This window comes from Carcharodon carcharias, chromosome 19 (assembly GCF_017639515.1).
Source record: "Carcharodon carcharias isolate sCarCar2 chromosome 19, sCarCar2.pri, whole genome shotgun sequence".
Taxonomy (NCBI): domain Eukaryota; kingdom Metazoa; phylum Chordata; class Chondrichthyes; order Lamniformes; family Lamnidae; genus Carcharodon; species Carcharodon carcharias.
This window is the reverse complement of record NC_054485.1, coordinates 92,270,747-92,414,925: the sequence shown is the minus strand read 5'-3', so window position 1 is coordinate 92,414,925 and position 144,179 is coordinate 92,270,747. Positions and strand designations below refer to the sequence as shown.

The 144,179-nt window shown below is 44.4% G+C and overlaps 2 protein-coding genes and 1 long non-coding RNA gene across 4 annotated transcripts; 2 read left to right on the top strand and 1 right to left on the bottom strand.

The window, feature by feature from the left end:
• Window positions 1-40,041: 40,041 nt before the first annotated feature.
• LOC121291483 lies at window positions 40,042-139,446 on the bottom strand. Its single transcript, XR_005946012.1, has 4 exons — window positions 139,288-139,446; window positions 91,837-91,922; window positions 51,679-51,821; window positions 40,042-41,877 (listed from the first exon to the last, which is right to left on the bottom strand). It is a non-coding gene; the product is annotated as an uncharacterized LOC121291483 (long non-coding RNA).
• LOC121291481 (nurim-like) lies at window positions 69,141-87,234 on the top strand. Its single transcript, XM_041212718.1, has 4 exons — window positions 69,141-69,304; window positions 78,835-79,037; window positions 82,800-82,976; window positions 85,873-87,234. The coding sequence occupies exons 1-4, from the start codon at window positions 69,166-69,168 to the stop codon at window positions 86,197-86,199; spliced, it is 846 nt and encodes a 281-aa protein (XP_041068652.1). The 5' UTR covers window positions 69,141-69,165; the 3' UTR covers window positions 86,200-87,234.
• On the top strand, window positions 110,755-129,643 carry LOC121291482 (RING finger protein 225-like). Of its 2 annotated transcripts, none has more exons than XM_041212719.1 (2): window positions 110,755-111,060; window positions 127,331-129,643. In XM_041212719.1, exons 1-2 carry the CDS (start codon window positions 111,018-111,020, stop codon window positions 127,972-127,974), a joined length of 687 nt encoding a protein of 228 aa, XP_041068653.1. In that variant the 5' UTR covers window positions 110,755-111,017; the 3' UTR covers window positions 127,975-129,643. The 2 variants fall into 2 exon arrangements, with proteins under 2 accessions (XP_041068653.1, XP_041068654.1); XM_041212720.1 differs by lacking the exon at window positions 110,755-111,060 and adding an exon at window positions 113,185-113,293.
• Window positions 139,447-144,179: the final 4,733 nt, after the last annotated feature.

Below are 144,179 nucleotides of genomic sequence, written 5' to 3'. Positions count from 1 at the left end.
AGATCCCGAATGTTGCTCCCAGGAAGCAATTTGAAAATCCTGGCAACCAAAAATACAAGTCTACTGGTTAACTAAGTTCTTTAACGTTGAGTGTATAGGTAACATTTTAAAGAAGCGTTACGTACATGAAACCAAAAAGATAACCTAAATATTTCTTATGTTAATGTTATTCATCTCTTACATTGGCAAAATCTACACCATTTATCATGTTGATAGAACACGAGCAATTAAAGTGAAAAAAACACATCTTCTGTGCCTGCTTTTACAATTATAATTGTTCCCTGAACTCTATGTATTTATAAAGGGCAAGACCCCGGAAAGGATGACGGTAACATTTTATAGAAAGTTCATATTTTTTATTACAATTTGGGCTTCTTGATGGGATGAAAATCATTGTACAATGAGTTGGGATGAGGATAAGGACAAGGAGAAACTTAGATAAATATACTTATCTGGAAGAGAGATAGTGTCAGCTTACGGAGGAAGGTATGGCCTGGTAAACTGAAGTCAAAAACTGGCAGTCAGAAATGTAATGGAGCAATGGGCGCCCAAGAAGATATGGTCCGAATTGATTCCAAAAAGGTACATTCCAAAAATGAGGGCCGGAGTTCAAACAAAGCCAAAGTTCGTTGGTTGATGGCGTTAGAGAATAGGGTGCCGGAGAAAAATGAACGCTGATGCATGATCAAGATGAGATCTAAGGAAAAATCTTCCTTAACATTAAAAGTACAGAGGACAAGCGAAAAGGAAAATGTGAGGGACTAAGATACAGTACGAGAGAATAGATTAGCAGCTAAAATAAATTAATCCAGAAGTATCATTTGTAAAAAACATGTTGTCAGAGGAACATGTGGTCCAAGTAGCTACCAATAATCCGTTGGTGGAGACAGAAGGCATGGCTAAGGTACTAAGTGAATACTTTGCATCAGTGTTAACCAATGCAGCAATCTTCACTGAAGCTTTGGTAACATGATACTGCGTCAAATTAAACAATTGACACAGAGAAGGCACTTGAAAGGCTAGTAATACTTAGAAGTTAAAAAGGCCTGGGTGGAATGCACCCGAGATTACTGAGGAAAGTAAGGTTAGAAATTAGACACACAAGTTACAGGAGTGTAACTTGTTTCAAAGGACTTGAGGATTCCAAATATCGCACCCATGCTCCAAAAGTCGAGGAATACAATTGACACTTACAGACTAATTAACATCAGTAGCTGGGAAAACTTTTAGAAATAATCATGTGGGAGAAAATGCACAGCCACATAGCCAAGAATGGACTAAAGAGGGGAGCAAGTATGGGTTTCGCAAATGCAATTGGTGTTTGATTAACTTGATTATTTGATAACCTAATTTAAGAAGAATATGGACATGGGTACTGGACTTCCTGAAGGTGATTAATAAAGCACTACATATTAGGCTTCTTGGTAACATTTAAACCCAAGCAAGAAGAGAAGCAGCAGCATGGGTGTGAAGTTGGACAAGAAACAGAAAACAGAATCGCTTTGAATGTCTGTGCTCGGACAGGATGGAGATAAATGGATAGGGGAATACAGTGGAGTTTCCAAAACATCAGTACTAGGAACGGTGCTTTATTTTTTGATGGCCAACCCTTGGTGGGCATCCAGGAGTAGTTGGACATAGAACTCATTTCGAACCTTGCTGATCACACAAACCTGGAAGTGTAGCAAACGCGAAGAAAACTAGGAAAAGCCTTCAAGAGGGCATTAACAAGCTGGTGGAATGAACAGACAAATGACAGATGAAATTTAATGCAGATAAGTGTGAGCTGATGCAATTAGATAGGAAGAATGAGGTGAAACAGTTGATAGGAACATAACACTTAGGAGCAGAAATAGGCTATTCTGCCCATCAAGCCTGCTCCGCCATTCAATAAAGTCATGATTGATGTGGCTGTAGCCTCAAATCCATTTTCCTGTCTGCCCCCATCACCCTTGACTCCCTTGTCTACCAAAAATCTAAATCAGCCTTGCATAAATTACACGACCCAACCCCCACTATTCCCTGGGGAAGGGAATTCCACATACTAACGGCTCTCTGAGAGGCCAACTGAGAGAAAAAAATCCTCATCTCAGTCTTTAAAGAGGGGTTGCCTTCTTCTTAAACTGTGTTCCCCAGTTCTAGCCTCCTCCACAAGTGGAAACATTCTCCCAGCATCTACCTGTCAAGTCCCCTCAGGAGCTTATATATATATATAAATATATATACCAATAACACCATCGCTTATTCTTCTAAACCCCAATGAGTATAGGCCCAAATAGTTCAACCTCTTCTTCATATCATAAGCCCTTCATCACAGGAATGCATCGAGTGAACAATTTCTGTTCTGCTTCTAACGCAATTATATCTTCTTTTTCAAATGAGACCAAATCTGTACACAATATTCCAGATGCAGTCTCACCAGGCTCTCTACAGCTGCCGTAAAACTTCCCTATTTTTATGTTCCTTGCAATTGATGTTAACATTCCATTTGCTTTCACTTGCTTTACTAACTTCATGTGATTCGTGGACCAGGATTCCCAGATCCCTCTTTAGCGTCGAGTTTTGGAATCTCTCTTCATTTAAATGCTATATTGCTGTTCCATTCATCCTGCCAAAGTGAACAAGTTCATATTTTCCCACATTATACTCCATCTGCCAATTTTTTGTCCACTCACTTAACCTGTCCACATCCCCTTGCAGACTTTGTACCTCCTCTTGACAATTTACTTTCCTACCAATCCTGGTTTCATCGGCAAATTTAGCTACCATATGTTTGGTCCCTTCATCCAATCATTGATGGAGATTGCAAATAGTTGAGGCCCCAGAACTGATTCCTGTGGCACTTCACTAGTTACAGTTTACGAACCCATAAGAGACCCAATTTTCCCTGCTCTCTGCTTCCTGTTACCTAACCAATCCTTTATCCATGTTAATAGTTGGCCCCATTCACTTTGTTCTCTTATCTTGTCTAGTAACCTTTGTGATGGCACATTATCAAATGCCTTTTGGAAACCCAAGTACATCATATCTGCAGATTCCCATGTATCCACCTTGCATGTCGTTTCCTCAAAACCTCACATAAATTAGTTAAACACCATTTCCCTATCACAAAGCCATCTTAACTCCACCTGATCACATTTTGATTTTCTAAGTATCCTGATATAACCTCCTTAATAATCAATTCCAGCACTACCCTGTGATAGATATTAGGCTAAATGATCTGTAGCTTTCTGATTCTGTCTCCCTTCCTTTTTGAATAAAGCTGTTATATTCGTTTTTGTTCCAATCCACTAGGACCCTTTCAGAATGCAAGGAACTTTGGAAGATTATAACCAACACATCCATTATCTCTGCAGCCACTTCTTTTAAGACCCTAGGATGCAGACCATCTGGTCGTAGGGACTTGTCAGCCTTAAGTTCTAACAGTCTTGCCACGGCCTTTCCCCTAATAATGGTGACTGTTTTAAGTCATTCCTCTGGTTCACCTTTCGATTTTCAAGTATCTTTGGGAAGTTGTCTAAGTCTTCTACAGTGAAGACGGACACAAAATACTTGTTCAACGTCTCCGTCATTTCCTTGTTTGCCATTATCAATTCCTCAGACTCACTCTCTGGAGGGTCAATACTAGTGTTAGCTATTCTTTACCTATTTATATACCTGTAGAAACTCTTATTATCTGTTTTTATATTGATGGCTAGCTTTCTCTCATACTCAACTTTCTCACTCTTAATGTTTTTCTTGCCAGCCTGTACTGGTTCTTCAACCCTGCCCATTCTTCAGACCTACCTGCAGATTTAGCAACATAGAAAATAGGAGCAGGAGTAGGCCATTCGGCCCTTCGAGCCTGCTCCGCCATTCATTATGATCATGGCTGATCATCCAACTCAATGGTCTGCTCCCGTTTTCTCCCCTTATCCTTTGATCCCTTTCACTCCAAGAGCCATATCTAACTCCTTCTTGAGAACATACAATGTTTTGGCCTCAACTACTTTCTGTGGTAGTGAATTCCGCAAAAGCAGCAGAAGATTTAGAGAGGAGAAAAGAGAATGTTTGGGAATAAACCCTGTTTCTGCATGACTCAAACTGATCGATATTATATATTTTGGGGATTTTTTTGTTCCTTTTTTTTTATTTGGATCTTTTATTTGCCTCATTTAAAAGACAAGATTTCTGGGTGAAGAAATTTCTCCTCATCTCAATCCTAAATGGTTTACCCCGTATCCTCATGCCGTGACACCTGGTTCTGGACCCCCTCCCCCTCTTCCCACTGGCGGGAACATATCTCCTGCATTCCCTTTGTAGTGTTCCTTTCAATTTGATACAATTCTTAACTTTTTCATTCATCCGTGGATGATGCATCCTTCTCAAAGAATCTTTCTTCCCTACTCAGGTAAATCTTTGCTGACCTTTATTAAATTTCTCCTTAAAATACTGTCACTATATGTCCACTGTCCTATCTTTTGAACTAGATTCCCAATTCACTTTATTTAGATCTGCATTTATGTCCTTATAATTACCTATATTCGGGTTTAAAACACTCATCTGAGACCTACACTTCACCCCTTAAAACTGAACATGAAATTTTTATCATGTTATGATCGCTGTCACCAAAAGGCTCCTTTACCATGAGGTCATTGTTTAATGCTGTCTCATTGTTCATTACCATATCTAGAATAACCTGCTCACTGGTTGGCTCTAGAGAGTGCTGCTCTAAGAAACTATGCCACATACACTCTATGAACTAATTTTCCAAGCCACCTTTTGCCAATCTGATAGTCCAATCTACATGCAGATTAACGCCACCCATGACTATTGTGATACCTTTCTTCCATGCCCCATTTATTTCTTCCTGTATACTTGGTCCTACAATATAATGACATTTAGGGGGCCTATAAAGTACTGCTACAAGCGATCTTTCCTAGTTATTATCTCTACACAAAATAATTCTACATCTTGATTTTTGGAGCTAAGGTCATCTCTCACTCTGCTAATAACATCCTTTGTTAACAGAGCCTTTTCCCAGCTTCCTATCTTTTCCAAATGTTAAATACCGCACCATTTTCAGGTCACAGCCTTGGTTACCTTGCAACTATGTCACCATGATGGCTATCAGACATATTTATTTCTATCTTGCTAACAATCCATCCATTTCATTACGAATACTGCGTGGATTGAGATACAAAGCCTTTAACTTGGTCTTTTTCTATTCTCTGTCCCAACATGCAACTCTCTGATTACCTTTACCATATCGCTACCCTGCTCTTGTACCTCATTGTTACTTAATTTATTACATCTACTCTCACACAATCCCTTTCCCCACTAGTTAGTTTAAAGCCTTGTCTACTGCCCCAGTTATGCGACTCACCAAAACACTGGCCCCAACACAGTTGAGGTGAAGGCCATCCCAATGTGACAACTTCTCCTTCCCCTGTACTGGTGCCAGTGCCCAAGGAATCGAAACCCATTTCTACCACAACAGCCTTTGAGCCATGCATTCATCTCTCTAATCTTATTTACCCTACACCAATTTGCTCGTGGTTCAGAGATTACTATATGTTATGATTACCTTTCAGGTTCTGCTTTTTAATTTAGCCCAGAGCTGCTCATTCACCCTAAGCAGAATCACTTTCCTAGACCTATTTATGTTTTTGGTACCAACGTGAACCACGACAACAGGATTCTTCCCCTTCCATTGCAAGTTCCTCTCCAGCCCCGAGCAGATGCCCCAAACCCTGGCATTGGTCAGGAATTACAGCCAACTGGGCTCACGCTCCAGAATGCCAAAAATCGTATCAATGCCCTGTACTATACTGTCGCTACTACTACTATCTTCCTGTTAGCTCCAGCCTTTTGAATGGCTTTCTGTGCAACGATGCTATGGTCAACTCGTTCATCACCCTGCAGCCTTCACTCTCATCCCCACAAGCTGCAAGAACATCGAAACTACTGGACAATTCCAAGGTCTGATTCCCCATGAATTCGACCTTCTCGATCTCGTACCTGCCTCACTCCCAGCCACACCCTACTCTCCCTGAGCACTGACCAGATCAGAAGATCCTAACCTAAGGGGTGTGACCGCCTCCTGGAACAAAGTGTCCAGGTAACTTTCCCCCACCCTAATGCATCGTAGTGTCTGCAGCTCAGCCGCCAGCAGAATGACTCTGAACATAATCTCCTCAAGCTGCCGATACTTGCTGCAGGTGTGTCTGCTTTGGATCACACTGGTGTCCAAGAAATCCCACATTTTGCATTATAAACATGGCATCTGCCCTGTCATCTTTATTATGCTTTAATTTATTATGATTAGCTTAACTAAAACATAATTAATATTCCTACTATTCCTAATGGGCTTTACTACTGCTCATCAACTTTATTAATGCTATCAAAACCTTGCAAGTACTAATAAATTACCCAAGTTTTGAAAGATTAATGAGCAAATTACTCACCAACAAATCACTTACCTGCTTCCCTCGTCTCGGTGCATCAAATTCCCTTAATCACTAAATTCCAAAGTTCATGATCTGTGACTAGCTGCACTCAGTGATGAGCTGCTGTCTTCATGCTTGATGATAAATATTATAAGGTTAAATGGGTCGCAAGAAGACTCCTATGGGTAATTGTGTACACTTTCGTGAAGGTGGCCTGACAGCTTAACGAAACAATTAATAAAGGAACTGTGCTCCTGCATTTATTGGCAAAGAATACAAGATCCAGGAGGGTTTATAACAACAATAATTTGTTCTATAAAGCATCTTTAACTTAAAACATCCATAGCTGCTTCAGAGGCACGTTTTAACACTGAACTGCATAAGCAGATAATAGGTCAGATGATGAAAGCCTTGGCCAAAGAGGTAGGTTTTGACGAGCACCTTAAAGTAAAGAGAAGGTGAGAGGCAGCGAGGTTCAGGGAAGGAATTCCAGAGCTGGTGTCCCAGAAGAAACTACAAAACTCAAGGGACAAGGATTAGAGGAATACGGATATTTCACTGGGCTTTGGACTGGATGAGCTTTGAGGTTATGGAAGAAGGAGGCCAGGGCAGATTTGAAAATAATGATGAGAACTTTAAAATCAAGTCATTGCTTGTTCATGAGGCAATTTAGGTCAGCGAACAGAAAGGTGATTGGGAATGGACTTATTGTGAATTAAAACTTGGGCAGCAGAATTTCAGGTGAACTCAAGTTTATTTATGAAATAATGTGGGAGGCAAACCAGGAACATTTAGGAATATTCAAGTCTAAAGGTAAAAGAGGCATGAATGAGTGTTTCAGGAGCAGATGAGCTAAAAGTGGCAACACTGGACTGTTCTAGAGATGGAAATAAGACATCTTAGTGTTGACTTGAATATATGTTCATTCGGCATTAAATTTGACACCATAGTTGTGAATAGACTGGTTTAGTCTCTGCAATTGAAGGACAATTTTCCTTTTTCACACTCACATAATTGTGAAATTATGAATTGTGAATTTCGTAAGAGCTGTTTCAGTACCAAGGCAGGATGGAAACCTACCAACTATTATATAAAACACCAGCTCGGCCCCAGCTGTAGGATTGTGCCTAATTCTGGGTGCAACGCTTCAGGAACAGCGTGAAGATTTACTGGAATTAACTGATTCTATGTGTGAGGGATTACAGTTTTGTGGGTAGACTGGAGAAGCTGGAATTTTTCTTGAAGAGAAGAGCATATAGAAAAGACATATTTCAAATCATGAAGGGTTTAGAAGACAAACTGTTTCCAGTGAAGGACCGATAACTAGAGAGGACAGAGTTAAGATGGTTTGCAAAATAACCAGAGAAATGAAGATTTAGAATGGACTGCCTAATAGAGTGATGGATATGGACTCAAAAGCAGCCTTGAAAGGAGAATTGGAGATATTTTTTAAAATCACAAGGAGTACTGGAAAATGTGACTGACTCGATTGCTATTCAAAGGAAGCAATGCGGTACAAGTATAAGATTCTATATTATACGCCATCATACAATATTCATGACAATCTATCCTCGGACTGAATGCAAGAAAGATTGCTATTCTGCGCCACGCACATAACACTGTTGGTGGGGATGTGTTAATGTGTTTAAAACCAGGATTGAATTACACCTGTCTGCTGCATCAGAAAACCATTACCGCTATCAAAAGCCAAGATAATTTAATCAACTTCAGCATTGTTACATATTGGGCTCAGTTTGAGTACCATTCATCTCTTCATTCATTATGGAGTGATGAATGGTCCATCTGGTTATTAAGAATTGGTGAACTTGAAATTGAGATCCTCGTGATTTATTAAGTTGGGAAACGGCTTTTTTCTCAAATTCCCGAAATATTTCAGGGTGCCATATATGATGGAACTAAACGACAAATCTGATCAGAAATAGTGAGGTATGTCTGGAAATATCTATATTATGTTTATACATAGCGGCTCAAGAATTTTACTTTTGATTTTCAGAAATCCAGAAATTGAAAAAAGCACTGCAAGATTTAGGTCAGGGAAATTCATTAAATTATTTCCATATATTTGAATGCTCTGCACTAAGTCGATCTCCATTATTAATATATTTGATATGCTAAGTGCACTAACTGAACTCCAGTAGACTTGTCCATCTGGAGAAACATGACAGCTCAAATCTTCCGAGTTCCAGAACAATGAAATCTGGATTTAAGTTACTGTTGCGCAGCGAGATGCTGTGGAAGTCCTGCATATGGACTGTAATGGCCGGGGAAGTTTAAAATTCTGATAGGTTGATTTCCGCTGCCTGGGACAGTATGCGACTGCCTCTGTACACTGATTCCTCTGTTGGACATTTGAGCCAAAAAATGTAGGACCTTACTAGATACTTACCCTGGAAAAGTTATGCTGGTTAATCCCTGTTATAGCTCAATGGTTAGACAGTGCAACTGAACTGAACGACACAACCGATCCCCTGCACTTATCCATTACTGCTGCAGGAAGAATCCTGGCTGAAATAAAACTACATGGTCGGAGCGCAGAAATCCTCACAGGAAGCGGCAATGCAAGCAGCTTTGACACTGACCAAAGATCTGGCCATTCGAATTTCTCTCAAGGTGCAAAGCCACACCTTCCCATGCCAACAACGACCAATGCCACATTCGCTGCAGTTGTGCTTTAGGGCCCATCAGAAGTCCTGATGTGCCCACACTGGCTGTAATGGCCCAGGAAATATAAACTTCCAATGGGTTGATTTACACTGCTTGGGCCCTCCACGAATGTCTCTTACCCTGACCTTAGTGCTGGACCTGGGCTAGATATGCGCTACCTACCCAGGTATATACCCTAGAATTTTGACACTGGTTAATGGCCCATATTTACATTCACCGGAGGGTCATACCTCAAAGGTATCCCAGGAGATGCGCTGGGGGAACCCTCGGAAGTCCCCAAGCACTGACTACATGGTATCTGCCCAGAAAGTTTCAACTTCTGTTGAGCAGTTAAACTGCATCTGGAATTGTCCGAAACTCCAATTTACTGTGAGCGTCTTTGAATGGTTCTCACTTATTTAGCAGAATAATTACCCAGGAAAGGTTAGAAGGGTTAAAACCAGTTCCAAGTCCTGGGTAACTATATGAGTGACCCCTGACTACCTGATTATCCCACCAGCTACGAGCACAGCCCCCAACTGGCCCAACCACACCCCTGAATACCGCCCCCACCTCCCGATTACCCCATCGACACCCCCAGCCCAACAACTTCCGCACCCCCTGACTACCCTCTGATCCATGACCACCCACAGCCCACCGACTACCCCTTCCAGACACGCAGACCCTCCCCCAAACCAACCAGCTGCACCCTCACCCTTCCCACGGGTCCCCCCACCCCACGACTACCCACCTACCACCTAACGCCCCATCCTGTGACCACCTGACCCTCCCCAGCTACCAGCCCAACCCCACCCCAGACACGTCCTTTCCCCCCTCCCCCTTATACAATAATCTTCTCTCCCTAATTTGTCAAAGTGGCTTTTGGACATTTAAACTTACCGGAATACGGCAGCTAATCTGATGCTGATTGCCACTCCACTAAAGATGCGGCCCAATATCTGTTTACTCAATCATTAGCAGCATAACTCAAACATCTGCCCGATATTCCCCACCAACCCCCAAAATGAGTGCCCACCCCCGACCACACTACCCACTTCTGCCGACCCGAATATCCACCCCTACGATCCCTTCAACCTCATTGCTCACAACCCCGACCACCCCCACCCACTCACTCACCTATTCACTCGCTGGCTCTCTCGCTGACCCATTCACTCACTCGCCCGCCCACCCACCGGCTCACCACACCCCCACCCATTCAGCCACCCACTCACTTACCCACTCGCTCACCGAAAACCTTCTAGATCCTCTAAATGCTTACCTGAACACGGTGGTCGGTGCCTTAAAATGGAGGGCGTGTCCTCTACACTGCTCCTTTTTGCTATTCCACTCCACTGCGCTGGAGCATTGACGATGCGGTTGGGGCAGGAAATCCCACCAGGGAGGACTAAGAAAGTTCGGGGCATGGCGACCTTTCTCAATCAGCGGTGATCGTCCCAACATTACCGCTGACTGGAATATTCTGTATATAGTTATCGGGAATTTGGACCATAAGAGATTATGAAGCTCTCTCTACTGGTAAAACTCCCGCATTAATGAACGGCGATACCTGAATTGCCACTTCCAACCGACTCAGCAGACCTAGATGAGAACAAGGGAGACAAATGTGGAAGGAGCTTGGTATATTTTTAACATTTGCAAGGGATTAAAATTTTGAAAAACTAGTCGAAGTTATTTTAAAAGCACAATATATTTTGGAGTATTTGATTTTGGAAATTTAGTTTTGTAAAAACAGGCAGTGTTGGACGAATGCTTCCAAAGTTATGACGCCTACCGAAATGCGAAATTCGTCTAGGGGATGCACACAATAGGTGGTACCTCGTTGCCGGCCTCATGCTTCCTGCTCGATATTCAGTTCTATCAACTTCACTGGAAATCAATGTCTGGAGAGGCGCTTTGCAACCAAGCGCCCACTTAAATTGCTATTGATCATTTTAAATCAGAGATAGATTTTATTTGGCTAGCCAAAGGTTTGATGATACAAGTCAGCCATCTCACTGAGTGGCAGAATAAGCTTGAGGGGCTGAATAGCCTCCTCCTGTTCCTATGAATATAACTGTAAAACTGATTAGGACAGTGACCACTGCCACATGCTCACTCATAGCAGCAATGGTCAAAGCTGTCAGCCGTGTGCCAGCAGTGGTCAGTGATGACATTAATTCTTTAAAAGCGAATCTGTTTGGTGTTCCTTCGTTCAAGTGAGGATAAATGATGGTCTTCACTGCCTGAAGATGCTTTACGGAACCAACCTAATGTACTTTTCATTGACTTTAAGTGGAATGAGACTCACGCGGATTCTAAGGGGGAACCTGAACCCTGTGCCCAGCCGGATTGTCACCCAGTGCATGAAAACGAAAATCTATCAATGATGTACACCTCACATGGAAATCTATGATTTTGTCTTTATACGTTTAGAAAATAAACTTCGTGAGAAAGAATCAGGTAAAACTAGAAATGTTTCATCCCTTCGCCTATTCACAGTATTTTGCTTGGTGCTTTGCCGTTTATGTATAACGATGTAAAAAAAATTCGCACAGCCCTGTAACCTGTAATATCCTGTGCCACCATAACCTCTGTTTCAGAAATTCCAAACTGTAAAGACTGCAGTAAGTAATAGAAGCACATTGAACATCACTTCCTCATTTTCTGAATCCCCTACCAATTGGCACTGAGGAGTAGGTATTTGGAATTGAGCTAGGCCTTGTCACTTGGGGCGTAGCAGGAACATTCTGGAGCGGCGGCTTCTTCTGAGAAGTGGGCGGTTTTCATTTCTGCATATTTGTCTTCCGGGTTATGATGACGCCACTGTTAGATAGCTGACAATCGGCACTGTTACCTGCATCAATGTTGGATGGCACATTACCATGCCACTGTCACCTGTGCATGTCGCAGAAGCGCTGAGGCGCCTTATTTTCAATTTGGTTTACTGTTTAATTCGTTCAGATCAGCTCCATCTGAATGTTGGGATTCTTCGCTTTTATCAATGGTAACCTTGTCACTACAACACAAACCATTCTTCCCTGTTACAGTGAATAAACTGAAAGACAAGACTCTAGGTACATGTCATCGAGTTTGCAGAACAATTTTCGGTCAAGGAATGTTACCAAAATGCAGATTATTTGGACTTGGTGTTGGCAAAATGCAGCATAAGAGAACGTAAAGCAAAACCGTGAGAATTGTAAAACTGGCGGTCGATGCGGTGCGCCGTTTGCCGCCGACGGTTATATGAAAAATTATCTTGCGGCTTAACATGGGATCGTATTAGATCAACTTCTGATGTTAGTCAGGAGATGCTAGGTTTTCCTGCAAGGTTAAATCTGATAACTTTTGCTGCACAGTTTGGGTTTACGTCTCACCAGCAGAATAATGAGATCGATTGTTAACTTGCTGCAGCATCGAAAACAGGCTCTGTATATAGGCCCCGTGTTGTAGAAACCTTCCTAGTTTAACTTCGATGACGTTTACTGGCAACGAAAATCAGGTAATTCATGGAACAGAATCATAGGATCATAGGAAGTTTACGGCGCAGATCGAGGCCACTTGGTCCATCGTGTTTGCGCCCAGTGTAATCCCACTTTCCAGCATTTGGTCGTAACCCTACAGGGTGTGGCACTTCATGTGCACATCCACGCACCTTTGAAATGAGACGAGGCTTCCTGCCTCGACCACCCTTTCAGGCAGTGAGTTCCAGGCCACTTCCACCGTCAGAAAAAGTCTTTCTTCATCTCCGCTCTAATCCTTCAGTCAATCACTTTAAATCTAAGCCCACGAGTCAGTGGCCTCTCTGCTAAGGTAAATTCCATCCACTCTATCCAGGCCCCTCACAATGTTGTACATCTCCATGAAATCTCCTCTCAGCCTCCTCTGCCCTAAGGAGAACAACCCTAGCCTATTCATTTTTACTCATAGCTGCACTTTTCCAGTCCTTGCAATATCCTTGCAAATCTCCTCTGTACCCTTTCGAATGCAATTATCTGTAACGAGGTGACCAGAATTGCACACAGTACTCAACTTGCGACCTAACTAATATTTCATATTGTTCCAGCATAACCTCCCTGCTTTTATATTTTATGCCTGGCTGATAAATGAAAGGATTATGTATATATGCCTTATTAACCAACGTTTTGTCCTGCCCTGCTATCTTCAGTGATTTGTAGACATTCGCTCCTAGATCCCGCATTCCCTCTCAGTATCCTCCTATTTGCAAATGCATCACTCCACACTCCTCTAGATGAATTGTATTTGCCACTTTCTGCCCACCTGACCAGTCCATTGATACCTTCTGATTTGTGCGATGGGTGGCCCATCATCAGCGCTTGTTTTGCCTACAGCTAGCGCTACAAATCTAACCCGTGCATATATCATAACTCGCAACCACAATAGCACATGTGGGCTTAAATAGAATTTAAATGCATTTTTTGAAGATTTAAATACTTTAGTTTCCACTCGCAGTAGAAGTGAAGAATCATTCTGACGCGATCCCATTCTAGCAGGTTTTTGTACGCCTTGCCGTTGGTTTTTCCTTGATACAATGACAGAAATTTCAAAATTGCCATCTCGCTGGCCAGGGGTGTTGGGGGAAGGGGGGTGAGGTGATGTGCGGATCGGGGTAGGGGACCCACCCGACTTTAATTCCTTTGATTTCAATGGAAATGGATATCACGCCTTTTATAAAATCAGACCACAAGTGTTAAATCAGCCGCAATGTTAACGTAAATTTCAAAATTAGGCTGTATGATATGTGATCCAGTCAAATTGTAGAAATTCGTCCTGAGCAATAGCAACAAACAGGTGCGATCGCACTATTCGCCTGTGACACCCGCTATTATCTTCAATTGTCTTTTGAGTCACCGGTCAAGGCAAATTCCCGCTTTTGTGATACTGCAAGACATAACTTAAATTTAAAATATATGAAACGCGAAGTAGGTTCACCAAGGCATTTTGAAAATATTTAGCTTGCGCCTTCTCGACTATTTTAAAGATGAGAGAATGTACAGGAAATCTTCAATGCATGATCCAGATAAAAGCATCTTATTTTGCCTTAATGAATGTGTTTGAGATTTTGCCACACCACCACATTGAAGAAAGTTGCCCCACCTGCTCCCTACCCCAAACTTTTGAATAAAGTTGACCGGATGTTTGGTTCTTTGCTGCAATTGACAGCGCCACTACCAAGTAAAAAGTTCAGCATGCGTCAAAATAAGCCAATTGTTTCGTTGATCTCTGCTTACAGAAGCAGAAAATCTGGCTGCTGACCTGCAAGAGTGCGGTAAGGTGCTAGACAGAGTTTTGGAACAATTGCCTTTCCCCATGCTCCGAAATTGTGTATTGGACTATGTTGACCCTGTGCCCCGGAAGCTTATTAAAACAATCGAAGGAAATTGCATATTTCCATACCACATTTTGGTTAATGGCAGAAAATTAACATATTTTAAAATTCGTTCTGAGACACATTGCCTTGTAACTTTCTTGACAGTTGCTACGGTTTGTATGCAACCTGTTGGGAAATGCTCGCTGCATTCTAATAAGCACGCACTTATCATAGCATAATGTATGGCTGCTGTATTTCAGATATAATACTTCACACCTCACACTTTTAATTTCCGAAATGAAACTGAGCGATTTTATTCTGAATCTCTAACAACGATGACTGGAACATGAAACTGGACACGTGCTGGAACCCAAAGTAAACGAGATTGCATAGGGCTCCTGTTACGTTGCCCGTCACAGATTCAGTTTCGTTAGATCTAATAGAACTGAATAGCCTTCCAGTGGCGCAGCAGTCAATACAAACGATAATTCCAATTGTGTATTCCGCTCACGTTCAATTCTATACCCCATCCTCAACCCCCAACGCAATATCTCGGAAAAAAATCAGGGTTTACCAAAATATCTCAATCTACATTGGCCAGTCATCCTCCAGCAGACTTCATGGTCTGCTTACTTGTGTCATTGTCCCGCCAAAAGTAATGGAACGCCGATATTAACAGTGCAACTTTACGTAATATTTAATATTATGCTGCAGCTCAGCAATGCTAAGGTAGACACCAACTAGACGATGAAACTTCCATTACACAGAGCGTGCTGCATTTCACCGATCATTGACCTGAAAGTGAAGAGCAGGTTGTTGTACCTGGACCTTACATTCGCTGGGTGCGGAACAGAAAGGAAAATCGAACCGGAAGGATCCCATGAAGGACCTGTCCGATTCTAAATTTCCATGGGCTGAATTGAACTGCGTCATTCACCAGAAAGGTAGGAGTGGCCCGAAATCGGCAGCCCGCCCGCCAGCTTTAAATACTTTGCGCGGAATTAAAAGCCGGCAAGATTTTATTGTCCCGCTAAAGTCAACTCCGCATTTTACTGCCCCCCCCCCCCACCCCACCCCCACTACCCGACGCACATCTGTCGCTGCAGCACCCAGGACGTTCTGTGATAATAGCAGAGGCCGGAGGAGAGGGTGGACTTATCAGAAGCGCCCTGAGTGGTGCCCTTCGGGTGGCATGTGCTGTTTCTCACTGTCGACCATATGGGCCATTTGGACCAGAAGTTGACTGTGACTCCAGGCCCCTCGAGCCTTCTTTCCCTGGCTCCAGGCCCTGGAGATCAGAGACAAAGTAGTGTATCCCATCAATAAGCTACTGGGGTTGGCCATACATGACAGCCGCCAGTCTCTCAGTGGAGGAAGGCATGCTTTCTGTTGAGCTGGTTATCACAGTGCTCGTGGCCTGGATGGGCTCCACCAATGTCCGTGCCAGTATGCACAACCCTTCTGGTATCTCTGCCACACCTCCACGAAGCTCATGCTGTACATCCAGCATCTGCCACCTGACGGACAACTCCAGAGGCTCGTCATCAGTCTGGGGCTCAGCAACTAGTTCACCTCCAGCACTCCTCCCAACTGGCAGAGGCCGGTTCCATCTTAGTACCTGACAGCTGCGGGGTGACTGTTATGTGTTCTCACAGGTGTGTCTGCACACCATTGAGGTGTGAGTTTCTGCACTGGTGCTGGATGCAGAGCAAACACTGCGCCCTCTGAATCTGCCTGTTCCTCCTCAGAGGTTAGAGTTGATCCCTTGAGGCTATAGCCTGCAGCACTGATGCTGCTCCTCTGGGGAAAACAAAAGGAGAAGAATAAAGGGAATCTTCGTCCTTTGAGGTGAGTTTGCAAAACACTGAAACCATTGGGAGCTATTAACCAGTGTCTGACCCCTAGTCCCTGCAACACAGAAGCCCGCCTTCCTCCCCGAATTCTGCAAGCCCTCAAAGTCATAAGCCATCAATGCTACCTTCATGCCAGCTTCCCTAGTCTCCAAAACCACCCGCAGTAATTATAGGGTATGTGTCCTTGGAATGGCAGAACCCCAGAGCCTTCCTCCAACCTCACCTCGATCTATGGTCCGACTCCAATCATTGGCAGCCAACTCCAGGACGTCCTCCTCAATGGTCATTGGGATGGCCAAAGTTTTGTACAACACTTCCAGTCCTGTTCCTCTCTCTGGCATGGTGCTCCCTCTTCTCCTGCAACTAAAGAGGGAAATGGTAATGAGGCTGCTGCGCTACAATCATATCTTCAAACATGTGTCCAATCTGCTCCTTGTCACCAGCGCACATTTCTCATTGCTCTTTGCCCATCAACGGCTATTGCATTTTCACCACTCTCCCCACTCTGTAACCCCTGTTGCCATGCAGAGTTGCATCATGCCGCCTTACACACTTGGGCAACACACAAGACAACCCCACAGCTGACCCACATCACACCCTTCCATATGTTTCCATATCCAGAATAGTGACACACTCAGCCATACGGGTCTCAAAGGGTCACTGAGCCTTTTCTAGCACTGCAGCCAAATTCGAAGGACGACTCCAAGGTTGCTGACTCTTCTCTGACTTCCATCCAGGTTACATTTGTCCGACTGGGAAGAATCCTCCACCTGTTAACAGACATGAAGGCCTCCCACCTATCACAGCCTGGAGGAGGACTGACAGCGATTTGTCGTCAAGCCTTGGGGGCATTCTAGTCCGAAATACAATGAAATAAGTTTTTTTTTATTACTTCATGAGGTGTGGGCATCGCTGGCAAGTCCTACATTTGTGTTCCATTGCTAATTGCCTTGAACTGGGTGGCTTGCTAAGCAATATCAAAGGGCAGTTAAGAGCCAACTACATTGAACAGGCATGATACAAAAATCAAAATACTGCGGATGCTGAAAGCCTGAAACATTTAAAAAAGATTTACTCGAAATGTGAACTCTGCTTATGTTTGGTCGGATTTGATTTTTTATATATTCGGTGTTGATCAAGTGCTAAATGTTGTTGATCAGGCAGAACTCCAGTGGCACAGGATCATTTTCGTCCAGATGGGACGGCAGAGCAACCCTTGCTTTTGGCATCTTGGTCTAAAGGCGACATCTCAGATGGTGCATCACTCCCTCAGTACTACAGTGAAACTCGAGGCTAGACTATCTGCTCAAGCCTGCCTGGACTCTACCACCTTCTGACTTAACAGTCAAGTGTTATTCCTGAGCTAAGGCTGACGGAAATTGGAGTGCAGACACGATGGGCCGAATGGCCTCCTTCTGTACTATAAACGTCTATGAGTCTGTAAGTATTTTCATTGCAAAAATATAGAATCTAGCACTGCAAATGCCTTTGTAGCCCTGAGTTCATCACAGCGCACATGAGAAAGGACAGAGAAGTGGAATGGAAGCGAATAGCTGCAAATTGCATTTGCAAAGTTGCTATGATTCCTCTTCTGCTGCAAGTATGGATAATACTCTAGGTGCTTCTCTTTCAACAGAACGAAAGCTAAAGTTGAAAGATAAAGGTGAGAGAACAGATAATGCAGTACCTTGTGTGACTTACGTTATTATCTTAATTATGGAACAGTTTCACAATCTGTACACATTTCTAATGATTTCTTTCCATGATGGAATGTGATAACAATATATTATTTTTAACATTGCAATACTTATTTCCGATCTTTAGCCATTGACGACCATAAGAAAACTGATGGTGAGTATCAATGGAGAATAGATGAGTCAGAAATACTTGTGCTAAATTTATCTAACTGGGAAGAATCAATCAAACTTTAATTCTGAAGGAAAAACAAAAATAGCTGGAAAAACTCAGCAGGTCTGACAGCATCTGCATAGAGGAATACAGTTAACGTTTCGAGTCCGTATGACTCTTCATCAGAACGTTAATTCTGATCTGGTCTGACCACAAGGTTTTATATTTCTTAATCCTGTCTCTCACGTGACAGACCATTAAATGGTGGGATTGGGGCGGCGATGTTGGGGGAGATCTGTAAATTTAAAGAGACAGGGCAAGGCAACACTGTAGGGCAGCGCTTCGAAGACTGCCAACCAGAGAGTGAGAGAAAGGGACAGTGCGTACAAACATCAGCAAGTACCAGCAAATGAGTTCGGGTAGGGAAAATGATAAGAAGACAGCATCAAAGTGTCTTCATCTGAATGCACGCAATATTCATAACAAGGTGGACGAATTGATGGCACAAATATAGATAATGGGATATGATATGATCGCCACGACAGAGACGGCTTTGCAAGGTGACAAAGGCTGGGCATGAACATTCAAGAGTTTTTGACATTTTAGAAGGACAAGAAGAAAAGAAAGTAGGCAGAGTAACTCTGTTAATAAAGGATGAGAGCAATAAGATATGTTAAATGATCTTTGCTCAGAAGATCAAGGTGTAGAATCAGTTGAAAAAGCATAAGAAATAATAGAGGATAAATTATAGGGCCCCTAACAGTAGCTACAGGGTAGGACAGAGTATTTACCCAAAAAATCAGAGAGGTTGCTAAAAAAAATATACTGCAATGATTGTAGGAGATTTTAATCCTCATAAATGTTGAATGAGTCAAATTTGCAACGGTAGCTTGGACATGAGTTCATAAGAGTGCATTCAGGACCGTATCTAACAACAATATTTTCTGCAACCAATGTCATAATCTGTAATGAGACAGGGTTAATTAATGACCTCATAATAAAGGATCATTTAATCGAGAGCAGTTATAATATGATAGAATTTCACATTCAGTTTGAGAATGAGAAATGTGGTCTGAAACAATTGCCTTAAATTTAATAAATACAATTACAAAGGTATGAAGAAAGAATTGGCTAAAGCAAACTCACAAAATAATTTAAAGTCTGATATCATAGGGAAGCAATGACAGACTTTTAAGGAGCTTTTTCATAACCCTCAACAAAGATATATTATATTGAGAAAGAAAGACTCTATGAAAAGGAAATTCTATCCATGGATAACTAAGGAAATTAAGGATGGTATCAAATTGAAAGAAGACGTGCACGAAGCTGTGAAGATGAGCATTAGGCCAGAAGATTGAAAATATTTTAGAAACCAGCAAAGGATCACTAAAAACATGAGGGAGGAATCAGAGTATGAGCGAAAACCTGCAAGAAATATAAAAACAGACAGTAAAAGCTTCTACAAGTTTATTTTTAAAAAGTGGCTAAATTAAGCATCCATCCCTTAGAGGATGAAACTGTAAAATTAATGGAATCAATGAAATGACAGAGAGTTTAACCAGTATTTTGTATGTGTTTTCATAGTAGAAGACACAAAAAGCATCTCAAGAACATTAGAAAATAAAGAGGCCAAAGGGGGGAGGAACCTATAACAATAAATATCACTAGAGGAAAGGTACCAGGAAAATTTATGGGACTAAAGACCAACTGGGCCCCTGGGCCTGATGGCCTGCAGCCTAAGGTCTTACAAGAAGTGGCTGCAGAGATAGTGGATGCATTGTTTAATATCATCCAAACTTTCCTAGTTTCTGGAAATGCCCCAGCGGATTTGAAAACTGCAAATGTAACACCTCTATTGTAGAACGGAGGAGGAAGTAGGAAACTAAAAGCCAGATAGCTTAACATCTGACATTGAGAAAATTCTGGAATCCATAATTAAGGAAGTAGCAGGACATATCGAAAATCATAGTAAAACAAGCAGGGTCAACATGATTTCCTGAAACAGAAATACTGTTTGACAAATTGATTATAGTTCGTTGAGGATGTAAGAAGCAATGGATAAAGGGGACGCAGTGTATTTTGTAGTGTATTTTGATTTCCAAGGAACTCGACCAGCTGTAACATAAAGGTTACTATGCAAGAACTCGGGCTGCTGGGGGGTGGGTAATACATTCTAAAGGAGAGCGGATTGGCTAAATAACAGGAAACAGAGAGCCGCGATAAGTGGGATATTTCCAAGTTAGCAAACTGGAACTAGTTCAGTGCGGCAGTGATTAGTGCAGTAGCCTCAGCTATTTAGGACATATACACATGCTCTGGATGGAGGGATAGAGTGCCCGAGTGCATTGTTGCCAAATTTACTGCCCTTACATAACTAGGTAGCAAGGGAGCTTGTGAGGAAGATGCAATGAGTCTGCAAAGTGACATACATAAGTTAAGCCAGTGGGCAAAAAATTGACAGATATAGGGCAGTTTGGGTAAACGAAGATAACTTGGATTTAATGTGCATTCCTATCCAGAACAGTTTCAGATTGATTAATGTTTCTGCTATCTTTAGTTATGAGCTGGTTCATTTGCTTTACTTGATTGTTAGACGAAAGCTGGATGTAATAAAGTGGCAATAGCCAGCATTAAAATAAAAGAAAAAAAATGATGAACTCTCTCCTGTTTCCTTTGTGCAAATGCTTTCACTGATTGGATATTGGTAGATGTAAGAATACGACTATAAACTAAGTTGGGGGACGCTGTACTCACCAAGCCTCCTTACACAGCACCTTCTAAACCCACGGCCACTGCCTTCTCGAAGGAGAAGGGCAGCAGAACACAAGGGAAGTTCCCCTACAAACCATTCACCATCCTGACTTGGAAATATATCGCCGTTCCTTCACTGTCGCTGGGCCAAAATCCTGGAAATTCCTCCCTAATAGCATTGTGCGTGTACCCTATAATCACATGGACTTCTTGAATAGAAGGCAGCTCACCACCATCTTCTCAAGGGCAATTAGGGATGGCCTAGCCAGTGACGCCCACATCCTATGAACGAATATTTTTAGAAGTTTAAGATGTTATGTCTTACACTTGCAAATGTGAGCTTACTTAATATATCGCACCTCCAGCTTACGTGTCAAATATTGATCCAACTGAACATTCAGATAATAATGGATAATTCATGTTCATATCACAAGACAATGTAAAAATACAGTTCTTGACCGCAAAGCAAAAGTGTCACAGGTTTTTTGTTTTGGCTTGTTCGTTGACTATATTTTCTTCTTGAATCATGCAGAGGCAGTGATACGTGAAGCTCAGACTGGTAAACAATTTATTTGGTAGCCTTGGAGTGACATCCGAACTGCGGGCGAAATTGAGTAGCGATATAACTGGCGGTCGATCCCGCAGTATGCTAATAAGTCATGACGGTGGCCCACGCTCTTAAATATGCCTTCTTATCGCGTCAGAGCAATAGTACTTGCCCCCTCTGCGAGTAATAAAAACTGCTACAGAGGAAATTAACTGAATGGATCGAAAACCGCATGAACTCAACTGAAAATCAACTTGCGTTTGTTTCAGAACTAGAAAAATTGATAAGCATTCAGAAAGACGTCGGTAAGAAGAGAGTTTTTTCAGCGTATGCTAGTTATTAGATCGATCAGCAGTAACAATTTCAAACGTGTATTTTATGGGGCTGGAATTGAACTTTAGTGCGTGTCGCTCTTATTCCGCCCTTTATACAGCCGACAAGATTCTCCATTCCACTGAAGTCATATTTTCCGACTTGTGTCTCCTTTATCACAGGGGAACTACTGACTTTAAAAAATGAAGGTAAAGATTCTCTCTTTATTTGAAATATGTTCCTCTGTTGCATTCAGGGATGAAACTGGTTTAGAGCGTCGTGTAAAGCGGGCGAGAGTGCAAGTGCAGCTCACAATCCGGCGGGGCATAAAACTGGCTGCCGACCCGCCATCATTCACCTTATGTTACTCTCCAAAATCAATTTTCCCTGCTAAAGCACCCAACATTATTTGCCTCTCAAGCTCCTATTGTCCATCAATTATCTGCTGTCCGGTGTGAAACATTCCTCTTAATTATTTCCCGAGTATATCGCATAAATTCTAAATAGCTGAGGGCCTTCCATCCACTAGGTTCCATCTCGTGCATTCTTTTCAGAGAAATTATCAACCCACACCACTACCACCCCCACCCACCCACCACCGCACCCACCCCCCCCCCCCCCACCCCCCCCCCCTTCACTTCTTTGCAAAAAATGTTAATGTTTACCAGGTTAGAGCTACGCGAACATTGGCCGCCCTCCAGTGTCTAGTGTACAAGCAATGACAATATGTTCATTCCTGGAAAGACCCCCAACCCTATTTGCCGACAAGCCAAGGACATTCCAATCGCAGATACCTCATCACGTATAGAGGACCTGACCTTGGATCTTCCCTGGGTACCGGTCAGTTCTGGATCAGACGGTGCTCATACCATTTCGGTGCATGTGCCTTGCTGCTTAATTGGTTATGCTGATGATGCCCAGTGAAGGCTCAGCAATAAACCAAAGCATCGAACCATAAGCAAGTTTGTGAAAAGTAACGGCCATTTGCGTGACCATCCTGCTTCTTTAAAAGTCCGTGTCCAATGATAGTTTCCCCGCCATTCTTCTTACTCATCTTGTAAACTAAATTTCTATTCGCATTTCAAAAAAGGCCAGCCCCTTTCTGGGCAGAAATTGATGCAATTTATTTTTGTAGCCATCAACTGACCCAGAATTGATCACTTTTTTCTAGGGGTCTGGGTCGCATGATCATTAGCCTATGTGTGAAAGAGAACCTTCTGGTCCCGTTAAAGTCTTGCTGGTTTTCCTTTGTTGCCACTGGCGTGCTTCAGGTTAAACCTCAATTAGAAATATTTTGTGTGTATGTGTGTGTTTGTGTGTCTGTGTGTGCGTTTGTGTGTGTGTGTGTGTCTTTGTGTTTGTGTGTGTGTGCGTGTGTGTGTGCCTGTATATTTCAATACATGGTACCTATCTGTTTAACACGTCCCGTATTTTAAGAGGAACAACTTGTGGGCAGCCTGTCCAGTACCCACCAGGTTGCTGCATAAGCGTGTACCCACACATCTTGGATGCAATATTGCCATCAGCCCTGCAAATGAATTCCACAGACTCGAGACACAGTATCACAGAATCTTTACAATGCAGAAGGAGGCCATTCGGCCTATCGAAACTGCACTGACTCCCTGAAAGAGCATTCCACCTAGTCCCACTCCCCGGCCTTATCCCCGCAACCTTGCACAGTCTTTCTTTTCGGGTAGCAATCTAATTCCCTGTTGAATACCTCGATCGAAACTGCCTCCACCACCCTTTTAGGAAGTTTGTTCGAGACTCCAACTACCCTCTGGGTGAAAAAAATGTACCTCACGTCACACTTAATCCTTTTGCCAATTATTCTGAATCTGTGCCCTCTCGTTCTTGATGCTGTCTTGAGTGGGAACGGTTTCTCACCACTTATCCTGCCCGTACGCTTCAGGATATTTTTTACTGTCGGCGATAGAGCAGAACTGGCAATACCAAAAAGGTGTTCCGTTTTGTGACTTCTTTCAATTTCCCGTTCAAAAAAACATCAAGGCAGGTCCAAAATAGGTTCCTGATCCAATTAGTTAAAATTATTTTACAGAAACGTAAAGCTGCCAAATTCAATGACAGGCTTAGTGATTGTGGTTTTAAGCCCTAATTTTAACCTGTTGCGCGCAAGGGATTTTGCATGCATTGCTATGCATACTTTTGAGAAGGCTACGTTGAAATAAATGCTAAAGATCCCCAGTATTAATTCCAGAGGATTCCAAGGTTTTCTCAACATCCTGGCCAAAATTCAGTGCTTCCGAAACAGCATTAAGAAGCAGCTGATCTGGTATTGTCTCGCCTATTCTGTGCAAAATGGTAGTTATCTGGCTTGCACAACAATAGTAACTGCATTTGTGAGTGTGTCATCTTAGACGATTCACTTTCCTAGGACAAAAGATGCCAATTAATTGTAAACCCTCAAGCGTGTGCACCTTCCCTTCAAAAATGTTCAATCAAAACCTATGACCTGTAAGGGAATTTGGCTCTGGGCTGGTGCATTTTCAGTATTTACTTAACCACGACATTCCCACAATATGTCCTGTTAAAATGTAACTGTGATCTCCAACTGGTAATTTTGCCAGCGACTCGGACTCCAGTTGCAATTTTAACCTTATCGCCCTATGGGAAACTGGTGTTTTCAGGTGCGATTCTGGTTTAAAACAACCCCCATTGTGGAGACAAATAGGGCACAAAACCAGCCTTCCACTCTGTTCCGTAAAGTTCCCACCTGCCGAGTTAGGTTAAAATTAGCGAATGGGTTATGTTGCATGACAGAAGATGGGATGCTTCACATTCTTCCACAGAATGTACATGCATGTCTCACTCATGCGGATAATTCCAGAGTCCTAATGCTGGAAATGTACAGCGCGTGATCCAGAATCTGTGGGTGGACAGGACCGATTCTACGGTTTGGTGTGTTTCCCCTTCACCAAACTTGTGGTTGAAAACGAGCCTTGTAGTGCGAATATGAAATGTCATAATCTATCTTTTCACTGAGCAACTTCTGACTGGTCTGCTGTGTTTTTACAGAAACTTCTGGTGTTATTTCCGATTTCCAACTTTTCAATACCTAATTTTACTGTTCGCGTACACATCTGGTCACTGTGAAATAGCCTGAAATCAGGCAGGTCCACCTTGCCTTGGTTATGAAAGCATCAATGTATAAATGCCCTTAGCGTGTGGAACACCTTCTACCATCTTAAGAACTGAGAAGAATTCGGCCTGTAAAATAAGCCGAAACGGTGCAGCTCAAGGCTCCGTTGTGTGATGTCACACTTTCCTATTTTTATAAAAGCACAAGTTTATAAATGTTCTTACGCTGTGGAATTACATTCTACCATCTTTAGAACTAAGAAGACTTCGTGAGAAATGCAGTAAGTAATAACATCTTATTTCAACAACATTTTTCGGAATTATCCTTGAATAAATATGTTGCTCCCGATAATTTTCCACGTGGAAAGAGGGCGGTAAATCGGTAATAGTTTTTTGGTAGCCCGTTACACAACTCGCCCGATCTATCTTTTCATTGAAATCTAGGGAGAGAAAAATTGGACGGGAGAACACCTGGTGGCCAGTCCTCTATGGCCTAGTGGGTACCCCAAAGTCGCATTTCACCGTCTTGAAGTCAGTCAGCCTCTTATCTTGGAATGAGTTGCTCTTCAGATGTTTTGCAATGTATTTGGTTTTTTTGTTCCTGTTGGAGTGGGTACCTAAGGAGCGATTCTACCACACTTTTCATTCTGTTTCTACTGCCTCCTGGAAATGGGCGGGGTACTGACTTTGTTGAAGGGAGCAGTAAAATGCAGGGTTGGATTGATAATCTGTTTTGGGAATGTCGCCCAGTAAGAGTCTGGCCTCTCTACTGGCTGTTGTAGGGAGAGTTAGCCAAGCTTAGCAGCCAACCATGATTACCCATTGAACATGCAGACTTGCCAACCTAACCGGCCGAGACCACAGCAGGGCGGCAGATTCTGACTGCCTCCACCTGAGAGTTGGAGCTACACTTCTCTTACACAGGCTCAAGGCAAAATAACATGTGAGCCCGAAATGTGACTATGGAGCCGGACCCTGCCGGCATTGGTCGGGTGACCACAATTTCAGTTGTTCAGACCCCGGGAGGGAAAATTTCTGGCTCCATTTTAACTGCCAACCACCTTATTCATCAGACGGTTTATTTAAAATTGACCCACAAATTATCAGACACGAAACAATTTCAACATTATCTGTGCTGGAGTAGATTCCAGCTCTTAATGTCTGGGTAGAACGCGAAACTGAAAACCCGGCAAGGATGACCACTGAGAATGGATCCATCTCAAGTTTTTTCCAATAATTGGGACAGAAGGTAAATCATATGGTTACTCCAAGGGTCGTTCTGACAGTATTTCTTTCCTATACTCTGCCCTGGCGCTGCTTAGTGCCCAGGCCATATAGATGAAGATCTGGCTCCATGATGTGTTATAATCTTGATGCCTCCGCCAGCAATGTTGAAGTGCAGATTGCTGTATTAAAGGAGTTGCAGAGGGTTCGTGTTCGAAAATACGTGCGCACTTCTGGGCCTGAATTCGACGCTGCCCCGCCAACGGGTGTTTGTTGGGGTGGAGGGTGAGAGTGAAATAGAAGGGCTGAAATTTTACGCCGGCGGGATTTTACAGTCCCACCGCAGCAATGGAATTCTGAGCGGCTCGCCGCTGTTTACGGCCCCGTCCCCACGGGGATTGACCTGTAAAATTACAGAAAACGATTCCCTCTGGGTTTCCGTCCACCCCGGCCACGCAGCGATTTTACGCAGGGGCGGGAAAGGCCTCGGGTGGGCGGGCCGCCTGCCCTTGCCCCAAAGTGGCGAATTATTAGGGACTTTGGCTCTGGCACGTTAACTGCTTCCTCTCTTATCCACTGCAGCTCTTGTCTCTGCAGGGGACGAGAGACGCTCTAAGGCGGGACTTCCTCCCAGTGAGGGGCGGAAGTCCCGCCTGCAGCCAATTAACGGTCATTGGAGCGCGAAATGACTGCGGGGCAGTCAGAGTCGGTTGAATCTTCCGTTGGGGGGGCGGGGCGGGTGGGAGGGAAACCCTTCCATCCGAAATATTCAGGTCCAGGTGACAGTTTAAAAAAAATCTTAGATATTTTATTACAAAAAAGCAGATATAGTGGCTGCATCATGGGTGTAGATTTTAAACTTGCTACGGGATGTACAATAGGGCATTTGTAGAAATCACCCAATTCCGAATTCCATTAACTTCAGTAGAAATGATAATTAGGTTTTTTTTTAGAAGCAATGGCAGATCTGCCATGCCAGTTGATGCCCTGTGACGAGATGGTAATCCAGCAGAATATTCATCGTCTCCAGGCAGTCTTGGTCTTCGGCTGTTCCTGGGACAAATGAGGTCCGAAATCAACAAGCAAAGCAAAAAAAATGTACCATTTAAAAATGAATTAGACCTGCATTCGCAGTAGCATTGTTATTAAATATAAATAAATAACTATTGTGAAAATGTAGAATGGAACCTAAGCTGGCGTGCTTTAACCAAAGCCAGAGAGGGAAGATTCCCTGTATGCTACAAAGGAAGGCGTCATGAATTTCACGTGGAATTCCAGCTCTTAACTTTGGGAAAGATCACGGAAAGAAACAGAACAACCAATCATTTTATTGGTTTAAACAGCCTGTCCAGGGAATCTGGTCACCACTAGCTGGAGCATCCACTTCCCTCCCAACAGATGATAGTTTCCACTTATATTGCACAAAAGGGCGAGCGGGAAAGTGCTTTATTTATCGAACACACGAACAAGGAGCTGGAGAAGGCCATTCAGCCCCTCGAGCCTGCTCTGCCATTTAATACGCTCATGGCTGATCTAATAGTAACCTGAAATCTGCACCCCACCTGCACCCGTTAACCTAACACCCCCTTGCTTACCAAGAATCTATCCCCCTCTGGTTTAAAAATATTCAGACTTTACTTCCACTGTCTTTTCAGGAAGAGAGTTCCAAAGGCTCAGGACCCTCTGAGTGTAAAGTAGAGGAGGTGCACAAGATAGCATTTCATTCCTCACATTTACCCAACTCAGGTGCCTGGAGGCTGTCTCACTGAAGTGCTTAAATCCTTCTGGTGATGTTAAGAGTGGAAGTCCAGGAAATTGCTCGTCAAAGACCTTCCCCTATTGATTGCACTGCTGGTGTTTCTAACTCCAATAAAAGGGCGTGATCAAAACGAATGGCTCAAATTTTCATCCATTTTCATGTTCACTTGCAGAAACAACAGAAACTGGGGGTAATGTTCCTTCTTCCTTAAATAAATATGTAGACCAGTAACATTTTTTGTTCTAACCACCATCAGTTAGAAGGTGGTTCAATGCTTTTACCTCTAGAAAGAAAAGTGTGTTAAAACGTTGATAGGGAATGAATAGCGATGCAAGATTTTTAAAAAATATACATTTAGATGGATGCATGTGGAAGCGCTGTTCCTTTTGACTGCCCAGTGAAATGACACGATTACATGGATCCAGATTTGTCTGGAGATGTGACTGTGTTTTTGCTGCTGGCATCATCGGGCAGGCAATTGAGCAGCCTGTTTGGCTTCAGTTTCTATGAATAAGTCAGGCCTGAGAGTGGACAGCGAAATTCCATGGCTGAATGCACGTTTTCTTAAAGTGGAAAAATGCCAGGTCCCTGCAAAAGATAAAAGTCCATGATGTTGGCGTTGACATTAGCGTGGATCGAGGATTGGCAGACTAACAGCAGAGTGTCGGGACAAATAGGCCATGTTCAAGTTGGCAAATTGAAATCAGTGCAATGACACAGGGATCGCTGGTACTGCATCAAATATTTACAATCGATGTTAATGGCTTGGATCACAGATATTGTCGGTAAATTTCGTGACGATTCAAAGATAGGTAACAAAGCAAATTGTGAGCGCCATGCAAAGTATTTGCAAAGATATGTTATGTAAGCTGGCAAAATTTGGCAGATGGGGTAGAATGGGAGGAAATGTGAGGCTGTCCACTTTGCTGGGATGATAGAAAAGCTTATTATTATTTAAATGGGGAGAGAATGAAGTACAGAGGGATTTAGGTGTCCGTGTGCATGAATCACAAAAGGTTAGCATGGGGGTGCAACAAGCAATTAGGAAGGCAAATGAATGTTAGCAGTTTATGCAAGGGAGGTGGAGTATTTTTTGGATATGTTTAAGGCCCAGCTAGATATATTCTTTATTGACAAAGGAGGCAAGGGGCATAGGGGGGTAACACAATCTGATCGGCCATGATCTTAACAAATGGTAGAGCGGGTTCGGGGGGCCGTATGACACACTCATGCTCCTCATCTGTATGCTCATATAGAAGTAGGGATATCTAGCTACAGCTGTGCAGCGCACTGGTTAGACCACACCTAGAGTACTGTGTACAGTTTTGACTCCTATATATTTGCACTGGAAGCAGTTCAGCGGTGATTTACGAGGCTGATTCCTGGGATAATGGTGTTATCTTCTGAGGAAAGTCTGAGCAAGTTGGACCGATGCTTATTGGAGTTTAGAATAATGAGAGATGATCTTCTTGAAACATAAGGTTCTGAGGGAGCTTGACAGGGTAGATGCTGAAAGGATGTTTCCCCTCGCATTGGATCGACAACCAGGGGGTACAATTTAAAAATAAGGGGTCTCCCATGTCATACGACGATGAGGAAGAATTTCTTTGCCTATTGGGTCACTAGTATTAGGAATTCCCTTCCTCAGAGACCAGTGGAGGCTGGGTCATTGAACATATTCAAGGCTGAGTTCGATAGATGTTTGGCTTACGAGGGAGTCAAGGGTTGTTGGGGGTGGGGGGGGGGATAGGACAGACAGGAAAAGTAGAATTAAACCCACAATCAGATCAGCTATGATCTCATTGAATGGCAGAGTAGGATCGATGGGTCAAGAGGTCTATTCCTGCTCCTATTTCCTAAGATCTTATGATCTAGTTGATGTTTTGCTCTTAATGTATTCCTTATTTTATCCATTAAATAATATATACCAAAAACATCTATATTTCAGCTCCGAGTTGGCTTTCAGGCGAATCACCTGTTGAGGCACATTCACTGAAATCCAAAGAGCCATCCAGGTTTGACAGGGCAATTCTTAGTCCAGCAGTGATGAGTAGGTCACTTAGCTTGTGATGGTTAGTTCAGAACTGAGGTGCATTGTAAAAAAAACACAAAATCAAATAGCATTATTTTCAGTTTATTATTTTTCAAATTAACTGAGAAAACACAGTTCACAAATTAGTTTTGACCCAGGCTTCTTTTCCCTTGTTCTTTAAAATTCTGAGCTGGAGAGTGCACGGTGCCTGACTGTATCACTTATCATGTTGGCATCAGGAGCCGCAGCGTTAAAATAAATGGGTAAAGATAGTGATAATAGTGATGATATCTTACAGTGTTATTTGTCTCCTAGTTTGGCGCTCTTCAAATGTTGGGAGATCCGTGGCTGCGGCAAGTTTGTGCTGAAGACCCACAAGAGGTATTTCAGCAAAATAGGTCAGGTAAAATAGTTCACACAAGTGAAGAACCAGATTGTATTTTAGGCAACTCTTCGTTTCCCAGTAGACCTGCAGTGCAAGTTTCTGGCTTGTGTGATGAACGCTGCTTCACTGCATCCAATCCGGTGAGAGCTGGAAGTATGTCTAGATGGGATGATAATGTAAAGCAGGGCCAATATGATTTATTGGGCTAGTTTAGATTGCCTCGGAGATAAGATGGGAATTTTCCAGTTTGTTTTCATTTAATGGACCTGGAGTTTTCTCAACATGTTTTTTTTCTCTCTCTCTGAACATTACATGGTGCAATATTGATGAAGTGTGTATGTATTCTGATGCGAAACCGTGTGCATCTGTCTGGAGATAGAAGCAGGTATTTGTTATTTTGTCTTGTCTATCATTTTTGGATTTTCGTGTGTTCGGCTGGTATATCCATCCAAATAAGAACTCAACTAAACAAAAACCGACTATTGTAGGTAAAGGGGCTGAAAGATTAATTCAATTTGCATTAATGGCTATGACAAGACTGTACAAGACATTAGCTCATGCTGCTTTGCCTGAAAAAGCTTTAGAGAGAGCAGAGGAAATATTTTCCAGAATGGTTCAGGGAAGAAGGATTACAGTTACAAGACTGGAGGAACTGAGGTTGTTCTGTTCCGAGCATGTTTAATCGGACTGTTTAAAATCATGAGGTGGTTCAGACAGAGTGAATGAAAAAAAAAACCGCTGTTGCCAATGGCTTCTCCTTATCTTGTCCACGGACAGTCTATACATGGCCCAACCAGAACTGGACACATTTTTGCGCCTTGTTGTTGAATTCGGCAAGATCTACAACAGTGCAAGGTTCCTCTAGCGATAGACATTGCAGGAGATGTTGCATAGTCTGTGGCTCAATTCCACATTCACAAGTTGTCGGGCAGGTTGTATATCCCCATTTGCTTCGTGACACCTTTGAACGACCTACACCAGTCCTAAGTCTGTTAAAGCACTTCCAGGTTGCCCAGTTGCAATTAACTCCTGGGGGAAGGGTTTCATCCCATAGAATTTCCATTGCTGGGGGTTGTTCAAGACTGGCGAGCCGGTCTTTCCACAAGGCGATGCGGGTTTCAGATGGGCTTGATTGTAATGGAACAACACTGTTCATGAAGCTCTTCCTTGACTTTAGGCGGCTGGGTGTAGGTGTATGACCATGTAAAGGGTGCCTCTCATCTGATGTTTGACGGAATCGCTCTTTCTTGCTGGCTACAGTTCTTCTTATATCAGGGGGAGTGATACCCACCAGGATATTGGTGTTTATTGGTTTCAAACAGCCTGTGATAAGTCAGCAGTCTGCATTCAGAACGGCGTCCATCTTCTTAACATGAGTAGATCTTTTCCATGAAGGGCAGGCATATTCAGCAGTGGAATAGCAAAGAGCAAGTGCACTGGTTCGCAATGTTTTTGGGCTTGCTCCTCATGTTGTGTTAGTGAGCTTATTCAGGCTGTTGTTTCGTGCTCTCACTTTTGCCTTTGTCCTTTCAATGTGGTTCTTGAAGGTGAGGCATCTGTCAATGGTGACTCCTAAGTAGATAGGGTGCTCACAATGCATCAGTGTTGCTCCACACCAGTTTACTTTAAGCTGGCTTTTGGCTTCATGGTTCTGAGGTGAAAAGCACAAACTTGCGTCTTTGATGGGTTTGCGCAAAGGTGGTTTTCTTCATAGTAGGATGTTAGTCCTTCCAAGGCCTCAGAAAGCGTTTTCTCCACGGTGTTAAAATCAGTGCTTTGGGCAGTGACACATAAGTCATCAGCATATATAAAACTGTGACACTGTCTATAGGTTGGTCATTTGTGTAGATGTTGCACAGCAGCGCTGCAAGCACGCTTCCCTGAGGAATACCATTCTTCTGAATGCGCCACCTGCTGCGCTTCCAACCTAGTTCAACATGCCAATGGCTGAAGGTGAATCAACAAAGGGCACATAGTTAAGGTGATTGGCAAAAGAATCAGAGGTGACAAATGGAAACATTTTTAGAGGTAACGGATTGAAGATTTTGGGATGCTTACGTTTCGTAACGTACTACATTTTAGGGTGGTGAATACAGGTTCAGTAGCAGACATTAAGGAAATAATTCGATAAGTATTTGAAGAAGAAAAATGCAGCGCCTGTGCTGTAAGAGCAGGGCAACGGGACCAACTGAATTTCTCTCAGAAAGAGCTGACACAGACTCGAGAGGTTAAATACCATCCAACTGTATTATTCTATGATTCTATACAATATTCAACGTAACACGTCATAAAGGATACTTTATGGTTGCCTCCACAGCCTCTCTTCTAATAAAAAAAATCTTATTGCGACCTGTTGTAATCTCTTACTTTCGAATGGAACAATTTGATGTTTAGGCCAAAGATTGTCATGGCCGTGCTTTGAGTTAAGATGGTTCTATGAAAGCAAAGGTTTCTGAAAGTGAACGAGCTGGTTAAACATCACATTATTGTACTTTCTTCTATCCAGCTACAATCAGTGTTTTATTAACATTATGCTGCGCTATTGCAATTCGAATGTAGCAACATTCCGAGTGCTAATGAAATAATTATTTTGTTTAAATACAACAGAACCTCATTTGCGAACTGGTGAGTGATAATAATGATCTCTATTTTTACAATTGAATTATTGGGCCCTTGCTGCAATTGTGTGATATGTTTTCATTCATAGGTTCAAATATTTCCTTCTATCTTTCACACAACAACTTGTGTTTATATAGCTCCTTTAATGTAATAAAACGTCGAAAGGCGCTTCACAGAGACATTACAAAAAAAGACACTGGGGACCTTAGAGATAATCGGGTACCGAAAGCACGTTCAAAGAGGTAGATTTTAAGCCTTAAAGGTGGAAGCAAAATAGAGAGGCGGAGAGGTTTATGGTGGGAGTTTCAGAGCTTGAGGCCCACGCAGCTGAAGGCGTGGCCACCAATAGTGGAGCAATTAGAATCCGGGATGTCCGAAGAGGCCAAAATTAGAGGAAGACAGATATCTCAGAGGGTTGTGGGACTGGAAGGGATTACTCGCAGGGAGACTGGAAGAGTTAGAGTGGGGCTAGGCCAGTTAGGAATTTGAAAACAAGGATAAGAATTTTAAAATCAAAGTGTTGTTTAACCTGGAGCTATTATAGGTCAAGGAACAGAGGAGTGATTGTTAAATGGGAAATGGTGTGAGGTAGGAGAGCGGCAGCAAAATTCTGGATGACGTCAAGTTTTAAACAGGATAGAATGAGGGAGACCGACCAAGATGTCATTAGAATACTCCGGTCTGGAGTTATCAAAGGCATAGGTGAGGATTTCGGCATTAGAAGAGCTGAGGTAGAGGCAGAGAGGGCGCTGTTATGGATGTGAAAATAGGTGGCATTACTGATATGGTTGAAAGCTCATATCCTGCTCAAACCTGACATCAAGTTTGTGAACTGTCGAGCCCAGCCTCACACGGTTGCACGGGAAGTAGATAGAATTGATGGTGATGGAGCAATTTGTGACGATTGCCGAAGACAATGGTTTCTTCCCAATATTTAACTGGAAGGAATTTATACTTATCCAGTATTAGATGTTGAAAAAGTAGGCTGACAATTCAGAGACGTTGCAGGGAGAGAGAGGTGATGGTGAGGTAAAACTGGGTGTCATCAATGTAAATATGGAAACTGACTTTGTGTTTCTTTGTCATTGACACGCACCATGTAGATGAGAAATAAGAGTGGCTCAAGGATAGATCCTTGGGAGACACCAGAGGTAACTTTTTGGGAATGGGAAAAGAAGCCATTGCAAGTAATACCCTGGCTACGCTTAGATGGATAAGAACAGAATCAAATGATAACGGTACCACGCAGTTGGACAACACCAGAGAGACATAGGAGTAGAATGGTGTGGTCAACTGTGTCAAAGGCTGCAGACTGGTCGAGAAAGATGAAGAGGGATAGCTTACCTTTGTCACAGCCACATACGATGTCATTTGTGACTCTCATAAGTGTCGATTTGGTACTGTGCAGCGACAGAAAACTGGTTGGAGGGATTCAAACGTGAAGTTCCAGGAGCGATGGGCATGAATGTTGGAGGTGGCAACACATTCAAGGACTTTGGAGAAGAAACGGAGGTTGGAGATGGGCTGTAGTGGGCAGGGGTCTAAGCATGTGTTTTTGAGGACGTGTTGAAGGAGAGGGGGACAGAACTTGAAGAGAGAGGACCTTTAACAATGTCAGCTAACATGTCAACACGGAAGGGAATCTGGGTAGCAGTTTACTGGGAATGGGGTATAGAGACTAGAAGATGGATCTCATATTCAAGATGAACTCCAATAGAGCGTAAGCATACTAGAAGAGAAACTATAGATGGAGGCAATTCAAGGCTAGGGAAAGAAGGGGTCTTAGAGGAAGGGATGTGTACTAGTGGAAGGGATGGAAATAACAGAGACAGCTGATCAGATGGTCTCAATCTTGGTGATAAAGAAATCCATGAGCTACTAGCGCTTGTCATTAAAGGTGAAACTATAGGACTCAAGGGAGAGGAGTTTAAGGAGATGGCTTGCAATGGAGGAAAGCAGCCAGGGAACACCTTTGCATTCAAGGTTGATACTGGAATAGTAAGCAGTTTTCAAAATCGTGAATACAATCTGATAGATGCTTCATGTGGTCCAGCCAGACCAGGAAGTGTATTCATAAGCTACTATAGAACTGCTCATCATAATTAAAACCTATATTTGACTGTTTAAGATGATAACTTAAAAATATATACAAATGGCATATTAGCACCAGCTACCCTGACAGGGCCTTTTTTTAATATATTTATTCATCCTTGGTATGTGGGCAATGTTAGCACGGCCAGTATTTATTACCCATCCCTAATTGCCCTTGAGAAGATAGTGGTGTGCTGCCTTTTTTAATCGCTGAGGTCCATGCATTGTAGGTACACCCACAGTGCTGTTAGGAGGGTAATTCCATGATTTTGACCCAGTGACAGCGATCGAACGGCAATATGGTTCCAAGTCAGGATGGTGTGTGGCTTGGTGATTTTCTGCAGTGCATCAGTGCTACCACTGTGCTGCCGTGATGGGGTGGGTGATTTTTTACGATGGTGAATGGGCTGCCAAGCAAGTGGGCTTCTTTGTCCTGGATGGTGTGGAGCTTCATGAGTGCGATTTGAACTGCACTCATCCAGGAAAGTGGAGAGTATTCCATCATACTGCTCACTTACTTGTTATTAGGCTAAAGAAATGAATAGCAACATTGAATATTTGGGCACTCTTGATGCAAGTAATAATTTCTTGATGAATGCAATATTTCCCAATCTCTGTCTGTGACTCCCTGGCGGCGAAATTCAACTTCATTGAAGCACGGTTGAGGGCAAAAAGTCGAGTAACACTTTATCCAAACATTATACTCTCTGTTCGACTGTACAGTCCATTGAAATTAAGGGTGTGGAAAGCCTGTGAGGGTACATAACTGCAGGATAAGCTTATACCACTCATTTTAGCCTACCCATAAATTATTTTTCATCCCCATTTTGACATAATTGGAAGTAAAAATTGGATGCAAAGCATCTCGGGCAGTGGTGCAAAACGGCCGATATTGGATTAGCCTCTCGGTACACACATTAACTGGACTTAATAGAAAGCCTGTGCTCGAGATGGCTTCCTATCCAATGACTTACTGCCTCATTCTGTCTCTCTTTCCTTCCAAAAACTAACAACTCCTGTCGCATCTTTTTGGTGAAATGTAAATTTAACCCAAATATACGAATCAAAATTCACCTGGTACTATATCCAGAGATATTGGGGGCAACTTTACCCAGCCTACTAAGCGGTTGGGTGTAAAGCCAGATTTCCACCCGATCAGGCGAATATCCTGATTATTGAATTGGTTCAAAATTGCCCCGAAGTGGCTGCATCATTTTTTTTAAGCTGAGGGTAAAAATGTCTGCGCCTTCCACTGGTTACCCTGGCATTCTTGGTTGCCTCATTGCGCACCACCTATGCCGATTAGTGAATATGACAGAGGTATACTGGGTGAATGCGCTCTCAGGATGAGCTGGACTGTGAGAATTCAGACTTTGACTTTTGAATGATCTAAATATTTCAAATGCATATATCTGGAGCCTAGAATTTTTGTTTCATTTGGCATCCCATTCATTTGCTTCTGACTACGTCTCATGGTTTCAGCAAATAACTATTTGACTCTTCCTTTTTTCCCCACCTGCAGTGAGGGATGACAAGGATAAATAGAGCTTTTTTTTTCTATGGGCATTCCCTTCCATACCATTAACATGCAGTGGAAGACGTGGAACAGCACGTTGTGGGAATAAGGGAAAATGTGGCAGTATTCCTGCTTAATGTATTCATGTTCTCCAATAGAATGTATAGGCTACACATGATCTTTCTGGGAAGGGGGATGTTCTGCATAGAATGAGTGCCCTTTGCCAATGAAGCAAGGAAGGCTGCTACATCACCTACGTGCAACGGGACCACCAGCCACGCTCATGTGTCTTCACTAATCCCTACATAGCTATGAAAGGGGCGTTTGCCTTCAACGTATATGGTACAGGGTCATGAAGAGAGAAAGGTAATTACCCAGTCCTCAGGAAACACGGAGATGGTGACGAGAGAACGCATTGCAGCTTTACCCTGAGTGTGCTTAAGGTGGGTGGCTTCCGTCTTGACAGTTTTGTTGGCTCAGCTAGCCAGCACTAAATATATATGATATGGCTGTGCATTCAAATGCACCGGGACGATGAAGTTAACAAGCACGAAAGCAGATACTACGTAAACGTTGTAACTGTAATTGGATAACTTGATTTGTACTATTATGTTTATGTGCGATAAACTGGAAATGTTTAAAGAGCTCGAGAAACTGCGAGGCATCCGTCTGGACCTAGGTAAGATTATTGATCAGAAATCTAAACCGTCCAATTTTTACTTTAAATATTCATAGAAATTTTCGTGGCTTTATTGCCGTATTCTTGTTACATGTTATAATCTGGCTAGACATAAAATAAACCACACAGGGGTCGGGTAAGAATGCCGCTGATTATTATGAAAACATCGGGGCAGGAATCTCCCAAGGGAGGGGCAAGGTTAACCTAACCGGCCTTCAGATAACTGACAGGATTGAGCGCAGCCCTGGTTTTGCACACCCCACGAGCTTGCTGAATCAAATGGAGGGTTATATCGGGCGAGATGTCAGCCCAGCGTTCCACCCAATCCGCTGAGTTCCCTTCCGGACAAGTAAGGTTAAGAAAACAGTTTCCAATCAGCATCACAATATGATTTCATTATAATCACGTGAACACGTTTTTGGTTCAACGTTCTTAGGCACCGAATGCTAGATGATTAGATAACAGCATGAACTGCGGAAAAACACGGAAAAACCAATTTGTAGCTATAAGCCATTTCTTATTGGTCATAAACCGCATTGCAGGGCTTGGGTACATAATCAGCACTCAAAGTTCAGTGCTTTTGGGAATGCACTGTGGGAATATGCGGTCTTAGAGATAACTCAAACTACACGTTCAGATGGAGACAAAAAGATCCAATAGTACTGTTCAAAGAAGAGCATTTCCATAGTCTATCACTGAACTAATACCATTAGAAAAGGCTTTTTTTTTAGTTCATCGGATGTGGGCATCGTTGGCTAGGCCAGCATTTATTGCCCACATTGCTGTGAGGTCTGGAGACCAAGTAACGTTGGCAGGTTTCCTTCCCTAAAGGGCATTAGTGAACCAGATTGGTTTTTACAATCAATAACGGTTTCACTGCGTCCTCATCAGATTTTCTAATTTCAGAATTTTATTTCTTAAATTCAAATTTTACTAAGCATTACCTTAAGTCGCTGGGTTACTAGTCTAGTGACGATACCACTATGCCACCACCACCACCCCCTTTATTTAGTTCAGTACTATTTGGGAAACGTTGTTATGTAACTTCGATTCGTTGTATGTCTACAGAACAACATGAGCGAGATTCACTTTGTTCCAAAATCAGTTCAATGGTTGTGATTGACCCTGGGACATCGTGGAAACCTGTAAGGGCACTACGAAAAAAAGTGCCTTCTTTAGTCAAATTCCTGAGGTAGCAAACTTACTCCTTCTGAAAAGGTTTGAAATGCATTTGAATTAAATCCCCTTTTACGGTATTTTAGCAATGGTTTAAATCCGTCCATTTCGAAATGTAATCGTTTCTTAAATGGAACCTAAATTCGCATGGGGCGTAATCATCAATCGAAATCACATGTAGCAAGGTCAAGCATTGACAAAAAGCACAAGAATCGCAACTAACCCTGTAATTGCTGTCCTGTCTGATGTGGCTCAAACACTGTTTAATACTTGGTTGCGAAAGAAAAGGAATTTTTATTGAAGAAATGAGCCGACCTATCTGGCACGAGTTGATCACCGATCATTTCAAGAAATAACCTTTTCTGAAATATCTGGTTTTACTCATTTTCCCAGATATACCGCATTGTGACCTTAAAATTGCCTTGAAGGTGATCAAATTAAAGGTTCTTCAATGCTACTCAGTCAGTGAGCCTCTGTGCCACAGTTGTTAAAATGAGAGGGGAAAAAAAGTGAATGAAGTATTCAAACGCTAAACTACACAATTTGAATAGCAGAGTTATATAGCATCACAAACCCATGCTCTCAATATCAAAGTAACTTCTACAGATCTCTTTTAGAAACCATATGCTTTTCACAAGCACCTACATTAACCTTTAACAAAATATGCCAAGGATTTAACATGTACGGTGATCATTTTCATTCAACGCCTCTGATTGTGATGAGAGAGAATTCATTTTAACATCACCATCCTATATTGTTGTCAGAGGACAAGCTGCGCAAAAAAGAATCAGGTAAAATAATTCATGGTAACTGCATTTTAGTCTTATCTCTGGCTTCAGCAGAGATTTTAAAAAATCATAATCTTTATCCTGAAAAAAATACCAATTTATACTGTTGCATCACATTGAAAATCAACGTGTTTCAGAAACTAATTTTCCGAATTTTGAATCAAATTAAACGTTGTGCAGAATCATTGAAGGCGCAATTTTAACCCAACGAAATCAATGAGGTGTAACACTGGGTGGGATGTAAATCAGCGTTATACCCGACCCGGTCACTCTTTCGCCAGGCAAATTCGGTTAGAATTTCCATAAGGCGTTAGATGGCGGATTGGGGCAGGAATACTGCACGAACTTTTTGAATGACATCAGCGGCTTGAAATTATTTTGCTGTTTTATTCTTTGGCTTATTCTTATTATAAAGTTTGGGGTGTGGGCGGGGAGTCAAAGAAATTGAAACTGAGTCAACAAGTATAATTTTGATTTCATGTGGGGCGTTCTTTTGTCGTTTGATTTGATGTGATGGGGTCATGATACGAAAACGCGTTCCCCGCTGAATCAGCTTCGCAATGATAATTCTCTCGCCCCAAAAGAGCCATAGATCATGAAAACATTGGCGCAGATGATCCAACATTGTACCTGTTTCCATTTCATACTGACCTTGAAACAAAAGCATAATACTCAATTGAGATGATTACCTATTAAATCGTTTACCTGTCTGCCTTTAGAGCTTAATGACCTTCGTGCAACTTGCAGTAAGTAACAAAGACTAATACGTGAGCACGTTTATTTGTGTCGCAGAATCCACTATGTTAGTATCCGCACGAAGTGATTATTTGCGTAAGTCCAGCGTATAACGAGGGGACGGGGTCCTGATCTAGTTCATAAACGTGCAAAGTAAGATTGGGTCAAGGGTCACAGATTGCCCAAAAGGGGTCAAGAAGTCATCAGCAGTTTAAAAAGTTTTATTGAGAACGACGGTAAAAATACAGCACATAATCAGAGTAGAATTCCCATCCGGATGAGAAGGTTTACCATCCCCGGATCGGGTGGATAGAACGGCCTGGCCTCTGCTGACTACGGTGACGATCACATCCACGCCGTTAGCCTGATCAGGCTTCTTAGCAGAAAGAATTGACACCAGCAGAACCCCTTCCCTTCGTCCACCCGCCCTCCACTCTTAACTTCGAAAGTAAAAAATACTGCAGATGCTGGAAAGCTGAAATAAAAGCTGAAAATGCTAGAAATACTCAGCAGCATCAGGCCTGTGGTTCTTGCGGGTGAAAGGCCACAGACCTAAAAACATAATTTTGCTTTTTCCTCCATGGATGCTGCCTGACCTGCTAAATATTTCGGGCACTTTCGACTTTCTGGACTGCCTGTATAATACCTCCTTTTATGCGCCGATATTTCACATCAATCGCTCCATTGTTCAAGGCAGATCATCCCAACCTGGCTCAGGTCCCATTAAATCACCTCTGTTTATCTCTCGAGAGGACATCTTGTCACTTTCATCCGTGTTGGTTGTTTAGACAGAGAACTCATAACTTGTCTCAGCCTCTTATCCGCCTGACTTGAAAAATTGTTTTATGGATGTCCAGGACCAGATAACTGCCCTTATTGCGAAAAATCTTATTCGTTATCGCTAACATTGCCCTGTGTCCGCTTAAGCAGACTGCTGAGGAGCGGGGTGGGTGTGGGGTGTATTTTAACGACAGAGAGATCGTGGTTTTATAATGATGAAAATGACTTTATAAGGCGATTGGAGTAACATTTCGTACAAATGCGAGATCCGCCAGAAGTTGTATCCTGCCGGCCTCAGCTTCCATATAAGATTCATTACGCCTATCGCACAATGTAAAGCTACATTTTGAAAGTGGGCAGCCGAACTGGGGCTCTTCCAGTTCTGTATCATCCTCCACAAACGCTGACCTGAGATCTAAAACGATAGCGCTTCAGTAACAGTAATCTCTCTTAGGCAGTAGCATGAAATGGGCAGTGTCCTGGTAAATTAAACTTGGCGGCCGATGAAATGGCAAAATCGGGTGTGATGCTGGCTTGAAATCACGCTAGTTTGTTAAAGTCATCTTGACATCATCCATTTCACGCTACTGCCCGGTTAATGTTGGTTTCCCTTGGATTCTTATGTCACTTTATTTTCTGGTCGTGATGACTTAGATTAATTCAACTTTTGCATTAAGTAATTGATCATAGCATTTCTAGGGTTCGAGCAAAAAGGTTATTTGAGTTCGCTAAAACGCTAATTTATAAACGTTCTGATATCACCTTAAAAGAAAGAGGCTTTTCCATTTACTGTGGGTGACTTATCGCACTGCCTTTTCCGAGATATTGTATGTATCTGTGAGAGAGGTACGATTGCCGAATAAATGCTGAATTCATTCCATAGGAAGTGGGGCGGTAGCCACGGCTCCAGAACTCTGAAGAAGTGACTCAAATGATGCTTTCTGATATTTACACCATGAAAAGAGTGAATCGCATAATCAGTGGATGACAAAGTTGGATATAGTCGGGGTTAAATATAAAAACCAGCAGGGTCGTAACACTTCTTTCCTAATTTTCTCATGCGTCTAGATATTACACCAAATCTAATTTCAAATGTGTTTGCATCCTAAACAGAAATGTGACAAGGCAGAAAGATTATTTTTCAGGCAACTTCTTTGCTCAGCGCCGCTCTTTCGATGAATAAAACGGGAGACGTGTACGCTTCCCACCGGTTAATTCGCCTCTTGAAAACAATTAGAATGCAGCAAAGCATGGCCTAGAAACTGAAGAAAGAGTAAAGTGAATATGAGCGTAAATTAGCGACTGAGGTGTGAAAAATATATATAAAAGTCTTTCACGGTAAATATGAAAGGAAGACATTGGCGAGAGCAAACGTTGGCTCATTAAAGGCAGAGACAGGAAAAATTATAATGGGGTGAAAGGAAATGTCAGACACTTTGTATCTTACTTCATGAAGAACAGACGAAAACGCTACAGAAATATTGAGGAACCAAGGGTCTAACGAGAATAAAGAACTTAAATCAATTCATATTAGTAAAGAAATAGCACCGGACAAATTAACCTGACTGCAAGTCGACATATCACATTAAAGGAAGGTAAAAAGATAATGGATGCATTGAATCTTCCAGAATTCCCTCGATTCCAGGACAGCCCGCATGAATTGAGAGGGAGCAAAGTTAACCCGTTATTTAAGAAAGGAGGGAGAAAGAAAATGGGGGCAGTAGGTCAGTGTGCCTGACATCAGTATTAAGAAACATGCTAACATCCATTATAAGAGCCGTGTAACAGGGCACTTCGAAAATAATATTATGATGAGCCACAACCAACATGACAAATGATAGACCGTTTGAGATTATAACTATGAGGGTGTATAAACGGGATCCAGTGAATGCAGTGTACTTGGATTTTCAAGAAGTGTTCAGCAAGGTACCATACAAGGGATTACAGCACAAGGTTATGTCTCGTTGGATTAGGAGTAACATATTTGCATGGCGGAAGATTGGGTTACAGACAGAAATCGAAGAGTAGGAATAAACGGGTCCTTTTCGAATTGGCAGACTGTAACTAATGTGGCACTGCAAGGGTCAGTGTTTGACCCTCAGCAATTTACAACCTACACCAGTGAATTAGATGAGGGCACTGAGAGTAATGTAGCCTAGTTTGCTGATTTACAAGGTTAGGTGAGAAAGTAAACTGTGAGGTTGATGCAAAAACAAATGGGAGATGGAATATATTATAGGTTTGAAAATATCCACTTTGGTCAGAAAAATGGAAAAGCAGATTCTTTTTAAATGGTAAGGGACTGGGAAATGTTTGTCCGCAGGGGATTATAGATTGGTTGAATGAGTGGGCAAGACATGGCAGATGGTGTATAAATATGGAGAAGTTTGAAGTTATCTGCTTTGGTTAGAAACATAGAAACGCAGATTACTTTTTAAATGGTAAGGGACTGGGAAATGTTCAGAGGGGCTTAGGTGCCCTTGTACACAAATCAAACTTGGCATTCAGGTACAACAAGCAATTAGGAAGGCAAATGGTATGTTAGCAATAATAACAAAGGGGTTGGTGTGCGCGAGAAAAGAAGTCATAAAACAATTTTATTAGGCTCTGGTGAGACTACACCGAGAGTACTGTGCACAGTGTTGCTCTTCCTAACTCATGGAGGAAGTGCTTGCCTTAGATGCAGTGTGACTGATGTTCAGTAGACTAGTTCCTGGGATGAGAGGATTATTCCATGAGGAGAAACTAGGCCTATATTCCCTATAATTCGTAAGAGGCTTGACGGGATACTTATTGGAAGGGTGTTTTCCTTGGCTGAGAAGTCTAGAACTAGGGGGTCACAGGATCAGGAAAAGGGGTCAGCCATCTTGAACTCAATGGAACTGAATATCAAATTGGAGGATAATGATGTATTACCACCTAGTTTGCACCAAAAACTAACTTCTACTCCACCGAATCTGCAGGCTGCCTTATATTCCATTCAGTCAAGGTGAATATCTGGTGAAGCATATAAAAATCTGCCTAAGCAAATTTCTACTCCATTCTATGCCACCATTTATTTTGCATTTCTTAATATTTCTGTAACCGCAATAATTTTCCTGTGTCACTGCAGGAACAAGAATAGTATTCCCCATGTGATTAGATTTCTGCTTCTACTCTAGTTAGTAGAAAGCTTTCAGGCGTGTCTTTCTTCCAGATCAGGTCACTTCACATTGGTTTTCGCTGCAGCCCAGAACTGCGCTTGCATTTCGGATGAATCAAACTGTTCTTGAATGCAGCAGTAGAGGGCTGGAAGGCGAGGCAAATAATAAGTGGCCTCCATTTGTTAATATCATGTCAAGTGAATTGATTTGGCTGAAGACTGGCATCTGTGATGCTGGGGACCTCAGGAGGAGGCCCAGATGGATCATCCACTCGGCACTTCTGGCTGAAGATGGTTGCAGATGGTTCAGCCTTGTCTTTTGCACTGATGTCCTGGGATCCTCCATCATTGAGGATGTTGGCTGTTTCATTGTCCATCACTATTCATAACACAATGTGGCAGGACTGCAGAGGTTAGACCTGATCTGTTGTTTGTTGGATCGCTTTTCCCTGACTAGTGCATAATGCTGCCATTGTTTGGCATGCAAGTAGTCCTGTGTTTTAGCTTCACTAGGCTGATAAGTAATTTTTAGGTATTCTGATGCTGCTCCACGCATGCCTTCCTGAAGTCTGCAATGAACCAGGGTTGATCCTCCGGCTTGATGGTAATAGTAGAGTGAGAGATATGCCAGGCCATGAGGTTACAAATTGCGGTTGTATACGATTCAGCTGCTAATGGCCTACGGCTCCTCATGAATGCTCAGTCTTGAGTTGCTAGATCTGCTCGAAATCTATCCCATATAGCACAATGATAGTGCTGCACAACATGATGGAAGGTACCGTCAATGTGAAGGACTGTGCAGTGGTCATTCCTGCCAATACTGCCATGGACAGATGCAACAGGTATATTGGTGAGGATGAGGCCAAGAAGTTCTTTTTTTCCTCCTCTTGTTGGTGCCCTTGCGACCCACTCTCGCAGCTAACTCAAAGAACAAAGAAAAGTACAGCACAGGAACAGGCCATTCGGCCCTCCAAGCCTGTGCCGATCATATTGCCCGTCAACTAAAACATTTTGCACTTCCTGGGTCCGTATCCCTCTATTCCCATCCTATTTATGTATTTTCAAATGTCCTTTCAGACAGGGCCAGCTCGATCAGTAGTCGTGCTGCCAAGCCACTGTGGGTAATGGATATTAAAGTCCCCCACCCAAAGTACATTGTGCCCTTACCACTGATGCCTTAAAACAGGATGTACCAAGGGATAGTGATGGTGATGTCTGGGAAATTGAATGTAAGGTGTGATTCTGTGAGTATGACTATGTCAGTTGCTTGTCTATTATATGAGACAGCTCTCCCACTTTTGACAAAAACCCTCAAATGTTAGTGAGGAGGACGTTGCAGGATCGACAGGGCTGGGATTTCTGTTGTCATTTCTGGTCAGAGGCTAGGAATCCTGCAGCGTGTAACTCATGTCCTGACTCCTCTGCTTGCCAACCTTCTACAAGGCACAAGTCAGGAGTGTAATGGAATAAGTTCCCTTTGCCTGGATAAGTGCAGCTCCTTCCTCATGCAAGAGGCTCGACACCATTCAGGACAAAGCAGCTGCTTTATACAAACCCCATCCACAAACATTCACTCCCGCCACCACCACCGCACAATAGCAGCAGTGTGTACCATCTGCAAGATGCACTGCAGAAACCTGCCTCAGACAACATCTTCAAACCCCACGTCTGCTACCATCTCGAGGAACAAAGGCATGGGAACACGACTACCTGGAAGTTCCCTGCTAAGCCACACACCATACTGACTTGGCAATATAATCGCCATTCCTTCACTGTCACTGGGTTGAAATCCTGGCACTCCCTGCCTAACAGCACTGTAGATGTACCTACACCCCAGGGACCACAGCAGTTCAAGGAGGTAGCTCACCACCACCATCACCTTCTCAAACACAATTGGGGATGGACAATAAATGTTGGCCTAGCCAGAGATGCCCACATCCCCTGAATGGATAAAAAAATCCAGTGCCTAGATTGATGAATGTAATGAGGAATTCCTGGCATTTGAGATTTTTCTTGGATTTGGCTGGCAACAAAGACCATGTCAGTGGATCCTTCGGAAGTTCTAGAGCCACACTGACTGTGGGAGGGTTTCCTCAGTGATGGGAGTAGACAATTCAGGAGACAGCTTGTCAGGACTTTCCCTGCCATAGACAAGATGAAATACCTCGATAGTTTCCACGACATGGATTCATCTCCCTTCTTGAAAGTAGTTACAATTACCACACTCCCAAGTTGAGGTGAGTTTGTTTTTTCTCCAAGTCCATTGAAAGAAAGACTGTGCAGAGTTTTGATATAAGAAAGAGCCCACGAGCTTTGAAGACCTCAGCTGGAATACCATCGGGGCTGCACCCATTGTTGTTTTTCATCCATTTGGCTGCTTATTGCAGCTCTCCCTTCAATGGTGGTTCATCCAGGAGCGCTAACAGAGTATTAGAGGTAGCCTGGAGAGTATCAGCTGCCACTGTAGATTCACGATTGAGGAGTTGTTGAAAATGTTATTTCCAGTTTTGAAAGATACCATTGTCATCCTTAAGAGAAACAGTATCATGTGAGCGAAGGAGATTTTGTCATCTAGAGTTGGAAATAGAGTTGTGTTTTTTCCATCCAGCATGGGATCCTGGATGCACTGTCAGAACTATTCAATTGTATAAATGAAAAACTCATGACACATCAACTTCAGCTCAGCCATAACCAATATGCCACCATTATCAGTGCTTATGCCCTGGTCCTTGATTCCAATTCTGACCTTGATAACGTCCTCACTGCCATTCCAAAAGAGATCATCCTTCTGTGGGACTTTAATGTCAGGGCTGGGCATGATTCCGATGTCTGGAGTAGAACCATAGGAAACAGTGGGAAACGCCTGCTGACAAAGTGTGCTAATCATGGCCTCATTGTATCAAACAACCTCTTCCACCAGAATGAAAAATACAAAATCACAAAGAGGCATCCTAGATCAAAGCATTGCACCTCCTGGATTATATTGTTGTTCAGGTCTATAATCTAACAGATGTCTGTATCACTTGAATCATGCGAGTCACTGATGCCTGATGGACGGATAGTAGACTTGTTTGATCGATAACGAACATGGTTATTATTCTGAACATTTTAGTAGGATCTCATTAGGTACCAGTATCTTGCTTAAAAAGACAAAGTTTTAGATCTCAGGTACGTAGGAGTAAATCCACAAGATTCCGTGGTTTTAAACAAGCCAACACAAACTTTATTATACAAAGTCAGAACAGTAAGACAATTTGGAATATTTTGTCTCATAAGCTAGCATTCAGAATTAACATGAGGTACATCTGAATTAACAGGCAAACTGTGGTTGAACACACTACACTGCACAATAAATGGCAAATGTGGCCAAGACAGATCCCACGGATTTCTCAGCAATCCACCCAGATGCCAATGTCACTGAGTTACACAATCTCAGTAAACCTTTGTCTCTCTTATGGGGGATTTCGAGCCTTCATTTTCGAAGACATAGCATCTGAATTCCCTCCAAAAGTCCCTTCGACTTGGGCTGCCTCAATGACTGCTCACCTCCTGATGGTTTAATTTCCTCTCCTGAGACTGTGTTCCACTGCCTTCTCGAGGTTGCACTCCATCCAGCTCTTCCGATACTCTGAGTAGAACACCACTGTTCCAATGGGTTGGTTAACTTTGCACCAAGAGCTAGCAGCACGGATTCAATGACCTTTTGCTGCTTTTTCGGCTTTCCAAGGCTTCTGAGCTCTACCTGTGTGGAAGCAGCAGACAACAACTCTTTCACTGCATGGAGCCTCTTCCTTTTTTCCCCTACCAAAGTAACCCCTGAGAAGAAACATGGGCAGCCTTCATTGCATAGCAGAACAACTCATGGTCGCAAATCAAGGCGGCAGCATTCCAAAAGTTCAAGGCTTTAAAGCTCAATAGGCCCAGAAGCATATCTGCAATATAAAGGAAACGTCATGGGAAGCAAGGAGGTCTTGTGGTGCAGTGGTATTGTCCATACTTCTGGGCCAGTAGCTTTATGTTCAATCTCACTTCAGGTCTTAATGGTAAGTTGTGTTCATAACGTGGCCAAACAGGCTGAAGTCAACGGAATTGAGTATCAACTGTTCCGTGCATCAGCTGACGGTCTTGATAACGCCCATTTCGAACCCATGGGTAATTTTAATATCAAATACCACTGATGTCCTTAGCAACATTGCACATCTAATTGGGCAGGCGCACTTGGTGCCAGAGTTTTGAAAGGCAGTTAAGAAACAACATTGTTTGATGTCAATCCTGTATTTTCATGCATCAGCCCATTTGTCAGTTTTGCATTTCCATCTTTAGCATTGCTGAGTGCAAGGGGTGCCCGTGATGTTAATGGTTTCGGACGAGGTTCAAATTTTCAAGATCTGCCTTTTCCTTCTACTATCAGTCTCATAAACAAGGGCAGTTCTTCAGCTATCCTCAGCCTAGTATCCCTAGCCCCAGGTGTCTGAGTGTTGCAGGACCACCCTCAAAAGAGATAGGAATCCTGACAGGCAAAAAGAAATGGGGACCTACCCTCAGCTGCCAAGAATAAGGAGGTATTTTGGGCGGTAACAGAAAAAGGGACAGACTTGCAAGGCCCCTTCATTGGCCGTGCTCAATTTTCAGCAGCAATAAGCTTATTAGACAGAGGAGTGGGCCACACCTTGCTGATCATTTTGCTCTGCCTTCCGAGCTTAGTTTTACCCATGCTACCGACATGCTGGAATCATTGTCTGCTTGTAGCACTTGCCATCTTATTTCACTCAAGTTGGGGGTGCCCCATGAGTAAGTGTAAAACTCAATAGGAGACATTTAATTTAGATACTTGTTAAGTGGAAAAGAAGAATTTCAACCCCTTACTGTTTCTGTTTTCAGCCACAGATAGTTCATGCTCCGAGTTAGGTAAGAGTACCTTGTACCTTGTTCAACCTGCTTTGCATTGTTGCAGACATTCTCCATGACAAGCTGTTGTAAACAATGGATGATTCGGGTCAATTTTACAATGCTGCAATGTGAAGGCGGAATCTGTGCGGAGGTGATTTCGCCAGCAATGAATTGATAAAAGTAGTTTTACGACTTCTTGAATGTCCAACTGATTAAAACACATCTGGAATGGAAATTCATCGGGTTTCAACGCTTACTGGGCAGTATCACATGGGCCAGCTGTTACACACCCCGCCAAACATTCAGGTGCATTGCCTTCAAGGGGCATCTAACAGGCGGCCTTATGCCTTATCGAGTGCTCCACCTCAGAGGAATTTCCTACCAGTCCTTAAAAGCAGGAGATTTTATACAATCATTTAACTCGTGTATTTATAAAATGGGTCATCGCAAGGAGCAGGGTTAATAAACCACTTAGGAACAAAAACTGAAAATGCTGGAAAAACTCAGCAGGCCTAACAGCGTCTGTGGATAAAAAAAAGTTAACCTTGAGTCCTTACGAACTCGAAACGTTAACTGTGTTTTTCCTCTCCACAGACGCTGTATACCTGCTGAGTTTTTCCAGCATTTTCTGTTTCTTTCAAATTTCCAGCATCCAGAGTATTTGCTTTTAGCTTAAACCACTTAGGAAGCTTGATCAAGCAGCAGAAGTATCTTGATGTGTCTGCTCCAGGTCATTTACATAACATCTGAAATATTGAGAAAGTCTGTGGCTACAAATGCTTCTTCCACAGCACTTTACTTCAATTTAACTACTATCTTTGATTGTCATAAAAAAAACCCATCTGGTTCACTAATGTCCCTTAGGGAAGGAAATCTGCCGTCCTTACCTGGCCTACATGTGACTCCAGACCCACTACTTGAACTTTCCATTGTCTAATGGCTAACGGAGGATCCGTGTAAGGTCGGACGGTGGTGAAAAAGGCCAACGTCCATTTAGCAACTTATTACACGACACGGACAATTTTACCCGACATTGACTTCAATGGTAAGGAATGTTGGACCTGTTGTATAATGAGCAGCTATTTCAATAATTTCAGTTTAACACCATTGCTCTAAGTTAAAATTACGCCCATCCTACTAATGAAAGAGGAGGAATTACGAAGTCAACTGCCTGTAGCAAAGTCACCAATGTCTTTTTGCTTTCGTGGGATGTGGGTGTCGCTGGCAAGGCCAGCATTTGTTACCCATCCTTAATTGCCCTTGAATTCAGTGGCTTGATAGGCAATTTCAGAGGGCAAACACATTGCTGTGGGTCTGGAGTCACATGTAGGCCAGAGCAGGTAAGGACAGCAGATCTCCTTCCCTGAGGGACATTAGTGAACCAGGTGGGGTTTTTTTAATGATAGAAAAATGATAGTTTGTTGGTCGCCATTACTGAGACGAGCTTTCAATTCCAGATTTATTAACTGAATTCAAATTCCGACAGCTGACGTGCTGGGATTTAGTCCATGGGGAGGAATTTAACTGCACAATCGCAGAGCCATAAAATGTGGCGAGCCATTCAAAAGTCCATTGACTTCGGGCGGATCGTAAAATCCCGCCGGCGTAAAATTTAAGCCCCATTTCGCCAGGGCATTAGCCGGGGCCCCGGAATTACTTATCCGTTACTAGTTCATGCTAAAATGAGAAGCATGAAAGAATCTTCCCAGAGTCGTTCATGCTGATAGATTTTATCTGATAACACTCAAATTGATTGCATACGCTAAAAGGTTTTATTAAAAGACAAAGTTCTTTTGTTGATGTCGCAATGCACAATAACTTCGGGACTCTCGCCTTATTCCGCATTTCAAAGTTACTAATGATGTCAATATTTATAGAAAAGAAGCTCAAGGAAAAAGAAGCAGGTACGAGGAGACAAAGCATTATTTGTACAAGAGCAAAATACTGCAAATGCTGACAACCTAAAATAAAAAGAGAAAATGGTGGAGTATTCAGCAACATCTGAAGGGGGAGATACAGAGTTCACGTTTCAAGGCGATGACCTTTCATCAGGATTCTGATCAATGGTCACAGGCCTGAAATATGACCTCGGTTTCTCCCTCTATACACCCTGTCAGACTAATTCAGTATTTGCAGCGCTGTTTTTATCGTGTTATTTATGTTGTCTCGGTGTATTCTCCTCTTCATGATAGAACTAGTGTACACAATGCCAGGTGGACATTGTCTTTAATGTTGCTTATTTTAAAAGCTTTAATGCTTTCGTTTTTAAAATGCTGCAATGTGAAGGCGGAATCTGTACGGAGGCAAGTTCGCCAACAATGAATTTCTAAAAAAAGAGTTTTACGACTTCTTGAATGTCCAACTGAGTAAAATATCTGGAAGAGAAATTCATCAGGTTGTAATGCTTACCGGGCAGTATCACATGGGCCAGCTGTTACACACCCCGCCAAACATTCAGAAGCATTGGGTAGCGTCTCTGGCTCGGGGTCAGAAGCTCTGGGTTCAAATCCCACTCTAGGGAGCGACTTGATGGCCAATGAAGGTGAAGTATGAACATGGTCAGCCATGTGGTGGAAAGAAATTGGACCCTCTACCAACACTATTCATAGCTCCAGGCTACAACATGTATATTGCCACAGTAACTCAGGCTTTTTTGGTGGGGAGGGTAAGGCAGCAGTTGGCCAGTAGGGATCAGATTGGTGCTAACAGCAGGGGTTCGATCCCCATTCATCCGCGGGTGAATTTGGGTCCTGCCTCCTTGCCCTGCCTGTGGCGTTGTGGTTCGTACCTGCCTTTGGGCACAGAACTGAATAAGATTGCTTCCTTAATGGTGACAGTAATTTCATTCAAAGCTACAGCCTCAAATGCTAGGCTATGGTCAGCGTACAAAATACTTAGCATGTCTGTGTAAAATGACTTATGTTCTTTTTAAGGTTGCATCTTTAAGAGGCATTTGTGACATTGGCAATCTCTGCTGTTATACGTGCTTCCACTACTATTCCTTAGACGTGGCTTAGCTGATAACACTAACCTCAAAGTTTGTGGATTCAAGACCATTTCCAGAGGCTCAATTACAAAAATCTCGGCTGACACTCCAGGACTTGGGGAATTGCTGCCATTCAGATGAGACGTTACTCAGGTTTCATTGAGATGCATGCGAAAGACTCTGCCATACTAGGTAGAAAAAAAGCAGGGGAGACATTAAGTAAAACATGACACCATCAGTCTAGATTCTGTGCGCAAGTCCTTGATGTCCTAGCCATAATGCAGAGAGTATCAGGCAGTTACCTGATGACATCTGTAACTCAGCTGGTTGCACTCTTCCCGCTAAGTCAAAAGACTCTGGCTTCAAGTCCTACTGCAGGATTTGAGCACAAAAATCCAGTCTGACAATCCAGTGCAGCACTGTCAAAGGTGCTGCCTTTCATGTGAGACGGTAAGCTAAGGCTCTGTCTGCCCTTGCAGGTGGATACAGAAGACCCCATGCATTGAAGAGGGTGCAGAGGAGATTCAGCAGGATGTTGCCTTGGCTGGAGTGTTTCAGCTTTGAAGAGATTTGGTAGGCTAGTGTTGGTTTCTTTGGAGCAGGAAAGGCTGAGGAGGGAATCTGATAGAGGTATACAAAATTATGAGGGGCATAGATAGGAAGAACTTTTTCCCCTTAGCAGAGGTGTCAATAACCAGGGGGCATAGATTTAAGGTAAGTGGCAGGAGATTTAGAGGGGATTTGAGGGGCAAACAAATTTCACCCAGAGAGTGGTTGGAATCTGGGATACACTGCCTGAGGGAGGGTGGGGGAGGGGGGGGGGGGTGATGAGCACTTGAAATGTCATTAGCAAACAGGGCTATGGGCAAGTGCTGGAAAATGGAATTAGAATAGACAGGTGCTTGATGGCTGGCATGGACACGATGGGCCGAAATGTCTGTTTCAATGCTGTATAACTCTATGGGTAGAATTTTCCATCAGCATGCAGGGGCAAGACCCGCATGCTGACACAAAATGATGCGCAGTCCTGATGTCACCGCGCGCCATCACGATATTTCAGTGGGTGGGCATGTGACAATGTCCGTTGTATGCCTGACACTAATTACTGAGCCACTTAAGGTCATTGAGACTCCAATTGTCGTGGCTTTTAAGGCACCCATGTGATATTCAGCTCATTGCACAGATGGCTATCAGAAACTTTCATGAAGCTGATTCACGGGCAGGAGAAGAGGGCTCAATAGTTTTGCGAACCCAGACATTTAAAAGTTGGTGCTCAGAAGTTATTGAAACTTGCCTCTGGTGAGGTGGAGAATTGTCAAACGCATAGCAGCTGCTTGGACTCTACTCAAACTTCAGGTCAGCACTTTTCAGTGAGGATTTGTTTTGGGGCCTATTGATTTCAGGCAGCTTCCCTGAGCCTGGGAATGGGAGGTGAACTCTCCACTGGAGGCACCTCACCTGGAGGAAGGGAGGGCTAGAAGGGGGAAGAAGCCCAGGGGTCCACATTCAGCCTCCAGGGTGCCACCTTTGGAAGGGTGTGCACAAGGGGTGCAGGGCCAAGAGGTAGTCCAAGGCACAAGGGGCCACAGAAGATGCCACTACCTTGCTGTCAGGGTATACAGAGCTCAAAGCACCTACCTCAATATGTAGGAGGTGTAATGCCGAAGGAGGCTCCTCTGTCAAGGGAGACAGTCAACAGACTGATCTCAGCTAACTGAGAGTGGATACCCCATGCCCGTGTCTTAAAAGGTCACAGCTGCCCCCAATTTCTATGCCTCTGGCTCCTTCCAGGGCTCAGTGGGTGATCTTTGCAGTGTCTCCCAATCGGCTGTCCACACTTGTGTCAAGCAGGTCACAAATGCTCTGTTCAGGTGTGCATTGACCTTCATCCACTACTGCTGGGATGAAGCCAGCCAGAGGCTTCGTGGTGATTGCTGCAGTGCAATAGACTGCACACATGTGGCCATCAATGTGCCAGCAGATCAGCCCAGTGCCTTGCTCAACAGGAAGGGATTCCACTCCATGAATGTTCAGATAGTGTGTGATCACAGGATGCAGATCCTGCAAATCTGCACAAGGCACCCAAGCATCTCCCACGACGTCTACATCCTCAGACACTCCCAGGTGCCGGGGCTCTTCAGTGCTACAGCCTGGCTGGATGGATGGCTGCTGGATGACAAGGGCAATCCCCTCAGAAGTTGGCTCATGATGCCTCTCCACCATCCAAGAACAGAAGCTGAGTAGTAGTATAATAGAAGTCATGCTTCCACAAGGGCTGTGGAGGAGAGAGAACGATTGGTCTTCCCAAAATGCACTTCAGATGCCTGGAACATTCCAGATCACACTCCAGGACCCCCCAGATCAGGTGTCGCTGATGGTCGCATGCTGCGCTCTGCACAAGTATCTAGCGCTGCAAAGGGTGGGGTGGAGGTGGGGGGAATGCTGTGGATGAAGAAGATGTAGACAGAGTGGCTGGGGCTGAGCACAATGAGCCCAAGGATGAGCACACACAGGGAAATGATGAGGGGAGTTCACGCTGACCCAGGCATGCTCCAAGCAGGCAGGGACACCCGGGGCATTCTAATCCAAGGAGCTTTTACCTAGCACAGCAGGTATGGATCTGCCACACAAGCTTGACATGTAGCCTCCATCCTGGAGACCTAATCTGCCTAGAAAGGAGCACTGATGATGGGCGCAGCCAATAAATGTAAAAGACACAAAAACCACAGGAATCCGTGCACCTGCCCAAGAAAAGAGGCACCCACAGCCATTTGAAATGACACATTTAATATTGTAACAAAAGTCTCTTGACATAACAGAAATAAAGTAGTGTTCCACTTCACACAAAGCTCGATATAACTCATGGCGGTGGTGGCAAACAAAAGCACCAGTGATGAACCCTGGGTGTACCTAAGGGTGCCTTCATTTCTCATTTGCAGGTGCTACATCTTTGTGGTGCCCCATCGCTGGCAATGGCATCTGAGACAGCCTGCTCTCTTGGATGTCCTGTTGGCCTCAATGACCTTGGTGGACACCCTCTGACCCACCGAGCCTGTGATGGCCCCGAATGGGAGGAAGCTGCCAGCTCCACAGCCAGCATCTCCCCAGTCGTTACAGCCTTATTGGGTGCCACAGTCACTGGCAGAGGGGCAGAGGAAATGTCACCCTCATCCAGAGCTCCCTGAGATGCACCGCAGAGATGACAGGCAGCTGCTCCACTGACGTGAGGTCTGTTTGTCCCTTCCTGCTCACCGTAGATGGATGGGCACCGAGGTGGGGTACCTGGTGGCCAAACGATCACCCACCCAGCACTGACCAGCTGAGATCAATGCCCCTATGAGGGATTGCAGGTTCGAGCGCAACCCCAGGAACCCCTGTTCCAGTCCCTGGAGCTGCCTCTCCATGAAAGTCGCCAATCTGTCCATGGAGGAAGCTTGGTGCTCAGCCATGACGGTCCATGCATCAGCTACGGCCCGTATAGACTCCTCCACCACTGCCACCAAGCCAAGCAGTGCCTCAAGTATCTCCCACGCACCCGGCTGCATATTAACTCTTGGTTGCCTCACCCGCGACTCCAGAGGTTCATCATCTGCCACGGACTGAGCATGTGCCTGGGCCCCTTCAGTCCTCCGACAGCTGGCACCATCGGCACTCTGTCTCCGCCAGTGACTGTGAAGTGCCCTCACCGCTGTGACCCAGGACACTAGCCGAAGCTATGATGCCCACCAAGGTGCCAGTATCTGCACTGGTGCTTGCCTGACAAAGATTGTGACTTTCTTCTGAAGGTGCAACTTCATGCCCCTCAGGTGTCAGAGGGGCCCCTGCTGCTCCTGCTCCCGGCCCTGCGCCGCTGATGCTGAAAGGAAGAGTAAGGAAACTCCATCAGTTAGTGTGTAGATAATGTCAATGTACAGGCCTGTACCCCGGATCATCATGCGCTCATCATTCCATACGCACTTGGCAAGCCATGTTGGTTACGTCACTCACTGAACAATCAGCACTGCCATAGCTGTTGGGAGACTACTGGTGATGCGAGTTCTGGCCATACATACCTGCCCATGGAACCCCAACCTCTCCGGCTCCAGTGGACTCAGGCACGTGATGCCTGTGCAGTTCGAGAGCCACCTGCTCAACGCAGCTCAGCATCAAAATCTGACCTGCCCTACTGCCAGTCCTCCGCCGCTCGGCAGTGTTATGCTAATTCTTGTTCTGGAAAAGAAGAAATTGCATTGATAAGTGATACTTGTACCGTCAATCTCCTCGCAGCCAGCCCACCCCAAGCCCAGTTGGCCATTGCAAGGCTCCAGTGCATCCTTCCCCCGCTGCTGGGCGGCACTCACAAATATGCCTGGTGTATCCTTCTCCCCCAGCACCCATACCCCCACCCCCACATGCTACCTTCATCACAGTTGGGAGCACACAGTTGTACCTACCGTTGCAAGGAGGCACAATGACGTGGAGCACAGAGAGCATCACATCCATCTGTGCCTCGCCACCTTGAAGGTCCCCTCCCACCATGTCATCATCCCTGACTTCGACATGCCCTGGATTTCAAACAGTGTGCCCGGGTCCAGCTCCTCCAGGTTGCCCCTATCACTATCATGTGGGTGCCAGTCCACCACATGCTGCGGGTGCAGAACCCATCTCATCACAACCCTCTCATGCTGATGAAGGCATAAACAATATCTGCTGGGCTGCCTAGCTAAGGACACATGTCGCCAATGACTCATTACACTCAGACATGGGTGGTCCGCCAGCGGGGGAGAAGATTACATGATGGGTGCAGTGAACGACACCAGCATGCTACTCACCCTTCACTGCACAGCAGATCTTTGAAGAGCTTGCAGCACTGCGTCCATGAGCGCCGCACCACGTCGCGGCGGCTCACGGCCTCCGCAACCTCCTCCCACACAGGCTTGGTCAAGTGGGGTGGCCTCTTCCTTCCGTCCTCGGGGAGCAGCACCTCCCGCCGTGTTTCCACCTCCTCCAGGAGGACAACAAGGCACACATCTGAAAACCGGGGCGCATAGTAGCCACCAGCCCTATCCTCCTTCATGGCTCTCTTCAATGTACCTTGTCTCCAACATCAGGCCATGTACAGCAGTCTTGCAGCGGCTGCAGCTTAGCCTTTAAACAGGCCCCCCAGTCGCCATAGGACCAGGCGGCGATTGCCGATCCACCTGCACCCACCCATTCCCGCCATCTTCTAGAATCGCCAAACACACTGGGCAGTTTTAATTGGCCCGCACGCGCAAACTCCGTGACTATTCCTAAGAAGATGAGATGAGCTCTGCCCAATAACCTGGTCAAGATTTGTCGCTCAATGAACATCACAAAAAAGATTTTCTGATCACGAGCAGGTTACTGTTTATAGCAGAGTTCTGTGTGAAAATAGGCTATTGTGTTTTCTACATCATTACAAAAGTTGCACCGACAAAGGACTTCTTTGGCTGCAATGTTGAGACGTCTGGTGGTCCTGAAAAGCACAATATAAATGATGGTCTTTGTTGTACTTCTTCATGTCTCACTGTCACTTATGGGACAGTGCACAAATATGCTGAGGTATTCCTTACCTTGACTACACTTCAAAAATGCTTTATTGGCTCCACAATGCTTTGGGACCTCCAGAGATCATGAAAGTTGTCATAAAAGTATAAGTTCCTGCTTTACTTATGCCTAGTAACACCGGCATTCTGCATGTTAGGATTGCCGTTATATTGTCCGCTCGTTGACTCCTTTTCCACCACAATGTTGGGAACATTCTAGCACCAGTCAACCGGCTGCAGTCCGTTGTTTTAACTTACTCAGCATTTTTCTTCGCAACCCGAAATGATAGAGTTATTACTTCACAGAATCACAAGATTTTAATGGCACAGAGGAGGCCATTCGGCCAATCATCCCTACGCTGGCTCTCCAAATGAGCATTATAACCTAGTGCCATTGCCCTGCCTTTTCCCCTTGCACGTTGTTTCTATTCAAATGATCACCTATTGCCTTCTTGAATGCCTCGATTGAACCTGCCTCCACCACACTAGCCTTGAGTCAAGCGGTCGGCAACTTAACAAGCGAATAGGGGGTCCTATGACATACATGTGTCACTAATTGTCTTTCAGCATTATATTAGAAGCAACCATGCTCTCCCCTCTGTATTAGTGTGGGGCGAGCAGGAGAAGGAATAATGTACAGGGTTGAATAAAACTAGCTTATACAAGTTCCCTTGGAAGAAAATATGCTGCATCAATTTCAGTGGCAACAAGTGAAGAGGGCACTCAATACACCTAAGCGCATACCTAAGCCAGGCTGTGTTGACCCAGCATTGTTACAATTACACAGCTCTTCCTTGAGGTTTTTGCCTACCTGGTTGGTGCTCCCTAACAACAAAGCTTAAAAAATAAATATTTTTATTAAGAGCTTCCATCTCACCGAGGAGGCTTCAGGCCGTCCAAATCACATCTTTTCTAATTGGTCTCCTAGTCTATCTCAAACTGTGCTAATTGTCTTTCTTCAGACCGCCTTCCAGATCAGCCTCAACAAATTTCCCAATTTTGGAGCTGCCCATGCGCCCAGGCTGAACTCAAACTTAGCTCTGCGTGAATCTTTGGAACTCTCTTCTTCAAAAGGTAGTGGAAGCAGGGTCTTTGAATATTTTAAGGCAGAGATAGGTATATTCTTGATAAGCAGGGGGTTGAAAGGTTATCGGGGGTAGGCAGGTATGTGGACTTAAGGTTACAATCAGATCAGCCATGATCTTATTGAATGGTGGAGCAGGCTCAAGGGACCGACTGGCCTACTCTTGCTCCTCCCTTATGTTGGTAAGTTCTATTCGACCCTAGATCCTGCTGCATTGTTCTTTGTCAGTGTCCAGCACTAAACTGTGAGCCTCTAAGTTAAGGATGTGGGTCTCATGTTATGCCAACAGATTCAAAGGGTGAGAGCAAATGCCAGAAAAGCATTTTTCATTCCATTATTTTCTTATTCTTCATTAATGGGATGCGGGGGTAGCTGGCTATGCCAGCATTTATGGCTCATCCTTAAGGGCCCTTGAGAAAGTGGTGGTGAACTGCCTTCTTGAACCGTTGCAGTCCATGTGGTGTAGGTACACCCACAATGCTGCAATGTTAGGGAGGGAGTTCCAGGATTTTGACCCAGTGATAGTGAAGGAATGACAATATATTTCCAAGTCAGGGTGGTGAGTGTCTTGGAGGGGAACTTCCAGATAGTGGTATTCCCATGTGTCTGTTCCCCTTGTCCTTCTAGATGGTAGCGGTTCTGGGTTTGGAAAGTGTTGTCTTAGTGAGTTCCTGCAGTGCATCTTGTAGATGGTACATAGTGCTGTCATTGTGCATTGGTGGTGGAGGAAGTGGATGTTTGTGGGTGGGGTGCCAATAAAGTGGGATGCTTTGCCCTGGATGGTCTCAAGCTTCTTGGACAAAGTGTTCCTGTTCAGCCACACCCTACCTCTTCGTATTCACTTATTTGATGTTCTAACCCTATTATCCAAGCGTCCTCCTAGCTTCTCCTTGCTACACTGCCCGCTTCTCTCTGGTCAATACACACACACGCACTTGTCATACCCTCTTCCCATCCTTCCTGTTCCTCTGTCTGTGTTGAATCAACCAATTGCACTGAACACAGGAAAATCAGGCAGAGCGCACCCAATTTTCCAGCAATGCATTTAAATGAGCAAAAACTGGCACCAATTCATGGCTTGGTTTTCCTGTATTCGCTGGGCTCATTTGATGTAGTAGTGTGCTTCCCTCCCCACCCCCTCCTCACTCCCCACACCCCACCACAGCCCCACCCCACCCCACCCTCCACCTCCGCAACCCTCGCCCCACGCAAAAGAAAATCGGGTAATCATCGGTGTTGCACTGATTGTGTTGAGACAGCGCTGTCCAGCTTGATGCCTTGCAAAAATATGCTGACCAGGGCAGTGATGAACATTTATAACAGATGCCATCTTCTCTCCTGTGACCTGAATCGATGCTAAGTATTTTACTTATTTTCAGAAATCGCTGATCTCCGGAAAAAATTAGGTGAGGCTAAACAACAGTTCTCTTTGTGTGCTCCTGGAATGTGAGCCTTATGGGCAAGGCCGGCATTTTATTGCTCATCCCTAACTACCCTTAAGAAGGCTGGAACGGCAGCAGAGTGATAATGTTACCGGTGTAAGAAAACTAGCGGCCCTGGGCTAATATTGTGGCGATTTGAGTTCAAATATCACTGCAGTCGGATTTAATTTAATTAATTAACAAATACGCAATTAAAAAGCTCACCATTAATACTGTCATTAAAAACCCCTTTGGTTCACCCTGTCTTTCAGGGGAGGAAATCTGTCAACCTACCTGGTCTGGTCTATTTGTGACTCCAGACACACAGTGATGTGGTGGACTCATAACTGCCCTATGAAATGGCCCATCGAGCCACATAATGGTACCAAACCGCTGCGTGAAAGTTAACTTCAGAGGACCCATTAGAAAAGCATTGCATTACTGTGATTTGCTGTTTTTTTTTATTTTCTTCATTGAAAACAAATCCATTCCCTTCTAAGGCTAGTGCCATCCCAGTGCTCATGGATCACCTAGTGTTTTTTTTTATATTCATTCATGGGATGTGGGCCTTGCTGGCTGGACCAGCATTTAATGCTCATCCCTAATTGCCCTTGAGAAGGTAGTGGTGAGCCGCCTTCTTGAGCTGCTGCAGTCCATGTGGTGTGGGTACACACTCACGGCGCTGTTAGGGAGGGAGTTCCAGCATTTTGACCCCGCGACCGCGAAGGAACGCCAATATATTTCCAACCCAGGATGGTGTGCAGCTTGGAGGGGAACTTGGAGATGGTGGCGTTCCCACGTGTCTGCTGCCCTTGTCCTTCCAAATGGTGGAGGTCGCGAGTTCGCAAGGTGCTGTCGATGGAGTGTGTTGCTGCACCAAGGCTAACCATGAAGATTTTAGGTTCTAGCCCTTCCTCTGGGGTGATTTACTCTCAGACAGAGTGGGATGTAAAGCTAGACTTATGTGCCTGTGCTCCCTCGTGGCTCTCCAGACGGCTGCTACTGCCATAATTGCAACTGGAAAGCAATCATCGTGGGAATGCATTCCTTTTTCCGAGCCAGTAAAAGGTTCTAAAAATTGCCTGCGCTCAAAGGTTTTTTTTTAATATACAACATTTATTGCTGGACCAACTACGACCCTCATTAGCACTGGGTGGCGCAGAAATTTGTCGAACTGCTGTATGCCGAGCCCGATTTACAATTTATTTGCAGTCAGTGGCAGTCGCCCCCATAACTCCAGTTCTGCGCCAGTGGCTGAGATGGATTCCTACCTCTATTTACAGCGTAAAGCAAATTCATGAGGATGCAAAAAGGAGCGGCACCAAGGGCCATTGTACATCCTGCCTGATTTTCTCTCTCAGTAAAATCAATTAAAGGAAATTAGGATCGCTGTAGCATCGGCGTTCAGCCAGATATCCGTCCTTTTAAATCATCGCAAGCATTGAAATTAACTAATTCTGTTCATTATTGTTTATTCCAGGGATTAAGAAAGTACCGAGGAAGAAAAGTAAGAGTTTGGATGTGAACTGGATGTGTCAAAGGAACCTTGAGACTCAGAGGGTTAGAAATTCGTCTGGGACGGTGGCGCAAAAACAGGCGGTAGCGGAATGGCCGCCCATTATGTGCAGCGCCTGATATTCCGCTCCCATAGAACGGCCGTTCCGGCATCGCCTGTTTTTGAGCCACCGCCCCAGACGAATTTCCCCCTTAGAAATTTTTTGATTGGTGACACAAGGGAAAATGTGTTTCACCAGGTATTGTTTACGGCGAAACTTGAGTGATAGGAAATCACAGGGTGGTTTTGTTTTCTAATAAAGTCGGCGGAAAGGAGAAACGAGCAGGGTGTAAAACAGGCTACCGATTGTCCATTGCCCAGCAATTAAATGTCAGGTTAATCCCAGAGAGGGGGTCCTTGTGACGCCTGGCAACAGTGCCAAAACGGGCGGCTTCAAGTTGACCAGCCTTAGCACATGGCTTGATTTTTGCTCCCTTTGGAGTCAGTAAAATTCAAAATCGGGACTACTGCGCAACGAACTGCGGGTGTGATATCGCCCATTTTTCCCCTTCACACAAGCCGGCCCAGGTCTAGCCCGGAATCTCCCTTGGTATAGCAGCAATCGCACATTGGGCACGCAGCCTTCTCATCCTCAAATTACTCGCTCCTGCAAATTCATCTGATGCAAAAACAACCTCAAATTGACAAGAGTAAACCTTGGTTCACTCAGCGCGTGTTGAAGGCCCGAGGTTTCTAATCAGGCTCATGTTAATGTTTCATGGCAGCACATTTTCACTGTCCCCCGCCAAGTAGGTAGCAGATCCGCCAACTACCAGACTTTCGTATCCGTTAAAGTGAAACCCATCAGTAACAGTGAGAATTCACCCCGATGTGACAGCAAGGTTGCTGAATGGTGGATGGGCAATTGGGTGGTACCTGCCTTCGGACTTCAGTGTCAAGTGGGTGACAGCGATTGGGTGGCCCATTGTAAACCACGGCCCGATATTTCTCTATTTTTTTTTGGTTTCTGTGAAGTGAATTGGAGATGCTGCCACTGCCACTCATTTTCTGCCGGATAATAAACACGAACATTATCAGTTCCGCCTCCAAAGTGCAGAGCACGGAATGGCTCGACAAGCACCTGGCCGCAAAATAAGGGACCAGCACATTGCACAAAGGTCGCTTCTAGAAGCATAAACCACCGAATTCAAATCACCTCAAGAGGTATAAGAGCATTATAGGAGCAGGCGACTGGGGGGGGGGGGGGGGGGCGAAACAGGGCATGGGCCGACGTAAAACAGACGGAATTCCACATGCCAAACGTTATACAACGCGCCCGATATTCAGTCCTACTGATGTCAATTGGCCCGGATCTTCCGATTGCATTAGCGGCGAACTTTGAGCTGTTCGCTGCTATTGCGCCTGGGGGCCCAGACTTGAGCTCGATGCCATAAACTTGCCCAATAATTTATTCCGGGACACTTACGATTTGAAAGCGATTAACGGCAGATCTCTCGGGAAGTTCTCAAAATGTATTTAAAACTTATTGAACAATTAACAGCCCAATCACCATCATCACCACCACACCCCCCACCACACACACCCTCCCCCCGCCCCAGCCTCCCACCACCACCCCCCTCCCCCCCACCCCAGCCTCCCACCCCATCTCCCACCACCCCCCCACCACACACACACAAACACACACACACACAGGCTCCCTTCCTCTGGGTGAAAAGGTTTTTTTTTCTCATGTCCCCTCTAATCCTTCTACCAATCACCTTAAATCTTCCCCCTGGTAATTGGCCCCTCAGCTAGGGGAAAGTCTTTCCTGTCTACCCTGTCTAGGCCCCTCTAATTTAGTACACCTCAATTAGGTCACCCCTTAGCCTCCTCTGTTCCAAGGAAAATAACCCTAGCCAATCCAATTTCTCCTTATTGCTGCAATTTTCAAACCTTGGCAGTATTCTTGTAACTCTTCTCTGCACTTTCTCCAGAGCAATTATGTCTTTCCTGTAATGTGGTGACCAGAACTGTACACAATATTCCAGCTGTGGCCTAACCAGCATTTCATACAGTTCCATCATTACATCCCTGCTTTTGCATTCAATACCTTGCCCAATAAAGGAAAGCATTCCATAAGCTTTCTTGACCATCTTATCTACCTGTCCTGCCGTTTTCAAAGACCTGTGGACATGCACTCCAAGTTCTCTCACTTCCTCAACCCTTCTCAATAACTACCCATTTATTGTGTATTCCCTTGCTTTTTTTGCCCTCCTCAAATGCATTACCTCACACTTTTCCAATTGAATTCCATTTGCCACTTCTCTGCCCACTCAACCAAACCATTGATTCATTCTGGAGTTGACAGCTATCGTCTTCACTATCAACTACACAGCCAATCCTTGTATCATCTGCAAATTTCCCAAACATGCCTCCCACATTTAAATCTAAATCGTTCATATATAGAACAAACAGCAAAGGCCCCAACACTAAGCCCTGTGGAACACCACTGTAAACCATTTACCATTCACAAAAACACCCATCGACCATTACCCTTTCTTTCCTGTCACTGAACCAATTTTGAATCCAACATGCCACCTTCCCCTGCATCCCATGAGATCTTACTTTCCTGGTCAGTCTGCCAGGTGGGACCTTATCAATTGCCTTACTGAAATCCATGTATACAACATCCACTACACTACCCTCATCAATCCTCTTTGTTACTTCCTCAAAAAAAACTATTAAGTTAGTAAGACACCACCTTCCCTCATCAAAACCTTGCTGCCTATCTCTGATCAACCCATGCCTTTCTAAGTGACAGTTTATCCTGTCTCTCAGAATTGTTTCCAAGAATTTGCCCACCACTGAAGTCGGACAGACTGGCATATAATTTTCTGGCTTCTCTCTCACACCCTTTTTAAATAATGTTACAATGTTTGCAGACCTCCAGTTCTCTGGGACCTCCCCTGTGTCTAGTGAGGATTCGAAAATGACCCTCAGAGCATCCGCTATTCCTTCGCTGGGATACAACAGCCTGGGATACAAACCATCCGGCCCTGGTGATTTATCCACCTTCAAAAATGCCAGTCCCTACACTACTTCCTCCCTCACTGTTAAATAATTCAAGCCAAATTTTTTCATCGTTTGCTTACATTGAATGAGAAGTTATACAAGCTCATAAGAGTAACAAAAATACCTCTAAAATATTTTTTAAATAGTTTTCAAAATAATTAGGACTGAAAAGCTGCTTGAACTCAAGGGGCACGGCTTCCACCGGTGGGAGTGGCCTGGGCGGTTCTGCCTCTCGTTGGGACTCCTCTTGGCTGCGTTCATCGATGGCTGAGCCCTGCAGCTGGAGTTGGAAGGCCCGAAACCCCCAGCGGGAAAAGGCAAGGCCACATTTTTAATTCCGGTCAGCGGCGTCCGAATTGGGATCGCTGCTAACCATAGGACCTGAATATCAGCCTGGGCGTATGACCGGTACCAAATGCAACGCTGGCCATTTTTCCTCGCAGCCCATGTCCAATCTCATCCCCTTTCTAACTATATCAGTTTTCACAAACGAGAGGACGGAAGCGACAAGAAGGGAGGCAGAGGGGAGGAGAAGCAGAGGGCGGGCGACAAATCGATAGAAAACAATTGGTGCAGAGGGAAAATGAGAGAGCGATGTGGTTACAGATAGACAGAGTTATTGTAATTTAGGGTTAAGGTGCAATCGGGTGAAATCTAACTAGCCGCCCGTAACATACGGTATTCCGAATAGAAAGGGAAATCATTCGGGGTGTGTAACGGGGCGGCCAATTGCATATCTTCCATTTTAACTATTGTCAAAAGTTAAAATTGTCCCTGGAGAAAGAGAAGAGGCTAGAAACGAAGGTGAACAGAGAAATTTAGAGATAGTTGCTGAGATTTGGGGTGGGAGGGATCCAGGGACCACAGGGTCAGGGAGAGGGAGAGAGACAGATTTAGCCAGAGATTGTAACCTGTTCGTGACAGCTAACGTTGACTGTTCCCTTTCCATCTCTCCAGCTCCTGTCCATTTCGATGAGAAGCACTCGGATCCACGATTCTTGCTGCATGGAATGGAGGACAGCGCGTCGTGGGAAGCTACCCCCGGGAAAGCCGCCGACCCGCAGAAGATGTACTTCGGCACAAGGCGCCTGTGGGGGTCAGAGGGGTTCACCACCGGAACCCATTACTGGGAGGTGCAGGTGGAGAAGAACTCCGCCTGGTTTGTGGGTGTATCTGTGGGCTCGTACAGGTCTACGTCGTGGCTGAAGTCATCGCCCAGCAATGGATTGTGGCTTATAATGATGTGGACTCTCGGGAAAGGGCATGATCTCTTAAGAACATTGGGTAACAACGTTAAAATTGTTCACTTGCTGAAAGTTGGAATTTTACTGGACTTCGACAACGGGAAAGTGACGTTTTTCAATCCCGACGACGACGCTATTCTCCACACGCTTACTGGGAACTTCACTGAGAGGCTGTACCCTTTCTTCAGGTATTGTTTGTCTGAAACAAAAGGCTCAAAAATCACTATCATTTAAGGCCTCCGGCGTTGATTCCGTGAGCATATAGTGGGGGTACCGAACCACCAGGATAAGAAAATTCACCAGCCACCGAGTTTAGTTCGTATTGAGTTAGCCGATCTCAGCCAGGTGACTGCAGCCACTCGCGTATACCACTTCTTACATTTGGCGCTGTGTTAGTTTGGAAGTTCAGCAAGAATTGACACCCCGATATTGGCCCCTTGTATTATTTTGTGTGTGTGTGGGTCGGTCATTCCGCCCTTCTGAATAAGGGTTTGGCAATGCAAACGTGGGTGTCCTAATCTTGACCCAAGCCGCAAGATTACCAATTGTAAAATTAGGTGATCACTGGCCCTCATGCACCATTGCTAAAAATGGAGGAAATCAGCCAAAGGTCCAAGGGGATATTTCTCAAACGCAGTTGGACCACTGAATGATTATTTGCTTGCTGCTTATTCCTTTTCATATAACTCCCACCTCCAGTTACCTCTTTCTTTCCCTTGCAGGTTGGTGGAACTGATCCATTGTACTTTATGCTAATAAGGTCCATTCCCCACTGCCCCCAACCCCACTCTACACACCCCACCCTACCCCACCTTACCCCAACCTCATCTCTTCCTTCCATTAATGCTGTTAGCGAGGAACTTCTTCCCCAGACATGTTGTCCAAATTTTCCCGGAGTGAATACGGACTTTCCAAGGAAATTGGCAAGATTTACAAAAGATGCATGGAAATTTCGTTGAATAATTTCAACCCGACCCTAACTTTTGTTGCATTCTGCACTTTGCAATCTAATATCGTTAGCCAGCAAGATATTCAATGATTGAAATATTTTGACAAAGATGCTCCAAGGCTATCGATTTTAGTTAGCAAGCTACAGTTAGCAGTATTGGTGCTGAAAGCTATGTGTCTTTTATGGCATTCCTGTACCTGCTATTTGAACACAGGTCTTAACCCACTTGTTTTCTTTAAAGCAGACAGTGATTTACTCTGTCAATGTATTACGTGTCATTCGTTTGTATCACCATTGTTTTTGCCACTGTGCTGTTAAAACACAGAATTTACTGAGGCCCGGTGGCTGGTTGTGTTGTCTACTCTTTTCCAACTAATATCGTGGGCAGTGCACCCCTGCCTTTCTGATAAGCTGACCTCAAGTTCTCAATAAGGCCCTCAAGAATGGGGGAGATGGCGGCCTAGTTTATTGTCACTGGGTTATTAATCTAGAGGTCCATGCCTCTAGATGGGGAAATGGGTTCAAATAATTAATAAATCTGGAATAAACTAGCAATGGTGACCATGACAACTACCATCGATTGTTGCTTAAAAAAAATTCCACACCATGTCCTTTAGCAAAGGACACCTGTTATCCTTACTCCGTTTGGCCTACACGTGACTCCAGACCCACAGCAATGTGATTGGCTCTTAACTGTCCTCTGAAATAGCAAGCCGCTCAGTTCAAAGGCAGTGAGGAATGGGCAAGAAATGCTGGCCTCGCCAGCGATGCCCACATCCCAGGAAAGAATAAAGAATCCCCCCACCCCGCCCCCTCCCCCTCCACTCAGACGAAGTGCCCATTATGCTCAATAATGCCATGAAATTACATGTGTGAGAGTACATACAAACATGCTGGCATGGCCTCTGTGTTGATCGTTTGCTCTTCATTTAAAGTGCCTCAGATTAATAGCAGTCAAAGGATACCCGCATGTACAAGGCTAATTGCATAATTATGATAGAGATAGAGGAGGGCACATTGGCAAAGAGAATAGGTTAGTGAATTACTGCAACAATTTTATCCCAACCCACCATGGGATCGTGTTTAATGTTGGGATTAGAGCCACCCAACTTCAACTCTCCATTGAAGTCAGTGATTAGTAATTTTGAATGGAGTGTGAATCCAGTTTTCCACCTGATTCCGCCAGTTTCCTGCTGGACGAGTGAGGCAACAATTGCCCCAATGTTGTAACCTTTGAGTGAACCTAACCCAACCCGCCCATCGGGAAACTGACGAATTTGGGTTTAATGCTGGAGGCTCGAAGAGCTATATTGAGAGCAGTTTAAAGCAGGAATTCCAATCAACCAGCCGGGTTTCCCAATCATCACCCAGACCACAGCCCCCCACCACCACCAGACACCCCCTCCCCCCCCCCCCCACACACACACACACACACACACACACACACACACTCCCCACCACTTACTTATCGCCAGGTCTTGCTAGGTTCCCAAGAGGTGCAGGGAATTTAACCATAGCTGTTCACATGGCACATGGTAATACTTACACCTTCTAGCATTCAGCCTCTGTTCGGGGAGAGAAAGGCATGCCCAATCCCCGACTGGAGTAGACAAAACCTACCATACATCAACATAAATTAAAATATCTTCTCTGCATGTGAGTTGATTAAAATGTTTTTGCACTGCTGCTTCACTCTGAAATTGTAGCTACCCGATGCTCAGTGAATGTGATAAAGTCAAATCTGATGCTCTGGTACAAGCCTGAGTGTAGCTTAAAAGCAAAATACTGCGGGTGATGGAAATCTGAAACGAAAACAGAAAATGCTGGAAAAACACAGAGATCTCATAGGCATTTGTGGAGAGAAACACAGTCCGAAGAAGAGTCATACAGACTCAAAACGTTAACTCTGTTTTTCCTCTCCACAGATCCTGTTAGACCTGCTGAGTTTTTCCAGCATTTTCTGTTTTTATTCCTGAGTCTTACTGTGGAGATTGCATTGATCAATAGCAGTACATGTAACAAAGCGATGTGCCTGCATAGCACAAAGGTGTGTATTGTGCATGAAGTGAGTGCATTTAATTGATCAAATTGCTCTGTGCTTGTCTTAATAAAAGCTGCTTGATTATTCCTCCAAATGCGTCCTGTGTTGTATGCAAAGGCTGGTGGTCAGAATCGAATATGCAACTGAAGTGAGTGTGGAGATTCTACTCTAATTACGAGGATGTCTCTGACATTCATACAATATTTCACTCCACACATACCCTAGACAGCCGGTAGCACGGTTGGCTAGTGCGTGGTTCAGAATAACATCAACAATATGGGTTCGATTCCTGTTATAGCTGAGGTAAACTTGCTCTGGAAATAGAAAACAATCGGTTTTGGGGCCATATATGGGGTTTGCGGTGAAAAGTAAAGATCATCTATGAATGGCGGAGCAGGCTCGAATGTCCAAATTGCCCACTACAATTCCTATTCGTTGCGTTCATTGTGATCACTTTTTATATAATCAGTCCTTACTTGTAAACGCTTGTCTTTCGCAACAACAACAAAAAACAACCGACGGGAGCGTTATATCCGTCTGTTTCCTGTCTGCCTGTTCAGTCCCGGTGATGGAGACGTCCGACTCCCAGGATGCACTGCGAAACTGAAAGTGCCCTACCGACCATCATTGGGCCTGCACGTTTTGCCCACGTGACCCGGAAGTGTTCCCTGCGCGTTGCCATGGCCGTCTTTCATTCCGCTGCGCTCGTGAGCCTGTCGCTGGCCAACTTTGTTTACGTCTCGTGGAGCGCGGCCGAGTTCGTGGCGTTTATATCCTTGCGGCAGATTTACCGGGAGAGCGGGAGGCCAGGACCGGCAGGTAAGACAGGGGCACGGGAGCGAGGGCGGTGGGGGTGGGGCGGGGGGGGTTAGCTGGAGCCTAGAAACCTGTCCAGGCAGAATCAGAGACTGCGGCGAGTCGGATACAGGGACAGCAGGTTCCAGACGCTGACCCTCCAGGACTCCAGGGGGAGACACTGAGCAGATACCAAACACTGACCCTCCAGGACTGCAGGGGGCGACACAGAGCAGATACCAAACACTGACCCTCTAGGACTGCAGGGGGCGACACAAGCAGATACCAAACACTGACCCTCCAGGACTGCAGGGGGAGACACTGAGCAGATATCAGCCACTAACACTCTAGGACTGCAGGGGGCGAGACAGAGCAGATACCAAGCACTGACCCTCCAGAACTGCAGCGGGAGACACTCGAGCAGATGCCAGACACTGACTCTCCAGAACTGCAGGGGGAGACACTGAGCAGATACAGATGCTGACCATCCACGACTGCAGGGAGACACACTGAATAGATACCAGACACTGATCATCTGGCACCGCAGGTGCCAACACTGAGCAGATTTCAAACACAAGCTCTCGAGTACTGCAGAAGATAGCACCAGGCAGATACAGACCCCACATTGACCCTTCAGTACTGCATGGGCACATGTCAAATGCTGGCCATCCTGTGAAACAAGGTGCAGTCTGGGTTAGATACCAGACAATGATCCTGAAATACAGCAAGGGGCAGCATTGGGCTGATATTGAACCAACACTGCTATTGCAAGGCGAACAGTGGACAGATTCAGAACTGTTGTTTCCAACAACAATAACTGGTATTTATATTATATTTAACATAGAAGAACGACACAACGAACATGACTGTAATCAAAACAAAAAGACAGCAAGCCAATGAAGGAGTTTTGGAAACACTCAAAAAGCTCAACACCATCCAGGATAAAGCATCGATCGACACCACATCCACCTTAAACACTCACTCCCTTCACCACCGACGCACAGTGGCAGCAGTGTGTACTATCTACAAGATGCACAGCAGCAACTCACTAAGCCTCCTTCGACAGCACCTTCCAAGCCCACGACCTCTACCACCTAGAAGGGTCAGGGCAGCAGGCGCATGGGAACACCACCGCCTGCAAATTCCCCTCCAAGCCACACACCATCCTGACTTTAAAATATATCGCCCTTCCTTTTTTATTTCATTTGTTCATGGGATGCGGGCATTGCTGGCAGGGCCAGCATTCATTGCACATCCTTAATTGCCCTTGAGAACTGAGTGCCTTGCGAGGCCATTTCAGAGGACATTTAAGAGTCAGCAACGTTGCTGTGGGCTTGGAGTCACATGTAAGCCAGACCAGGCCACTGTCGCTTGATGAAATTCCTGAAGCTCCCTCCCTCACAGAGCTGTGGATGCACCTACACCACATGGACTGCAGCGATTCAAGAAGGCAGCTCACCCCCACCTCCTCGAGGGCAATTAGTGAAGGACAATAAATACTGGGCTTGACGATGACGCCAGCATCGCATGAAAAAAAACTTGTGGTTTTAAGAATGTCTAACGGGGGACAGGGCAGTGGAGGTGTTTAGGGAGTGATTTGCATGCCATTGGGTGAAAATACCACCGCCAATTGCAGGTGAAAGGGAGATAGGAATGAGAATAACAGGGCCTGGGAGTGTTGTAGGGTAATCCTGGGCTTACAGAGATGAGGAGGTGTGAGAACACAAAAGGATTTAGAATTTTGCCCCACTGGGTGTGGGTGGGGCATGCAGCAGAATGTGTTTTCAGACCTAGCCTGTTCCCACCTCCCGCCCACCACATGGAAGCACCAAGTAGACGAATACAAGGCAGTGACCATAAGGCAGGCACCGGCCTGACACTGGCTCCAGTACCACAGGGCGGGGGTGGGTGGTTGTGGTGGTGGCAGTCACTGTCACTGCACAGCTCCAGTTTATTATCAAATGTCCACTGCTGCACAATCAAGCAACTGCACGTGTCATTTAAGTAAATCTGAAATTCCAACATACAATTAACGAATGAATACAGAAAGCTACAAAATAAATTGCACGGATCATAGCAGAACTGAGAGGTCACAACCATTAGATAAAACAGAACAGCTTGGAGCCCCTCCTCCTCCTTGTGGCAGCAAACTCCACATTCTCACCGCCCAGAGAGTGGTGAGAACGTGGAACTTGCTGCCACAAGTAATAGCCTCCCAATGGCACAGAAGAAGGCCACTCAGCCCATCACGTTGTTGCCAGCTCTCTGTCGAGCAATCCAGCCAGTCCATCCCCCTGCTCTATTCCTGCAACCCTGCAAGCTTATTTCCCTCAAGCGCCCATCTGAGTTCCTGCTGAAATCATTGACCGTTTCCGTTTCTACCCACCCTCGTAGGCAGCAAGTTCCAGGTCATGACCATTTGCTGCGTTATAAAAGTTCTTCCTCACACCCTCCCACTGCATCTCTTGCCCGAAACTTTAAATCTGGGCCCCAATAATAAACCTTTGTAACATTGGCTAATGAGGCAAGGAGTATTGATGCCTTTGAGGATGAAAGCTGGATAAGTACAAGGGAGAAAGATGAGAAGGATGTGCTGACAGGGTAAGGAGGAAGCTCACATGGCGATAAGCATAAGGTTACTTAGGACAAATGACCCGTTTCAGTGCTGTAATTTTCTATGTTAATTCCACGTAAACACAAGGAACTGAGCAAGGAACCGGCACATCCAAAAGAAGCACAGGACTCGGGTCTGACACTGGAGCCGTGGAGATTCTGGCTGTGCTGCTGGGTGGTTTTCAGAAGGGAATGTTACTGAATATTACTGAAAGTGAAAATGTGCAGGGCTCTGGAGAAAGAGCGGGGGTGTGGGGAGGGCAGTGAGACTAATTGGTAGCCCTTATAAAGAGTCAACACAAGCACAGTGCTGTAGGGTTTTAAGAGCTCCACTCCATTTAACACGAGATGTTTTGTTTCCTTCCTCGGTATTTAAAGGTACTTTCCCAACCGCACATTACAAACAGCAAACATTTAAATTGAAACCCAGTTCCTGACACTAACGATAGTTTGAGGGAAAGCAGCAGACTATCAGCATATTCCTGAACTACCTAATCTTGTAGCTTGTTCCCGGGACTGCCCACATCAAATTTTGCACTGAATGCTTCTCCTCTTGGAATTGCATTGGCTCCTTGTTCCCTGCACATCCACCGAATCCTCCAGCACACTGAGTTTAAAATTCCCATTCAAATTCCGTCAAAGCCTAGCCCAGCCCTTATCTATTTCACATTTCTCAAGTTCCTCCTATGTAGCTTCTGACTCCAGTCTTCTGTGTAATTGCACTCTGCTTCATCCTGCCATTGTTGGCAGCACCTTAGGCCACCTCTGCCTTGTCCCTCGTTCTCCCTCCCCAAAACCTTGCAATCTCCACTTATCTCCCAACCTTTCAAAACCTTCCTACATTCTTAAATGCACTCTAACTGACCCTCCTAGAATAGGACTGCATAGAAAGAGGCCATTCAGCCCATCTTTGAAGAGCAATCCAATTAGTTCCGCACACCTACCCTTTCCCCATATCTCTTGTGATTTTTTTTTTAATCCCCTTCAATTATTTATCCAGTTCCCTGTTGAAAGCGACGGTTGAACCTGAATCTACCACCTGATCAGGCAGTACATTCATGTGAAAAGAAGCTTTATCTCTGGTTCACTTTAAATCTTTGGTTATCTATCCTTGAGCCATTGGAGGCAGGTTTTTCTTTATTTGCTCTATCTAAAGCCTTCATGATATTGAAAACTTCTATCAAATCATCTCTTCCCCCTCTCTGCTCTAAAGAGAACAACCTTAGCTTCTCCCTCCTGACTGTAATCCCTCATCCCCGTGACCAATTTAGCAAACCTCCTCTGTACCTTCTCGCCTTCATGTCCTACTTAAAGTGTGGTGCCCAGAATTAGACACAGTACTTCAGCTGGGGCCTAACAGGTATTTCATGTAGATTTAGCATAACTTCTTGCCTTTTTTTTCAACTCTATTACAGAGCCAAGGAAGCTACCTTTTCATTTCCAAAATTTTAAGGCTGTGTACAATTTGTTGGAACAATGATGGGATGCAGGATTTGGGAAGATTGCAGACACTTTGCTGTTCTATCTGTTTCCTTCTCTCTCTCTGTTGTTCAACATGCTATTGTCCTGCCCCTAACTATGGAAGCCCCCGCCACAGCCTTAGAGAATGACCTCTGATGACAATCCACCGTTTTTCTTCCAGCCACCTGATGGGCTCAAAGGAATTTGTGTGGTGCCATGGCAAAATGGAGCAAAGCTTATCTCCTCTCTCAAACATGTGCACAATTTCTGAACACTTCATTTGCAATTCATTCCTGCGCTGTCGGCGGCATTGCGGTGAGGCAATAAACATTGCTTACCCCGGGTTGGCCTGAGAGCGTTAAGTATCAATCCACGTTAGCGTGGAAATGGACACCTGTACAATTCAAGCTAAATGTGGGCACCATCCCTTCCCTCCAGGCATTGGTGAGCCAGTTGACAATTTATTTGCCTCCCAAATCCACGTTTAACCCTCTCCAATCAAGTTTTCCACCACTGCCCAAACACCAAAATAGCCCCAATCAAAACCTTCTGAACCTGTCCGCAGCCTTTGACGCGGTTCACCATCCTGTACCAACCCCTCTCCTCTCTTGTCCAGCAAAGTGCTTCCGCCCTCACCTATGTCTTAACGATTTAGTTGTAACCAGAGTCCCACCTGCAATGGCCTCTCTTCCCACTGTCGCATCGTTACCTCTGGAGTCCCTTAAGGACCTATTCACGGTCTCCCCAGCCTCCTACTTCTCAGCCACATCCTGACCCTCAGGAAATCATCTGAAAACATGTCAAATTCCACATGTATGCTGACGATGCACAGCTCTTTATTACCACTATCTAACTCAACCCTTCCACTGCTTCTGTGTTGTCAAGCTGCTATCTGATATCCAGTATTGAAGGAGCTAAATTTAAAGTCATAAAGTCATTTACGGCACTAAAGGAGGCCATCTGGCCCATCAAGTCCATGCCAGCTCCCTCCTGGCGCAATCCAGTCAATCCCATTCCCCCACTCAATCCCCATTAATCTGCTATAATAAAAGCAAAATACTGCGAATGCTATAAATCTGAAATAAAAACAGAAAATGCTGGAAAAATTCAGCAGGTCTGACAGCATCTGTGGATAGAGAAACAAAGTTAACGTTTCGAGCCCGTATAACTCTTCTTCAGAACTCTGAAGAAGAGTCATACAAATTCGAAACATTTCTTATTCTTCAGATTTCTGAAGAAGAGTCATATGGATTCGAAACATTAACTCTGTTTTTCTCTCTCTACAGATGCTGTCAGACCTGCTGAGTTTTTCCAGTATTTCCTGTTTTTATCTCATAACCTTGTTAGTTTGTTTCCTTCAAGTATCCACCCACATTCCTTTTGAAATTATTGATCATCTCTGCTTCCACCATCTTCATGGGCAGCAAGTTCCAGGTCATTAAAAAAACGTTCTTACTCAGATCCACCCTGTATCTTTTAGCCGAAATATTAAATCTGTCCTTGTGCAATCTGCTAAGGGAAACAGCTTTACTTTGACTCCCTTATCTAAGCCTGTCATAATCTAAACTAATACACTAAATCTTCGTTCCTCTAAGGAGAATAACCCCAACTTCTCCATCCTAACCTTGTAGCTAAAGTCCCTCATCTCTGGTTTCATTCTGATAAATCTCCTCGGCGTCCTCTCAAGGATCCTCACATCCTTCCTAAAGTGTGGCCACCAGAAATGGACACAATACCCAGGTTGTGGCCTCACCAGAGCTTTATAAAGGTTCAGCGTAACTTCCCTGCTTTTGTACTCAATGTCTTTATTAATGAAGCCCAAGATTCTATATGTTTTGCCAATTACTCACTCCAAATTTTCTTCTACTTTCAAAGATCAATGTACATGCACCCCAGGTCCCTCTGTTTCTGCACGCTCTTTAGAAATGTGCCATTGAGTCCATATTGCCCTTCTGCCAAAATGCATTACCTTACACTTCTCTGTATTAAATTCCATCTGCCTCTTGTCTGCCCATTCTGTTAGCCTATTTATGTCCTGATGCAGTCAATTCGTATGGTCCTCATTGTTTGCCATTCTTCCACATTTGGCATCATCGACGAAGTTTGAAATGTTACTCTATTCCAATATCCAAGTCATTTAGTCATTTCCATATAGCAAATTTGAACAGTGTCTTGAATTTAAAATTCTCATCCTTGTGTCCAAAGGCTTTATCTCTGTAACCTTTCCAACCTACAACCCTCCAAAGTCTCTTCGCTCCACAATTGGCAGCTGTACCTTCATCTGCCAAGGCTTTAAGCTCCAGAATTCCCACCTTAGCCCTATCTGCCTCTCTATCTCTCTCTCCTCCTTTAAAACATTCCATAAAACCCACTTTTTTGACCAGGCTTTTGGGTCCCCTGACTTAATATATCCTTAAAGCACTCACCTTCCACTGTGAAAGACGTGACAAAATTTGCTGTTCGTGGCCATTTTACCCAAACTGTAAAAGATTTATTCAATTCTGTTTCACATGATCCCACAATGGGATTGTAGCTTACAGCCTCCAGGTTGCTAATGCAGAACCATATCTATGATGCCAAATCTTCTTTTATTAATGACATTTAACCCTCTAACAACAATTCTAATATTTGACATTGGCATTTCAGTTAAAAACTGAGAGAGGAAGAGTGTAGCCATCGCTCTGTCTGATTAATGATGTTGGGTGTACACTGTTACTGTTGAGAGGTACTGGGAGTACAGCTTTACTGTCAGAGTGACTCTGTGTGTAGACTATTACTGTCGGGTGGGACAGAGTGTGGACCGTTACTGTTGGGTGGGACAGAGCGTAGGCCATCACTGTCGGGTGGTACAGTGTGTGGAGCATCACTGTCCGGTGGGACAGAGTGTGGGCCATTACAGTTGGGTGGCACAGAGTGAGGAGTATTACTGTCATGTGGTTCATGGTGTGCACTATTACTTCAGGCAAAGGCTGTCTTGATGTCAAGGACAGTCCCGCTCATCCCACCTCTTGAATTCACCTCTTTGATCAGCATTTGGACAAAGGCTGTAATGAGGTCTGGAACCACGTTGCCCTGGCTGAATCCAAACTGAACATCAATGAACTAGTTGTTGCTGTGTAAGTGCTGCTGATAACACTGTCAAGTACACCTTCCATCACTTTGCTGACCATGGAGAGTGGACTGATGTGACGGTTATTGGCCGGGTTGGATTTATCTTGTGTTTTGCGGACTGAACATACCTGGGCAATTTTCCATATTGTCTAGTAGATGCCAAGTACTGGAACAGCTTGGCTAGGAGTGTGGCTAGTTGTCAAGCACAGGTCTTCAGCATTACTGACAGGATGATTTCAGGGCCCATAGCTCTTGCCAAACCCAGTGCCTTCAGTCATTTCTTGATATCACGTGGAATGAATCAAATCGGCTGAACTCAGGCATCTGTGATGTTGGAGATCTCAGGAGGAGGCAGAGTTAGATGATCCACTCAACACTCCTGACAAATCGATCTGCCTTGTCTTTTGCACTGAGATGGTGAGCTCCCCAATCATTGAGAATGTGGATATTTGTGGAGTCTCCTCCTCCTCCATCTCATAATTTAATTGTCCGCCAGCATCTATGACTGGATGTGGCAGGACTGTGGAGCTTAGATCTGATCCGTTGGTTGTGGAATCCCTTAGCTCCGTCTATCAATGTTTCCACAGTTTGGCATGCAAGTAGTCATGTGCAGTAGCTTCACTAGGTTGACACCTCATTTTTAGGCATGTCTGGCCATAAGGTTACAGATCATGGTCGAATACATTTCTGCTGATACTGATGGCCCACAGCGCTTAGTGGATGCCCAGTTTTGAGTTGCTAGATCTGTTTTGATTCAATGCCATTTAGCATGTGGTAGTACCACAAAACATACTAGAAAGGTATCCTCAGTGTGAAGATGGGACTTTGCCTCCTCAAGAACCGTGTGGTGGGTAACCACTATCAATACTGTCATGGATGGATGCATCTCTGACAAGTAGATTGATGAGGTCGGGATCTAGTAAGTTTTTCCCCCTTGTTGATTTTCTCGCCAGCTAGCGCTGTCCCAGTCTGGCATATAGGACTTGGCTAGTTCAGTTAGTAGGATTGCTACTGAGGCACTCTTTGTGATAGACATTGAAGTCCCCCACCCAGAGAACATCCTGTTCCACTGCTATCCTCAGTGATTCTCCCAAGTGATGCTCAACATGGAGGAGTACTGAATCATTACTTTTCTTTATTCTTTCACAGGAAGTAGGCATCACTTCATAGGCCAACATTCATTGTCCAATCCTAATTGCCCAAGAGAAAATGGTGGTGAGCTGTCTTCTTGGAACCACTACAGTCCATGTGTGTAGGTACACCCACAGTGCTACTCGGAAAGGAGTTCCAGGATTTTGAGTCAGCGACAGTGAAGGAACGGTGATGTAGTTCCAAGTCAGGGTGTTGTGTGGCTTGGAGGGGAACTTGCAGGTGGTGGTGTTCCCATGCATCAGCTGCACTTGTCCTTCTAGGTGATAGAGGTCATGGGTTTGGAAGGTGCTGTCAAAGGAGCCTTGGTGAGTTTCTGCAGTGCATCTTGTAGGTGGTACACAGTGCTGCCACTGTGCATTGGTAGTGGAGGGAGACAATGCTTAAGGTGGTGGGTTGGGTGCCAATCAAGTGGGCTGCTTTGTCCTGGATGTTGTCGAGCTTCTTGAGTGTTTTTGGAGCTGCACTCATCCAGGCAAGAGAATATTCCATCACACTCCTGACTTGTGCCTTGAAGATGGTGGACAGGCTCTGGGGAAACCTGAGGGAAGGTGGTAACTGGTAATCAGCAGGAGGTTTCCTTTCCCATGTTTGACCTGATGCCATGAGACTTCTGGGGTCAGCAGTCAATGTTGAGGACTCTCAGGGCAGCTCCCTCCTACACATATACCACTGAGCCACTGCATCGGCTGGGTCTTTCCTGCTGGTGAGACAAGACATATCCAGGGGTGATGATGGAGCCTGGAACATTAGCTGTAAGATATGATTCGGTGAGTATGACTATGTCAGGCGGTTGCATGACTAGTTTGTGGAACAGCTCTCCCAATTTTCGCAAAAGTCCCTAAGCCTAGGTAAGGTTTGACTTTATAGGTTGACTTGGCGGGGTTTACCGTTGTTATTTGTAGCCCTGACGTCAATGCAAGGTGACCCGTTCAATTTTATGCTTCAGCTTTGTAGTAATGACTTAATACAACTCAGTAGCTTGCTAGGCAATTTGCAATGACAATTAAGAGTGAACCACATTGCTGTAGATCTGGAGTCACATGTAGGCCAGACCAGGTAAGGGCAGCAGATTTCCTTCCTTAAACCAGATGCCATAAGTCTGCTTCTGCCAGTTGTTAGCCATACTATTGGTGTAACCTTGTGTCCATTTTCTAAACTGTCTCCTGCTGAGAAGGGTGTCTTTTTGCTTACCTGACTTGAGTTCACTGTTCTAATAGATGTACGCGTGCATGTGGAATGGCAGTCCACCTTCAGAGACAGGCAGGTCCTGCAGGCTCTCCTCTCCAATCTGGCACTACTCGCATTCTTCATTCTGCAGCACAGCGTCATGGCAACAGAGAGAGTGAGGAAATGGACAGTAGCCTGCTTTGGGGTCCTCCAGCGGTCTGTCTATGTGTTCTGCACGGCAGCCTCTCTCCAGGTGGGCAAACAAAGGCAGAAGTCAATTGTTCTGAGAACAGAAATACAAAACTTCTAACACATTACAAGTTGTTCGAAAGACTGGAATATCACACTGTCCCATAGCAGAATGTTAGATACTCAAATGTCACACTGTCCCATATCAGAATGTTAGATACTCAAATGTCACACTGTCCCATTTCAGAATGTTAGATACTCAAATGTCACACTGTCCCATATCAGAATGTTAGTTACTGGAATATCGCACTGTACCATATCAGAGTGTTAGTCATTGGGATATCATACTGTCCAATATTAGAATATTAGGCACTGGAATATCACACTGTCCCAAATCAGAACGTTAGACATTGGAATATCAGTGTCCCATGTCAGAATGTTAGACACCGGAATATTACACTGTCCCATGTCAGAATGTTAGACACCGGAACATCACATTGTCCCATATCATATTAGATAATGAAATGTCACTCTGTCTCATATCAAAATATTAGACACCAAAATATCACACAGCACCATATCAGAGTGTTAAGCACTGGAATATCACACTCTCCCACATCAAAATGGAATATCACACTGTCCTATATCAGAATGTCAGATACTGGAATATCACACTGTCCAATACCAGAATGGTGAGACACTAGAATATCATACTGTCTCAAATCAGAATGTTAGACACTGGAATATCACACTGTCCCATATCAGAATGTTAAACACTGGAATGTCACACTGTACCATATTAGAATGTTAGGCACTGGAATGTCACACTGTACCATATCAGAATGTTAGGCACTGGAATATCACACTGTCCCATATCAGAATGTTAGACACTGGAATATCACACTGTCCCATATCAGAATGTTAAACACTGGAATGTCACACTGTACCATATCAGAATATTAGGCACTGGAATATCACACTGTCCCATATCATAATGTTAGTGTTATGACACAGCTGTTAGTAAAGGCTGAGTTGTTTAAATCCCAGTGGGAAACTTGAACAACCGTCATAACCTATATTTTCAATTGGTATGTTTGAGATGCAGCTCTGAAATTTAGAAATAAAACCACCAAGCCTCAAGAGGTTTTTCATGTAAAACTAAATTAAATGTTTATTAACTTAACAAGAAATTAAACACATGCACATGTCTACAAATTATTGCTAATAATAACTTTTAAACAAATTCCCAAATTAATCACTCCCAAGTAAATCTTCACCAGAGCAACAATAACCCATAGACTTTAAACAGACACCAGGTAAAGCAAATTTGACCTTACGAATTCAAAAAGGTTCCTTTCAATTTGGTTCCTATCAGACACAGATGTAGGCTTACAGGCTACTTAGATGTTAAATGCCTCTAATTCACACATACAAACTCCTCTCGGTTTATACCTAGCTTTCCCTTTGAATGTAAATTTTCCATTGTATAACTAGATTTTTTAATTTTACCTCTTCTAATAATAATCCTTTCATTCCACCTATTTTATTAGTAATATAAACACATTGCTTGGCATCTTCCAGCTAGGTGCAAGATTTCACCCATTCTTTTGAATGGTTTATTTAAAACTGCAAATTGCCCTTTACCTTCTACTCCTTACAGACTAGCCGGCTTTGATCCAATTAAGCCACACACATACACACACATAGACACAGCCCTACTACAATTCCAATTAAAAAATAATTTCCAATAACATTATACACATTCTTTTCATAACAGACACTGGAATATCACACTGTCCCATATCAGAATGTTAAATACCGGAATATCACACTGTCCCATATCAGAATGTTAAATACCGGAATATCACACTGTCCAATATCAGAATGTTAGGCACTAGAATATCACACTGTCCCATATCACAATGTTAGACACTGGAATATCACACTGTCCCATATCACAATGTTAGACACTGGAATATCACACTGTCCCATATCACAATGTTAGACACTGGAATATCACACTGTCCACATCAATTTGTTAGACAGTGGAATATCATCCTGTTCCACAGCAGAGTGTTGGACACCGGAATATCACACTGTTCCATAACAGAGTGGAATATTGTATTGTCCTATATCAGAACGTTAAATAGACACTGGAGCATCACAGTCTCAAATCAGAATGTCATATTGCGCTGCTGTATTGCAGATTGTTAAACAGAGACAGCAATGCCTCTCTCTCCCCTCTCCCTTTATTTCTCAGCACTCTACCTGTGCCTCTCTCCCTTCCCTGTATCTGTCTCCCCTCTCTCCTCTCCCCCAATACCTCTCCCCTCTCCCCGGATCACTCTCCTCTGCTCCCACTCCCCTCTCCCCCGATTCCTCTCCCCTCTCCCCAGATCCCTCTCCACTCCTCCGATTCCTCTGCCCTGACACCTCCCCGGTCTCCCCCGACACCTCCCCGCTCTCCCCTGATCCCAGTCCCCTGATCCCTCTCCCCTAACCCTGATCCCTCTCCCCCGATCCCTCTCCCCGATCCCTCTCCCCCAACCCTGATCCCTCTCCCCCAACCATGATCCCTCTCCCCCGATCCCTCTTCCCTCTTCCCCGATCCCTCTACCCCGACCCCTCTCTCCTCTCCCCCGACGACTCTCCCCTAAACCCTCTGCCCCACATATCACCGCCGACCCCTCTCCCCAATCCCTCTCTCCTCTCCCCCGACTACTCTCCCCCGACCCCTCTCCCCTGACCCCTCTCCCCCGACCCCTCTCCCCCGACCCCTCTCCCCCGACCCCTCTCCCCCGACCCCTCTCCCCCGACCCCTCTCCCCCGACCCCTCTTCCCCGACCCCTCTCCCCCGACCCCTCTCCCCCGACCCCTCTCCCCCGACCCCTCTCCCCCGACCCTTCTCCCCTGACCCTTCTCCCCCGACCCCTCTCCCTCTCCCCCGATCCCTCTTCCCACTCCCCCTCCCCCAATTCCTCTTCACCGACCCCTCTTCCCCTGCCCCCCTCCCCCTGCCCCCCTCCCCGGGCCCCCCTCCCCCTGACCCCTCTCCCCCTGACCCCTCTCCCCCTGACCCCTCTCCCCCTGACCCCTCTCCCCCTGTCCCCTCTCCCCCTGTCCCCTCTCCCCCTGTCCCCTCTCCCCCTGTCCCCTCTCCCCCTGTCCCCTCTCCCCCTGTCCCCTCTCCCCCTGTCCCCTCTCCCCCTGTCCCCTCTCCCCCTGTCCCCCCTCCCCCTGTCCCTATCCCTTTCCCCTCCTTGCTCCCCCTCTCCCCGTGCCACCTTGCTCCCCCTCTCCCCGTGCTGCCTTGCTTACCCTCTCCTCTCTCGCTACCTTTCCCTCCTCTCCTTGTACCTCTCTGTTCTCTCCTACCTGTCCCTCCTCTCACTGTAACTCTCCTTCCTCTCCTGTACCTCTCTCTTCTCTCCCTCTATCTGTCCCTCCTCTCCATTTACTCTCTCTCTTCTCTCTCTACCTGTCTCTGTCCTGTTTCTTTCTCTTCCCCCTCTGTTTTACACCCCAGTCTGAATGATTGTCTTCACACTCCAGTTGCTGGTACTGTTCATTCTGCACACTTCTCACTTGTCATTTTGGCTCTCCGCATAAATGATTTGCTCCTTCCACAGTTGCGAATACTGTTTTCTCTTTCTCTCTGCCTGTCCCTCCTTTCTATGCCTTGTATCTCTTGTATCCTCTCCATGCTGAATGATTCTCCTCTGCCTTTTGTCGGAGAGACTGTCCTATCTATCTCTCTCTGTCTATCAATATTTTGTCTTCCCGTTTTGCATCTCTCTCTGGTCTAAATGGTTCCCCTCTTCCCCAGCTGCTGATGCACTACTGGCAACCTATCCATGCTGCCCCCTTCCTGTGGAGCGTATCCAGAGAGCCCTGGGTTACCTGCTTTCCATTGATCTGTTTCATCATTCACGTCATCGCCTGGCTGATCATCTTCAGCATTGTCCTGATCTTCGACTACGCTGAGCTCATGGGTCTCAAACAGGTGAGTCTCAGTCTCCTTGCCAAGTGGGGAGCTGTCACTGCTACCCAGTTATAGCACCACCATTCAGCAGAACTATTCAGTCTGGAGAGGGTACAAGAGATATAAGGAAGGGGTGGGGAAAGAGAGAGACAGACAGACAGAGAGAAACAGGAGCGCAGTCACACTAAAGGCTTCTGTGGGACTGACGTGAGAAGCATCCGTTCAGATATGTGGCAAGCACTTCCTTTCCCACATCATGGTTCAAATTTCTCAGAGCCCTAATCTAAGAGGTAGCAATAAACTTGCAGATTGAGGGACCAAACTGTGGTACAGCATGGCATACAGCACAGCGTTATTAAGTGCCTCTTCAGTTGCTAAGGCTGTCTAACAACACCTTCCCATAAATATGACAAGCTACTGACTGAAAGTAATGTTAACTAATTCTCCACACTCGTGGGCAATTTTAACCCGTCGTGCCATGTTTTTTTTTCATTCAATGGGATGTGAGCATCGCTGGAAAATCCAGCATTTATTGCCCATCCCTTATTGCCCTTGAGCAGGGGGTGGTGAGCTACCCACAACTCGGGGCCTGAGACACTGTCAGAGAGTGGATTCAGAGTCTGAGACCCTGTCAGAGTGGATTCGGGGCCTGAGACCCTGTCAGAGCAGATTTGGGATCTGAGACCCTGTCAGAGTGGATTCGGGATCTGAGACCCCATCAGAGTGGATTCGGGATCTGAGACCCCGTCAGAGTGGATTCGGGATCTGAGACCCCGTCAGAGTGGATTCAGGGTCTGAGACCCTGTCAGTGTGGATTCAGGGTCTGAGACCATGTCAGAGTGGATTCGGGGCCTGAGACCCTGTCAGAGCGGATTTGGGGTCTGAGACTCTGTCAGAGTGGATTCGGGATCTGAGACCCTGTCAGTGTGGATTCAGGATCTGAGACCCTGTCAGAATGGATTCAGGATCTGAGACCCTGTCAGAGTGGATTTGGGGTCTGAGACCCTGTCAGAGTGGATTCAGGGTCTGAGACCCTGTCAGAGTGGATTCAGGATCTGAGACCCTGTCAGAGTGGATTCGGGGTCTGAGACCCTGTCAGAGTGGATTCAGGGTCTGAGACCCTGTCAGAGTGGATTCAGGGTCTGAGACCCTGTCAGAGTGGATTCAGGGTCTGAGACCCTGTCAGAGTGGATTCAGGGTCTGAGACCCTGTCAGAGTGGATTCAGGGTCTGAGACCCTGTCAGAGTGGATTCAGGGTCTGAGACCCTGTCAGAGTGGATTCAGGGTCTGAGACCCTGTCAGAGTGGATTCAGGGTCTGAGACCCTGTCAGAGTGGATTCAGGGTCTGAGACCCTGTCAGAGTGGATTCAGGATCTGAGACCCTGTCAGAGTGGATTCAGGATCTGAGACCCTGTCAGAGTGGATTCAGGGTCTGAGACCCTGTCAGAGTGGATTCAGGATCTGAGACCCTGTCAGAGTGGATTCAGGATCTGAGATCCTGTCAGAGTAGATTCAGAGTATCAGAACCTGTCAGAGTAGATTCAATACCTGAGCCCCTGTCAGAGTGGATTTATTATCTGAGGCACTATCAGAGTGGATTCAGGGTTTCAGACTCTGTCAGAGAATGAGAAGCTCTTCACTGACCAGTTCCTGTGGCAGCAACCAACTGTTACTTCAGATAAATCAGCTCAGTCAATAATCTTAATGACATGCCGCAGCCCCACCATCCCTTACTTTACCAATAATGGGTGTCCAAACCTCAACTGTTGATCTCATCAGATAGTCAGTGGGGTTCAATGGCCTACAGGAGTAGACACACAGCCCCTCAAGCCTGCTCTGCCATTCAATCGGATCATACTCGTTCTTCTCTCTGAGGGTTGTTAGTCTGTGAAATTGTCTACTCCAGAGAGCAGTGGAGGATAGCTCATTGAATAGTTCAAGGCCAAATTAGACAAATTTTTGATTAACATGGAGGCAAGCATTTTGGGAGAGTGGCAGGATAATGGAGTTAAGGCCACAGTCAGATCAGCCATGATCTTATTAACAAGCAGAGCCGGCTTGATGGCCAGAATGGCCTTCTCCTGCTCCTGTTCCCTATGATCTTATGATCTTTATTCTAATGATAGTAGACTGCTAGAATTTTACAGCACAAGGGGAGGCTATTTGGCCCATCTCACCCATGCCAACTCTCCGAAAGAGCTATCCATTTAATCCCGCTCCCCAATTCTTCCACCAAGAAATTTTACTTTGTCAATCAATTTTCAGTTTTTCTGTAAACGACTATAAGGCGTTCTACTTCCACCACTCTTTCCGGCAGCGTTGAGCGTCCTAACAACTCTCCACATAATAAATCAAAGTTAATAATTTCACCTGTCTCTCTTGTTCATTTGCTGCTGATCAGGAATGTTTGCCCTGTAATTCCAATTCACCATCCACTGGAAATGGTATTTCTTGGCCCAGTACATCAAAGTTTGAGGTCTTCAGTCGCATCTCCTTCACTTGCTTAGTTCTAATGAAAAGAATCTAGGTTGTACTAGTTCCTCCTCAATAATTTCTTGACTGGAAAGAACGCTATAATTAATGAAAAGCTGAGGCAAGGTGACTTTGCCACAACCTCAGAGGAGCCCCACCACCACCACCTCCCCCACAACCCCGAGCTTCCACCCCCAGTACAGCACCACTGTATCACTCTCCCCTGCCACATTGCGGACTGCCCTCAGTGAAATTTGCAGAATGTCCAAAAACATTGTCGGGTGGTGTGGTAATTTTAACTAAACCTAAAAGCCAGTGGGGATCATTTGGGCACTGGCTTTACACCCTGTTCCATATTATTCTGCACTGTCTTCAAAATGTTAGATTTTTGTTCTGTCGCCTCACTCTATTGATGGTTAATGATTCTCTCCCTGCTGTCCTGCAGGTTTATTACTGCTGTCTCTCTCTTGGAGACCCCATGGTGCTAAAATCGCAGAAGGCCCAGCGTTTGTATTGCCACCTGCGGCACCCAGTCTTCCTGGAGTTCCTGGTCATCTTGTGGTTGCTGCCCAGCTTGTCCCTCGACCGCCTGCTGCTGTCCACCACCTTCACCCTCTACATGATCTGCGGCCACAGCCTGGACCAGCAGGACTATCGCTACCTGCGCTCACAGCTCAACAAGAAGTTTGAGATCTTCTCCCGGGAGGAGAGCGCCTACAGCCACCTAGCGGCCCGCAACGGCGTCAGAGAGCCCACCGAGCACCGGGAGTAGCCGCCGAGCACCAGGAGTAGCCACCGAGCCTGGCACTCAGCTGAGCAGCTTCCAGATCGCTTTGCAGCTGCACGGTAGCTCATAACCACACAATGCCATGGGCTGAACTTTAACTTTGGCTGCAGATAAACGTGTTTCTCTTTAGAAGAACTTAAGAAGTATTTCAAGTTTGCTAAAGTGGTCGGCATTGGAGACGCGCACACTTTCCTCCTCCGCTGTCACCCAGGATCCGGTCACACTTGGGCATCACGCAGGTCAGATGCGGTGGGAGGCTCCATTTATTCTGCCCCAACAAAGTGCCTTTGCCCCAACCTCAGAGGAGCCCCACCAGCAGCCCCCACCCCCCCCCACCACCACAACCCCGAGCTTCCACCCCCAATACTGCACCACTGTATCACTCTCCCCTGCCACACTGCGGACTGCCTTCAGTGAAATTGGCAAATCCATACCAATCGACGTTTTAAGGGTAGTTCCCTACCTCACCAATGCCTCACTTTCCATTTCGAACACTTCCAAAATGTCATGTTCCATTGCCGGCTATCCTGCAGGCGTCTCACGAGCGTCAAGGGCCACACTTGGGCAATATTTGTCGTAAAGCCTACTAGGAACAGCATTACAACGCCCTGAACAAATTACACACAAGAGTCCTGATGGCTAGTCAGGTTTCATCCCTTCCAAATGAGGCAATTTTAAATAGGAATGTTTTCACAGAATAGACATTTGGAGTATCTGGGTCAGGGACCTCGTCAGGGATTCTGGTGATTTAGAACAGATGTAACTAGTAAGGGATAGCTGTCTGCCAATTCTACCCGGGTAGGAAGCCTGTCTTTAACCAGAGCAGTAGGTGAAGGTCATCCAGTGACGGCTGCGGTGAATGACAAATCCCAGTGATGGAAGGGAGCAGTATACGGACAATTTAGTTCCACTCAAAGTGGCATAAAATTGTGTGTTTGAAATTCTGACATAATTTCTTTTCAAAAGTTTATAAGAGAAAAACTTATGTTTGGAAAAATAAATGATTGCTTTGGGATAGTACCTCATCATGTCAAAATGCCTGAAATCGCTTCAGATAGTGAATCAACTACTGGCGTGCACAAGCACTGTTGGTAAATGTCCTTTTAGCTGGCTGACACCAATGCCCGAATAATGTACTGTTTATTTTCAGGGAGAATTCTGTAGGGTGATGTGGTGGAGGTGGGGTGGGGGGTGGGGGGGAGAAACTTTACCAAATACTTCATTTGAGGACTAAGAAATAAAGTGGAGAAGGCTTTGTTACTTTGCAGGTTACAGATTGAACAGGCTTCAGAGGATGCAAAAAAATCACGAGTGTAATATAAGAACGGGAGGGGGCCATTTAGCTCCTCGAGCCTGTTTCACTATTCAATGAGATCATGGCTGATCTGTGACCTAACTTCGTATATCCACCTTTGCTCCATATTTTTCTTTCTACCTTTGTTTAACAAAAGTCTGAACAGGTTTCAGAATATGCAAAAAAAAATCACGAGTGTAATATAAGAACGGGAGGGGGCCATTTAGTCCCTCGAGGCTGTTTCACTATTCAATGAGATAATGGCTGATCTATGACCTAACTTCATATACCCACCTTTGTTCCATATTTCTTTCTACTTTTGGTCTAGCAATCTCAGATTTAAAATTGACAACCAGCCTGGCAACAATCACCATTTACAAAAGAGAGTTCCAAACTTCTACCACCTTTTGTATGTACAAGTTCTAATGCCAGCTTCACTCCTAAAAGGCTTGGCTCTAACTTTTGTCCATGTCCTTAGTCCTAGGCTCCTCAACACAATGGAAGTAGTTAGTCCCTGTCTACCTTATCATTTCCCCTAATATCCTTTTTTAAAATTCATTCAAGGGATGTGGGCATCGCTGGCTGGGCCAGCATTTATTGCCCATCCCTAGTTGCCCTTGAGAAGATGATAGTGAACTGCCTTCTTGAACCCCTGCAGTCTCTGTGGTGTAGGTACACCCGCAGTGCTGTCAGGGAGGGAGTTCCGGGATTTTGATCCAGTGACAGTGAAGGAATTGTGGTATATTTCCAAGTCAGGATGGTGAGTGGCTTGGAGGGGAACTTCCATCTGATGGTGTTCCCACATACCTGCTGCCCTTGTCCTTCTAGATGCTAGTGGTTGTGGGTTTGGAAGATGTTGTCTAACGAGCCTGATGAGTTTCTGCAGTGCATTTTGTAGATGGTACACACTGCTGCCACTGGGCATTGGTGGTGAAGGGTGTGAATGTTAGTGGATCGGGTGCAAACCAAGTGGGCTGCTTTGTCCTGGATGGTTTCAAGCTTCTTGAATGTTGTTAGAGTCATATTCTTCCAGGCAAGGGGAAAGTATTCCATCACACTCTTGACTTGTGTCTTGTAGATGGTGGACAGGCTTTGGGGAGTCAGGAGGTGAGTTACTTGCCACAGGATTCCTAGTCTCTGACCTGCTCTTGTAGCCACAGTATTTATATGGCTACACCAGTTCAGTTTCTGGTCAATGGTAACCCCCACCAGGATGTTGATTGTGGGGGATTCAGTGATGGTAAAGACATTGAATGTCATGGGATGATGGTTAGATTCTCTCTTGTTAGAGATGGTCATTGCCTTGTACTTGTGTGGCACAAATGTTACTTGCCACTTGTCAGTCCAAGCCTGGATGTTTTCCAAGTCTTGCTGCATTTCGACATAGACTGCTTCAGTATCTGAGGAGTTGCAAATGATGCTGTACATTGTGCAATCATCAGCGAACATCCCCACTTCTGGCATGATGGAAAGAAGGTCATTGATGAAGCAGCTGAAGATGGTTGGGCCAAGGACACTACCCTGAGGAACTCCTGTAGTAATGCTCTAGAGCTGAGATGACTGACCTCCAACAACCACAACCATCTTCCTTTGTACTCGGTATGACTCCAACCAGCGGAGAGTTTTCCCCCGATTCCCGTTGACTCCAGTTTTGTTAGGGCTCCTTGATGCCACACTTGGTCAAATGCGACCTTGGTGTCAAGGGTAGTCACTCTCACCTCACCTCTGGAGTTCAGCTCTTTTGTCCGTGTTTGAACCAAGGCTATAATGAGGTCAGGAGCTGAGTGGCCCTGGCAAAACCCAAATTGAGTGTCAGTGAGCAGGTTATTGCTAAGCAAGTGCCACTTGACAACACTAATGGCCCCTTCCATTACTTATGATTGAGAGTAGACTGATGGGGCGGTAATTGGTCAGGTTGGATTAGTTCTGCTTTTTGTCTACAGAACATACCTGGGCAATTTTACACTTTGATGGGTGGTTGCCACTGTTGTAGCTGTACTGGAACAACTTGGCTAGGGGTACGGCAAGTTCTGGAGCACAAGTTTTCAGTACTATTGCCAGAATATTGTCAGGGCCCATAACCTTTGCAATATCCAGTGCCTTTAGCCATTTCTTGATATCAAGTGGAGTGACTCGTTTTAGCTGAAGACTGGCACCTTTGATGCTGAGGACCTCTGGAGGAGGCTGAGATGAATCATCCACTCAGCACTTCTGGCTGAAGATTGTAGCAAATGCTTCAGCCTTGTCTTTTGCACTTATGTGCTGAGATATTTGTGGAACCACCTCCTCCAGTGAGTTGTTTAATTGTCCAACACCATTCATTGCTGGATATGGCAGGACTGCAGAGCTTAGATCTGACCCATTAATTGTGGAATCGCTTAGCTCTGTCTAACACTTGCTGCTTATGCTGTTTGGCTCGCAAGTAGTCCTTTGCTATAGCTTCTCTGGGTTGGCACCTCATTTAGAGGTATGCTTGCTGCTGTTCTTGGCATACCTGCCAGCACTCTTCATTAAATCAACCAGGGTTGATCCCCTGGCTTGGTGGTAATGATAAAGTGGGGTATATGCTGGGCGATGAGGTTACAGATTGTGGTTTTGTATAATTGTGCTGCTGCTGATAGCCCACAGCACCTCAAGATTGCCCAGTCTTGAGTTGCTAGATCTGTTCAAAATCTATCCCATTTAGCATGGTGGTAGTGCCATACTACACAATGAAGAATATTCTCAATGTGAAGATGGGACTTCATCTCTACAAGGACTGTGCAGTGGTCACTCCTGCTGATACTGTCATGGACAGATGCATCTACGGCAAGTAGGTTGGTGAAGATGAGGTAAAATATGATTTTCCCTCTTGTTGGTTCCCTCACCACCCACCGCAGACCCAGTCTAACAGCTATGTCCTTTAGGACTCAACCAGCTCAGTCAGTAGTGCTGCTACTGAGCCACTCTTGGTGATGGACATTGAAGTCCCCCCACCCAGAGTGCATTCTGTGCCCTTTCCACCCTCAGTGCTTCCTCCAACTGGTGTTCAACATGGTGGAGTACTGATTCATCAGCTGCTGGGGGAACAGGTGGGTGTGCAGTGCATGGTAATCAGCAGAAAGTTTCCTTGCTCATGTTTGACCTGATGCCATGAGACTTCATGTGATCTGGAGTCGATATTGAGGACTCCCAGGGCAACACCCTTCCTTCTGTATACCACTGTGCTGCCAGCTCTGCTGGGTCTGTCCTGACAGTGGGACCGGACATACCAGCGACGGTGGTGTCTGGGACACTATCTGTAAGATATGATTCCATGAGTATGACTATGTCAGGCTGTTGCTTGACTAGCCTGTGAGACAGCTCTCCTGATTTTGGCACATGCCCCCAAGTGTTAGTAAGGAGTACTTTGCAGGGTTGACAGGGCTGAGTCTGCTGTTGTCATTCCCAGTGCCTAGGTCGGTGCCGTGTGATCCATCAGGTTTCATTCCTTTGAGGCTTTTCAGCAGTTTGATACAACTGAGTAGCTTGCTAGGCCATTTCAGAGGGCGATTAAGAGTCGACCACATTTTCTGCGGGTGTGGAGGCCAAACCAGGTAAGATTTCCTTCCCTAAAGGGGCATTAGTGAACCAGATGGGTTTTTACAACAATGGTTTCATGGTCATCATCAGACTTCTAATTCCAGATTTTTACTGAATTCAAATTTCACCATCTGCCATGGTGGGTTTCGAACCAGGGTTCCCAGTGCATTGCCCTGGATCTCTGGATTACTAGTCCAGCAACAATATCACTCCCTCAATTCACACTCAGGTTCCTCCATTTTCATTTAATAATTATTCCCCCACTTCACTCTCCTGCATGACTGCTCACAGAAAGACCTAAATCTTTCTGAGACATGGTGCCAATTTTCCACTGAAACATTCTGCAGAAATTTGGATCACTCCTGGCTTTCCTTCCAAGTCTGGAAACCCCAAGTTTGGAGTATCTGCCCAGCACAGAAGTTACAAACTTAGCATGGATGAAAAGATCAGTTGGTCCATCAAGTCTGCCTCACACCATGATGGCTGGCTCAACATTTCTGGTCCTTTTATTGCCCTCTCATCTCCCCTCTCCACCCCCCAGCCATCCACCACAACCCTCACCCAGCAACAACTACTTGTATTTAAATATGGTGTTTGAGATAGTAAAAATGATCCAATAAATGTTATCAAAACCCCTCTCCTCCACAAAGAAACATAAGCAAAGCCAAAATCAAAAAAAGTAAAATTCCTTTCCAACCCTCCTCAAGCCATCGAAACCAGTCCAGGGATTCACACATTGAATAAATATTATCTTAAAAGCTACTTACCTTCTACACGATACAATCTCTGTCCCAGTCAAGAACCATTCCAGTTCCTTCATGAAGACCTGGAGCGGAGAGGCTGGTGGGTCCTCCTATGCAGGAAGCTGTAGAGCAACCTTTGAACTTTCATAGCCAATCTTTCCCAGCCCTCCTTGGACCCATGTGAGGATGCTAACACTCTCAGGAACAGAACCCATCAGAACACTGCCTTTAAAGGTAACCCATCTTCAAAATGTATTTGTCCTGAGCACCACACCATGCTACCCAGGCCCCAGCACCTGAGATGTGATCTAACCTCCCTAGCTTTGTTCATGAGGATAAAGGAGGTCAGAGAGTCAGTAAAACACCAAGCAAAATACCATTGCAGTTTAGCCTCACTGCTGTGTGGCACCTAATAATGGAAGTTTGCCTCCAGTCATCTTCAGATTGTCCTCTATGCTTTGTCTCTATTGTTTAGAGTTTTAGCTGTGCATCAGTTGGTAGCACTATCCTCCCTGAGTCACAAGGTTCTGGGTTCAAGTCCCACTCTAGGGCTTGAGTACAAAAATCAAGGCTGACAGTCCAGCACAGTACTGAAGGAGTGCTGCGCTGTCTCACGTGCTGTCCTTTGGATGATCCTTTAAAACCAAAGCCCCATCTACCTGCTCGGGTGAATGTAAAAGATTCCGTGACACTGTTTTGAAGAGGGGCAGGGGAGTTATCCCCAATGTCCGGGCCAAGATTGATCCCTCAAGCAACATCAGAAACAAACAGGTTACCTGGTTATTATCACATTGCTGTTTGTGGGAGTTCACTGTGCACATACTGGCTGCCACATTTCCTATATTGTAACAGTGAAACACTTAAAAAAGAAGTACCTCATTGTCTGTGAAGCACTTTGAGAGGTGCAGTGATCATGGAAAGCTCTATATAAATGTTAAATCTTTTTTTCTGCTTCATTAATGAACCTTCAGCCCAATCCAAGATTTTAACATTTTGCTTCAGTTTGTAAGCTGTACTTGGCAGTCTTCCTCTTTCTTTTCTGTCATCTTCCCCCACATGCTTTCTGATTGTTTTCACTGCACCACTATTAGATTCTTTCACTTATCCCATTTCCAGGCAGTTTGTTGCTTTCAGTGACTTTAATGTATAGTCATTGAATCTCCAATAAGGTCCAAAGGCAGTTTAATTAACTGGACTGAAAACCTATTTATTGACCAATTTTGAGTTACAGGGGATGTGTCTAAGTATTACTTGTTACAGACGGGGAGAGAGATGGAGGGATAATTTTTCCAGTTCCTCCTCACCTCAGGCGTCCACAACAGGGGGCTGGAGTTTACCTGCCTCGACAGGCATGTTTTCAGAAGTGGGGGGATGGCCCATAAAGTAGGGCGGGTGCCCAGCCCACTATCTTCCTGCCCACCCCTGAGTTCATCCTCAAAACACATTAAGTGGGAGGGCACTGAAATCAGAAGCCCACCCACTATATTTAACTAAATAATCAAGGGTCAATTGAGCTTTTTAACAAGCCAATTGACCTCGACAATATGTTGCCCCATGGCATAACACAGTTGGTACGGGCAGTCAGGCAAGACCCCTCCCAGCCCAAGATCCCGGACCTACCATCACTCCGGGATCCATTGGGCCTTCCTCTTGGGCCTGTTTGTAGTCCCAGTAGCACTAATGAGATCTTGATGCTGCCAGGACTTCTGGAGCTGCCACCCAATCCAATTGGCCAGCAGCCCCCTAGGGCAGGACTTCGCAATGTGGGGTACAAGCCCATTCTCCAATAATTTAGCCCACCTGCCATGAATTATGGCTGTGGAGTGGGCTGGTATGGAGTGAGTCTTTCCTTCCAAGGGGTCGAGCTCCATGCCCCACTCCCATCCCCAGCAATATGCAACCCAAGGTGTATGTTTAGAGGGAATGTTTTACATTGTTCAAGTTGTGACCTTTACTGATAGACACAAAGCCAGCTTTGGGTAAGTTTAAATACAAAGAAAAGGTAACGTTTATTCACACAACACCCCAAATATAATCGCAACAAAACATTTATTCCCTCACGGACGCAGACAAACACACACAAGTTAAGGTGAATTCTAGACAATGAAGCATGCAGCTAGAATATTATCAGAATACAAGAAGCATATCAAGTTCAGATTGAGTCTTTAAGGTACATTGTGGGCCTGGATGGGTTCTCTCTCATGGTTCTTTGTAGATGAATGGAAGTTGGAAGTCTCTGGATTGTTATGGCCGAGTTTGAGTAGAGGCGAAATTTTACAGGTGAAAACAAATTAGTCTCCCTCGCACTGCCTGAGTTGACTGATTGTTAGGCTTCTGTTCTCCTGGCTGGAGGAATGGCCCTGCTTGTCCTGATGGTTTCCAGACTGATTTGTTTCTCCCTGTTGCTTCAAGTACAAGAATTGTTATCTGAAGATAGTTTCAATCAAGTAATCAATACTTCTACTGCCCACCCAGAATGGTTTGGAAGTCCAAAACCATTGCTACTCAATGGGGAAATGGATGGGTTATTCACAGATATTCATTATTAAGGGGTTTCTAAAGCTCTTTTTTGTTAAGTATTAAGCTCAGAGACTGTGAGTCTGGAAATCCATTGATTCTGAGTTTTGTATAAGTCCTGAAAAAATAGAATGTGTGAATTCCATAGATTGTTTCCAACTTAGTATGTCCATTCTTTTTTAATATTTGTTAATGGGGTGTGGGCTTCACTGGCTAGGCCAGCATTTATTTCTCATCCCTAAATGCCCTTGAAAGGTGGCGGTGAACTGCTGCAGTCTATGTGTTGTAGGAACACCCACAGTGCTGTGAGGAAGGGAGTTCCAGGATTTTTACCCAGCAACAGTGAAGGAATGGCGAAAGAGTTCCAAGTTAGTGTGGTGTGTGATTGGAGGGAAACCTAGAGGTGGTGGTGTCCCCATGCATCTGCTGCCCTTGCCCTTCTAGATGGTAGAGGCCATCAGTTTGGAAGGTGGTGTCAAAGCAGCCTTGGTGAGTTGCTGCAGTGCATCTTGTAGATGGTACACACTGCTGCCACTGTGCATCAGGGGTGGAGGGAGTGAATGTTTAAGCTGGTGGATGGGGTTCCAGTCCAACAGGTTGCTTTGTCCTGGATGGTTTTGAGAGCTGTTGAAGCTGCACTGTTGAAGCTGCACTCATCTAGGCAAGTGGAGAATATTCCAACACATTCCTGGCTTGTTCATTACAGTTAGTGGACAGGCTTTAGGGAGTCAGGAGTTGAGTTGTCCTTCACAGAATTCTCAGCCCCTGACCTGCACTTATAGCTACAGTATTTATAAGGCTGGTCCAGTTTGGTTTCCAGTCAATGGTAAACCCCCAAGATGTTAATATTGCTGGATTCAGTGATGGTAATGCCATTGAATGTGAAGGGGAAAGGTTAGATTCTCTCTCGTTAGTGATAATCATTGCTTGGCGCTTCTGTGATATGAATGTTACTTGCCATCTATCAGCCCATGCCTGAATATTGACCAGGTCTTGCTGCATATGGTCAGAGACTGCTTCAGTATATGACAGATCATGAATGGTACTGTACATTGTGCAATCATCAGTGACCATCCCCATTTCTGACCTTATGATGGAAGGAATGTCATTGATGAATCAGCTGAAGATGGTTGGGCTTAGGACACTACTCTGAGGAACTTCATTAGCATATCGAAGATTCAAAACTGGCCCCCCACCAATCAGTATTGCACCTTTATATCCATGAGAGAGACATTTGATAAAGCTGGGATATCTATTGGCGGGCAGCGAGTTTTGAACTTTAGATATGCTAATGACATTATTCCATTCACTAACTCAGCGAGGAGCTACAAGTGTCGGTGAATCATCTGCTTCAGGTTAGCCAGGATAGTCTCCTGATCAATGTCAACAAGACAAAGGTGATGGGGATGGACAGAAAGATCTGCAAGATTCTGATTAACAGCGTTCAGCTTAAACAGCTACCTTAAACAGATTCCTTCCACTGTCTTGGGTCACTCATCATGGAAGATGTGGAGTCGAACGAAGAAATTTGGGCTAGATTTAACAAGAGCCATGGCATTGTGAACTCAGTTAAAAGAGTATGGAGTAGCCACAACATCTCGATTACAATGAAAATCTGAAAGCTCTTGTGTGGCCGGTGACGATGTATGGCTGTGAAAGCTAGACCATCAAGAAGAGTGATGATTGTGCCTTTGCAAAGAAGATCTGGAGAGAGATGCAGTGGTTTCTGTCAAGGTTCGTCCCGAGCAGTTCTGTGACACAGGACTCTGTGCTCTATGGGCTATTCCCAGGGACACACACCAAGACAAACATCAACTGAAGCTGGAGGATCATCAACTCGGTAAAAGACGCTCTTTGGTCTGCCTGAAACTTGTTGATCTTCCAGTGAAAGAGTTGTCCCCGACCGAGTGTTGCAGACCGGCACATTCTAAGGTCCAGGACTATGTGCTGAGGGATGCACTAAATCTTGGGGCAGCCACTGCAAAGGCGCAATGGGGAAAGGTCGCTGTCTAAGACCTTTCTGCCATAGTGCACTGAGAGACTGGGAATTGTATAGACCTCTCAGGCTGTACGGCTCACATTAAATGTATGCATTGAATACTAATTGTATTATAATTGTATTGAAGTACCTCAGAGTGCAACATGATGTATGTTGATAACTCCAATACCATTGCACTGTCTGACTGTCTGTAATGACCAATTTGAAATGACTAATAGTCATTGATTTTATTGAAGCACCTCGTGATCCATGTGTAAAAGTTGAATCTGATTGCACTTTTTGTGATGACGATTTAGAAATGTTTTGTAATGTTCTTCCAGATATTTAATGAATAAAGCATATTTTTCAAAAAAAAATCAAGAAGAGTGATGAGGCTCAAGTAAGAGCATTTAAAATGAAAGGACTCAGGTGGGTATTACATGTGTCATGGGCAGCGAGGAGGACAAAAGAATCGATGCTTGAGATAGCTGATGTTAAGAGGAGCTTGTTTGAGGTAGTGGTATCAAGGAAGCTCACGTATTTTGGACATGTGATGAAAACAGGAGGGGAATACTTGGAAAAAGAAGCAATGCAAGGCAAAGCACCTGAAAAATGTGCACAAGGAAGACCCAAGATGGCATGGATGGATGATATCAGAATGTGGACTGGCCTCTCTATGGAACAAACAGAGAGGGCAGCAGAGAATAGAAATGAGCGGAGAAAGATTGTTCACGGTGCGGCCAACCCTTGGAACAAGGACAGACGAAAGATAAGACATGTCTATTCAAGAGAAAGCATTCCACCTACGGTCATCTACATTTTATAAACTTCCCAGAAGCATGTTCAAACGTGTGTTGATCCTTTGTCTGAAAATCACAAAATGTCACCAGCCAACTTGGACAACATTTTGACCACTTTTTAAAGATAATTTTATAAAGTCCATATTAACTAAAGTCCTTACCATTAAAATTAGGAATATAGTATCCTTACAGGACATTGGAATATCAGAGTAAGACGTTAGATTAGATGACATTTTGCGGATTTTAATAGTTTCCTTTTACCATCACAGGTCTCACTTCACTTGCATGAAGAGAAATAGGAGCAGGAATTGGCCACTTGTGCCTTGCGACTACTCCACCATTCAGAAGTGGCTAATCCGATTGTGGCTTCAGTTCCTCCTTCCGGCCTGTCACACTGCCACACCCGCTGCCCCACCCCCAATAACCCTTGACCCCTTTGTAGACCAAAAATCTGTCGAATTCACCTCCAATATATTCAACGAGCCAACCTCCATTGCCCTCTCGGGTAGAGAATTCTAAAGATTCACCACCATCTGAAAGAAGATATTCCTCCTTGTTTCCATCTGAAATGGGAGACCCCTTATTCTGAAACTGTGCCCCCTAGTTCTAGATTCCCCATGAGGGGGAGCATCTTCTCAGCATCTAACCAGTCAAGCCACCTCAGAGGCTTATATGTTTCAATAAGATTACCTCTCATTCTTCCAAACCTGAATGAGTATCAGCTCAACCTGCTCAACCTTCTCCTTCATCCCAGAAATCAACTGAATGAACTTTTTCAGAATTGTTTCCAAGGCAAGTATATCCCTCCCTAAGTAAGGAGACCAAAACCGTACATAGTACTCTAGATGTCTAGGTTTCTATTCATGACGGCTTTTGTTTTGTAAAGTAGGAATGGGGCAGTGAAAAATGCAAGGTTTGTGTGAATAACGTTTAACATTAAATTTTGCTCATTTGCAACTTAAGTCTAATGACTAGAGGTAATATATAACCAGGCCACACCTTTTCAACCATTTGGTATTATTTAATGTGCTTTCTGTTATATCCAGTTTATCGGTCAATAAGCACCTTCTTTGTCACTCTCTCACACATACACAATACTCCTACATGAGAATACAATGCTCATTTGTGTGCGCCCAACAGTATTATTTTATATATGGTTTGTCAAAGAAAGATTAGAAGATGCAGTGTTAACTGTTTTCTCACAGGAATGAAATCTAAGCATCAGCCATAACACACTTCCGTGCCACTAGCTGTACTGCTGTCAGCCATGGCTAGTTGGTAGCGCTTGCACTCTGAGTCACAGGTTCAGGTCTCATTTCAGGGTTGAAAGATAAAAATTAAGGCTGACACACCAGGGCAGTACTGAGGGGGGTACTGTGCTGTCAGCAGTGCTGCCTTTTAGATGAGTTGTTAAACTGAGGCCCCATCTTCCTGCCTGGGTGTATGTAAAAGATCCCTATGGCACTCGTTCAAAGAAGAGCAGGGATCAATATTTATCCTTCAACATCAAAAATCAGATTATCTTTTTGTTTTATTTATTCAGTCACGGGATGTAGTTAGATCCTCTCTTGTAGGAGATGGTCATTGCTTGGCACTTGTGTGGTATAAATATTACTTGCCATTTATCAGCCCAAGCCAATGGGGAGACATTTAGGAATTAGGACACAAGTGAAGATACAAAAACATTTTTTTGACCTGGATTGCATTAGGATGTAGTCAAATTCTGTAGAACATGTCACACATGTCAGGTGATAGGGAAACCACAAGCAGTGATTAAACTGGCACCTTTAATTGCAATTCCAGCAGTTGAAGAACCTTTTACTAGGGTCATGATTGATTGTGTAGGACCACTCCCTAAGGCAAAAAGTGGAAATCAGCATTTATTGACATTAATGGATATGCCTAGATTTCTTGAAAATCTTTGAGAAACATTACAACAAAGAAGATTGTGAGAAAGTTAACTAAATTTTTTACAAGGTATGAAATACTTAAGGAAATACAATTGGATTGAGGTTCAAATTTTATGTCACAGCTGTTTAAGGAAGTAATGAACAGTTTGGGGATAAAACAATTTAAGTCAACAGCTTATCATCCTGAGTCATAAGAGGCTTTGGAAAGATGGCATCAAACTCTAAAAACTATGATGACAGTGCACAGTCAAGATTATCCACAGGATTGGGATGGAGGAATTCTATTCTTGTTATTTGTTATTAGGGTGCTCCTAATGCATCAACTGGTTTTAGTCCTTTTGAACTAGTCTATGGTCATGAGGTAAGGGGACCATTGGAATCGATTTATGAGAAATTGATGGGTCAAAGTTCAGAAACTACTCTCCTGGATTACATATGAAACTTGAGAGAGAGCTTGGACAAAGCATATGAGTTGGCTAGGGAACATTTAAAGTTATCACAGCAAGTGATGAAAGTGAAAGCAGACAGGAAAGCTACAGCTCAGAATTTTGTTGCTAGAGAGAAAAGGCTAGTTCTGTTACCTGTACTGGGTAATCCATTAAAGGCAAAGTTTAGTGGGCTTTACAGGATTGAAAAGACACTGAGTGAAGTAAATTATTTGATAAATACTCCAGATAGAAAAAAGCAGAGGGTATGTCATGTAAATATGTTTAAAAAGCACTTTGACAGGGAAGAGAACCAGAAGGGGTTGTTAGTGGTAGTAGATAATGAGAAAGAAGTAGAAATGCAAGATTCTGAAATTGATTTTCCTCCAATCAAATTGGATAATGAGGGGATACTTGAAAATTCAATTTAAATATTGAGTTAGCTTCCAGACAAGTGTCAAAGTAATTTGGAAAAGTTATTGCAGTCACACAAAACTATTTGTGGACATAAATTGGGAAAGACAGATTTAGCAACACATGATGTATCTGTAGAAGTTTCACCTTCAGTAAGGCAAAGTCCTTATAGATTAAATCTGGCAAAGTTATCACAAGTATAAAAGAAATTGATATCATGCTTCAAAATGATATCATTGAGTCAAATTGCAGTAACTGGAGTTTGCCTATTCTGCTGGTACCAAAACTGGATGGAACACAGAGACTGCGTGTGCACTATTGAAAGGTGAATGCAGTGACAAAAGTGGATTCATATCCTATACCATGGTTGGAGGATTGTATTGAGAAAGTGGAACAATCAAAGTTTATCACAAATGCTGACTTGCTAGAAAGATATTGGCAAGCACCATTATCAGAGAAAGCAAAGGAGATATTGGTTTTTGTGATGCCAAATGGACTATATTCGTTTATAGTCATGTCATTTGGTACAAAAGATGCACCTGCGACATTTCAAAGATTGATGAACAATGTAATTGCAGGTCTAAGTAATTGTGCTGTTTATATTGATGACTTAATAGTTTTCAGTCCTACATGGGAGGAGCATTTATAGCATCTGGAAGAATTATTTACTCGATTACAATAAGCTAATTTTGTGATGAGCTTGGCTAAAAGTGAATTTGCGAAAGCACAAATTACACATCTAGGCCATACCATTGGACATGGTAAGGTGACTCCAAGGGTTGTGAATGTCAAGACTATTATGGATATTTTCCAGTGCTACAACAAAACGAGAAGTTTTGAGATTTCTGGACATGAGTGGGTTTTATCAGAAATCTGTGGCAAATTTTAGCAGTGTGGTAGCTCCACTGACTGAACTATTGAAAAAGACCTAGCCAATGGACACAGGAGTGTCAGAGGCATTTGATAAGTTGAAAACTGTATTAACTACAACACGAGTTTTGACAGTACCCAATGATGCCGAGCAATTTGAGTTGGCTGTTGATGCATGTGATATAAGCATTGGGGCTGTACTGTTATGACAAGATGACACTGGAATTGAAAAACCATTAAGGTATTTTTCACGGAAGTTGAATGCACAACAGGGAAGATATTCAACAATCAAAAAGGAGACTTTGGATTTGGTGTTAGTGTTGCAGCATTTTGAAATTTATGTGGCAAACAATTTGTCGGAGACAATTGTTTATACACACCACAATCCTTTAAAGTTTCTGGACAAATTTCGAGACAGAAGTGCAAGGCTATTCAGATGGAGTTTATTACTGCAACCATTTAATCTACAGATTATACGTGTCACTGGACGTGAAAATCTGATTGCAGATGCTTTATCAAATTGGACACTTAAAAACCTGGATTCTGAACTGGAATGATTTCTGTTGATGTGAAGGATTTGTATATATATATTGTTATGTTAATGCTTGCAACTGGTAATGTCATAGTGTAAGTATATAGATAAGTAGAGGAGATAGTATAAGATGGGTTAATAAAAATAAAATCTCTTTTTAAATTATGACAGTTCATTTTTCTGTATAGAGGGGGATATCAAGAAGATATAATAATCCTCATAATGTTATTGGAATTTATTGTAAAATAGAATAATAGTGGGATATGTGTGTGTGTGTATGTGTATGTGACTTAATTGAATTAGTCGAGATGCTTTGATCTAAGAAGAGAGGTTAGGTTTGAAATGGTAATTAGGTAAACATGGGGAAGTTTAGAAACATAGGTGTCAAGGGAACACTTGCATTTTGAAATGAACCAGACTAGGTTGTTTCCAAAGGAGGGGTGAAATGTGTCACCTAGCCAGGTGAAGTTTAAAAACACTGTGTTTATTTTTCCCAAAGATTACTGGTAAAATTTAGTGCAATGAGAGGGTTTTATTATCAGGGAGATGAAGTCCAAAGACATAATGAAACAATATGTATTTGCATTCAAAAGGGAATGTATGTATAAAGGAGCAAAGGCTGTGTGTAAGGGTAGGGATTTTTAACATCTTACAAGTGTGAAAAAGCCTTCAGCATCTATGCCTCAAGCTGCTGTCTCCAGGGACTGAAGTGAAGAGAACTCACTTTGAATTCGGCTTGTTCAAGTATCATGTTTCTTTGCCTGGGTATTTTAAAATCTATGTGTCTTACTGTTGCCTTAACAAAAGTGTAACTGGGAGTTAGATTGATTAGGGGATTTAGAAGTTATCTTAGTAATAATTTGTAGATCTATGTATGCATTTAAAATCATTTCTCTTATTAATAAATGCTTAATTTAGTTTTATAAAAACCTATTAAACTTGGTGGTCTTATTACTGCTGAATTCAAGGCATGAATCTCGAAATTTATACAAATTGAAAATTAATTGTGACGGTTGGTTCAAGTTTCCCTCTGGGATTTGAACAACTCAGCATTTAATATCAGCTGCATCATAACACTAATGCTTTGGGTTCAAATCCCACCACGGCAGCAAATACAGGCTTTTCCAGTGATGCACGCATCCCATGAAAGAAGAAAGGAAAAATAATTTATCCCTGGTAATCCTGACAAATATTAAACTCTTAATAAGCTTCATTAAAAACAGATTATCTCATCATTATTACATTGCTCTTTATGGGAGTTGCTGTGCATAAATTGGCTGTTGCATTTCCTACATTACAATAGTGTCAACACTTCACAAATACTTATTGATTGTAAAATGTTTTGCTACATCCTGAGGTCACAAAAGCAGCTGTACAAGAGCAAGTCTTTCCTTTTTTTTAAACATGTATGAGAGAACGTCAGAAGTTGCTGTCTTGTTTACTCCTTGATAATGGTGAGTGCTAATAGCCTCACTGTCATTACTATGGTAAAGTCAAGACCATTGTTTTCACAAGACCAAAGTCTGTGGCATGCGAAGGATGATGCATACTCAAAAAAATGAATTCCCCACACAAGAATAATCTTTCCTTATTAGCATTCCAGTACATGGAATTTGCTGCAGGCTTATTATAAATAAGCAGCAATTAAAAATCAGGCACACTTTGAGCTGTTTCTATTTCTCACTAGAAATTCCTTTGTCTGTTGTCAAATGATAAAACTAGCATTTTTGTGGCACCTTTCATGACTCCAGGATGTCATGTAACACTTTGCATCCAATGACTTACCTTTTGCAGTTTAGTCAATTGTAATATAGGAAAATGCAGCAGCTGATTGGGGCGCAGGAGGGTCCTCCAAACAGCAATGATATTCCAATGATTGAGAGTTAAATATTAGCCAGGACACCAGGAGATTTCCCCTGCTCTTGTTCAAAATGGGGTATGGGATATCTTACATTGATCCCTCCCAAGAGGGCAGATGGAGTCCTGTTTTAAAATTCCATCACATCTGAATGACAACACCTCTTGACAAACCAGCATTCCCTCAGTACTGCAAATGAGAGTATCAGCCTAGACCTTGCTTGGGGTCAAGTCTCTTGAATGGGTCCTGAATCTTTCTGACAGAGATGGCAATGGTCCATCGCATTGGCTTGATGTGAACCAAGGCCATCATCTTCCAGCTACAGCCTGGTGAAGAGAGTTTAAAGCCCTTGCACAGGGACAATGGTTCTTTCACACACTTCATGCCATTGTCTCTCTTTACACATTGTTTATCTTGCACCCGCTTGGTGTTGCCAACTCTCCAGAATTGAACTGGGGTCTCTAGCAATTAAAAATTAGTCTCCAAGATACTGCTTCCAGCCCTAAAAGAAATGGGTTGCAGCATTAAAAGATTTTTTTTAGCATTTTCTTTCAACATTAACTTATTTGTTATAAAAATATTACAGACAAGGAAAAGAATGTTAGGGAAGGAAACAGTTAAAGAAATTCAATTGCCAATTGTTAGATTATTTAACTAAGTACGCATTTGGTTGTATGAAAGGGATAACAACTGAGACTAGTTCTGTCTGTAGAGTGTTTTATGACCAGCAATAAAACTCTGTCTTGGTTTCGGTCTTCATTTCTAAACAACTATTGGAGCTTAACAAAGAATTGCTTGACTGACAGTGAAGAACAAGCCAGTCAGGTAAAGTAGAGAGAGTTCCCTTCCCATGGGAAGATGGGACTACATGAAAGTGGTGTGTCAGGGGACCAACAATGGGTATGTGTCAGGTGGTGGGGTAAGAAGTTATACTGGAGGTGGGAGGGTCACATAACAATACCACCAGGAATACATCTAACCAGAGCTGACAGCCTGATTCCCACTGTGGAGCCTGATCTGACCAGTTTGCCAAGCATAACTCTACCTGATCATTTGCCACCTGCCCTTCCCTGAAATTCTATTTCAAGGCAGAAGACTGAGACCAGCTCATTTGCTTGAGTCACTTATCTGTTTTGTTTGTATATATAGCCCTGATGTCACCACAGTCTTTTTCAAAACCAGTCTGCAGTTTTTTTGAGCTACCAACGGGTGCTAGTGAAAATGGAAAGCAGCAGCAGCCCCACCCCGGTGCATTGGCTCAGCTTTGGACTCACCCATTCTTCATAGGTGATGTACGTTGATGGACTGTTGGCCCACACAGTGCTTTACGCTGAGCATGGTCACATTGTCACCCAACAACTAAACACATTGGGAGTTGGTGGTGAGGAGTGATTTTTGCTGAACACATTAAGTGGTAAAGAACTGGACAAAATGGGATTCTAAACTGAAATAGCCTGGATGTGGCACAAGACTCCATCCTGGGAAAGGAACTGAAGTCAGCACTCAGAGCAGCCACTCAGAGCCTTGTTAAACAGCTGATTAGCACTTACATTTCTTGCTCTTGCAGATTAAAGAGGTTGTTGGGCCTTTTGGCGACTGTAGCGCTTCAACTAACACCATCTCCTAACAGCTGCTGGATGTTTGTGAGTAAACACAGCATTGATGTCTATTGCAATCACTACTCAAAAGGATACTCATTACTTAAAGGGATACTCACCATTTCACGAACAATGCTCCAGAAACTGAGAAGAGGACCTCTGAAGCACATCAGGAGACTTTCTGGGATGCTTTTTAGGACTTCACAAAAATGAGTGATGGCTGTGCTGCCCTACCTTACTGGACACATTATGGGAGTTATCAGGTGAAAGGGAGTGATTGGTCATGGATATCTTGCTGTACCATTTGGTTTGGACAAGGAATGGGGAGAGGACATGAGACTAGGAAGAGCAGCACCAGCTGCTGTAGGAGAGAGAGGGTCAGGAGGGAGAGGAGGACAAGATGGCTGTGGGCTCAGGACATACTTCCTCCTCTGGACCTCCACTACAATGACCTCTAGCACCACATCCCCGAACCTCTGCACCCTCTCTTTAGGTCCCTGACCCAGCCTAAAACCCCTGTCACTGTGAGCCAGCCAGAGCACTCCACACATTCAGTAGAAGTGGCTGTAAGGAGCTCCAGGAAAACTGTGTCTTAATCAGCACATGAGTCCTAAACGTGCAGGTTTCTGGTTAGCACCTGCAGGCACATTCAAATCATGGTAATCATCAATTAGCCTGAAAATTGCATGCTAAATCCAGATCTTCAAACTAGCAGGAAAAATAGAAAAGCGGTGTAATATTTAAATGGAGAGGGATTACAGAACTCGGTGGCACAAAGGGACTTGGGTGTCCTGGTACATGAGTCCCAAAAAGTTAGCATGCAGGTACAACAAGTAATTAGGAAGGCAAATGAAATGTTCGCATTTATTGCAAGACGGATGGAATATAAATTTAGGGAGGTTTTACTGCAGCTGTGCAGGGCCTTGGTGAGACCACATCTGGAGTACTGGGTAGAGTTTTGGTCTCCTTATTTGAAAAAAAGTATTATTGCATTAGAAGCAGTTCGGAGAAGGGTCACTCGACTAATCTCTGGGATGAGGGGCTTATCCTGTGAAGAAAGGTGGGTCTGTACCCATTGGAGTTTAGAAGAATGAGAGGTGATCTTATTGAAATGTATAAGATCCTGAGGGGATTTAATAGGGTAGATACCAGGAGGATGTTTCCATTTGAGAATAAGCGGTCTACCGTTTAAGCCAGAGATGAGGAGAATTTTTTTCCCTCAAAATCCCCAGAGATTAGTGGAGGCTGGGTCACTGAATTTTTTGATAGCCAAGGGAGTCAAGGTTGGGGCAGCCATAATCTCATCGAATGGCAGGGCAGGCTGGAAGAACCGAATGGCTGCTACTCCTGCTCCGAAATCCTCTGTTCCTAAATTCCTTCGTTCCTATACAAAAACAGAATTACCTGGAAAAACTCAGCAGGTCTGGCAGCATTGGCGGAGAAGAAAGGAGTTGACGATTTGAGTCCTCATGACCCTTCAACAGAACTTCAGTTCTGTTGAAGGGTCATGAGGACTCAAATCGTCAACTCCTTTCTTCTCCGCCAATGCTGCCAGACCTGCTGAGTTTTTCCAGGTAATTCTGTTTTTGTTTTGGATTTCCAGCATCCGCAGTTTTTTGTTTTTATCCTTTATTCCTACGTTCATTAATGATCATCACAACACCCTGTTTGACCCTTTGGCCAAAATACCCTCTGTGCTCTTTCCAACAGGATTAATCATATTGTCTTTGGGGTTGTTCACACTGCTTCATTACTTTACAAAGTGTAATCACTACTGTTTTGCAGGCAAATCAACGGCTAACTCGCACACTGCAAAATCCCACAGGGCAGCAATATATAACCAGATAATCTACTTTTGGTGGGAGGACTATTCATATAATCAATTACAGTATTATAATAACATAGTTTATACATTTTCCTATACCTAATACAAAACATACGTTACACTCACCTTGAGTAAAGCCATTAATAGAACAGATGTTATAGTATATAAGGGTTTATAGTCCATTTTTTAAGGTGAAGTTCATTTAATTTGGCTCCACTTCTGTAAATTAAAATGGTTAAATACTGAAAATGATTTCCTCATCAAAATATTCATCTAAACATAAGTAAAATAATTATTTTAGTTTCCAGAAAGTGAAATGATAAAGCATGGTTATGTCACAGGATCACACAGTGCAGAATAGGCCCTTCGGCCCATTGACACGTGAGAAACACCTGACCTACCTACCTAATCCCATTTACCAGCATGTCAATGTTATTTCTATCTGCTTATTATGGCCTTCGGTTACTAAAATGGTTCCTGTTGATGGGAATGGAGGACCATTACTTTTCATTCAAGTGACCCCTAGTCTGAGGACCCAGTAGCACTGGAAACTTAGTTTGGCATGAGTCTTGATGTAGGCATCAGGTGTGCTTTTATACTTGGACAAGTGTGAAGGAGAGTGAGGCAGGGCAGGGGATCATCTGTGTCTGTGTGTGTGTGTGTGTGTGTGTGTGTGTGGCTGAGGAGGTCAGGTAGGCATGGCGTACATTGGTTTGAATGTGGAGGTGTCAGAGGAGGCACTTTGAGGCCCTGCTTCCACCATCTGGCCTCAGAGCCTGCCATTCAATACAATGTGAGCATACACCTGAAGAATACCTGAACTTTATACACAGAGCCTCAGCACATTGAAACATCTGAAACTCTCTAGAATTGGGCCTTGTGCTCGTAATTCTCCCACTCTGCCCCCCCTGCCCCCATTACCATTTTTGGCTCTAAGGCTTGGTATTGTTTGCTGTAATGATGATGACTCATCCCCGCTTCCTTCTCAGCCCAAGGTTTGCATCCAGTCCCTCTTGCTGTAGGCTCATTATCTTTTTGTGAAGACAGGGAGAGATTAGATAAACCACAGGTTTATAAACCAACTGTCAATCTATACTGGTTTATGTATGCAAGAAACAGCAACTCATGATGTTTATACAAAATCTCTTGTGGTGAGAGTGACTGCCCTTGACATCAAGACTGCATTTGACTGAGTGTGGCATCAAGGAGCCCTAGCAAAACTAGAGTCAATTGGAATTGGGGGGAAAATTCTCCACTGGTTGAAGTTGTACCGTGCAGAAAGAACGATGGTTCTGGATGTTGGAGGTCAATCCTCTCAGTTCCAGGACATCATTGCAGGTGTTCCTCAGGCTATTGTCCATGGTCCAACCATCTTCAGCTGCTTCATCAATGAACTTCCTTCCATCATAAGCTCAGAAGTGGGGATGTTTGCAGATGATTGCACAATGTTCAGCACCATTCGTGACTCCTCAGATACTGAAACAGTCCATGTCCAAATGCAGCAAGACCTGGATGACATCCAGTCTTGGGCTGACAAGTGGCAAGTAACATTCGTGCCTCACAAGTGCCAGGCAATGTTCATCTCCAACAAGAGAGAATCCAGCCATCACCCCTTGATACTCAATGGCTTACCATTACTGAATCCCCCCACTATCAACATCTTGGGGGTTACCATTAACCAGAAACTGAACTGGAATAGCCATATAAATACAGTGGCTACAAAGCCAGTTCAGAGGCTAGGAATCCTGTGGTAAGTAACTCATTCATTCCCTCCACCAGCAACACACAGTGGTAGCAGTGAGCACCATCTATAAGATGCAATGCAGCAACTCACCAAGTCTCTCTAGACAGCACCTTCCAAACCCATGACCAATACCATCTAAAAGGACAAGGGCAGCAGACGCATGGGAACACCACCGCGTGGAAGTTCCCCTCCAAGCCACTCACCATCCTGACTTGGAAATATACCGCCGTCCCTTCACTGTCGCTGGGTCAAAAACATGGAACTCCCTCCCTAACAGCACCATGGGCTACACCACGTGGGCTGTAGTGGTTCAAGAAGGCAGCTCAAGGGCAATTAGGGATGGGCAATTAATGCTGGCCCAGCTAGCGATGCCCACCTCCCATGAATGAATATGAAAAATATATTGTTGATGGTGGTATTGGTATGCATGTTTCTCTCCTATGTATTTCCACCCTTCCCAACACCCACGCCAGTGTTCTCAGCTCTCTCTCTCTGCCATATATCCCACCAACTCTATCCAGTTTTACCAGCTCATTCTCCCTGCTGTGTAACACAGACTCCACAACAACCCCTACCCATTGCACCCTGTCCAGTACTATCGAAGTCCTAGACATTTATTGCACAGAAGGAGGACATTCAGCCCATTGTGCCCATGCCGGCTAAAAAGAAGTGTGCAGTTTAATCCCACTTTCTAGCTTTTGGTTCGTAATCTTGTAAATTACAGCCCTCCAAGCACTGTCCAAGTGTTTCTTTCAAGTGCAGTGAGAGTTTCTGCCTCTATCACCGTTAGGCCAGACTTACATCATCCTCTTGCTGAAAACATTCATCAACTCCCCTCCAAGTTTCTACCGATTAGTTAACCCTATGTCATCTCATGTTTGATCTCTATGCTAACGGAATAGTTCCTATATCCATTTTGTCTTGGTCCCCCATTATTTCATAGACCAGAATTAAATCACTCCTCACCCTCCGCTATAAACAAAGAAAACAACCCCAGTTTCACCATGGCTAACACTCTGTCAAGATTCTCATAACCTTCTCTAGTCTGATCACATCCTCCCTGTGGTGTGGTGACCAGAACTCTACACTCACTGGCTGCATCAGCACTCTTGTCCCTGAGTCACAAGTTTCCAGGCTCCACTCTCTCTCTCTCTCTCTCCAGGGCTTGTGCACGAAAATCAAGGCTGACGCTCCAGTGCGGTACTGAGGGAGTGCTGCATTGTTCGAGGTGCCACCTTTCAGATGAGACCTTAAACTGAGGGCCCACCTGCCTCCTCTGCTGGATCGATCCCATGGTCTGCTTTTGAAGAAAAGCAGGGGAGGCATCCTGACCAATATTTATCCCTCAACATCAGAAAAAAAAAACAGATCGCCTGGTCGTTATTACATTGTTGCTTGTGGGAGCTTGCTGTGCTCAAATTGGCTGTTGCCTTCCCTACATTGCAACAGTAACCACAGTGCAATAAGTATTCCACTGTAAAACACTTTGAGACGTTCGGTTGTGAAAAGAGCTATAAAAATGCAAATCATTTCTTGTGTTGCCTAACTGGGTTTTATACAGTTCTGGCGTAACTTCCCTGCTCAAGATCCTATGTGCTAAGAAGCGAGGGCAGCAACTTTGTCTCTCTGCTATCCCCCTGTCCAATATTATCAGGCGTGTCTCTCTTCACTAAACCCCCTCTACCCCTCCCCACAGCGGCCGCACCTGCCCAACCCCCTCCGATAAAAGCTGAACTGGGCTTGCAGGTTCATGGCGCCTGGCCAGGTGTAGTCTGTGTAACTGAGCCAACAGGTGGAACAGGCTGGACCAGCTCACAGCATTCTGGGTGTGAGGAGGCCGGCCACATGCCTTCAGTTTAGACCGCTCCGAGGCAAGTCAACGGGCTCATCGGATCAGCTACCAGACCAATACAGGACGCAATGTAAACATATCCTGGATAATTGCTCATGACAGAAAACAGGGCAGAGCAGCTATCCGGGCACTGAGAAACAACAAGCCAAATCTTAAATAGCGTCTGTGCCTGCTTACCGAGAGACAGCAGGACAGAGCTCCCTCACCGGGTTACTGAGAGAGAGCAGGACAGAGCTCCCTCACCGGGTTACTGAGAGACAGCAGGACAGAGCTCCCTCACCGGGTTACTGAGAGAGAGCAGGACAGAGCTCCCTCACCGGGTTACTGAGAGACAGCAGGACAGAGCTCCCTCACCGGGTTACTGAGAGAGAGCAGGACAGAGCTCCCTCACCGGGTTACTGAGAGACAGCAGGACAGAGCTCCCTCACCGGGTTACTGAGAGAGAGCAGGACAGAGCTCCCTCACCGGGTTACTGAGAGAGAGCAGGACAGAGCTCCCTCACCGGGTTACTGAGAGAGAGCAGGACAGAGCTCCCTCACCGGGTTACTGAGAGAGAGCAGGACAGAGCTCCCTCACCGGGTTACTGAGAGAGAGCAGGACAGAGCTCCCTCACCGGGTTACTGAGAGAGAGCAGGACAGAGCTCCCTCACCGGGTTACTGAGAGAGAGAGAGAGCAGGACAGAGCTCTTACTGAGAGAGAGGACAGAGATCCCATGCCGGGTTACTGAGAAAGAGAGAGGCAGCAACAGCCCCAGCATTGGCTATTGAGAGACAGCAAGCAGCATCCGGAATACCGATAACTGGCGGACGAAATTCGAATGTGTCCCGCCGTCCCGCAGGAACAGGTAGTCAAGGAAACGCGAAGCAACGACAGGGGAGGAGATGGAAAATCATCCCTTAGCCGAAAGGTCAGAGATCCACATAGGTAAGCGGACCATCTGGGCGGAATGTGCAATCACAGCATCAGAGAAATATAAAGAGGAATTTCCAATTGGGCTAAGAACTGGAGGACAATCAGAAAGATCGAGACAGTCGGAATATAAGGGGTTAAACGGCGGGCTTGCAAAGAACAATATTCAAATATTGTTGCAGCCAGCACTTGGAAATGTCACCGAGTCCTTCACAAATATAAATTTGGCGTGACAGTTAAAACAAAGGAGGAAATGCGCGCAGGAAGCGGACTGAAAGGAAGTGAAGCAGAGACCATGATAGAGAGAGCAAGCCCCTAAGAGTTCTCTGTTTTTAATCCAAATGTTCCATTTGGCTCTGTGTAACGTGTAAGGACATTGTGGAAAGTGAGGAAGGGGTCTCTGGGATTAATACCACCCCCACTCCTTAATGTGAAGGAGAACGGTTTATTTTTTCCAAAAAAAAGTTTTAATCAAATTTGTAAAACAAAATACATAACAGTTCAAATGTGCTCATACCCTAACAGCGCTGCGGGTGTACCTACACCATATGGCAATTCAAGAAGACAGCTCACCACCACCTTCTCACGGACAATCGGGCAATAAATGCTGTCCGAGCCAGCGACCCCCACATCCCATGAAAGGATAAAATAAAACATAAAGTACAATACCGGGGAGGCATAGTGGTATCGTTGCTGGACTAGTAATCTAGAGACCCTGAATCCCAAAGGGCAGATGGTGGAATTTGAATTCAAGAAGAATCTGGAATTAAAAGTCTAATGATAACCAGGAAACCTATGTTGGTTGTTGGGAAAACCCATCTGGTTCACTAATGACCTTTAGGGAAAAAAATCTGCCGTCCTTACGTGTGACTCCAGGCCCACAGCAATGTGGTTGACTCTTAAATAACTGAATGTCCCCTGAACTAGGGATGGGTTATAAATGCTGACCTGGCCAGTGACATCCCATGAATGAATTAAAAAATACAATACAACTCACTACACTCAAGATTATACATTATATTTACAATATACATTTCATGTTAAACATACATCCTGAAGAGTTTTATGCAGGTTCTCACCACCTCGATATACTGTGGCAGGTCGGCCTTAGGCTGTGGCTTTTGAGTCTTTCCCCAAAATAGAAACCAGCAAAACTTGGGAAATGACTGGTACTGGTCTGGGCTGAAGTTCCATTTTAAGGTTATACCAGTGCCAGTCATTTTGCAAGTCTTTCTGTTTCTTTCTTTTAGGGAGAGTGATCTTTTGCTCCTGATTCACTTCTCTGAAGGCTGGTGCTAGAGGAAGAAAAAGATTTGCATTTTGGTAGTGGCCTACAGGACCTGAGGATATTCCAATGCTTTGCAATCAATTAAGTATTGTCGTTACCATGTTGCAATGAAGGAAATCCAGGTTATTTTGGGCAAGTGATTTGGAATGGAAAAATCCCAGGAATTTCTACACTTCCAGCAGGAGGTGTATAACTAATTGATTCACCCTGCCTTGTAGTTCCCCTTTAGTCTAGAGAAGGTTAAGAGGAGATGTGATAGAGCCGTTCAAAATCATGGGCAGAATTTTTAGCTGGGCATGTGCCCGACCCGATAGGAGGTGAAATTCTGCGAGATGATATCGGGCAAGCATCCCAATGTCATCCTGAGCTCGCGCGACATTTCACTTGGTGGGCACCCGTAAAAGTTGGAAGCGCGCCCCCCTGACAATTAAGAGGCCGAGCAGCGTAACTAAAGGTGCGATCATCTCTGATTTCTCGTGGCCCATCCAACCTTGTGGTTGGCGGACAGGTGAATCGGCCAGGGGGACTTTGCATTTTTCATGAAACCTCATCCAAGGGTGGGATGATGTTTCCGTTACTAAATGAAAAAAAAAGAATCTACGGACAGCATTTTATGTGTATATGTTCAGGTGATTGATTGTAATGCTTGCACTTTTTTTCCCCCTGATTTTAGAAACTTTATTTCATGCTTTTCAGGTCTTCATCTCCCTGAGGCAGCTGTCTGCCATTGGAGAGCTTGCTGTCCGCCCATGCCCGCGCTGATGTCAGCACCCACTCTCTTCCTGCTCCCACCCCGGCAGCACTGAGCTCCTCGATGTGCACTTCACGCTGGCTGGATGTTAATTGACCTTCCAGCGTGAAATCACAGTCGGTCGCCGATCCCCAGGGCTGCCGATTGCTACCCACCCACCTAAAAATTCTGCCCCACGTCTTAACACGGTGAATGTGGAGAAACTGTGGGTGGGTCAGTAACCAGAGGACATGGATTTAAGGCCATTGGTGAAAGAACCAGAGGCCACACATGAGGGAGAATATATTCTTTGGCCATCCACTCTGATCTTCTGCCTAAAAGATTGGCAGAAGCAGATTCAATAGGAATTTCAAAAGGGAATTCAGAAGGAGGGGCATTGCAGGGCAATGGGACAAGAGCTGGGAGAGTAGGATGAATTGGAGCGGTCTTTCAAAGAGCCAGCATGGCACAATGGGCTGAATGGCCTCTTTCTGTCCTGTCTTCTTTTATTCTTTCATTTTCCTTCTATCTAAGACATACTCAGGCATCTGCCTCATGGACAGCTATGTTGCTTACCCGTAGTTTGGGGTTCACCAAGCTCCTGGCATCAGCTGCTTTCACTCAGCCCCCAGCAGGCCTCCCTTCCTGCCAGTGTCCAGGCCTCAGACCACCCACTTTCCACCCCCCATTCCTAACCTCCACTCTCTCTGCTCCATTTACTCCCAGTCTGTGCTGGTGGTTTCCTTAACAAAGACCCATACATGTGTTTTTAAAAAAAGTTGCAGAACAATCTATGAAGGGCCCCTTCTAGTGGCTCAGTTGGTAAATCTGCGAGCACTGCAATTTGGGTTGCCAACACTTGTTGGCTGTATTCCTGGAGGTTTCATTGTATCACCTTCCTTCCTATAACTTACCTAGATGGTGAAACAGCCCATTACCCACCTCCCCCACAACTTTCCCCCACACTCCCCAGCCTCCACCCTCACCCTGCCATCTCCAATATCTTTTAACTAATAAACAAAGTGTTCAAAGAAACTACAAATACATTTTTGTTTAATTTCCACTGGTTTTGGCTTGTTCCTGCCTTGCTGGCAGAAGATTCATCCTCAAATCCTGGAGGGTTGGTAACCCTACAATCACCCTCCGTGCCTCTGGGAGAGGAAAGGTAAAAAATTAGCCAGGGCCCTGATCAGTATCCAGTGACCTTTGCTGGAAAATGTATTGAGTGAAGGCAGAACCGGACGTGACGAATGCTACAGTGGAAAAGCAAGCTGACAGTCAATGTAAGGACAAAATTAACAGTCGCTTGGACACATGCAGGATAATTAAGAAATGCCAGCATGAATTTGTCAAAGGCAAATTGTGTTGAACTAACTCTATTGAGGGTATTGATGAGGTAAAAGAGGTGGTTGATGAGGGTAATATAGTTGATGTGATGGAAATAGACTCCAAAATGTGTTTGATAAAGCACCACATAATAGACTTGCCAGCAAGGTTGAAGTCCTTGGAATAAAAGTCAAAGTGAATGGTTGTTTTTTTCCATCTAGAGGAAGGGATTCCCCAAGGGTTGGTACTAAAGCCATTGCTTTTCTTGATGTGTATCGATGGCATAAGCTTGGCTGTGCAGGGTGTAGGATTGTCAACTGTGATAAAATGTATTCCTGGAGGTTTCATCACATGACTTACCCCCCCAAATCCCCACCACCGCCATAGTCCAGCCAATAGTTGACCAACACATCCATCCCTGTGACGTATACTGCCTTCCTACACCAATTGGAAAGCACAAAGACTCATTACCCAGTTGGGTGATGCTTGACTGTCAGCCAAACAGCCTTTTCTTCCCCCATATCAATGTTTTTATATCTGGTAAAGAGAAATGTTCAAAGAAAATGGCAAAAAAAACACCATCTTTTTTAAAGTCTCGATGATTTTTCTCCAGGGTTGCACATAGCAGTGTCCTGGAGATTGATCTTCAATTCCTGGAAACTCCAGGCCAATCCCGGAGGGTTGGCAACCCTAGCAGAGCACAATTTTAAAATTTGCAGATGACACAAAATTTGAATGTACTGTATTGTGAAGTGTAAAGAAGACTAGACTTCAAGAGGAAATACAATGGGCTGGTGGAAGGGGTAGACATGTGGCAGTTAAAATTTAATGCATAGAAGTGTGAAGTGATACCATTTGGTAGAAAGAGCAGGAGCATAGTGTTATCACCGGCCTGGTAATCTAGAGACCCAGTGTAATGCTCTGGGGACCTGGGTTCAAATCCCACCATCTGGAATTAAGTCTAATGATGACCATGAAACCATTGTCATAAAAGCCCATCTGGTTCGCTAATATTCTTTAGGGAAGGAAATCTGCTGGTCTGGCCGACATGTGACTCCAGACCCACAGTAATGTGGTTGACTCTTAAATTGTGCTCTGAACAAGGACAATTAGGCATGGGCAATAAATGCTGGCCTAGCCAGTGATGCCCACATCCTGTGATTGATTTTTTTTTAAATGGGCACAATTCTAAATGATAGACGTGTGGCAGATAAAATTTAATACATAGAGGTGTGAAGTGTTACAGTTTGGTAGAAAAACCTGTGGCATAGTGGTATTATCACTGGACTGGTATTCCAGAGCCCCAGGGTAATTCTCAGGGGAACGTTAAAGAGAGGAGCAGAGAATCTGGGGTGGGGGGGGTGGTGTTAAATGTGCATTAATTGTTGAAGGTGGCAGCACAGGTTGAGAAAGTGGTTAAAAAGGTCCTGAGTTTTATAAATGGAAGGATAGAGTATGAAAACAAAAGAGTTATGAAAAATGTTTACAAAGTTCAGGTTCAGCCTCAACTGGAGTATAGTGCACAATTTTGTGCACTGCACCTAAGGAAAGATGTAAAGATATTGGAAAGGTAGATGGGAGACATAGAGGCTGTTCTACTTGGGGAAACCTCAGGGGAGATTTATTAGAGATGTCCAGAATCTTGTGGGATCTAGACTGAGTTGATAGAGAGAAACTGTTCTCATTTGGCAGAAAGGTTGAGACCAAACGACAGCAATATAAGGTGATCATCAAAAGAACCAACGTTGACATGAAGAAAAGCTTCATGGTGCAATGGATGGATAGGATCTGAATGGCATAGTCTGAGATTGAGGTAGAGGGAGATTCAATCATTGCTTTCAACAGGGAATTGGATGAGTACTTAAAGACAAATAATTTATAGCTTTAGGAGGGAAGAACCGGAGATTGGGACTAGCTGTGCTGCTCTTACAGAGAGCTGATGTGCCAAGTGGCCTCCTTTTGCACTGTGATTCTAGTTTTCCAATTCAATATGGGTGGAGTACTTAAGGGTGGAACTGCAGCCAGGGTCATCAACCTTCAAGGGAAGAGGGTGGAGAATGGATGGGGAATAAAATCCTATGGGATTGAAAATCTCATGATCCGCAAACCACCTGGTGTATGCATGTGCGTTTGAAAATGTGCATGTGCATGTGTATGCATGTCTGAGTTTATCTACAAAAGTGTATACATCTGTTTGATATGCATACAAGAATGTGGGTATGCGTGTGTGCATAGTGTTGAAAGTTTGTAAGCACATCATGTGCAAGACAAACTGACAGTACTGTCAGCTATCAGCAGTACTGTACTGTATCAGCTGTATCACATTGACAGTGTTGTACTGTATCAGCTATATTGCGCTGAATGTACTGTACCAGCTGTGTCACACTGACAGTACAATACTATGTCTAATTACACAGTATTGTACTGTATCAGCTTGATCACAATGACGGTATTGTATGAGCTGTGTAACACTGACTGTACTTTATCAGCCATATCAGACTAACAGTGCTGAACTATATTAGCCGCCGCAATACATTGACAGTACTGTACTGAATCTGCAATATCACACTGACATGCAGTACTGTATCAGCTATATCATACTGATGGTGCTGCACTGTATCGGCTGTAGCATACTGATTACTGTATCAGTTGTGTCACTGGCTGTACTTTATTGTATCAGCTGTATCACACTGACAGTACTGTACCATATCAGCTGTTCCATACTTTCCACACTACTGTATCAGGTGTATTACACCAGAGAGTACTGTACTCTATCAGTTGTGTCACACTGACATTATTGTACTGTATCATCTGCGTCAGGCATATAGTACTGTATAATATCAGCTATACCACACTGACAGTATAATACTGTATCAGCAGTATCACAGTGACAGTAGTATTGTCCTCTACCAGCTGTATCACACTGATAGTGCTGTACTATATCAGTTGTGTTAGACTGACGTATAGATTGGGTGAATTAGATTGGCAAAGGTAGCCTGGAAGAATGGTTCATAGAGTGCACTCGGGACAATTCCTTAGAGCAGTATGCCCTAGTGCCAGTCAGGGAGCAGGCTATTTTAGACCTGGTAATGTGCAATGAAACAGGATTAATTAATGATCTCATAGTAAAGGACCTTCTAGGCGACAATGATCACAACATGATAGAATTTCTCGTTCAGTTTGAGGGTGAGAACTGTGAGTCTAAGTCCAGTGTCTTAAAGTAAATAAGGGCAATTACAAGGGTATAAGGACAGAGTTGGCTAAAGTGAATTGGGAAAATAAGATAAAAGGTAGGATAATAGAGAAGCAGTGGCAGGCATTTAATGAGATGCTTCATAACTCTCAGGAAAGACATATTCCATTTAGAAAGAATGAGAAGGAGGCAACATCCATGGCTAACTAAAGGAGTTAAGGATAGTATCAGATTGAAAGAAAAAGCATACAATACTGCAAATTGTTAGTGAGAGGTCAGAAGATAGGACAGGTTTTAGAAACCAGCAAAGAATGAATAAAAAAAACTAAGGGAGAAATTATAGAATTAGAGCAAGTTAGCTAGGAATATAAAAACCAATAGTAAGTTTCTACAAATATTTAAAAAGAAAGAGTAATTAAGGTGAGTGTTTGTCCATTAGAGGGTGAGACTGGGGAATTATTCAAGGTAAACAAGGAAACGGCAAAGTATTTTGTGTTTATCTTCACTGTAAAAGGCACAAAAATATCCTAAGAATACTTGAAAATCAAGAGGTGAAAAGGAAGGAGAAACTTAAAAGAGTCACAATCACTAGGGAAAAGTTACTAGGAAAACTACCAGAACTAAAAGCTGACAAGTCCCCAGACCCTGATGACCTGCATCCAAGGATCTTAAAAGAAATGGCTGCAGAGATAATAGATGCATCGGTTGTGATCTTCCAAAATTCCTGAGATTCTGGAACGATCCCAGCGGATTCAAAAAATCACAAATGTAACACCTCTGTTCAAGAGGGGAGGGAGACAGAAGATAGACAACTATAGGTCAGTTATCCTAACATCTGCCATAGGAAAAATGCTAGGATCCATTATTAAAGAGGTAGTAGCAGGACATTTTGAAAATGATCATACAATCAGGCAGACTGAAAGGGAAATCATGTTTGAATAATTTATTAGAGCTTTTTGAGGAAGTAACAAGCAAGTGGATAAAGGGGAGCCATAGATGTAGTGTACTTGGATTCCCAAAGGGCATTTGATAAGGTGTCACATCAAATGTTACTACATAAAATAAGCTGAAAGGGTAGCTAACAGGAAGCAGAGAGTGGAGATAAATGGGTCATTTTCGAGTTATGAGCTGTAAATAGTGGACTGTCAGGGTCTCAACTATTTACAATCTACCCAATGACTTGGAAGAAGGGACCAAATGTATGTACGCTCGCTAAATTTGCTGACGACACAAAGATAGTAGAGTAGGTTGTCAAGGGGCCATAAAGAGTCACAAAGTGATTTAGATAGGTTAAGTGAGTGGGCAAAAAAATTGGCAGATGGAGGTATAATGTGGGAAAATATGAATTTGTCCATTTTGGCAGGAAGAATAAAAAAGCAACACGTTCCTGAAATGAAGAAACTGGAGAGCTCCATGGTACAGAGGGATCTGGGTGTCATGGTACATGAATCTCAAAGTATGCAGGTACAGCAAGTGATTAGGAAGGCAAATGGAATGTTGGCATTTATTTCAAGAGGAATGGAACATAAAAGTAGGGAAGTGTTGCTGCACAGGGCATTGGTGAGACCACACCTAGAGTACTGTTTACAGTTTTGGTCTCTTTACTTAAGGACGGATATGCTTGCATTGGAAACAGTTCAGAGAAGAGCCACTAGGTTTATTTTTGGAATGAAGGGGGTTGTCTTTTGAGGAAAGGTTGAGCAGATTGAGCCTATACTCATTGGAATTTAGAAAAATGAGAGGCGATCTTACTGAAACATATAATATTCTGAGGGGATGTTTCTGCATGTGGGAGAGTACTAGGGGGACACATTTTAAAAATTTAAGACTGATGAGCAGAAATTTCTCTGAGGGTCGTTAATCTGTGGAATTCTCCCGCACAGAGAACAGTGCAAGCTGAGTCATTGAATATAAACAAGGTTGAGTTAGGCAGATTTTTGATTTACAAGGGAGTCTATGGTTATTGGGAGGCAACAAGAAAGTGGAGTTGAGGCCACAATCAAAAGAGCCATGATCTTATGAAATGGTGGAGCAGGCTTGAGAGTCATATGGCCTACCCCTGCTCTTATTTCTTGTGTTCTTTTGACAGTACTGTCCTCTGCTAGCTGTTTCATAGTGACAGCACTGTACTGTATTCACTGTGTCAGACATACAGTCCTGTCCTGTATCAACTGATTTACACTGACAATATAGTTCTCTGTGAGCTGTATCACACTGACCGTACTGTACCATATCAACTGTACTTTTTTTAGTCTTTCACAAGATGTGAGCATCACTGGCTGGGCCAGCATCTTATTGCCCATCCCTAATTGCCCTTGAGAAGGTGGTGGTGAGCTGCATTCTTGATTCTCTGTAGTCCATTTGGTGTTGAAACACCTACAATGCTGTTAGGAGGGAGTTCCTGGATTTTGACCCAGCGACAGTGAAGGAATGGCAATGGTGTGTGACTTGCAGCTGGTGGTATTCCCGTGCTTCTGATGCCCTTGTCCTTCTGGGTTGTAGAGGTTGCAGATTTGGTAGGTGCTATCAAAGGAGCCTTAGTTAGTTGTGCATCTTAACTGCTGCCACTGTGCGTCGGTGGTGGAGGTAGTGAATGTTGAAGGTGGTGAATGGGGCGCCAATCAAGTGGGCTGCTTTGTCCTGGATGAAGTCGGGCTTCTTTAGTGTTGTTGGAGTTGCATTCATCACACTGTATTACACTTGAGTACTGTACCATTTCAGCTGTGTCATACAGACAGTGCTGTACTGCACCAGTATATCACACTGACTGTAATGTATCACTCTGATAGTCCTCTGATGTATCACACTGGCAGTAATGTGCTGTATCAGCTGTGTCACACTGACAGTAGTATGCTGTACCACTGTATCACAACAATAGTCCTGTGCTGTATCACAACGATAGTCCTCTGCTGTATCACAATGATAGTCCTGTGGTGTATCACACTGACAGTCCTGTACTGTATTAGTTGTGTCACAATGACTACACTGTACTGTATCACACTGACAGTCCTGTGCTGTTTTAGCTGTGTCACAATGACTACACTGCTGTATCACACTGACAGTCCTGTGCTACATCAGTGTACCTCACAATGTCCTGTACTTTTTTATTCAATCATGGGATGTGGGCATCGCTGGATAGGCCAGCATTTATTGCCCATCCTTAATTGCCATTGATAAGGTGGTGGTGAGCTGCCTTCTTGAGCTGCTACAGTCCATGTGGAGTAGGTACACCCACAGTGCTATTAGGGAGGGAGTTCCATGATTTTGACTCGGCAACAGTGAAGGAATGGCAATATATTTCCAAGTTAGGATGGTGAGTGACTTGGGGCGGAGGGGTCTTCCAGGTGGTGGCGTTCCCATGTATTTGCTGCCTTTGTCCTTCTAGATGGTAGTGGTCATGTATTTCGAAGGTGGTGCCAAATGAACCTTGGCAATTTTCTGCAGCGCATCTTGTAGATGGTACTCACTGCTTCCACTGTGCATCATTGGTGGAGGGAGCCAATCAAATGCGTTACGTTGTCCTGGATGGTGTCGAGCTTCTTAAGTGTTGTTGGAGCTGCCCTCATCCAGGCATGTGGAGAATATTCCACCACACTCCTGACTTGTGCCTTGTAGATGGTGGACAGACTTTAGAGAGTCAGGAGCTGAGTTACTCACCACAGGATTCCTAGTCTCTCACCTGCTGTTGTAGCCACAGTATTTATATCGCTGGTCCAGTTCAGTTCCTGGTCAATGATAAACTTCAGGATGTTGATAGTGGGGGATTCAGTGATGGTAATGCCATTGAATGTCAAGAGGCGATGGTTGGATTCTCTCTTGTTGGAGATGGTCATTGCCTGGCACTTGTGTGGCGCAAATGTTACTTGCCACTTGTCAGCCCAAGCCTGGATATTGTTCAGGTCTTGCTGCATTTGGACATGGACTGCTTTAGTATCTGAGGACTCGTGAATGGTGCTGAACATTGTGCAATCATCAGCGAACATCCCCACTTCTGACCTTCTGATGGAGGGAAGATCATTGATGAAACAGTTGAAGATGGTTGAACCAAGGACGCTACCCTGAGGAATTCCTGCCGCGATGTCCTGGAATGCATCTCGCATTTCCAATTTCATTTCAGCTTGCAGCATCTCCCAAGTTTATTTCTTATTGCACACAGGATCCTATAGTTTAAAGTTGAAAGCATGTTATGTAATGCCATGACATTGCTCATATTCAACAAATAAGGGACTGTTACACAACATGACTCACTGTTCATTATTGTTTTGTTAAGGTATGTTTAATTGACCGATCCCTTTCAGGTCAAAAGTCTGTTTGCTGTAAGTAAACACATCATGGAATCAATTCTCAATTGTTGTGGGTCAGGGAAGTTCCTGTAAGAGCATGTAGCCAGGGAAAAAAAGGCGTGAAATGAAACCCTTCCTCCTTCTTTTATTTCATGTAGTTTGGACATTTTGATGTGTTCACTGGACCACTTGAAAACTTTCATAAAACCCAGAGCTTCTTTCCCACTGACATACAGGAAGCTGGAAGGATGGCGGCAATGCTGTAATCTGTAAATTACCCACAGCTCACAAACCAGATGCCCTGTGTTTCAAAATGCCCATTGTTTGTATTGACTGTTAGTGCAGTGTGATTCAAAACCTGCTACCGACAGGGACAGTCATCATGGGTTGCCTGAAATCCCAATACTAACATAGACATGGCTGTGGAATAATACAGACACTGAATCCAGCAGGGATAGAGACTGGACGGATTCAGACCCCGATTCCAGCAGAGACAGCAATAATGGGGAATTCAGAGCCTGATACCAGCAGGGACAGTGACAGTAGGGAGGGGGGATTCAAACCCTGATAGCAGCAGGAACAGTGATGATGGGGGGATTCAGACCTTTAAACCAGCAGAAACAACAATGATGGTGCGGGGAGGGGGAGAGATTCAGAGCCCGATACCAGCAGGGACAGTGACAGTGGAGGGGGATTCAGTACCTGATACCAGTAGAAACAATACTGATGGGGGGAGAGTCAGGCCTTGATACCAGTGGGGACAGTGACAGTGAAGTGAACAAAATCCCGATACCAGCAGGAAGAGTGACCAGGAATGTGAAGCTAGCCTCAGTAATGGTAACCACAAAGCTATCACAGATTGTCATTAAAAAAACCATCTGACCTTTACTCAAGGAGAACAAGCCCAGCTTCTCCAAACTAACCTAGCTAAAATTCCTCATCCTGAAACCATTCTGGTGAATCTCCTCTGTTCCCTCTCAAGGACACCAGGTAACTTATGCAAAGGCTGTGGCGTAGTGCTAACGTCATAGGACTAATAATCCAGGTGCTCTGGGGACATGAGTTCAAATCCCACCATGGTAGCACTCAGTATCCCCTAAAGTGTTACCTAACATGAACTTTATAAAGGAATAACATTTTGCACTGAATAACTTGTCCTTTAAAACCGATGTCCTTTAGGGAAGGAAATCTGCTGTTTTTTGCCCAGTCTGGCCTACATGTGACTCCCGACCCACAGCAATGTGGTTGACTCTCAACTGCCCTCCGAAATGGCCTAGCAAGCCGCTCAGTTCAAAGGCAGTTAGGGACAGGCAACAAATGCTGCCTTTGCCAACGACACCCGCATCCCATGTAAGAATAAATTTAAGACATAAAATTGTGGGCTGCCACAACGAGATCTGGCCGCTTCCATTCCAAGCATGGCTCTAATGAGGTTGACTCTTAACGCCTTTGCCAAGCAGGCCAACATGGTGTGGTTGACTATCAAATGCCTGGCATACCAGTCCATTGCACAAACAGTGGCTTCTCAGAAAGTTCCACCATCTTCCCAGGGAAGCTCATAAACTTTTCCATGCTTTCTGGTCAGGTGAAGTCCAGGTGCAACTTGGAATATCTTCAATTTAATCTTTATTTGCATGCACAAGCAAGTTTTAATTTTTTTTAATCACTGTTCTTCACCGTTTCTTTTTCATATTGACTATCCACTGTAATGCCAAGAATCAGGGAATCTTACAGCCCATAAATGTAAAAGTGAATCCAAAAACCTTCTCCCAGCGTGTAAATAGTGAGCAGTAAATGGCGGCATGGGCCTTATTATAGACAGAGAAGGTGAGAAATGCTTTGAGGCGCAAGACAAGGCTAGAATAATGAGTACTCTATATCAGTGTTTACTAAGGAAGAGGACACTGACAAAATATCAGTAGAGGTGGAGATGGTAGAGGTAATGGATGCGATGAAAATTAATAGGAAGGATGCACCGGGATGGCTGACTCTGCTTAGAGTGGTCTGGATGGTTGTATCCCAGGTTGTTACAGGAAGTGAGGGCATAGTACAGAAGGACCAGCCGTTATCTTTCAATCTTCCTTCAATATGAACAAGGTGCCAAAGGATTGGGGAGTAGCAAATATGACACCTTTATTCAAGAAAGGGTACAAGGACAGTCCCAGTAACAACAGGTCAGTCAGCTTAACATCAGTGGTGGGTAAGGTTTTGGAAACAATAATCAGGGGTGGGGGGGGGGAGGAGGGAAATCAACAGGCACTTTGAGAGATTTGAGTCTGTTAAGGAGAGCCAGTACAGATTTGTAAAAGGCAGATCATGTTTGACTACTCTAATTGACTTTTTTTGATAAAGTGACAGAGAAGGTTGATGAAAGGAAACCAATGGATGTCATCCATATGGATTTTAAGAAAGCCTACCTTGGTATGTGATACTTTGTCAAATGCTAACAAAATTGCAGCTCAAGGGGTAGGAGGGTCAGTGTCAAGTTGGATTTAAAAAATGGCTAAAGAACAGAAAAGAGTGAGTCATGTTAAAAGATTGTTTTTCAGGTTGGTAGTAGACAGTGGTTTTCCCCAAGGTTCGGTGCTGGGAGCACTGCTTTATTTGATGTATATAAATGTGTTGGATAATGGAACACAGAGTGAAGTTTCTATCATTGCCGATGATATCAAACTTAAGAGGTATGGCTGACATTGAGGATGGTAACTATCGGCAGTGAAACAGAACATGGATAGGCTGGCAGAAAGGGCAGACAAATGGCAGATGGAATTTAATAAAGATAAGTGTAAGGTGATGCATATTGCAGGAGGGATAATAAAGGCAAAATAAAAGTGAAATACTGCAGATGCTGGAAATCTGAAACAAAAACAGAAAATGCTGGAAAAACTCAGGTCTGGCAGCATCTATAGAGAGGGAAACAGAGTTAACGTTTCGAGTCCATATGACTCTCCATATCTTCCTGATAAGAAAGGTAATGTAGATTTAATGGCACAGTTCTCAAAAATACAGGGGCAGAGTGATACGTATAGGTCTTTGAAAGTGGCAGGACATATTGAGTAATGAACAAAGCAATGTTTTTATTTGATCATGGGATGTGGGCATCTCTGGCTAGGCCAGCACTTATTGTTCATTCCTAATTGTCCTTCAGATGGTGGTGATGTGCTGTCTTCTTGAACCACTGCAGCCCATGTGTTGTAAGAACATCCACAGTGCTGTTAGGAAGGGTGTTCCAGGATTTTGAACCAGCGACCAGTGACAAGTGATAGATGTGGGATCTTGGGTTTTATAAATAAAGTTATTCAGTGCAAGGATGTTAATCCTTTATAAAGCTCATGTTAGGCCATACTTTAGGACATATGTCAATGTCCTTGAGAGGGCACAGAGGAGATTCACCGGAATGGTTTCAGGATGAGGAATTTTAGTTAGATTTGGTTGGAGAATCTGGGCTTGTTCTCCCTGGAGTAAAGGAGATTCAGTGTACAAGGTTATGATGGTTTTAGATAGAACTCTGCTCCCTAACTACCAAGTCCATTCCTCTGCCTGACAACATCTGATGCTAAGCCAGCCTGTTCACAATCTTGGAATCACATTTGATCCAGAGATGAGTTTCTCACTTCATATTCGTGCCATATCTAAGACTGCCTATTTCCATCTCCATAACATTGTTCATCTTCACCCCCATCTCATCTTGTCTGCTGCTGAAACCCTCATTCATGTCTTTGTTACCTCTAGACTTGACTTTTGATGCGCTCCTGGCTGGTGTCCCACATTCTACCCTCTGAAAACTTGAAATCATCCAAAACTCTACTGCCTGCTGTATCTTAATTCACAGAAAGTCTCATTCCCTTATCATCCCTGTGCTTGCTGACCTAATATTGGCTCCCAGTCAGGCAACACCTTGATTTTGAAATTCTCATCCTTGTTTTCAAATCCCTCCATGGCCTTGCCCTTCCTTATCTCTGCAATCTCCTCCAACCTCACAATCCTCCAAGATATCTATGCTCCTCTAATTATGGCCTCTTGTGCATTCCCAATTATAATTGCTTCACTATTGGTGGCAGTGCCCTTAGTTGCCTGGGCCCCAACCCCTGAAGTACCCTCCCTACACCTCTCCCCCTCTCTACCTCACTTTCCACCTTTAAAACACTTCTTAAAACTTCCCTCTTTGGCCAAGCATCTGGTCATCTGACCTAATATCTCCTTTTGTGGCTTGGTGTTTTTCTTTGTTTTACAATGCACCTGTGAAGTGCTTTGAGATATTTCATTGCATTAAAGGTGCTATATAAATATACGTTTCTGTTGCTGTAGGTAAGTTGGACAAAGAAAAGAGGTTTCCATTTGCTGATGGTAGACAGACTACTGGACATATGTTTATGGCTATTGGCAAGAAATGCAGTGGGAGGATGTGAGGAAGAACCTTTTAACGTAACAAATGGTCATGACTTGGAACTTGCTGCCTATGAGGGTGGTGGAAATGGAAACAGTCAATGATTTCAAAAGAAAATTGGATGGGCACTTGAGGGGAAAAAAACTTGCAGGGATACAGGGATAGAACGGGGGGGATGGGACTGACTGGGTCCCTCTGCAGAGCACGGGTGAAATGTGCCATAATGCCTGTATGAGAAGGAGACCATTCAGCCCATCATGCCTGTGCCAGCTCTTTGAAAGAACTGTCCAGTTGGTCACACTGCCCCTGGCCCTTCCCCCTTAGCCCAGCAATTTTCTCTCCTTCAGGTATTTATCCAATTTCATTTTGAAAGCGATTATTGAATCTGCTTCCACTGGACTTTCAGGCAGCGTTTTCCAGATCATGTGTAAAAAAACAAACTGTCCCCATCTCCCCTTTAGCTCCATTTCCAGCTGCCTTAAATCTGTGTTCTCTAGTTACTGACCCTGCCATTGGAGGAAATTGTTTCTCTCTATCCAGTCCATGAAAAACCTTCATGATTTTGAACTGCTCCATTAAATTTCCACATAACCTTCTCTGCTCTGTGGAGAGCCATCCTAGCTTCTCCAGTCTCTTCTCTTAAATGGCACCATTCTAGTAAATGTCCTTCTGCACCCTCTCGAACACCATAACATCCTTCCCAAAATGTGGTTCTTAAGGCAGGGGAGGCCAGAACTGCAGCAGAACCTTAAAATCAGAGCAAGGCCGGTTCACAGTTGATGTCGGGAGGCACTTCTTTGCACAAAGGGTAGTGGAAATCTGGAACTTTGTCCTCTATAAAGCTGTTGAGGTTGGGGTACAGCGGGTGGTTTGGGGCTGTCAAATTAAAATTGAGACTGGTGGAATTTTGTTGGGTAAGGGTATTAAGGGTCAGGGAAACAAGTCAAGCAGATGAAATTAAGATACAGGTCAACCACGATCTAATTAAATTAAACAGAATGGCTCAACAGGGCCGAATGGCCTCCTCTTGTTCATACTCTATCATTAGACTGACCACCGCCCCATTTTCTGTACACAGATGCTCCAGCCATGGCCGAAGACTCGGACATCACTGCCACCGACCCGCCCGCCCTGTGTTCCGGCGGCTCCGATCTTGAATGTATCATCTGCTTCAGTCCCTTTGACAACGTCTTCAAGCTGCCAAAGCTGCTGGCCTGCGGGCACACCTTCTGCCTCGAGTGTCTGGCCAGGATCAACGTGTCCTCGGAGAACATCAACTCGGTCACGTGCCCCATGTGCCGGCACCCCACCCCGCTGCCCTCCGGCAAGGGGCTGCCGGCCCTGGACAACAACCAGGCCGTCCTGTCCAGGCTGCCCTCCAGCATGCAGAGCGTCCCCTCGATCCGTTTCAGCCGCGATAAGGGGAAACTCTACACCAAGAGCCCGGAGCCTGGATCCTTCCTCAAGCCCGTCCACCTCAGCAGTGTCAGCATGAGCCTGGACGTGGGGCAGCCGGCACCCCGCAGTACGGACTCCGCGCCAAGGCACCTGGAGTGGCTGCCCGTCCGCTCCAGCTGGTGTTACTACGTCGCCATCGGGTTCGTGCTGCTATTCACCATCGCCCTCGTGTTGTCGGGGATCTTTCTTTTCGTCATCATGCCAACCCGTCCCCCTGGCAGCAACCTCAACGGGGGAAACTCGACGGAATCTCAAGCTGGGTAAGACCCATGGTAGCTTGTTGTCTCTGAAGGATGAATGGACCAGTGCCAATGACTCACTTAGAACTCAAGCCCATAGCCCCAGCTGCATTGTTCCCACTTTGCCTTCATCACGTTCTAACATTTCTGATCGCCGGAGACTGTATGAAGCCAATGCTGAGCACAGCTCAGACAGACCTGCTGAGGTCTCCAATATCCTGCCTGGAGTGCATTGCTGCAGCTTTACGCCAACTGGCACTAAGAACAAATCATAGACTTTCTTCGCTATTTGTATTTATATAAAGCCCTCGAGTGAGTAAAATGTCCCAGTAAGGCATTTCACAGTTGTGACGATCAAGACAAAATCTGACTGTGAGCCACATGAAGAGACTCTGGGGACATTTGACCGCACATTGTTCAAAGGGGGTGGGCATGGAGGTACATTTTACAGGAGGAGAAAGGGGTGAAGAGGTTTAGGAAGGTTTTTCTAGAGCTTATGTCCTCAGCTGCTGAAGAGGCTCAGCTATCAGTGGGGGGACAATGAAAAATCACATGGAGCCAGAATTGGAGCTGTGCAGCAATATCAACGGGTTGTAGGGCCGGCAGAGGTTACAGAGATAGAGAAAGAGATGGGGCCGTGGAAGGTTTAAAACAAGGATGGCAATTTTGGACTTGAGGCTTTGCCACACCAGGAATCAGGGTAGGCCAGTAAGTACAGGAGAGGTGAGTGAACAGCACTTGAACCCAGTTTAGATTAGGGCAGCAGTGTTTGGGATGAGCTCGAGTTCCTGGGATGCTGGACAGGGTGAGCATTGGAATAGTCAAATCTGGAAGTAACAAAGTCAGAGATGAGCGTTTCAGCAGCAGATGAGCCGCGTCAGGAGTGGAGGCCTACTATGTTACGGAGGTGGAAGTGACAAGAGAGAATATAGCGATTGGAAGCTGAACTGAGAACGTGTAACGTTGTAAGTGATTCAAATGCAACTCTAATCCAAGCGAGCGCGAAGGAATCATCTCGCTGTATTGATTGCCCAACTGCTTCAGAAAATGCAACTGCGAAACCAAAGACATGAATCAAGCTTCAGGGCAGACAGGACATCGACAGGAGCCACTTTCTGGCTATGCACTAGGTCACTGATTTTCCCTTAGGCTCGGGCACACGGCACCTCATGCCCTCAGGGATCGCTCACAATCTTTGCATGTTGCCAGACCTCTTCCGGTGACCACCTGCTGCACAGTGACTCTTGTGGGAGTCTCTCTGGCGAGGCTGTATATTACTCGCGTGTTTTGAATGGGATTATCCCCTCCTACTTTGTGGGGGGGGGGGGGTCGCTGTTGACTACAAGAACTCGGCAGACCTGCTGCCACGAGTTGGGGCTCCACACACACAGACTCTCGACGTGCACCCCTTTATTCTAATTGCCTAACTCGAATCCAGATTCATAAATTCAGCTGCGATCTAGTGCATCGGCTGCGTAGGAGTGCAATAACACACGCATATTTTAACAGGGTGTGGAGTTATTCGAAAGTTTCTATCAGCACCCAATCAGTAGCTGAACTAGATTTGTTCCTTCCATAACAAAAACAGAATTACCTGGAAAAACTCAGCAGGTCTGGCAGCACCGGCGGAGAAGAAAAGAGTTGACGTTTCGAGACCTCGTGATCCTTCACAAAAACAGAATTACCTGGAAAAACTCAGCAGGTCTGGCAGCATCGGCGGAGAAGAAAAGAGTTGACGTTTCGAGTCCTCATGACTCTTCAAAAGGGTCATGAGGACTCGAAACGTCAACTCTTCTCCGCCGATGCTGCCAGTCCTGCTGAATATTTCCAGGCAATTCTGTTTTTGTTTTGGATTTCCAGCATCCGCAGTTTTTTGCTTTTGTTCTTTCCATATTCGCCACTGCTATACCGTCTTGGGGTGAGAGCCCAAATGGGCCATTCACAAATAGGAAGGTCTGTCAGCTGTGCTGAGGTAACTAACTCAGTCTGGTAAGCTGATGCAGGGCACTTCAACTGGCCTCAGGTTGCCTTGGGTTAGGTAGTGGTAGAATCAGTCAGGGTTCTGTTCCTGATCTCAGCCCGGTGACAATGCGTCAATGTTTTGGTGGGGAACAGGATCAAACTCTGCTGCGATTAATCCCGCTCCCATCATTTTCACTATCCCCACTACCTCTAACCCCACCACATTCCCCGCACCACCCCCCACCCCCACTACTCAGTCAATCACCCAACTTCCCCCGTACTCGCTTGGGACTAACCAGCGAACATTGTGGGAAGCCTGTGGAAACAGACCTCCGTGAAGAGTGAAGACCCTGAGACGAGGGGAGGAAAGAGACGGCAGGAAGGCTTTGGCTGTCGGAGATCGTTATCTGATATCTCATTTAAGGTGAGGTTGCAAGAGAGTGCTGAAACCATACAGAGAAGCAAGAGCATACCCAGCCTAGGTCGAGGGCCACCTGACAATGGGTGAGATCCATCTGGTGCTCACGTGAGATATGCACCGTCCCATTGCAAGCTACATCCAGCCCTTAATGAACAAAATCAAAAATAAAAATACCTGGAAAAACTCAGCAGGTTTGACAGCATCTGCGGAGAGGAATACAGTTGACATTTCGAGTCCGTATGACCCTTCATCAGATGCTGTCAGACCTGCTGAGTTTTTTTCCAAATATTTTTATTTATTTTTTGTTCTAGATTTCCAGCATCCGCAGTATTTTGCTTTTTCCTCAGCCCTTAATGAAGTCGTTCAGGCCCCAGGCAAATTACATTCATCTCATAGTGAAACGTAGTTTGCTTTGGGCAAGGTACACCCAAACCCCTTATTTTATAGTTGAGCCAAAGTAGACACATTGTATGTTGCATATAGCACACGACTTTCTCATATATTGTATATATTTCTTGGTGATGTTTTATATTGCCGATTTAATTTTAATCTGAGCTGTTGGAAGGTGGAGGTACTTCAATACTCACTGTCAGTCTCCTCTCCACAAAGAATTGGTTTTTGTCTTAAAATGAGCCATTGATGTTCTGAGTATTAAATGAAGCCTTGATTTACCAAAACCTGGTACAATTTCTCTGCAATTATGCACTGAGTCAACACACACACATCCTTAAAAGACCATAGTAGGCTATTCAGCCCATCGAGCCTGCTCCACCACACAAACAGATCATGGCTGATCATCTACCTCAATGTCACTTTCCCGCACTATCCACATATCCCCTGTTATCATTGGTATACAGAAATTTATCAATTTCTGTATGAACATGCTCAATGACTGAGCTTCCACAGCTCTCTGAGGCAGAGAATACCAAAGATTCACCACCCTCAGAGTGACGAAATTCCTTCTCATCTCAGTCTTAAATGGCCTTCCCCTGTTTAAGCCAGTTATCTAATTAACTAATTGTAGCTGCAAGGAGAGCCTGTATAAACCCTGTTTTAAAGCTTGCCTGAAACTCATCATCTTCCACCCCAAATAGCAACTTTTAGTTAATTACTAAATTAAAGAAAGACGAGAATTTAGATAAAAATTAACCCTTAAATTCCCTCAGTCACCAAACTTCAATTTAGGGTTCACTATATTGGGCCCTGGGATGAGGGGGTTGTCCTATGATGAAAGGACAAGAGAATTGAGCTTATATTCTCTTTAAAAGAATGAAAGGCGATCTCATTGAAACCTACAAATTTCTGAGGTGGTTTGATCAGAGAGATGCTAAGAGATTGTTTCCACTGGTCGGGGAATCTAAAACACAAGGGGATACAGTCTCAGAATAAGGGGCCAATCATTTCTGACTGAGATGAGGAGAAATTACTTCACTCAAAGGGTTGTGAGTCTTTGGAATTCTCCACCCCAGAGGTTTATGGATGCTCCATTGTTGAAAACATTTAAGGCTGGTGGGTTAGGCAGATTTTTGGTGTCTCAGAGAATTAAGGGATATGGGGAGTGGGCGGGAAAATGGAGATGAAGCCCAAGATTAGCCACAATCGTATTGAATGGGGTAGCAGGAACAACAGGCAATATGGTCTGCTCCTGCTCCTACTTCTTGTGTTCTTGTGGAATATATTAAACCAGAATTGATAATCCTGCTGCCATATTTTAGGTGAGGCATTAACCTGTAGACTCACAACAATATTAAATCTATGAACAGTAGACAGTGTTATTCTGACAAGATTGTCTCAATACACATTATCAGGTTTCAATATCTAAACCAATCTAATATGAGCCCTTGTGAGCAGCCTCCTGAGGGCAATATTGATGGGGTGTGTGTTTTAATTTATTTATTCATTCTCAGGATGAGGGCATTGTTGGCATGACTTGTATCTATTGCCTATCCCCTCATTAACCCCTGAGTAGCATACATGTGATACCTGTCAGTGACTTGCTGGCCACTTAGACACATAGAAACATAGAAAATAGGAGCAGGAGTAGGCCATTCAGCCCTTCGAACTTGCTCCACCATTCATTATGATCATGGCTGATCATCCAACTCAATAGCCTGCTCCCAATTTCTCCCTTTTGCCCCAACAGCAAGATCTAATTCCTTCTTGAAAACATACAATGTTTTGGCCTCAACTACTTTCTGTGGCCGTGAATTCCACAGGCTCACCACTCTCTGGGTGAAGAAATTTCTCCTCATCTCAGTCCTAAATGGTATACCCCGTATCCTCAGACTGTGACCCTTGGTTCTGGACTCCCCCACCATTGGGAACATTCCTCCTGCATCTACCCTGTCTAGTCCTGTTAAAATTTTACAGATTCCTATGAGATCCCCTCTCATTCTTCTAAACTCCAGCGAATCAATCTCTCCTCATATGTCCGTCCCACCATCCCAGGAATCAGTCTGGTAAACTTTCACTGCACTCCCTCTAGAGCAAGAACATCCTTCCTCAGATAAGGAGTCCAAACTGCACACAATATTCCAGGTGTGGCCTCACCAAGGCCCTGTATAATTGCAGCAAGACATCCCTACTCCTGTACTTGAATCTTCTCGTTATGAAGGCCAACAAACCATTTGCCTTATTTACTGCCTGCTGTACCTGCATGCTTACCTTCAGCGACTGGTGAACAAGGACACCCAGATCTCGTTGTATATTCTCCTCTCTCAATTTATAGCCATTCAGATAATAATTTGCCTTTATGTTTTTGCTACTGAGGTGGATAACCTCACATTTATCCACATTATATTGCATCTGCCATGCATTTGCTCAGTCACTCAGCTTGACCAAATCACACTGAAGCATCTCTGCATCCTCCTCACAGCTCACCCTCCCACCCAGCTTTGTGCCTCTGCAAATTTGGAGATATTACATTTAGTTCCCTCATCTAAATCATTAACATATATTGTAAATAGCTGGGGTCCCTGCGGTACCCCACTAGTCACTGCCTGCCATTTGGAAAAAGACCTGTTTATTCCTACTCTTTGTTTTCTGTCTGCCGATCAGTTTTCTATCCATCTCAATACAATTTCCCCAATCCCGTGCACTTTAATTTTACGTGCTAATCTCTTATGTGGGACTTTGTCGAAAGCCTTCTGAAAGTCCAAATAAACCACATCCACTGGCTCCCCCTCATCAACTCTACTAGTTATATCCTTGTAAAATCAAGCATGATTTCCCTTTCTTAAATCCATGCTGACTCTGTATGATCCTGCCACTGCTTTCCAAGTGCTCAGCTATTAAATCTTTTATAATGGACTCTAGAATTTTTCCCACTACCAAAGTCAGGCTGACTGGTCTATATTTCCCTATTTTCTCTCTACCTCCTTTTTTAAATAGTGGGGTTACATTAGCTACCCTCCAATCTGTAGGAACTGTTCCAGAGTCTATAGAATCTCGGAAAATGAATACCAATGCATCCACCATTTCTAAGGCCACTTCCTTAACTAGTCTGGGATGTAGATTATCAGGCCCTGGGGTTTTATCGGCCTTCAATCCCATCAATTTTCCCAACACCATTTCCCTACTAATATTAATTTCTCTCAGTTCCTCCCTCTTACTAAACTCTGTGTTCCCCAACATTTCTGGCATGTTATTTGTGTCCTCCTTTGTGAAGACAGAACGAAAGTATGTATTTAGTTGGTCAGCCATTTCTTTGTTCCCCATTATAAATTCTCCTGTTTCCAACTATAAGGAACCTACATTTACCTTCACCAATCTTTTTCTCTCCACATACCTATAGAAACATTTACAGTCAGTTTTTATGTTTCCCGCAAGCTCACTCTTGTACTTTATTTTCCCCTTCTTAATCAATCCCTTGGTCCTCCTTTGCTGAATTCTAAACTGTTCCCAATCCTCAGGTCTGTTGTTTTATCTGGCTAACTTGTATGCCTCTTCCTTGCATCTAATACTATCTCTAATTTCCCTTGTAAGCAATGGTTTGGCCACCTTTCCTGTTTTACTTTTGTGCCAGACAGGAACAAACAATTGTTGCAGTTTACCCTTGCGCTCTTTGAATGTTTGCCATTGCCTATCCACATCATCCCTTTAAGTAACATTTCCCAATCCACCATAGCCAACTCGCACCTCATACCATCGTGGTCTATTAAGATTCAGGACCCTAGTCTCAAAATCAACTACGTCATTCTCCATCTTGATGAATAATTCTATCACATTATGGTCGCTCATCCCCAAGGGAACTCGTACAACTAGACTGCAAATTTTTCCTTTCTCATTATGCAATACCGAGTCTAGGATGGCCTGTTCTCTAGTTCGTTCCTCAACGTATTGGTCCAGAAAACCACCCCGTATACACTCCAGGAATTCCTCCTCTATGGTATTGTTACTAATTTGATTTGCCCAATCTATATGCAAATTAAAGTCACCCATAATTACAGATGTTCCTTTATTGCATGCGTCTCTAATTTCCTGTTTAATGCCATTCCCAACATCACCACTACAGTTTGGGGGTCTATATACAGCCCCCAATAAATAAAAGGTGAGCATTTAAGAGTCAGCCACGCTGGTGTGAGATGGAGTCACATATAGGCCAGACTGTGTAGGACATAGTGAACCAGTTGGGACTTCAAGACGATTCCAATGCTCAAAAATTATGAACTCAAAAATGAAACATTTTGCAGGGCTGTGGGATGAACAGGGTGAATGGCTGTCATTTGTGCTCTGGCTGATACCAGCTTTTCGTCTGCAGACCATTGTTTTTTTTTAAACTGAATTCAAAAAACAAACAAGCCGTCTTTTCACACCACATATTCTGAATTGTTACAGTAATATAATCACCCACACTGCACTACTACCGTCCCTAGGGCAAAACAAGTTTGTGCATGCTTCTGTTCTCCAGCTCTTTCTTAACTGATCACCTGCAGCCATCGAAACAATCCGATTTCTCTGATGACAGAGGCAACTGATAATTTCCTGGAAGGAAAGCAAACAAGAAGCTGTCCAGCAGGATGTTGTTCATTCCACTGAAGTCACAGACTGAATCATTGATCCTCATAGATATAAAGAGTTGAGAGGAAGTAACGGCAGCAGAAAGCAAGCACTACCCTCATAACACCAACACATAGCAGCACTCACCTATGTATTTCTGAGCCCTTTGAAAATGCTCTCCCACAATGTGTTGGAGCAAGGCTCCTTCAGTTAGACTATCTTCGCTCCCCCTTTTGCTGGAGGTGTGTACTGATAACAGCAGTGAGGGTGACGGGACATTGGTGAACAACAGGACCAACAGTCTATCTGTTTAACTAATGAGATCAAAGAATTGAGAAAGACAAAATGGAGAATGGAATAGAGTGAATTAGAATCCAATCAGCTAGAGAGAGTGAAATGGAACAAGGGAAAGATTGGATTATGAGAAAAAGAAAAAAGAGACAAATAAGGAAGAGTGAGAAAAAAAAAATCCAACCTATATAAATCTCTAACAATAATTTACTATCTATGGGAATGAGACTCCACAGTTTAAACTGTTCTCTTTCTGGGCTAGTGATGTTGAGGGCACATCTAATTAAAAAGGTACTTGCACAGTTATTCACCAGTCCTAATTTTCTGTGGCAAGTTTAATAGGTAATAAATGCACTAATGCAGCAGCTTCTTGAAACTTGTGCAGCGTTTGAAGGTGACCTGCACTTTTTGTGGGGCTAATGACGCAGTGCCATAAATAATCCAACAATTTGTGGCTAATAGTAGTTCGCAGCGTATCTCTTACTCTCAAGTTGCTGGACATTTTACTCATTATAACAGCAAGTGCCATTAATCTCTTTGACTGAAAATTGGTCCCGAACTCAATTTCCAAATTCTCAACACCTACAAGATTACCAAACTACCCCTTTCCCTAGAGGTCTACGATACTGATGCTCATGCTTTTACTCTACCTGGCATAGCCTGGGCGGCAGTTGTTAGCACGTGTTATCTTATCCCAAGCTGTGGCTGGCCAAGATCAGGAGGGAAAAGCCAAGGTCCACACGAGGGCCTCCTCTCCCGTTCACTCTTGGACCCCTTTCGTTGTGGAGGTCAGAAGTCTCTGGTCCCTATTCCCCAGTTGAACAGGCAGGAAAGCCCCCAAACACAGAAAGGGGGAATCCAAGTTTCCATTTCCTGGGCTTCTGGAGTGCTGTCTGGAGCTGCGATTCATGTTTTGTTTGCTCTCTCCAGCAAAAGAATCCTGACAAGGTTATCCCTGTTACTTTACAGAAAGTGAGCCAACTGAAAGGCACAGGTCATCTAGTTTGTACACTGACACACTAGCTCTTTCACCTACTGACTGCAAATTGGTTTGGTCTCATTGCAGTGCTGAGCAGCGACAGCTGGCTGTTTGTGCTGCAGAAGGCAGCAGATCCAAGGACCCACGTTCGCCTCACCCATCATACCCAGTTTCCAACTGCACTCTTCAGGACAGAAAGGAAAGCCTGACTGATTTCCTGCTGCCTGGGGCCCAGGAGCTAAACAGTCAGGCCTGTTTAGTATTTGGATGGGAAACCACCTGAGATTACCAGGTGCAGTAAAGAAAAGATTTTCATTGCTACAGCACCTTTCATAACCTCAGAACATCCCAAAGTGCTTCACAGCTCAACGTTCAAGTGCTTTTGAAGTGTAGTCAAGGGCTGTGATGTAGAAATTGCAGCGGCCAATTTGTGCACAGCAAGCCCCCACAAACAGTAATGTGACAATGGCCAGGTAACTTGATAGTTATTTGAAGGTTACACATTGAGCAAGGACACCAAGGAGAACTCTGCTGATTTTCTGCCAGGATTGCCATTGGATGCTACACATTCACCTGAGGGGCAGCTGGGGCTTTGGTTATTATGTCTCATCCAAAGAGTGGCACCTTTATCAGTGTGGTACTCCCTCAGTACATTGGCGCTCACCAGGGTTCTGTACTCTAAGCTTTGGATTGGGGCTTAAATGGTTCCAGGGATGAGATAGATTGGAGAGTTTGGGACTGTTCTCCTTGGAGAGAAGGCGGCTTAGAGGAGATTTGATAGAGACGCTCAAGATCATGAGGGGGCTGTACAGAGTAGATAGGAAGAAGCTTTTCTCACTTCTAAAAGGATCAAGAACGTGAGGGCACAGATGTAAAGTGATTTTCAAAAGAAGCAAATGTGACGTGAGAAAAAACTTCTTCACACAGCGAGTGGTTCAGGTCTGGAAGGCACTGCCTGGAAGTGTGGTGGAGGCAGGTTTAATCGAGGCATTCAAGAAGGCATTAGATGATTATTCGAATAGAAACAATGTGCAGGGGTACGGGAAAAGGCAGAGCAATGGCACTAGGTCATAATGCTCATTGGGAAAACCAGTGCAGACAGGACTCCTGTGCGAATCCACAATCTTTTGACTCAAGAGACCAAGGTTCTGCCAACTGGAACACTGCTGGTCTTGGCTGGTGGGTTTCATGGGCACCAATTCAAATCCGGTCAACTATGGGTGTGGCTGTTTAGTCCTGTCTAGGGAGATTTGTTTATGATCATTTTGGCTCAGTGCTAGCCCCCACTGATTGGCTACACCACAGTGGACCAAGGGCTGGGAGATGTAATCTTCTGGCTGTGTGTGGCCTAGTATTGCACGACAGTACATAGCAAGATCTACGTGAAAAGATGAGGTTCTTGTTCTCAGTGGAAAGAAGGATAAGGGCTTTGATAGAATAACGAGAAGGGATAGTAACCAGAGGACAAAGAATTAAGGAAGTTGCCAAATAAATCAGGCACATGTTTAGAATTTTTTTTTAAACACAGCAAATTGTTGCGAACTGGATCTGGAAAGGGTGGTGGCAGCAGATTCAGTAACATGCCAAAAAGGAATTATATGTTTACTGGCAAGTCATTTGCACACCTCACGGGAAAGAGCAAGGGTGCGAGACCAATTAGATAGCTCTTTCAAACAGCTGACATGGGTGATGGGCCAAATTTCCATACCATTCTACGGGTACTATCCTAACCAAACCTGTGCTTGATGGGCACACTACAGGGTGATGGGACCTTGGTTGCAGGCCAAGTAGAGATGAGCTTCTGCAGAGCAATGCCAGGCCATGCCTAAGGCAAAAGATCTCACCTCCTATTCCTTGGATCATTATGGCGTAACCAATTGGCTGAGATTAGCACTGAGCCAAACATTAAACAAACCTGCCTGGACAGGACAGCACAACCAGATGAACAGTTGGTGGGATTTGAACTGGTGTGTGGGAACCCTGATGGAATTCTACGGAAAAGAGAATTATGGCTCTGAGGTAGCACACTCGCCTCGAGTATGTACCAAATCCAGTAGATTTCCACTCACCCAACATGAGTTGGATCCATGGTGATACAAAGGGAGGGCTGCGCGACAAGGAAATAAAAGGCATCCACGTTGGGCTCTGGTTTCATTGGTATGCAAAAGGGCATGTTTAAAAATACAGATCTCCAATCATGTGCGCTCTGCCCCTGTCAAAAATGACAGAAGCAAACAAGCTGCATTCCAGCGTGGTAGAATAACAGGACCAGAGGTCACATTAAACGTAGATACAAAAAAGATCAGAGCGCAAAAGGAAAGTCTTCGGACAATAGGTTGTAAGCACCTGGAATATACCTGCCTGAAACACCTTGCAAGGTTTGGGGGTGGGGCGGGAGGGAGACGGTGGGAGGGTTCCAGCTATTTTTGGGCTGAAGAGTTTATCCACAGATGGGCCGGGGTGGGGGTCGCGGATAAGGCGGCTGGATCCTGGCTTCTCTTCCCTAAAAGCAGTCAGTTACATAAGAATGTGAATTCGGTGTCGAGAGCCCATTCTTCCACTTAGCTCGAGCAAGGTCAACCTGTATCGCAAACCACCTCAATCCCCTGACCCTTAATACCATTTCCTGACTAAAATCTATTAATCCCTATCTTGACATTTTCAGTTAATCCACAGACTTGACTTACCTGTTTTCTTTCCTGTTGTCGACAGCGGTGTAGCGTGCATGTCCAGCAGCAGCAGCCTTTTCTAGATTTCCACTCCCCTTACTGTCAAAACAGGCTTCCTGCAGCCAAGCGCGAATTTTCAAGGTTATGCCCCCTTGTTGTGAACTCCCCTACACCAGCAGAAATAGCTTCTCTTCACTTACCCTATCTAAAACATTTCAAAATCAGATCACTGCTTAATCTTCCATACACAAGGGAAGACAAGCCTATCTGCCCTCATAAATTTAGCCCTGGTAGCAACGTTCTCCATTGCTGCTGAAAATAAGCCCTCGCCATCACAGCTGTCAACAGTAGGTGTGCCTGCTTTATTACAGAATCATACAGCAGAGGAAGAGGCCATTCTGCCCATAGTGCCCGCACAAGCTCTTTCAAACAGTTACCCAACTGACCTCACGCTCCCTGCTCTTCCCCCATAGCCCTGCAAATGTATCCAATTCCCATTTGGAAGTTACTGAATCTGCTTCCCCCACCCTTTCAGGCAAATCACAACTCGCTGTGTTATAAATAAACACTTCCCCAATTATGCTGACATCCTAAATTTTGGCATTAGTAGGTGCAGCGCTGGCAGGGTTTCTGCTGGAGAGGATCTTGCTCTGCCCAAATGATGTAACTCTAGTGATACGTGAGCACCCCACCTATCAGAACTTGCCAACCAAAAACATCAGAGGCAATGGTCCCTCTAAGAGTCCCGAGTACATAGCTGCCCAGCAATCTTAAAGGGACTACGCAATGCAACAAGCAGGACACAAAGCAAAACAAAAATTAAAATGGATACTGATCAGATGCAGCAAATCTATCTTGCCAGACTCAAGTCAATCCTTCCACACTTCCAGGTTGAGATTTCAGGGAACTCAACACAGTTTAAAAGCCATATAGGCACAACAGTGGACTGGGTACATAATCACAGAATCGTTTCGGTGTAGGCCATTCAGCCCATCATGTCTGCACCGGCTCTGAGCATTTTAACAGTACCCTTTATTTTATGCTGTCTCTCCATGTTCTTTGTACCAAAGTGCATCATCTCACACTTCTCCACATTGAACTCCATCTGCCCACTCCACTAATGTGCTTTTGAAGATCGACACTGTCCTCACAGTTCACAATTCTCAAGTTTTGTGTTGTCCACAAACTTTGAAATTGTTCCCTGCAAACCAAGATCTAGATCATTCGTATATATCAGGAAAAGCAAGGGTCCCAATGCTGGCCCCTGGGGAACTACAAACTATAAACCTTCTTCCAACCTGAAAAATACCCATTAACCATTACTCTGTTTCCTATCCCTCAGCCAATTTTGTATCCATGATGCTACTGTCCCTTTTATTCCATGACCTATAACTTTCCTCACAAGTCTGTCGTGTGGCACTGTATCGAACACCTTTTGAAAGTCCATGTACACATCAACAGCCTTGCCCTCAACCATCTCTGTTACCTCTTCAAAAAACACCAGCAAGGTAGTTAGACATGATTTTCCTTTAACAAATCCATGCTGATTCTTCCGAATCAATCTACATTTTTCCACGTGACTATTAATTGTATCCCGAATAATTGTTTCTAGAAGTTTCCCCACTACCGAAGTTAAACTGACTGGTCTGTAATTGCAGGGCAGATCTTTACAACCATTTTTTGAACAAGGGCACAACGTTTGCAATTATCCAATCCTCCAGCACCTCCCCCGAATCCAGGGAAAATTGAATGATTATTGCCAGTGCCTCTGCAATTTCCACTCACTTCCTCCAATATTCTTGGATGCAGTTCATCCAATCCTGGTGCCTTATCAACTTTAAGTACTGACAGCTTATCCAATATCTCCTCCTAATCAATTTTAAACCCTTCTAGTGACTGAGTTTCCTCCTCTGTCACCATGGCCTGGGCAGCATTTGCCTTATAGGTAAAGACAAATGCAAAGTATTCATTTAACACCTCAGCTATGCCTCTTACCTCTATGTATCAATCTCCTTTTTGGTCCCTAATAGGCCCTACTCCTCCTTTTACCACACTTTGGTTATTGATGTGCTTATAGAGTCTACCAAGGGGGGTTTCAGGATTCAGACAAGCAACATGTGAAGATTAATTTTATCCATGTGATCTAGAATAGGGCAATAGTGGTGTAACGGTAACGTTGCCAGACTAGTAATCCAGGAGGAAGACTAATGCTCTGGGAACATGGGTTCAAATCCCATGGCAGCTGGTGGAATTTAAGTTCAATTAATAAAATCTACAAGCTTGTCTCAGTAACAGTGACAATTATCACTGATTTGCCATAAAAACCATCTGGTTCACCAAATGCCTTGAAGCAGCCATCCTTACCCAGTATGGTGTACATGTGACTCCAGACTCACAGCAATGTGGTTGACTCTCAACTACCCTCTGAAATGGCCTTCCCTACCAGTCAATTCAAAGACAATTAAGGATGTGCAAATGCTGACCTTGCCATTGGCACCCAAAAACAAACTACGCATTACACAGAATTAATGATTGTTTGGCATTAATTCTGTTAAGGCACTGTTCAGCCCATCATGCCTGTGCCAGTTCTTTGAAAGAGCTCTTCAATTAGTTCCTCTTCTCCCACTTGCTGAACCCCTAGCAACAGGAATGACGTGCTCACAAAATGGTGCTCACTTTGGTGTCCTTGTAAAAAGGTAGGAGGGAAGCAGGTCCCTGGGCATAATCGCTTTTTGCAGGTGGCCAGCACATACCTCCAACCCCGGAGGGACCGATTGGCCACCTCCCCACCGTAAGCAACATCTCCAATGTACTGTCTGAAAGGGGCCAACACATAAACCGACAAATTCAGCGACTTCAAAACAGTGCAGGGTGGTGGGGGTAAAAGAGCAATGGGCCCAGACAGCCATCAGCTCTGTCGAAGCGGTCTACATTAAGACGTCACCTGGCTGCCCATTTCACACGCCACTCATGTAGGGGTCACATGCATCAGAGTGCCACGCTGGGCACACGGAAAAAAGTATGCAGGCCAAGTCAAGAGCTGGAGAAGCAGCCGACAGGAAAGGATGCAGCACATAATTCCGACCTGCAATTCAAAAACTAAATAAGAACTCGCCTCCACGCTTGTACCTCCAAGGACATCCTGATGCAATCAGACGGTTTACTATGAGCGACTAGAATAAGACATACTTCACCTTCATTGTTTCATAAGGAGAGACGGTGGTAATGTCACTGGACTATTAATCCAGAGGCCCAGGCTGATGCCTTTGGGTTCAAATCCGTGGCAGCCTGCACAATTTAAATTCAATTAATAGATCTTGAAACAAGTGACACTGACAACCATCAATTGTCATTAAAAACCCACCTGGCTCGCGAATGCCCCTTTGGGGAAGGAAATCTGCCATCCTTACCCAGTCTGGCCTACCTGTGGCTCCATGGCCACAGCAATATGGTTGCCTCTTAACAGCCCTGGCATGCCACTCGGTTGAAGGGCAATTCCGGTTGGGCAATGCTGGCCTTGCAAGGGACACCCACATCCCATGAAAGAATTAAAATAAAAGGCAAGGTATCAGATCAGTCAGCAGCCTCTTATGAATCACTTCCCCACTGATTGTAGAGATCACATACTAAACCACCAAAAGATAAATAAAAGTACTAAGTGTCCTAAAGAGCCATTGAATTGTTACAACACAGGAGGCAGGCATTCTGCCCTTCGTCTACAGAGGGATATAGACAGGTTAAGCGAGTGGGCAAAAACCTGGCAGATGGAATATGATGTGGGAAAAATGTGAGGTTATGCACTTTGGCAGAAAGAATGGAGGAGCTGAATATGGAGAACAACTGCAGAAAGCTGCAGCACAGCTTTGGGGGGTCGTCATGGATGAATCACAAAAAGCTAACATACAAGTTCAGCAGGTAATAGGAGAGGCAAATGGAATGTTGGCCTTTATCTCAAAGGGAATGGAGTATAAAAACAGGGAAGTCTTGCCGAAACTATACAAGATACTAGTTAAACCACATCTAGATTACTGTGAACAGTTTTTGGTCCCCTTATCTAAGGAAAGATAAACTGGCATTGGAGGCAGTCCAGAGAAGGTTCACTAGGTTGATCCTGGGTATGGAGGAATTTTATGAGGGGGTTGAGTAGGTTGGACTCATTGGAGCTTAGAAAAATGAGGCGACCTTATTGAAACATAGAAGATTCTTAGGGGGCTTGACACGGTAGATATTGAGAGGTTATTTCCCCAGGTGGGAGAGTCTAGGACCAGAGGGCATAACCTCAGAATAAGTGGTTGCCTATTTAAGACAGAGATGAGGGGGAATTTCTTCTCAGAGTGGTGAATCTGTGGAATTCTTTACCGCAGAGGGCTGTAGAGGCTGGGCTGTAAAGTATATTCACGGTGGAAATAGACAGATTTTTAATCAATAAGGGAATCAAGGGTTATGGGGGAAAAGGCAGAACAGTGGAGGTGAGGATTATCGAGATCAGCCATGATCTCGTTGAGTGGCAGAGCAGACTCAATGGGCCGAATGGCCTACTTCTGCTCCTACATCTTGTGTCTTTCTTGGTTCTCTGCGAGAACAATTCATCTCATCCTACTCCCCTGGTACTTTCTCTGCAGGTCTGCAAATCTTCTCTTCAGGTAACTATCCAATTTCGAAAGCCTCGATTGAATCTGCCTCCACCACACACTCAGGCAGTGCATTCCAAGATCCTAACCACCCGCTGCATAAAAATGCTTTCCCTCATTTTGCCATTGTTCCTTTTGCCAATGCATTGTAGGAAACACAGCAGCCAATTTGTACACCATAACTCCCCAACATTAGCAATAATGATCAGATAATGTGTTTTTAATGATGTGACTGGCAGGATAAATATTGGCTAGGACACCAGGGATAACTCCCCTGCT

What these genes read in the sequence shown, in the direction of transcription:
- LOC121291481 (XM_041212718.1), top strand. Translation starts at nt 69,166, where the DNA reads ATGGCCGTCTTTCATTCCGCTGCGCTCGTGAGCCTGTCGCTGGCCAAC. An exon ending in CGGGAGGCCAGGACCGGCAG is followed by an intron (nt 69,305 to 78,834) that starts GTAAGACAGGGG and finishes CTGTTCTAATAG; the next exon opens with ATGTACGCGTGCATGTGGAA. An exon ending in GCACGGCAGCCTCTCTCCAG is followed by an intron (nt 79,038 to 82,799) that starts GTGGGCAAACAA and finishes CCTCTTCCCCAG; the next exon opens with CTGCTGATGCACTACTGGCA.
- LOC121291482 (XM_041212719.1), top strand. Translation starts at nt 111,018, where the DNA reads ATGGAAAATCATCCCTTAGCCGAAAGGTCAGAGATCCACATAG. An exon ending in AAGGTCAGAGATCCACATAG is followed by an intron (nt 111,061 to 127,330) that starts GTAAGCGGACCA and finishes TTCTGTACACAG; the next exon opens with ATGCTCCAGCCATGGCCGAA.